Genomic DNA, 144,179 nt, shown 5'->3' on the forward strand with positions numbered 1-144,179 from the left:
GGATTGTTTCATCATGCACATAGATTAATCTTAAAAAATGTAAATAGAGATTACCTTTCAGTGAGCCATCTTTATTCCTTTTTTATAATTCTGGTTTGAAATTACTAATGAATGTTATATATTTTTTAAATGTTTATGAAGCTGAAGGTAGCATGGAGCTCTGAAGGATAATATATCTAATCTTCTCAGTAAAATAATAGCTTCTTGAAGAGAAGGATCATAATTTCTTTTTCTTTTTTTCTTGATGGAAGCATATAATAAGTTCTGCCTGACCCTGAGTTGATTGGATACAGAATGAGCCATGTGGTTTGGTGAAATGTATTAGGTGACAAGTTCTTCCATTTTCTCTCTTAGAAAAATTGTTAGCTTTTTTGAAGACATGATCATTTCATATAATTATCTGAAAAAAGTACAAAATTGAAAATGATATAATCATCTGATCTGTTGTTTGGTCAACTTCACACAGAAAAATGAATTTAAAAGCAGCAGGAATAATGTGATTTTGCAAATGTCAGAGACTTTTCCTCTTATAGTTGTCTTCCAGTGAGTGAGTTTCTTAGGCTTTAGGACAAATTTCAGGGTTCATCCAACCTTGAACATTCAGGACATTTTCATTTTCTCTTAAAGTAAGCACTGGTATGCTGCTTAAATAGCTGGCATTCACACATGAATGTAGGGGTCATATCTTCAGTGGAAAATCTCAAATTCTGCTATATTGCTACATCTGTAGTTAATGAATAATGTAAACGAAAATTTCAAAATTTTCTACTTATCACTTGTATTTTTATATCTACTCTTTTATGTATGAATACTTATGCCAGCTTATGATTTTTGTGTCACTGTTAGTGAAAATGAAAGGTAATTGTAGTATTGTTATAAAATATACGATAGTAACATTTTAGATGATCCTCCAATATTTAGAGTTCAAACAATGTTCTTTATGTCCCCAAAGCTTTTTGTTAAAGTTCAGTTTTTCCTTAAGAGTATAACTGATTTCTAATTTAATAGCAATGTTGGCTCAATGATTTATTTTTACAATGTATTTTAAGTATAATAATACATTAAATGATATGTGTATAATAAACACAACTTGAAACGTGATCTACTTTGTCCTATAGCATCCAGGCATGTGAATATTAAAAAATACAGGATTTAGACTTATCTCAAGGATGATATCTAGTCTCTCTCTTAGTGGTTTGATGTCAGAATTATATCAACCTAATGGTGACCCTTATATACAACAAAAGTTACTATATTTGGATTCATCCTCCCAAAACATGAAGAAAAATAGTCTCGAAAAACCCCACCTGTTTTATATTGTAAGGCAGTATCCTTTATTTGTCTTCTTTAAATTAGTCCCTATTGATTTGAACTCTCTCATTGAATCTATTGTGCTGAAATGCTGCTGCAAACTACAATCATCCCTTACTGGTTTTAAAGAAAACCCTGAATATAAGTGACTAATGTTACGCAAATAGATACTTCAATGCATTTAAAGGTCAGTTCCTTTTAATTTTAAAACACGAGATCTTAGGAGTAATACTTCTAAGGCAGGTTTGCCATGCTGGTGTAACTGGATGGATGGATGGTTTTCAGGTATCTAAGATTGGGCTGTTTTTCCCAGGAGTACATACTGACAAATGTCCAAGTGATTTCAGGCAAAGCTACTATTTTGTAAAGCAGCTTTGAAACAAAGGAAATGTCATGGGACTATGGAACACAAATTGCTTGGACAAAGAGTCAAATGGGCTTTCCTTGTCCCATGATTTATAACATCAAAGACTGCAATTAGTATCGAATTAAAAATTAGTATATGTAGATACTGATGCTCTCTGAATAATTACAGCATTAAGAACCCGAATTCACATTATAAATTGTAATGTTTAAATATATTTGCACAGGCTTTATCTTAATTGTATCTTACTGTAAACAAAATATTGAAATTCTATCTTACTATATTTCCTTATAATCGTCTTCATTTTTTAACCTTTTTAATTTTAACAAGTCTTAATGACAGAACGAGTACATTGCACTCTATTAATCACGTTAATTTCTATGTGGATTTAACCTGTCTACATTTTGTAATGATCTCTTAGCCCAAGGATTGACTATCTATGTCTACCAGAGCAAAACTGGAAACCCAGGTTGACCAAACCTAAAATAAGATCAGTGCCCTTAATTCACACTGCTTAAATTAAGAGGCTTGCCACTCAGTACTGTTCGTTGGCTAGAATATGGTAGTGCTTAGAGAGAAAGTTACAAGTGCCAAAGACAGTACTTCAAACACCTTTATATAAACTAACATGTGTTTAGGAAAGGGGACTCCTAAATAATTTAAGAAAAATAATGACAAATGAAACTAAATCAGACTTTAATGTTCTTTTAAAATAATAACAAGATACAATTCAAAACCACATTTGATTTTGGTAAATTGGTAAGTTGAAAACTCCTTGTCAAAACCATTTCATTTCATTTCATTTCATCATGATTAAGTGTAGTCTTTAATCCCCTTCCCCTATTTCCCCCACCCCCCACCCCTCTCCTCTGGTAACCATCAGTTTGTTCTCTATAGTTAAGGCCTCTTTCTTGGTTTCTCTCTCTCTCTCTCTCTCTCATTTTCCTTTGCTTTTCAGCTTTGTTTCTTAAATTCCACATATGAGTGAGACCACATGGTGTTTGTCTTTCTCTGACTGACTTATCTTGCTTGGCATTATACTTTCTAGCTCTATACATGCTGTTGCAAATGGACATTCTTTTTATGGCTGAATAATATTCCACTGTGTGTCTGTGTCTGTGTGTGTGTGTGTGTGTATATATATGACACATATTCTGTATCCATTAATCTATCAATGGACTCTTTGGCTGCTTCCATAATTTGGCTATTGTAAATAATGCTCCTATAAACATAGGGGTGCATGTATTTCTTCAAATTAGTGTTTTTGTATTTAAAAAAACGTTTTTTGATGTTTATTTATTTTAGAGAGAGAGACACACAGACAGAGACAGAGAGAGAGGGAGACACAGAATCCGAAGCAGGCTCCAGGCTCTGAGCTGTCAGCACAGAGCCTGATGTGGGGCTTGAACCCACGAACTGTGAGATCATGACCAGAGCTGAAGTCAGATGCTCAACTGACTGAGCCACCCAGGGGACCCAGTGTTTTTGTATTTTTTTGGTAAATACCCAGTAGTGCTATTCCTGGATCATGGTGTAGTTCTATATTTAATTTTTTGAGGAACCTCCATACTGTTTTCCACAGTGGCTGCACCAATTTACATTCCCACCAACAGTGCAAGAGGGTTCCTTTTTCTCCACATCCTCGCCAACACTTGTTGTTTCTTGTTGATTTTAGCCATTCTGACAAGTGTGAGGTGATATCTCATTGTGGTTTTGGTTTACATTTCCTTGATGATGACTGATGTTGAGCATTTTTTTCATGTCTGTTGGACATCTGTATGTGTTCTTTGGAGAAACCTCTGTTCATGTCTTTTGCCTATTTTTTTAATTGGACTATTTGTTTTTTGAATATTAAGTTGTATCAGTTCTTTACATATTTTGGATACTAACCCTTTATTGGATATGTCATTTGCAAATATATTCTCCCATTTGGTAGTTTGCCTTTTATTTTTGTTGGTTGTTTCCTTTGCTGTGCAAAAGCTTTTTATTTTGATGTAGTCCCTATAGTTTATTTTTGCTTTTATTTCACTTTATAAGGAGACATATCTAGAAAAATGTTGCTACAGCTGATGTTAGATTAGTTACTTCCTGTGCTCTCTTTTAGGGTCTTTATGGTTTCAGGTCTCACATTTAGGTCTTTAATCCATTTGAGTTTATTTTTGTGTATGGTATTACAAAGTGGTTCATTTTCATTCTTTTGCATGTGGCTGTCCAGTTTTCCATATACCATTTGTTGAAGAGACTTTTCCCTGTTGTATATTCATTCTGCCTTTGCTGAAGTTTAATTCACTATTTATTTATTTTTTTTAAAAAAAAATTTTTTTTTTTTAACGTTCATTTATTTTTGAGACAGAGAGAGACAGAGCATGAACGGGGGAGGGTCAGAGAGAGAGGGAGACACAGAATCTGAAACAGGCTCCAGGCTCCGAGCAGTCAGCCCAGAGCCCGACGCGGGGCTCGAACTCACGGACCGTGAGATCGTGACCTGAGCCGAAGTCGGGCGCTTAACCGACTGAGCCACCCAGGCGTCCCTTTAATTCACTATTTAATTGTGGGTTTGTTTCTGGGTTTTCTATTCTATTCTACTGATATATGTGTCTATTTTTATGCCAGTACCATACTGTTTTAATTACTACTGCTTTGTAATATACCTTGAAACCTAGAATTGTGATACCTCCAGTTTTGTTTTTCTTTTTCAAGACTGCTTTGGGTATTTGGGGTCTTTTGTGGTTCTCTACAAATTTTAGGATAATTGTTCTAGTTCTGTGAGAAATTCTCTTAGTATTTAGATAGGAACTGCATTAAGTGCACAGATTGCTTTGGGTAGTATAGACATTTTAACAATGTTTAACAATTACATGCTCTGACCAATGAGCATGTAATTTCTTTCCATTTCTTTGTATCACCTTGAATTTCTTTCATCAGTGCTTTATAGTTTTCAGAATACAAGTCTTTCACCTCTTTGGTTAAGTTTATTCCTAGATATTTTATTGTTTTTGATGCAATTGTAAATGGGATTGTTTTCTTAATTTTGCTTCCTACTGCTTCATTATTAGTGCATAGGAATGCAACAGATTGCTATACATTGATTTTGTCTCCTGCAACTTTATTGAATTCATTTATCAGTTCTAGTAGATTTTTGATGGAGTCTTTAGGGTTTGCTATATATAGTATCATGTCATTTTTATATATAGTATCATGTCACCTGCATATAGTGAGAGCTTTATTTATTCCTCACCAATCTGGATGTCTTTTATTTCTTCATGTTTTCTAACTACTATGGTTAGGCCTTCCAGTACTCTGTTGAATAAAAGTGGTGACAGTGGACATCCTTGTCTTATTCCTGATCTCAAGGTAAAATCTCTATTTTTCACCATTGAGTATGAGGTTGACTATAAGTTTTTCATATAAGGCCTTTATTATGTTGAGATATGTTCCCTCTAGACCTACTTTGTTGGTTTTTTTTAATCATAATTCAATGTTGTACTTTGTCAAATGCTTTTTCTGCATCTATTGACATGACCATAGAGTTTTTATCCTTTTATTGATGTGATGTGTCACGTTGATTGTTTTGTAAATATTGAACCACTGTTGCATCCTGCGAATAAATCTTACTTGATCTTGGTGTATGATTTTTAAAAGTAAATTGTTGGATTCAGTTTGCTAATATTTTGTTGACTTTTGCATCAATATTCCTGAAAGATATTGGCCTTTGGTTCTCTTTTTTGTGGTGTTTTTATCTGGTTTTTACCATGATATCATGGTATCATGGTGATACTGACCTCATAATGAATTTGGAGGTTTTCTTTCCTCTTGTATTTTTTTGGAATAGTTTGAGAAGAATGGGCATCAATTCTTCTTTAAATGTTTGGTAGAATTTGCCTCTGAAGCTCTCTGGTCCAGGACTTTTTTTTTTATTACTGATTCCATTTCATTGTCAGTAATCGGTCTGTTCAATTCTTCTATTTCTTTCTGCTTTAGTTTTGGTACTTTATATGTTTCTAGGAATTTATCCATTTTTTCTAGTTGTCCAGTTTGTTGACATATAGATTTTCATAATATTGTTACTATTGTTTGTGTTTTTGCGGTGTTGGTTGTTATTTCTCCTCTTTCATTAGCAATTTTATTTGGGTCCTCTTTTTTTTTTTTTTTAATGAGTCTTTTGTTGATCTTTTCAAAGAAACAGCTCCGAATTTCATTAATCTATTCTATGGTTATTTATTTATTTTTTTTTAGTTTTTGTATCATTTATTTCTGCTTGAATCTTTATTATCTACTTCCTTTTGCTGGTTTGGGTTCTCTTTGTTCTTTTTTTAGCTCTTTTAGGTGTAAAGTCAGATCTTATATTTGGTATTTTTCTTGCTTCTTGAGATACACCAGTATTGCTATAAAGTTCCCTCTTTAAAAAAACTTTTGTTGTATCCTAAGATTTTGCAGTTGTGTTTTCATTTTCATTTGTTGCATGTAATTTTTTATTTCTTCTTTGATTTCTAGATAAGAGCCATTCATTGTTTAATAGCAGGTTATTTAACCTCCATGTATTTGTGCTCTTTCCAGATTTTTTCTTATGGTTCATTTCTAGTTTCACAGTATTGTGGTCAATGCATGGTGTGACTTCACATCTCTTTTTATCGATCAAATTTTAATGTTCTTTTAAAACAATAACAAGACACAATTCAAAACATTTGACTTTTGCAAATCGGTAAGTTGGAACCTCATTGTCAAAACCATTTTAAAAGACATCCCCAAGTTAACATTTATAGTACTGAAAGCAAATTTTAAAAGTGTCAGAGATTGAAGAATATGGTATTTATAAATGCATTTACATGTTTACATATGTATTATATGTATGTAGATGGACTTATATGTATTTATATATACACACATACAGATACATGTATAAAGTGATATACTATGCATATGTTTATATGAATAAACATAGAAGGCTATATATATATATATATATATATATACATATATATACACACACACACATATATATATGCATGCATTACAAACATATAAAATAAAGTATTCAGGTATCTATGTATATTATAGGTACAATTATTCGTATGTTACTCCTAGAGCAAAAATCTAGGAGAAGAAATGCCAAAAGGACATTGGGCTTGAGGAATGATAAAGTGGCACTATCTATTTTTGTTTCATATACATTTGAATTTTAAGGAAACTTTGCAAAAACAATGTCTTTGTGGATTATTTATTATATAGAGAAAAATCTTAAGAAGAGTGAAAATCATGCCACATCTTTGTAGTAGCTCATTCTGTGTTGGTATTCTGGAATTCTGAATCATGTTAGCTGTAGTTTTCCAGTTACAACATTTATTCTTTAAATATATCTTTTGGAATAACTCTGTCACAAAATTTTGTTATGAATTTAAATTTTTTTATAAAATACAGAATGACTAATAATTTTGCAAGGTATTTCCACATACTAATGGGTATGCATAGGTTTCCTTTTGCTCAGAAAATGTACACTGGTTCAATTATTTATATTCAGTGCTATGCACACACTCTTCAATTATTCCCAGAGCCACTAAGCTAAGAGAATATAAACAAACATTTGCCTGAAGCAAACACATGCAGATTTTCTCTACAGACAAGATTTCCTGAAAATAGAGAACAAAGAGTAAAAAGAAGAGAGATTCTAATGTAAAATATTATTAGCATCACTTCTTAATTTCCAGTAAGCCTGTCCTAATTTCCTTCTGATTATGGGCCAGTATTGGCCAGTATTTCCTTTGTTAGCTAATGTGGCAATTTTAAATATTTCCACATTGTAAATGCATTTCTTTTTTTTTTTAACTCAATGGATAAAAGGAAAATGTTGTTTGCAATTCTTATTCCAATGTATATTATCAAAAGGAAATGCACAATGGTAATGATATTCTTTCAAGGTTCTGGCTTAATATTTTCCTGAGTTTTACAACTAATTTACTTTTTCCTTTGCTTTCCATCATATTTTCTACTGACAAAAGTTATAAATTTCAAATAGGGTCTTAATATCTATTATTAGATTTATTAGGTTTATGCAATTATAAACCAGTTTCTTAAGGACATAAAAGGAATTCAACATGCTCTGATTACAGAGAACACTGGAATAAATGAAACCTTTTTTAAATGTATTTTTTTTACCAAACTATTAACAATAATAAAAATAATCATCAAGATTAAGGCTATATGTTTTACTATTTAAAAGTGTTGTTTTACAGATAATATATATTCTGAACAACTAGCTAATAGCCAAAATCCCAGAAAAGGTATTGCTTGCAATTTTCTTACCAAGGTATCTTAAGTTTAAATATAAAAATGTTTATGACTTTCAGTATGCATAGATTAGACCTAGATGATAGTTTGCAACTATTTAATGGGAATATGTACCAAGAATAAAGTGACAGAAATGCAGAATCAAAAGGCAATGCAATATTCAGGTTAAAAATTAAGATACCTAACAAACCAGAAATTAAGCGAACAAAAAATGGTGACAGAAGTCACATAATGGCATACATTTATACTACATGATGAACATGAACTGATCTGTTTTTTTTCAAGTCAGAAGGTGTGCAACAATTATTTCTGAGATTTAAAATAAATCTCTAATCTGACACATTTTGTCAGATGCAAGTGATAGGATCCTAGTATAGCCAATAGGCTATAGAATGTTATGTAACTAAGCAATTTAACTCAGTATTTACCCCTTTTTCTAAGTTTATAAGACAATATTTAAATGGCAAGGGCTATGATAAAAGTCCAAGTTCACTTTGGAGGTGATATTTATAAAACTATGAAGAATGGTTTAATAAAAAGTCATAAGTGAATTAGTTCAGTCCACTTAAAATAGTATACATCAGTGACACCCAACTAATGATAAATTCTTAGATACATTCAACTGAAAACACTGCTAAATAGACTTATTCTTAAGCTTGTTTTTCATCTAGATATGTTTTTCCTTTAGTTTCCTATTGATTCTCCCACTAATTCCAAGGGTCACTTTACCTGTAGAAGGAAAAGTTGACAACCACGTCAAAAAGAATGTGGTGACTAGGCAATATATTTATTTAACCTTTATGGAAATGGTAAATTACATATGAGTGCATATGAGTGTACATGTGTTTATATACACACTTTGTTTTGGAAAATGATATTTGGTAATAATATACACTTACTTCATAGCCATAATATTGAATTTAGCTTTATGTGTAATATGAAAGAGTAAGAAAAATGACTTTTAAGATTCAAAAAATGTAAATTACCAACCTGATGATAGAAACTTTTTCCCTTAAATTAAAACAAAATAAAGAGGATATGAATGAATGGACCACAACAAATGGTAAGAATACTTAAATGATTATTCCTTGGGGCGCCTGGGTAGCTCAGTTGGTTAAGCGTCCAACTCTCGATTTTGGCTCAGGTCATGATCTTGTGGTTGTGGGATTGAGCCCTGCATCGGGCTCTGTGTTGACAACGTGGAGCCTGCCTGGGATTCTCTCTCTTTCCCTCTCTCTCTGCCACTCCCTCACTTTCCCTCTCTCTCAAAATAAATAAACCTTTAAAAAATGATTATTCCTTTATACTTCAAAACAATGTTTCCAAAAATTATATTTTGGAAAAATTACTGTAGTCTATTATAACACCAAAGACGGTTCCAAATAAAAAGGTGTCCAATTTTTTTGTCATTGGGGAAATTCAAGTTACAACTAGATACCACTAAATGACCACTATAGAGCCAGAAGTTTAAAAAAGAAGGAAAAAAGAGGGATGTGTAGCAGAAAGAATTTTTTTAACCTTGCTGTTGAAAGTACAAATTTGTACAACTACTTGGGAAAATCTTTGGCCTTACCTAACTATAACTTAATGTTCTTATAATTATGAATCAGCAAAACCACCTCTCGTCAAGTAACCAACAGAAATGCTGCTTACATTCAATAAAGACATACGCTCTCTTCATAGAGTAATAGTCAAATGTCCCTAAACTGGAAAACAACCTAAGTGCCTGTGAATCAAGAATGGATACATAAGTAGTAATATAGTAATGCAATGAGGTAATGTAACTAGAGTTAAACAACTACAAACAAAACTTTTACAAATCTTACAAATACACTATTGAGCAAACGTTTCCAGACATAGATTAGTAATACTGTATAATCTTATTTCAATGATGTTCAAAAAGAAGTGAAACTTCACTGCATCAGGATGCTTGTTATTGCTGCAGTGGGAAGACAATGACTGGAAATGGGTACAAAGGTGATTTCTTAGTAAGATTATTAATCTGCATGCTGGGCTATATTTAAGATATACAGTCATATATATGTTACACTTCAATCTCAAAAGGCTTAATGGAAAAAAATACAGCGGTGCTTCAAACAATTAGAAGTAAAAAAGAAAGTATTGCCCTTATTTCCTAGTCATTTAAATAGTTATGATTTAAAACTGACATGACCAACCTATCAGTGATGCCAAAAGCCAGAGATACGAGGTCTTTTATCAACTACAGTGAGTATTTTTGCAATACATTTACCAGCCCAAAGGACCACCAATCTTGTGGTTCTTCAGGACTCATCAGTATTAGCCCCAGGGAACCCAAACTGGAGACCTGAAGTTTGCTTTCATCATCATGTCTGGGCTTCCTCAAGCAAGTCCATCCACAGGGAAAATTTCCTGAGCTAGACTGAAATAATTCTCTCATCCTACTCATGATCACAACTGCCTACTCTTCCACCAACACCTATAAACTATTTTTAGTTAAAATGATAAGGGGCTTGGAGAATTTGAAATGGTGAGGTTGGAAATCACAGAAAATACTAATCCTACTAAACATATGTAAAATCACTTCAGTTTCAAAATTTGTGTTTCAATGCTGGGCCATATAGTGAGTATATGGTAACTGAATGTCTATTGATTCTACATTGGTTTGTAACTAAGTTTTCTCCTTAACAATTCCTTTCTTTCTTTCTTTAACATAGCAGCTGTTTCTTTTCACTAAGTTTTAAAAATTTTTGCAATGTTTTAACATTGTGGTTAATATGCACACTAGCAAGTAATAGAATCTGGTAACTTATAGCTATATGCTTATTTGTTTATTGTGATTTGCCATCTGAATCTATGAATTTCCATCTGTGTTATACAATTTCTCACAAAGGGCCCAAGAACTGAAGAACTATGAAATAATTTCAATTTCCAAACAAGTCAACAATCACTTACACAAGATTCTGGTAAGACAAAAGAAAGTTACACAGGGAACTGAATCTCCACATATATTTCAACAAATATTCTGACTATGAAGAATTTACTACAAATCTTTTGGGCTCCCATTGAGCTCAGATTTCAGGAAACATTTTGAATATGAAACTTGTCACAAAATAAATATTTTTTCATGTTTTCTCCTCATAAACACTATAGTTACATTGACTTGATTCCTAGATATTTCTAATAGTTTATGTTTTTAAGTTTGTTTGTTCATTTATGTATTTATTTATTTATAGTAAACAGGGGAGGGGCAGAGAGAGAAAGAGAGAGAGAATCACAAGCAGGTTGAGCACTGTCAGCACAGAACCCCAGCACAGGGCTTAATCTCACAAACCATGAGATCATGATCCGAGCAGAAAACAAGAGTCAATCTCTTAGGGGACTGAGCCACCCAGGAATCCCTATCTTATCACTTTAAGCATTTGTTGTTGTTATCATGTAGTGAGAAAATACAGGCAACCTCAAAAACAAGAAAAGAAATTGTGTCCTCTGAGTTATACTGTCTAAAGAAGAAGTAAGTTTATGAGAGTCGGTGAGAGTGGTGAATAGGGAAGGGATCAGGGTTCACAAGATTCTCAATAGCAAGAGGTCTCTCAGGTCCTGGGCTGGCCACCCTACCATTAAGAGCCAAACATGTACGTATATAAATCTAAATACTTTCCATGAAGGAAAAGTATTTGCCAATCAATATGGAGTAGAACAAATTATTCACTCACATCCCTGAGTCAGTAATCTGTGTAAAACAAAAAAGAATATTATTATGGTTTAAAATTTCCTTTACTTTCTCTCTCTTTCATGAGATAGTGGTCCTTATGCATCTTAGTGAACAGAACCACGAGCTACAGAAGCGGACAGAAAACAAATGTTACAGGTTCTCTGATTAGGGAAAGATTTCTAAGGAATGTAGCAATCAGAAAATATTTCAGATGGAGTCTGAGCAAGAAGAGTAGTACACAGTAGAACAAACACCTGCCGTTCAGTATCGAATCATAGGTTTTGAAAGCTCCTTCTGTTTTGGTGTCTGTCAGTTGTTAGAGCTGGTGGGTAATTCCTTAATTTTTCTGAAATGCAGTTCTGTATGAGAAGTGCTCAGCTTTTCCCCTTAAATAAAGGAATAAAGGCACTGTGTTTTTATTTTGTTTTGTTTTTTAATTAGAGAATTCGATTATAATGTTACGTTATAATTTCTGAAACATTGCATTTTCACATATTTGGGTATATTTTGTGGCACAAATTAGAATGTAAGAGTGTAAGGTTAGAGACACTCTTAAGAAAATTTTATATCTTTGAATCCAGGGTCCAACAGAGCCAAATATCTTGCCTCAACACCATTCAAGGTCACTACACTAAGGAAGAGCGAAGGGACAGAGAGCTAATTTTGCTCCTTTTAGGACAATATTTTGATCTGCTTGCCAAAAAAAAATCTACTAATAAATCACCTCTATTATCCTTATACAAATATCATACAAAACTTGCAACTTGTTTTACCTCTCACACCTGATCTTGATCTTTTCTTTCTTCTCTTATTTTCTAAGTTCAACTTTGATGCAAATACGATTATCTAATATAATTTTCACATGCAGTTTTCTGAATAGTTTCTCTGATTCTATTACCTAAGACTTCTCGTCTTCTTTTTTTGCTGTTTTGGATGAAACAGTGCTTAGGATTATAGTTGATCTTATAAAGATCAAAAAGGAGACACAAATCTATATTTTTATTGTTCTCATTTTGAATGAAACATGAAGAGCCTAAGGACACAAATAAGGGAAAGTCATGGCAAATGAGAAAAAAATGTCTAATACTGAATGCAAACAAAATTTAATTTGCATTAATTGTACATCTTTGGTTCAGAGGATGTGAAATGTCATAGCTGTGGTCTCGTTTAAGGAGAACATTAAGCTTTAAAAAACACATAGGGCGATTGACACTGGAAGACACTTGTTTTTATCTTTAAGTCTAATTACACTTTTATAGGATTTAAACTATCATTTAGTTATCTTCTTTATGCAATGTCTCATAAGAACTAATTGAGGCCAAGCATAGTAGAATTGACATTTATTTTCATTTTATCACTATTATTATTGCTATCATTATCTTCCTGTGGTAAGACATTGGCTCTTTGCATCCTTTAGAGGACACAGATTTAAATAGCCAGCTGAATGGGAAGAGATTAAGTCTCCTTTTAAGCCCTTGCTGGTGAATTGTATATGACTGCTTATGGGAATGATTAGATTCAGGTTATCAAAGTTTGGAATTCCAGTTAAATTAATTACGACTTTAATGTTTACAACACACATTTTAGGAAACACCGGTTTAAAAAATTTAACTTAAAATGGTGAGCTTCACATTGGTATGTTTACCATTATGACAATTTTGCTCACTACAAGAAAAAGTGGAACCTGGATTTGCTCAATCAGATTCTTGCAGAGTAATAACAACCACAGTCGGGCACCTGGGTGGCTCAGGAAGTTAAACACCGGATTCTGGGTTTCACTCTGGTCATGATCTTGTGGTTCCTGGTTCTGTGGTTTGAATCTTCAAGACTCTGTGCTGACAGGGCAGAGCCTGCTTGGAATTCTCTCTCCCTCTCTCTCTGTCCCTCCTGTGTGTGCTCTCTCTGTCTCGCAAAATAAATAAACTTTAAAAAATTAAAAATATAATGATAATAACTACCACAGCAACAAATTACTATAACAGACTGTATCAGGCACTAATCTAAGCATTTTACTTAAAATATTTCATTTTTACCACTATTAAGGTTTTCAGCATACAAGTAAGGAATACATGTTTCAAAGAGTTTTAAAAGCTTGTCAGTACACACCCAGTTAATAAGTGTGCTGTTCTCATTCAAAACTAATTATTTATTTCCCCCAAATTTGTGAACCAGTGCCATTGTTACCCATATTTTCCAGATGTGGATAACTATGTTTAGAGAGTGAAGGGATTTTCTCAAGACTAACATGGATATCAAACTGCAGAACTAATGATGAACTCAAAATAATACATCAAAATAGAAAATCAGGGGCACGTGGGTGGCTCATTTGGTTAAGTGATCGACTCAATTTCAGCTCAGGTCATGATCTCACAGTTAGTGAGTTCAAGCCCCGCATCGGGCTCTGCACTGATGGCACAAAGCCTGTTTGGGATTCTGTCTCTCCTTCTCTCTGCCCCTCACCTGCTTGTGCGCTCTCGTTCTCTCTCAAAATAAATAAATAAACTTTTAAAAAATAGAGAATCAAAGAAATAAACATCATTGAACTAACAGTCATGGAATAAAAGTCTAAAACATCAACATGATTTGCTATATGCATTAACTATATTAACATGTTCACTGGCTTATACTTTAATAATTAAGTAACTAAAAACTTATTAATTCAGTTTTTAAAAGTCATATATTGCTCCGTTGGTTAGCAGCAGCCCTACGATATCTTGGTGATCATGCCAAATATCTTTTTTGCTTGTTATTCTTTGAGTTAGTGATCAACTAAAGTAACTGGATTGACAGAGCTTGAAATGAAATGATACTGAATGTCCTGTATTGAAATATCCTGTATTGAAAGCATTTTCCCTGTGAAAACCCTCTGAACCTGCAGAATTCAGAATCCTGACTTTACACAACACAAATGCATCCTAGTGAGCCTCTGGGCAAGATAGTAAATAGAGCCATTCCTACTTACTCTCCCGAGAGTAAGAACTCTCCCGAGTTCTCATATCCAAGTGGTCCACAGGTTACATAGAATAAACAAAACAACGTTTGTTTACTTAGAGTATACGCTCATCATGGAGGATGAATCCTATCTTTACAGAGTTTGTTCAACAAGCTGGCATCTCATGGGGCCATTTCATTATTCTTTTTTTTTTTTTTTTAATTTTTTTTTTTCAACGTTTTTTATTTATTTTTGGGACAGAGAGAGACAGAGCATGGACAGGGGAGGGGCAGAGAGAGAGGGAGACACAGAATCGGAAACAGGCTCCAGGCTCCGAGCCATCAGCCCAGAGCCTGACGCGGGGCTCGAACTCACGGACCGTGAGATCGTGACCTGGCTGAAGTCGGACGCCTAACCGACTGCGCCACCCAGGCGCCCCCCATTTCATTATTCTAACCAACTGTCAGCTTTTGAGTGGTGCAGCATGGAATAGGTCCAGTTGATCTCATGGGCATGTTTGCATGACTGTGTCTCCCTCTCCTTTTATGTAAAGTGTCTCTATCGCTTGGTCCAGTATAATATAGCAAAGGCAAAACCATGAGGACAGAAAACATTTCAGTGGTTGACAGAGTTTCAAAGAGGAGGGAAGGGGGTAGAGGTTTTGCTACAAAGTGACAATATGAGGGGGTTTCTTTGGAATGATGGCGCTCTTCTATATCTTGATTATGGTGGAGGTAACACGATTCTACACATTTGTCAAAACACATACACACACACACACAAATACGCACAAAGAGTTAATTTTACTATACGTATGTAAATTAGAAATTCAATTTTGTAAATGAATAAGTAATAAAAATTTTAGGACTTTTAATCATTCTCCTTTGTAAGGAGATAACTTCCTCCTACCCCCCAAATCATGAGACAGCTCACTTCCTTAATGCTGATTACTGCATCTGTTTAAATAAATAGAATTTTGAGCTATTAATAATATCAGCTTAGAGAATGTCAACACTTAAATCTCTTTTCTATTCAGCATTTTTTAAATTGGTGGATCATCAGTGAATAAAGCAAACTATTCATTCTGCTCTATAATGATCCTCTTTTAATTACTTCGACTGTTTTCTACATGGCACTATTTCCTAAAATCTAAAAGATCACCAATATTTTTTGAACTTGAGACATTAAAAAAGGAGAATTATCTTTATAGCTCAGCTTTTACTCCTTTATTTTCATGCTTTCTTCTCAGAAATCTCTTAATACCTAGCCAATCTTCTACTTCTAATTAACCAATTATCACTACTTGTTCTTAAGGTAACTTTATGTTCTGCTAAAACTGCTAAATGTCTTTATTGACTGTCTCTGTTCCTATTTTTAAACTTTTTTTTAACTCTTTATAAACTTTGAGGCAGGAAAGAGAGACTGTATACCTTCCTCTCAAATCACTGTCATCGGTCACAGCTCTTGAATTCTGACCTGCCCAGTATCTCCTATCAGCTTCTGGGGTTGGATAATATGAAAATTAAAAGATGCTAAAGAAAAAAGGCAAAGAAAAAGAAAAGATACAGGGAAAATAACATGCAGTACATATTCAATAGAGTGCATCCATGTTCAAGTGAAGTCACGTAAGAAAGAATCAGGGATTGATTTCACTTTGACATCTGTTGCCTGAATTACAGATCTCTCTAAGGAATTTCATTTAAAATTCACTTTATCCTTATTATTCTCTAAACAATGCCTAGAGAAGGTGTTTTTCCAGATATTGGTTCTACCAAAACAAACTGCTTATTTGTAAAATAAACATACTGCATATGATACCCTGTGCAAGTGAACATCAAATACCAAGACTCGTACACACAAGTGAAAAGCAGAGGATTTGGAGGATTTGGTTTGTTTTCTGACCTTCTCTGGTTTGAGGAGCACAGCTATAAATAGTTTCTCAGTCTTTTTTTTTTTTTTTTTCATTGAAATTTAGCAGAAAGTTACTGAAATAGTAACCTCAGCTGTGGTCTTCAGACCCATTCTACCAATGGCCCAAACTAAACAGGCACTTTGACCACTTGATGTTGGGAGAAAAGAAGGGGAGGGAGAGAAGAGTCACAGGAGCAAAAAGAGGAAAGAAAAAAGACTGAAAAGCACTGCAGTGTGGTCTATCTACACTGATAAAGAAATGAGCATGGACTGAAATGATTATGAGTGATATTTATTTTCCTAAAACTTCATATTTTTAAAATTATATTCACATTAATTATTTTACTTGATGCTTCGGGATTCTTCTAAAGCAAACAGACCAAGTAAAATTTCTGGCTTTTGTCTGATAAAACTGAGTCTCAGAGGAATCTCTCCACTTGGTTGGGCATCACTACTGGAATCCGTGTCCAATCTTCCAAGCTCAGATCTCTTTTCACAATACTCAGCAGCCTATAAACAAACACAAACCAGAAGTCCTTATCATTTTCTATCCATATTTCAGTTGCTTCTCATTTCCCTCTTTATTCCTAAAAGAACACCAATGTTCTTATTAATAGCCGCAAGTCTGGGGAGAGGGAATCCCTTAAAGATCCATTTGTTACACTGCTAGTCTCTGATTTCAAAGGCCAAAGAATAATACCTACCATTACATGGTCTCTTCCTCTCTTCATTCTTATTATTATCCATCTCAAGTCTTTATTGTTAAAATGCCTGATACTTATTTTTATATCTTATCACATTCAGCAATTCTTTGTAGAATAAGGTATGATTATTCTTGATATTTTTCCTGAGCCTTATTGCTAAAGTATTGACTCTTTTCTGATGATGTAATGAGAGCTTCGTGGAATAAGACAATAATGATAAAATGCCTGAACTCCCCACTATGTCAGAAGCATCAGCCCCAATTTTAAGATCAGTCATTACAGCTCATCATGAGTGATTTCTATGCAGTTATTATTCTATTTGTTTAGTTTTATGAGACCCTTTGTTGAGGACTGTGTAATCTTCATTTCTGGATGTCATGTTGGACCTTTATGTGAGATAATGAAAAAGAAGTTCTGCTACCTGGATCAATGAAAATGCAAAAAGTTTCCATTACATCATTCTTCTGAGGAAATATTATTATTGATTACTGTGTAATCTATCTTCAGAGAGCATTAAAAATGATGAATTGTTTTGCTTTGCTTATACCCCAGAAGTCTTGACATTACCAGTTCTAACTTGCAGAATTTGCTACTTAGTAATGTAATTTGCGTCAACAATTTTGAGCAAAACACACTCCACACACACACACACACACACACACACACACACAAATATATCCTTCTCATGACGTACCTGGATTTAGTTAGTCTTACTAAAGATACTGCGAAACATAGCATGTATATAACTTTTCTGTAACAGATACTATTACCAAACCAGGATATGTTTGTATGCAAAGTGACCTTTCCATAATTCAAAGACCAGTTCAAGTACTGAATGGTTTAAACCTTTCTCTGAATCCCTAGCTTCAGTTAGTGGCTCTCCGGTTTTTTTCTCATAGCTCTTTGTATATATTTTTACCTGGATATTATATATATATGTAATATGTCTATCTACCTATCAATGAATCTGTCTACAGATATGCATATGCATATATTATACATTTGAAAAAATCAGATTATATTCTGATTTTCATTTTTTAGCTAATAATAAAATTTGTCAAAAGCACTTACTATTTCTTAGACTTCTCCTACATTCATAACATCCATTTTAAAGTTGAATGTATTCCAACTGTGAAGAACAGAAAAAACTAGAATACATAAATTTCTATTTAAAGGTCTAATGATGTATCTGAAAAATATACTATATAGGAGACACTTCCATACCACATGAAATAAATAAAAGCACATGAGGAATAAAAATTCAAAAATTTTTGTAGTAAATATAGTTAATATTTTAGAAAGTCTTCTTTCCAATTTTGATTCAAGTTTTATCCATGTGTTAAATATATTTACACACTGATCTCAATACAATAATGCATGTTGATTAATCTTTGTGATCCTTTCAGAATCCTGCCTGCCATCAGATACCTATAGACATCAATGACACTCCTTTTTAATAATAGAAGAATAGCATCTTATGGAATAATTTACTTTCTTACTATCATGAAGCCCAAATGCACTTTTTTATAAATCATTTCTTAAGTCTTTTTTAAAATTCTTCTTCCTGGAATATAAATGCCTTTCTCAACAGATGTAATTTATATTGTAAGATACCAAAATGAAAACCTCTAAAATAACTATGTCTAGATATACATTGTATATTATTTATATTGTACATTGTATATTATGTACATTACTTAATGTCACAACTTTAGTTAACCACTATGATTCTGTAAATCATGTTTCTAATGTGTGACTTTTAATACTAAAAGTTGAAATGAAGTTATAGGTGCATCATGAGATGTAGTAAAATTGCATTAAGGGGATCAAAATCATTTTCTAACTGTGATTTTGCTAACAAATGAACAAAAAAGTCTCCCAAATCTCCCCATGGTAAAGTTATATGTAATGCCAAAACAAATATGTCATCTCATGACAGGTTCATAAGAAAGCCAGGATACAAGTTTGTTTTAAAACTTTAAAAAATATATATTCCCATGGGGAGCCTGGGTGACTCAGTCGGTTGAGCATCCGATTTCCGGCCAGGTCATGATCTCGCAGCTTGTGAGTTCTGGGTTCTGTGCTGACAGCTCAGATCCTGGAGCCTGCTTCAGATTCTGTGTCTCCCTCTCTCTCTTCCCCTCCCCTGCTTGCACTCTGTCTCTCAAAAAATGAATAAACGCTAAAAAAAAATTAAATATATATATATATATATATATATATATATATATATTCCCTAAAGAATGTTATTTTTAAGTAATTATTTCCAGGTTAAAATACACTAATGCCCAAATCCATAAAATGCAACATACTCTGAATTTAATAAACTATTTAATTAACAATTCAATCTAACAGGATAGTTTGCTTTGTCAAGAACCGTGTACTTAAGCAGGAGTTACTTGCCCTCTATCAGGTGCCCTTTTGCCCCAAATACAGCCACGTGGTTTGGGAATTGGAGGGTACATAGTTGGATACCTTTTTTCCCCTGTAGGGGACTAAATGTGGAACAAAATAAATTGATATCTGACACTTCCTTAAACTTGTCTGATCCAGTATCAGTCTGATATAAAAGGGAATGAAGGATAATAGTAGTTCCCGAGAGAAAACTTAACCATATGGAAAATAGGTCTCCTCAGGTAATCAAATTCAACTTTAGAGTCTGGGATATAGAAATCAAGCGTTGATTCCGCACAGCATGCAGCTAATGCAGAAAGAGCCTTCCCCACTAACAAGAATACAAATCCCCATCTGAGTATTAGTCCCACAATGAGGACTTGAGGAAGGTTAATTATAAAAAGCTAAATCACAAGGGACATCTCTGCTACCCTCACTGAGCATTATACCAAAAAGAGTATCATTCCTCATAGCAAAAGGAGCCATTTTGATCTGCATAAATAGGCGCATAGAAGTGAGCGTAATGAGTGAACCGCGGATTTGCAGGGGTAATGGTTTGTCTTCATCTGTTCTGAGAAGGAAGCCAGAAAGATGAAGGAAAATGAAACCAGTCACTGTTTCGAGTCTTATCTAATCAGGACCTCTGATTTCCTGGAAGGCTATCTCAGGTGAACACAGGAAGGACTCATTCAATGACAGGTAGAGGTAACCCTGGAGACCCACAGAATTATTTTTGGAATAAACCTTTAGAAGAGGACCAAATTCCACACTAATTTAATAGGTAGAGTTTTACAGATATTTCTTTGATAATAATTAGTATTAGTAATCCTAGCAGTTAGGGCTAATTCTGTGCCAGGCATTCTTTTGAATCCTTTACATTAATGTGCCTTTCAACCTTCAAAATCAGTCCATTTAATAGATGGAAAATTGGGGTCCTGAGATATTAAGTAAGGTGCCTAAGCATACACATTCAGTAACAGGCAGAATCACTGTCAGAACTCAAGAAACTGGATTCTTTTTTTTTTTTTTAATTTTTTTTTTTTAACGTTTATTTATTTTTGAGACAGAGAGAGACAGAGCATGAACAGGGGAGGGTCAGAGAGAGGGAGACACAGAATCCGAAACAGGATCCAGGATCTGAGCTGTCAGCACAGAGCCGGACGCCGGGCTTGAACTCACGGACCGCGAGATAATGACCTGAGCCAAAGTCGGTCGCTTAACGACTGAGCCACCCAGGCGCCCCAAGAAACTGAATTCTAAAACTTTACTTTTAAAACCAGTGCCCTGATAATAGATATTAAAGGAAATGGTCACTTACCAGGAGATAAGGTTAACAGTATCCGGGATATCTGCGTTTCAACTGAACCCCTCTTAAATACTTGAGCTTGTTTGAAGATTATTTAATTTATAACACACAATTTCTTATATCTTCCCTACTAGAAGTTTAGTCATTTTTACCAATGGAGCTTGAAAAACAAATCTCTTTTTTGATAAATAATCATCTTGCTTTCAGCATCTAAAACTTATTACCAGAAATACCTTCTGCCAGACAGACAAATAGTATTATTTCTTATCCCGATGCCATAGGGTATGATAGGCATTTTGATTGTTATTATTTTTTATTGTGTTTATTTCTGGAATTTTCTGCATCTTTGAGGTTACTATCCTTGTCATTAGCTGGAAGCTACAATATGAATTTTGCATTCAAATTTCTGTGTTTTTCCTTTGCATGCAAATATAATACTGCTTTCAAATGATAATATAATCTATTCACATTCTTACTGGAAGAACTCAAATATTAACACTTTGTTCTCTTTGAAGATGGTGATCTGAGTTTTACACAGAAAACATTTCAATTGAATTGTTGGTTTGAGAGGAAATATTTTACATTTTGATGAAGGATACTTGAATGCTTTTGTCAGATTAATGAGGCATAGCTGTATTTGTTTTTCAGAGCTTTATTTTGATACATGAACACATAGCTTTATTTTTATTAATGGATAAATTATTTTTAAGAATAAAAGAATTTCTAAATTTCAGGTTTATATTTAAGATGGGTATAAACATGATTATATTGTTCCAACACATCCACTATCACTGTCTTTAAAAAGGATTTGGATTTATTTTTTTTAAGTTTCTTTGTATTTTATTTATTTTGAGAGAGAGAGAGAGGGAGAGAGAGAGAGAGAGGGAAAGGGCATGTGCACGGGACAGGGGCAGAGAGAGGGAGAGAGAGAATCCAAGAGGTTCCACATGGTCAGTGCAGAGCCCGGTGTGGTGCTTGATCTGACAAACCATAAGATCATGACCCGAGCTGATATCAAGAGTCAGATGCTTAACTGACTGAGCCACCAAAGTGCCCCAGGGAAGATTTGGATTTAAAAGTTGTGCTATTCCTTTTAATACTCCTAAAATTTCAGAGTATGAGTGATTATATAAAGAACATCTATAAAAAGCTAAAAAATAGCATTGAATATAAAACAAAAACTTATGTTCACAGGATATTAATGAAAGGAAATTTGGCAATTTGTAAGAGATTTAAAACAACTTTTTCTACAGTAGATGCAATCAATTACTACTGTAACAAAGAAAATTCACTCAACCATGTTTAAGAGAATTGAACACAATCCTTATAAACCCACTGCCTCTGCATTAACAAACCAGCTGAAAGATTAACAAATTCACTGCCTGTTTGGAGATATTTAAAATATCCCAAGTTAATGGTTTAGGAATTACAAGGGAGTTTTTAAAAACAAAATCTTGTGAAAACTTCAATTACGGGAGCTTCTGAAGTCTGAAACCTGCATATGAATAAGATCTGTCTGATATTTTCCACTGGTCTTCAAGATTGGATAAGAGGGGAACACGTAGCATTGAATCACACACCATCTCTTATATGATGTATTTTAGGATAGTCAAGAAAGGAACATCACTTTTGTTTATATTCCCCTTTGTATTTCCTACAGTTTTACTTCTCATCCTTAAAAAGTATTTACTAATGACAGTCTGACTTTGTTTCAGTAAAGGAAGACTGATATACACTAAATCTCCTGCTGGGAACAATTAGAAAATCTAGACACAAACACATACTTGGAGTCATAAAAGAAATAATAAGATTGTGAAGAATAACCAGCCAAGATCCACGGGAAGATGAAAGCCTAGAGAGGCAAATTTAGGACTTCTTGTAAGTATTTTCTGACTCAAAAGCAAGATGCAGAAAAGCTGAAAGGCTAAAAAACACTTTTAACAGTCCTTCTGTGCCAGAGGACAGAAACTGGAGTTCAGAGATGGTAACCAGGGGGACCCATCTTAATTTGAGATAAGTATGATCAATAAGTACACAAAACTCACAAGAACTGAGGCTCAGATTTAAATCTACTCAATCCTTGAAATTTGATTAAGTTGATCCTGGATTGCTAGCATCTCTAAATTGCCTTCCAGAAACAAATAGGTATTATTTTGAGAGAGAATGACTTCATATGAGACCTGACTATTTCTACAAACAAGTTTGCTGATACAGGTGTAGCACACAATCTTAAAAAAAAAAAAAAGGCAATATACCTGAGGAGAGAAGATAATACTACACCATGCCAACTGAGAGAATCAACAGACAAATAAAAACTCATGAGTGAGGTATAATATATAGAAAATATAATAGAAGATACCTTCTTAAATTTGGATTTTAGGTAAACATTAAATATCCCATACAATTTTTGGGTCATACTTATGCTAAAATAGTATTCATTGTTGACCAGTTGATGTGTATCTGAAATTCAAATTCCACTAGGCATTCTGTATTTTATCTGGCTACCCTACCCATAGAGAACTCAAATACTTCCCAGAAATAATCAAATAATTAAAATAGTTAAGCTAACAAATGATCAAGGAGTTAAATATAGGCAAGAGAGAAAAGACCCCATAAAGACACCAGTTACAGGTTTTAGCAGCATTTGCTGGTAGGACAAGCAATGATCAGGCAGACAAGGTACCCTGTTCCTGCAGATGCCTCTGAATAGCACAGGGACATCACTTGGTTCAAACAATCCTTCCCTTCCCCACAAGAACCCAAGAAGATTCACTCTTCACATATCTTGATCCCATCTCTTAAATATGCTGAACTTTTACTTAAAATGAAGAAGTCATCCCGGGGTCCTTGTAAAACAACTCTGTGATTCATTTTAGAGTACACTGAATATGGAAAGTAAAATGTAACCATTTAAGACAGAAGAGGGAGAGATCTGGATAGATGGAAGTTTCTTTATTCCTCATCAGGGTGGGAACCTGGGAGGCAGACCAATCAGCCATAGAGGTAATTTCATCTCCCAGGTACAGTTTTTAAAATTAGCGTCAACTCTACTCTTATTTCTCATAATCTTTTCTCTTTATCCATTTTTTGTAATTCATCTCTGTAAAGATATCTTCTCCTCCTCTACATTTTCGTAATGTAGAAGAAAAAAAAATATGTGAAGCTAATCTGTGTGTGAAGCTGTCAATGCTACCATGCCTATCCCTAAATACTTGTGTGATTAGCTGTCTACTCCTTTTCCATTTTTATTCTTTCTTCCTTTTATCAGAATTGATATCTAAAGTTAAGACTTATACTAAAGTCAGCTTTAAAGTATTTCAAATAATTTCCTTCAAATTAATATGTTAACATACTCTTCTGGCTGAGATTCCTGACATTTCCTATGAAAGGCACTACTCAGAAAATTTCCTTTATCTTGGTTTACCTGAATAGTTTCTATTCCTCTGTCCTATAGAATGTAGAGGGAAAATTAATTAAAAATTGAATTCAGGAGAAGTTATACTATTCTAAGCACCATATTTCACAGATAGTGTAAGACATTATTTACAAAACCTTGACAAGAAACTACAAATAGGATTATAAGTAGAAGAAAAGACCACTATTTATCCTGCATATTTTCCCTTTAAAGTAGCTTGTTCTTTGTGTATCTTCCATTGACAACAATAGAAACCTTAAACATTTGAAGAGATAGTCAGAAAATCAATGAAATCTCAGTAGGAATCAAATTATAAAAACCACATAAATGTAATATATAAATATATAATATATACATATAATGTATAAGAGGAAATTTTCTTATAGCATCCTTTAGTAATTTTTACTCAACTGTGTATCTCAACCAGTTATTATTTATTAATCTAACAATTTGCTTACTATTTCCACCACTCAGAGGGAGATAAGGAAAACACTTCTATTTAATAATAAATTATAATAAGATATTGCATTTGCTCAATTATGAATATATTAATGAATACATCTTTACAGCTTACAAGTCCCCTTTACCCTGACAATTTCTTAGGAACTGGAAAAACGTATATGGTAACTGACATTTCACAGATGAGAAGACTAAAGCCAAAAGAGTTAAAGTTACCAGCTCAAGATCAGACCCTAATTCAGAAGTGGAGGCAGGATTAAGACAGAAAGTTTGGAAGTAAGCACAATGTTCTTTTTGGTACAGTATTCTTCTAACTCTTCTGAAAAGTTCATATTTTATGAGATTGTAGTTCTCTGCTAGGATCTCATCAGAGCATTTGGTATATTTTATATTGGTCTTATTTTTTAACATGGAAAGATAAGAAAATTAGAACATGCCTTATTTATTGACAGCTTTCAATATTCCAGCATTGTTTTAAATGCTATACCTACTTTAACTCCTTTAATCATCCCAAAATGCTATGAAGTGCATGCTACCCTGGGACTTAAGCAGTTTCAGGGCCAATAAGCAGAGTGCGGACCAGACACCCATGCAGACTTAATTTGGTCGCAACATCGTGGTGCTGCTTAGAATAGTATAACTTTTACTTCATTCAGATTTACTTAATTCTCCCTCTCAGTTCTATAGGAGACAGGAATAGAAAATACTGAGGTAGTTCTAGGATAAAGGAAATTTTCTTTCTAAGCAGGGCCTCTGAATTCATTCGAGCTGATTTGCTCCCTGCCTCTAGTTGCCACAGACAGGGTCCATTTCTGTGACAAACACCGGTGGATCAAGGAAAACATTTGGTCCATTTCTAACCAAAGCCTTTTTTTTTTTTTTTTTCCAGGTCTCAGACACATTCTGTAAAGTTCAAACGGCCACTATTTTCCAAAAGAACACAGAACACTGGAGAGGAAATTGCCCGAGCTGATCAACATGTCCATTTTCCTTGGTCACTGCCTAAATACGCAAGACCCTGTAATACGTTGTCAATATCACAAGGCCCTGAGTTTCCTTGTCTTTAACCCAGAGCTCAGTACTTTGGCTATCTACAAAAATCTGAACACCACGGCCTCTCAGATTCCTACATCCTTATAAAGGGACTCCCGTCCCCCACACATGGTCATGTCCTCAGCATTTGCTATTTCACACTACTCCTGAAACTGGGTTTTCCTTAGCATACCATTTCCTATGTACCCATGTGCATGAAACCGTTTACAGTCTTCACATAGAAATATATATATATACATATATATATATATGTATATATATATGTGTATATATATATATATATATAATCTCCACATGTTTATTAAAAAAATTGACTCTGGGATAGAGTCAATTTGTTTTTAATAAAAATTTCCACTCCTTTAAAGTTAAGTACTTAAGACATTTCAAGAAATACAATAGGTAATATTTTTTACTAAGCACTTACCACATGACCAAACTCTAAGCATTTTGCATGTATTTGAACAGTAAATCCTCAAAATACCTATGAGAAAGGATTATTTGACTCAAGGTTAACAGATATTATATATCTTAAGTCACACAGCTAGGAAGTGATATTTTAACCCTGATTACTAACATCTGTGCTATACTGCTTCACTGTATTTGCTGTCTTAAAAATACTTAAAAAAATCTTTTTGTCATTCAATAATTACCTTTTCTTATTCCTGTCAAGTATTATTTGATTCTTTTCTTTTCTCTTCCTTCAGTTATATTCTATCATGCATTGCTTGAGTTTTTAATGAGGAAGAATCCTCTTCATTCTTTGTCATTCATTCCTAAAAGGGTCCAGATCCTAATTCTAATTCATAGTGGGGTTTCCCTCTCCCCCCGCCCTCCACCCCGTCCTGTACTAACAACAAGCAATTCTTTGGGACACCAGCTGGATGTCTTACAGTTTGACTCAATTCTGACACTACCTAGAGAGAGCGTCAGATGCCATAGGTTACGAGTTCAGTCCTACAAGATCGCCCCCTCAAAAGCCTCAGACACCAGTCAACAAGACCAGGTTATTACCTGCTCCTGACCAACTGGCTTCAGATTGGAAGTCCCAAAGACTCTCCCTAACACAGGCTGCCCACTGAAGCCCAGGTTTTTACCTGTACTTCTAACTTACTGGCTATAAATCGAACGGTCCCAAGACTTCCTCCTTGGGTTCAATTAATTTGCTAGAGTAGCCTACAGAATTCAGAGGAACATTTTACTTACTAGATTACCAGTTTATGTTAAATATATAACTCAGGAACAGTCAGACGGAAGAGACACATAGGGCAAGCTTTAGGGAAAGGAGAAGGAGCTTCCATGCCCTCTCCAGGTGCGCCACTCTCCTAGCTCCTTGGCAGGTTCACCAAGCTGGAAGCTGTCCTTCTGTGTTTTTATGGAGGCTTCATTACATAGTTTAGATTGATTAAGGCACTGGTCATTGGTGACTGATTCAACCTCCAACCTTTCTCCCCTCCCCAGAGGTAGTGGGGGTAGGACTGAAAGTTCCAACCCTCCAATCAAAGGGTTGAGTGTCCTGGCAACCAGCTGCCATCCTTAGGTGAGGTCCAAAAGTCACTTTAACATAACAAAAGACATCTATGTCTCTCCTCAGGAAATTCCAAGGATTTTAGGACAAAAACCAAAACAAATATGTATTTCTTATTATAAATTATAATTTCACAATTCCTTTAAGGAGACATTCAAGCCGAATTTGAGTAAGAACAATGTTGTTACAATTGCTAGTTTCTTTTTGCTAGATCTTTTATACTTTTCCTATGAGGGAAATGAGCTGTAGATGAGAAGTCTGATGGATCATAAACTCTACTTTTAAAAACTTATTAAATAAGATCCTTAAAGAAGGAAAAGATTTCCAGGGTCCTTTTGTAATAAATCTCCATTTTCTGACTGCAGTAAATGTGATATGGCTGCTCACTAGGTCATGTGCATTAACTGATTTTTAAATCAAATCCACAGGGCATGTCATGACTCAATATGACTGTAATAATTGCTGCACTTGAGCTATTGAACCTACTTTTAAAACCAAAGATAATTTTTAATACATACATGTTTAAGTTCTGTCCTTCTCTCTACAAGCTAAATAATTTTGGGGAAGTCATTAGTACTGTCTACATAAGCAATGACTTTGTAGCCAGGCTACAGAAATGTATGCTGTTATGTGAACACCCTGGAAAATTATTTTTGAAGAAATAACTATTGGAAATATGCACATAAACTTAGGAAAAGCACCTAGCAGGAAAGAACACTTGTAATTTTTCTATTAGAATTTTAATATAAAATATTAAGCACGTGCCACCAAATCCATGTGCCAACAATGTTTGACAGCAGGAAGTATGACTATTTTTTAAAGGCACAAGACATGAAGCGAGTATCACAGGACCTCACATAGCTTCCATGACGACCCCTTGGTCTGTATTCTTTTTGCTATGTGCTTTTGCATTATGACTTTCTGCCTAAACACGTGCAATTCCCACTAGCAACAAACCTTAGCTGAAAATCAAAGAAAGCCTTGAATAAGCATTCATATATCATACAAATTATTGAAAGAAACTTTGAAATTGACACTGTAGACCTCAGGTTTCTGGATGTATTTGACATCTGGTTTAGTAAGAAAATTAGACTACCATGTAACACTACTTATAAGATACTTTTTTGATTAACTGATATGCTACAGGGTTGATCTTTTTTGTTCCTTTTGTTGTTTATTTTTCTTTTTGGTTATAATTTTTGAAAGATTAAACTTTTTTCCAATTTTAAAGATGTTTTCAGTATCATTAGTATGAAATTATGATAGCTATGTTATATTTAAAGTCTGTTCACACAGATTTATCTAGTCACTCCCATCCACATGATAATTACTCTTTTGAGAAACAATTATGTACCAGGAGCATGATCCTAGATTCAGAAAATATAACCATAAACAAAATAGACAATCCACAGCTTATATTTTAATGAAGGGAGATAGATAATAAATAAAACAACAAACAGGAAAATAAAAAAAAAATACCATATGATTATAAATGCTATGCAGAAAATAAAAATGGGTGATGTGCTAAACAGTAACTGAATGGCAACTATAAACTGGACTGTCAGAGATGACCTCTCTGAGGAAATGTGGCAAACACCCTTTGTTGCCGATCTCATGGTCATTCCCCTGGCACTTCTTCTTTCTTGAAAGAGTATTTATTGTAGTCCTCTATTCACTCTTGTATATAGTGTTCAGAAAGCAATGTAACTTTGAAAAGAAAATAAAGAGAATGAACAGAAAAACTGCACAAGTGCTTTGATATCCCTGGACTTCGTTAGCTAGCATTGTAATAGTCCTCCTTCCAGAATTTTTTTTTTTAATGTTTATTTATTTATCTTGAGAGACAGAGAGAGAAAGCAAGCAAACTTGAGCAGGGCAGGGGCAGAGATAGAGGAAGAGAGCGAGAATCCCAAGCAGGCTCCAAGCTCAGCAGGGAGCCTGACATGAGGCTCACGACTATGAGATCATAACCTGAGTCAAAATCAAGAGTTGGATGTTTAACTGACTGAGTCACCCAAGCACCCCATTCTTCCAGAATTTTTGTAGGTGAAATAATTAAACCCATTATAAAATTACCCTTAAGTGCATCTCTCATTTATTGTAATATACACATATTAACAGATACAAAAGAAGCATTTAAGTTGAGGCAGGAATGACAAAGAGTTCAGCTATCTGAGAGTTTGAAAGCAGTATATTTCAGATGGAGAAAAGAACTGGTCCAAAGAATATGTGGCTGGAATAACCCTTCTGTTAAAGAACATAGTATGTCTGAGGCTAGATGGGAAGGATGACAGGAAACAAAGAGGAGGTTAGAGATGTATCAGGATCAAATTGTGTGGGGCTTTGCTAGTCAGATAAGGTGTCTGGCTTCATCCTAAAAGTATGGGAGCCGTTAGTTTTCTAATCTAGGGATGACATTACCTAGATTAACATTTTAAAGAAATCACACTGGTTCCTATGGATGGAAAGTGGAAAGGCAAAAGTAACACATGGTGATCTATTAACAGAGATTTGCAGAGATCTAGATAATGGTAGAGATATGGATAACAGCAGTGGTGACTAGCACAAGTGAATAGATTTGATATCTATTTTGCTAGATCTGTAACACCTAATAATGGATCCGATATATGAGTAAAAGAAAGAAAGGAATAAAGGATGACTATTTACTTCTTTTGTTGGCTTTTCAACTGAGATGGGCTCAAAAGTTTAGATAAAAGAAGAGTATATAAATATTGCATAAAAATATATATCTAGCATGAAAGTAATTAAACCTCTCCTGATAGAATTAAAACATTTGCACATATAAAAATCTATTATTAAATATCTACTACAAATTAGATTTTGTATCATGATTAGGGATTAAAAATATGTATTCACGAACTTGAGAGATAATTATGTAAATAACTACCTTGAAGTGTAATAAGTGTTCTAAAAGAATTATATGTATAACTATACATATAATTATGTATAATAATTATACAATATATAATATTGTACATAATACAATATACAATAAAAACTAACATAGAAAATGTAAAATTCTAGGTATCTTTTACTCAACAATTAGATTGAAAAATTCTTTAGAGTAGGATATGTCTCTTTTACTTCTTTGTTGTTCCCATAGTACCAAGAAAAGTACAAGGCATTCAATGATAGTCCATAATATTCAAGGAAGTTTAGAAGTTCAGATCTGTACAGTTAACCAACGTGCAATTTCCAGTAGAGACATAAAGGGAAATTCTGAGTGATAATTCCTTTGCAGAAGATTCTTTGGTCTTTTGCAAAGACCAAAAAAACATCTAGAGAAGAATGGCCTCTTTTTCAAGGGACAATCACACAATACAGTAGGTACAGTCAGACACAAGTCCTCCATCTATAAAATAAGGTAAATATCTAATTGTCAAAGACTAAGAAGGCCAAATTAAGGTCTATTTAGGTTTTACACATCTGAGTTAACATTTTCCTTAAATAGTTCTATAATCTAGTTTAACTATGTAAATGGGTTAAAGTAAAGCTGTTTAAGACAGTGCCTCTACATCCCACTGAGAGCAGAATCACCAGCGCAGCTGTCCTTCAAAACAAGATTGCAGCCAAGTATGCAAATCCTCTGTGTGCTGAGGGAGGACATGCAAGTGACCTCATCCTCGGGCCAACTGGCAATTGCCATGTTGGTGAATTCACTATTTTTTTTTATTTTGGTGAAAAAGAAGATAAGAATATTTTTGTTTAACAAGATTCTGTGTGTGGGTGTGCGTGTGCATGTGTGTCTGTGGGTGTGTGTGTGTAATTGTTTCCTGATGTTCGTGGGAAAAGGCCTAAAGTTAATCAGCTCTGCCCTCATTACTGCAGTCAGTGGAAATCATTACAGTTGGCTGCAGGGGACACAAGGATAATTTGTCCATCCAAAAAAAGAAATTAAATGTTACAAAAACAAAAATCATCACATTATAGCATGATGGTATGAAGAAACTAGCCTTCTTAAATTACATACAAACCTTTTAGGTCTAAACAAGATATGAACCAACTAACATATTCCTAAATTAAATTATAACTTTTCTTGATTTTCCCAAATTCAGGTTTGTTGCTTTGTTAAGAACGATGCCATTTGTTGTGACCTTAAATTTGTGGCTGTAATATTCTCCATATGCCTTTCTTCCTTTTGTCTTAACATTTAAACTCACCCCTCCATACTTCACTTTATATAAAAGACATTTACAAAACAGATACTCTTTGCAGGACTTTTAGACAAGCTCAAAATGCCTGAAGCACGGAACTCCATTTGGTAGATATACAATAGGATGTTTTAATTTCTAACCTGAAGCTGCTCACCCAAAGATTTAAAATGCCATGGGGATCAATCTATTGTCGAAATGTGCTTTTCAGACAGACCCATTTAAGAATGACCCTGATAAATAAATACAAAGATTTTTGTTGGGTCAATCATGATAAAGCAAATTGCTCTCTTTGCATTGGACCCAATTCTGGTTAAGAATCAGCATTAACCAAACCCCAGTTTTCTTCTACTTAAAAAATGTTCTTCTCCTACTTAAATACAACATTGTCTGATAATTATAACATCATGCTCTTAAGGAATACATTTCTTTCAAATTCATAACTCCTCTCATAGAATAATGTGAATGTAACCGAATAGATATATTCTGAGATGCTATTACGATAAATAAATTAGGCAGGAACCATAAGTATGAATATCAAAATCATACATGATTTTGTCTAAATTGTCATACATGAATCTTGGGTGAGTCATATTTTACTGTGTTTGGGGCTAAGTCTTGGTTCTGCACCTATCTGGTGTGATGATTTCAGCAAGCCAAGTTCTCTCTCACTTTTAGTTTTCTCATTTTTATTTTCTTTCTTCTTTTTTCTCCTTCCTTCTCTCCCTCATTCTCTCACTTCCTCCATCTCTCCCTACACATTCGAGTGTAGATAGGTGGACAGTGAAATAGACAGCATATCTCATATCATGCTGTGAAGACAAAATATAGCAGGGAAATATTCCTGGGAAGAAACGGCTGCTATTTTTATACAGGGTGATTAAGGAAGTCATGACTTAGTAAAAGGTGATGATTGAGACAACCTGAAGGAGACAAGGAACCAACCTTATCAGGCTATCTGGCAAAAGGTCATTCCAGGAAGAGGGAAGAGTATGAAAATCTTCAAAGTTAGAGGAAGTGTTGATGTGTTCAATAAAGAGAAAGTCTGCGAAGCTAGAGTGGAATGAGGCGGGTGAAAGTATGAGCTGAAGATGTCAAAAAGTTAAAGGGATATAGAATCAGGTGGTGTGAAATCATATACATAGCACTGTAGGCTGCTGTGATAACTTTAGGCTATCCAACTGAATTAAAACCCATAGAAAGATTTTACAAAGAGAATAGACATGCTTTAAGTGGATCACTCTGGCCTCTACAGTGAGAACACCCTGTACGGGAGCAGGACCAAATAATGTGAAAAATGATGGTGGTCTAGGTGAAGGCAGCAGCAGTGGAGGTGATAGGAACTGGATGCATTATATTTTTGTTTTTAAAGTATTTATTTTTTAATTCATAGACTTTACTTTTGGAGCAATTTTATATTTTAAGAAATCGAACAGAAAATATAGTCAGAAATACCATAGCTACTACCACCTAGACCTTTACTTCTACAGCTGTATGAAGTAAAAATCAAGAAAGTCCAACAAGTTGCCATATAAAATCAGGTGCACCTGCCATCATATGTGACCAAAGATCCAGTCATTGTGCATGCAGCTGCTATCGCAATGCCTTAGTACTGACTCCAAATAGGATTCAAGATTGCAGCCCACGTGAGAAATACTACCCTCAAGTGATTCTGGGTTATAAATATTTAAGTTACCATCCTCCAGAGCAGTGGATTGGATTATGGGTAAGTCAATCTTTGCTTGCCACCTTAAGTCAGAAGAATGGTATGGCTTCAGACACTACCCATATTTTTTTAATTTTTAATTTAATTTAATTTAATTTTTTTGAGAGTTAGAGAGCTAGAGTGCAAGCAGAGGGGGTGCAGGGAGAGAAGGAGACACAGAATCTGAAGCAGGCTCTAGGCTCTGAGCTGTCAGTACAGAGCTCAAAGTGGGGCTTGAACTCACAAACCGTGAGATCAAGACCTGAGCTGAGTCAGAGGCTTAACTAACTGAGCCACCCAGGCACTCTTGATAGTACTCATATTTTTAAAGTAGATGTCATGAGATCATGAGATTAATGACTAATATAAGGTAGAATAAGACATATCAAATGATTATTTAAAATTATTTTCTTATTTATGTGTTCTGAAGTTTCCTAGGTTGTGATTATAAAGTACATCGGTGTATATACTAAATCTGAGTTTTCTATTTCTATGCATTTATCAGCTCACACAAAAGCCCTTCCTTCTGCAACACTTTCCTCAATATTTCTGGAAGCTTTTTCAGAGTAAAGAGAAAGCTTCTGTCACCCATTGATTCCATTTTCCACAAGCTGCCCTTCTGCCACTGCCTTCCTCCTCCTGCAAAATACAGATTCCTGAACCCCAACCCAAGGGAACATTTAATATTCCTATGCTCCAAGGACACAACAGGCTTTTTAGAAGTGGGAAGACTGGCTCTATCCCAAATGCTTTACATTCCAATTTTGATCAGTTTTAACATCATTTCTGGAAACATTAAAGCAAGACATTTTTAGTTTAGTGTGTTTCTTCTCAGGAACACATATCTGTGTTCAGATGGACTCCATTCTAGGACAATGATGTTTGGGCTCAGTTAATGAATTCAGCTTATTTTATTTGAAACTTCTATCTTATAAAGAATTCCCTCCAGATATACCTGAAACTCCTGCTCCAAGCTGGCATGTATCACCTTCTACCTGCGGTCCCCACTACTCTACCAGCCATAGTAACATATGCCTACATCACAAATATAGACACAGATAGGATCTTACCAGCTGTCTCCTTAGATCCCATGTAAGTAGATCCTTTGGAAGGAGAGGGTTACCAAATGTGTTCTAATCTAGATGCTGACTCAGAAGTTTTCCAATTATCTAAACTGGTTTTAGCCACATCATTCCAATTGTTTCTGCCCTACACAGAAGCATTACAGATGCAGACCACAATTTATCCATTAACACATTTTATAATGTAAATTTAAATAATTAGTATTTACTGAGCATCTTGTATATATCTAGCACAGATTTCTATTATTTCCATTCAAAGCTCTCTCCTTAGGGGCACCTGGGTGGCTCAGTCATTAAGTATCTGACCAGGTTTCAGTTCAGGTCATGATCTCATGGTTCATGAGTTTGAGCCCCACATCAGGGATTCTCTGGGGATTGGGATTCTCTCTCTCCCTCTATTTCTGCCCCCCCCCCCCCCAGAATAAATGAATAAACTTAAAAAAAAAATCTCTCTCTCTAAATGTTCTGTAGTGCATCATTTTTCTTCCCATATCCCTTTTCCTGGTTCACTTCCTGTTTGAGACTTATCTAGATACACACGAATAAAAACAATAGTTATTGGTCAGATTTTATTAGTAAAAGAGAGTAAGTTTATAATGCATGTGGAGAAGAAAAGGGAGATTGTTAGAATCTTGTTCAGCTAAAGGGAAAAAAATAATAAGGAATAAATTGGTTTCCCAATCTATTTAATGATAGAATATTTGGAAGTTATACACAAAGACCTGCATTATATTTGTTTTTAAAGTAAATGACTGTTTGGCCTCTAGTTACAAATACACAAAAGTGGCTTTAAACATTAAAAAAAAAATTTAAAAAAAAGGGGGGGCACCTGGGTGGCTCAGTCGGTTGAGCGTCCGACTTCGGCTCAGGTCATGATCTCACAGCTCTTGAGTTCGAGCCCCGCGTCAGGCTCTGTGCTGACAGCTCAGAGCCTGGATCCTGCTTCAGATTCTGTGTCTCCCTCTCTCTCAACCCCTAACCCACTCACATTCCGTCTCTGTCTCTCTCAAAAATAAATAAACTTAAAAAATATTTTTTTAAATATACAAAAGTGGCTTAATTTATTTCCTCAAGGTTCTCCAAAATCATGTATTATTTACTCCCTTTCTGTATTATTTTCTGGTGATTGACAAATTTGAAATTAGCCTTGTTGAAGGTCTATCAAGTTGTGGGTAACAAGTTATTCATGAGAAAAAAAGCTGAGGACTTTTTTTGGCTGTTTAAAAAAATTTTTTTTAACGTTTATTTATTTTTGAGACACAGAGAGACAGAGCATGAACGGGGGAGGGTCAGAGAGAGGGAGACACAGAATCTGAAACAGGCTCCAGGCTCTGAGCTGTCAGCACAGAGCCTGACGCGAGGCTTGAACTCACTGACTGCGAGATCATGACCTGAGCCAAAGTCGGCAGCTTAACCGACTGAGACACCCAGGAGCCCCTGGCTATTTGTTTTAAATACCTTCTGGCAATTATGATGCAGTAGGTCTGGGGTAGGATCCAAGTGTTGATGTTTCTTAAATTTCCTTGGGGAATGACAATGCATGTACCCTCCACCCAGAGATCTATTGGTTTCCAGCAAATTAAAGGGGAGGGGAGAATAAAAGCATCCAGGATCTTCTCAACTTATACAGTTAATGTACATTCTCTTACTATATTATAAAAACAAAACAGAAACAGAAATACCCCACGACTTTTACCGGACTGAGAAGAGGAAGTACTCCACAAGTATTTTCTCAAATGAACATTCAATTCCTACCTAATTACTGGTTTTCAATAATAGGTATTGACATCCCTATCTTTGTTTTTTTTTTTTAACTTTACAATAGTTGAGTGTTTTTTTTAATACCCTTCATTCCAGCTGTTTTTGAAGATCACATGAAAAGCCAAATGAAGCAATCTATCTTAGGATGGGCACAGTCTTCAAAGACAAGCTGTATCCCTGGAACAGGAAAAAAGTTCAAGTATTTCCTGATATCTTTGTCCTTAGCTGTTTTAAGTATTAATTATAGTTGAAATGTTCTCCTTGGGTATTTGACAATGGAATTTATTCAGTATTAAAAGTAAATGAGCCATCAAGCCATGAAAAGACACAAAGGAAACTTAAATGCATATTTCTAAGTAAAAGAAACCAGTCTGAAAGGCTAAATACTACATGATTCCAACTTATGACATTCTGGGAAAGTAAAAACTGTGGAGACAGTAAAAAGATCTGTGGTTGCCAGGGATTGAGGGAGGGAGAAGGATAAATAGGCAGAACACAGAGAATTTTTAGGGCAGTCAGAATGCTTTGTATGATACTGATGAGGGAGTATAAGTCAAGCTGACACCCCACAAACCACCCTCCCAGGTGGGATATGTGCATATGCTTCAGGCATTCCTGGCTGCCCAAGAACAAAAGAAAGGGCAGAAAACAAATGGTTAAACTGATAGTCTCCAGCAGTTTACAAATATCTCATCAATAGCCTAATCTCCAGGAACTCCCTACTATCTTAATGATAATGCTTTTCGAGGGGGTGGGGGGCACCCTTAGCTTGACAATAGCTAGGCCTCCAGTAATCTATAAATCCTCTTTAGCATATGGAAATCCCTTTAGGAAACTTCCTCTTGACTTTACCTCCCCCAACTCCACAGTCACTCTGCATAATCCCAGTGCAGCTCTTCCTGCCCACAGGTCCTGTTCCCAGGCTTAAAAAGGCTTTAAAAAAAATCACCTTTTTGCACTAAAGATGTCTTTTAAGAATTCTTTCTTGGTGGTTGGCTCTGAATCCCACTGTCACCCCAAAACCCCATCAATACTATAATGATAGATATATGTCATAATCAATTTGTCAAAATCCATAAAATTACAATACCAAGAATGAGCCATAACGTAAACTATGAACTTTGGGTGCTTGTGATGTGCCAATGTAGGTTTATCAATTGTAACAAATGTGCCACTCTGGTGGGAGATGTTGATAATAAGGGGGCTATGCATGTGTGGGGGCAGAGGGTATGTGGGAAATCTCTGTACCTTCTTCTAAATTTTGCCTTGAATATGAAACCTCTCTAAATGAAATACAGCCCTTAAAAAGGAAAGGGAAGCAAGATCCAAGATGGGGATCACTGCATAATAGAAGACTCTGGCACACAGCTCAATAACTGTGTCATCAAAAGAGTTATATCCAGAAAGTAGGTTTAATGAGCTATAATTGTACCAACCAGAAAGTGACAATAAAGATATTTGGAAGTCTGAAACTAAGTTGAGGAAGAAACAGGAAAATGAATTACCTCACATACTTTGCTTTTCTGAGATAGATGCCTTTCTTATTTCTTGGATGAATATGCTAATATAGCAGAAGTGTGTGTATTCTTTTCCAACAATGATCATCAGGTTATACAATGATGATCCATTTGCCTAATTTAATGGATACTTCTCTGTCTTCGTCTTCAATTAGCATTTTAAATGTTTTCCATTCCATCTGTCCTGAAACTTGTTTTCTTCTTTGGCTTCTCTAACATTTGTCTCTTGTGGATGTCCTCTATTTGCCTGACTACTTCTGAGTTTCTGTAACAAAATCCTTCTTTATCATCTGGTCTTTAGATATTGTTGCTCCTTAGAGTTTTACCCCCAGCAATTTTTACCTCCACTCCACTTTATGTAAACGCATTACTTCAAATGGTAATAGAACTCAAATCCCTGTGTCCAACCAAGACCTCTTTTTCAAGTTTTCTTTTAAAACAACAAACCAATGTCTCAGAGTTACTTTGAATTCAAACCTTTCTAAAACAATATCAATTCTTCCACTTCAAGTTGACTCAAATATGACTATCATATTTGTCACTTATTCAACATTGAATTAAATGGGCAAAACTAGAAAATTGTAAGTCCTTATTATTTTTTTTCTTTTCTATACCTCTTCTACAATTAATTTACTGAAAATCTTAATATTTCTTTATTAAAGTATTTCTTATATATGGACCAACATTTCCTTTTTTACATCTTGTGACATCATTTATTTGCAAACTATTGCAGTTACTTAACTGCTTTTTCTGCCTCCAGTTTCAGACCCTTACATCCATAATCCACAACACTGCTAAATTAGTTTCCTGGAAATGCCAAAACAAAGTCCACAAGTTGGGTAGCATAACCTACAGAAGCTTATATTGTCTAATAATTCTAAAGGCTGGAAATGCAAAAATCAAAGTGTTAGAGGTCTGTGAGGGAGAATCTGTTCCATGCCTCTGTTTCTAGTAGTCTCAGGCATTTCTTGGCTTCTAGACGTTCTCTCTGTACCTTCACATAGCCTCCCCCCCCAACCCCCCATGTAAACATATGTTTCTGTCTAAATTCCCTCCTTTGATAAGGATACCAGTTATACTGGATTAGGGTGTACTCTAATGATTTCATTTTAACTCAATCATCTGCAAAGACCCTATTTCCAAATAAGTTCACATTTATAGATACTCAATGTTTTTGGAGGAACACAATTCATTCTACAACAGCTGACAAAAGGTATCATTATAAAAGAAGTCACAGCATATCCATCCTTTGCTTAGTTCTTCATGACTATTTCATAAAGTCTACTTTTTGGAGATAGAATGAAGGCTTTTTCCATTCTATTCCCAATCTATCTTTTTCACCTCATCTTCTGTTAATGCCTCTCAATGACTCCTTGCTCTAGACGGTATATGCCTAATGCTTTGACTCTTCTAGGTTTTGATGACACTCTACCTGAAATATTTTTCTCTGCCTGTTGAAATTTTACTTAATTTTCACAACCTAAACTCAAATGAAGTATTCTCTAAAGAGCCTCACTTGATTCTCCCAGTCCCAATAAATCATCTGCTGTTCTGTCCGCCCATGGCATTTATTTATTTATTTATTTATTTATTTATTTATTTATTTATTGAAACTTCTTAAAATGTAAGATTTTCGAAGCCTAACTTCTTGACTTATCTTATGAGTCTTTTTTTTCCTCATTTTTAAATGTATTCTATTGTATTCCTTTTAACAGATCAAAATGGCATATGAATAGTAGTCAAGAATATTTGATTTTTTAATGGATCTATGTTCAAAAGTAGATAGCTCTGGACTTCCTCAAACATTTAAACCTTATAGAATTTCAGTGCTATTGATGAAAATAAAAAAAAGCTAAATAGAGCAGTCTCTTTGTTGAAATTATGCATTTGACTGATGTTGGATACCTATTGAATATGTCATGGCAGAATTCACATCATCCCGCCAAATGTGAGAATTGAATGCATCGTGTAAAATCTCCAAGGGGAGAACATAAAAAAGACTAAATAGAAAGTACTCAGCTTTTGGAAATTCTATGATATGAGCTTGAAGGAGAATTAGATAAAAAAATGAGAAGTCAAAAGAAAGGATGCAGCTGGCATAGGATGCAAATTTGATAATTGTTGATTCACATCTTAGTTCTAGATTGTAGAATGTACACACCACAAAACTGGAAATATAGGCTAATATATTTATAGAGGTAGCTAAAAAACTCGTTTGCATAGCAAATGTTCTGATCGGTTTCAGTAAAAAATACACACCCAGGTTTTGTTTGGTTTGGTTTTCCTAAGGAAAGTTGTTTTTTCAACTATCTGCCTTAGAAACTGAAGCAACATCAAGGAGACCATTCTCCTCAGAATCTTGGCCTATTTTTTCATTTTATCTACTTTAGTTCTCACGTTAAATCATAACATTTAGCTGAACTTTTATGTTCACACTTAACATGAGAACCTAAGATGCACATTTAATGGGAATGAAATTCTTAAATCATACTACTTTATTATGCATGATTTAAGAGTTTCATTCCAATTAAGTGTATGTATAAAGCTATAATTATTGCCAGTCTGCCTTTCTATTTATAATTTACCCCTCCTCAAAAGGCTTAATGAGCTTATTGGATAATTTTGGGAGATAAAATCTAAATCATGCAGCTTCTTTATTTCACTTGAAATTCTAAATGCAATGTTTCACCTTCGGCATTTGGTAACATAATGGATAACACACTTAATCCATCTTCCCCTGATGATAATTCTGGCCTTTACTTAAAAGATATCATAATTTAAGTGCTATAAATCTAACCAGTAGATGATAATTTTGTTTTTCCCTGGGATTACGGCAAGGCAGCATGAGAGTAACTGATGAGTTTCTATCGCCATCTGCCAAGAGCAGAAGAGCATCCCTCTATGGCTCTCTTCTTAATGGGAAAATGAGCACATTTATGTACATATCTGGCTAATTTGGGGCCAAATACATCTCTTAAGAATCTTTGCTTCCTTTTACAGTGTTAATTCTGAGGCAATTACCATATGACAGGTGGAAAGTGCAAGTGAAGCCACAGCTGCAATCCCTTAAATGATGCCTATAAACAATTGGAAATAACCGAGGATATTTCCATGATCTTACAAGAAGGGGATGTCAGCAAGTCATTGCTGCTCTGTCCCAAAGGGAATGCCATGAAGGCAGCAGCAAGTGATGTTTTACATGATGCCAAACTACAAAATACAATGTGGTCTTGTTTGCTGTTCCCAGTGACCTGTCCCTGTGGAATCCTCATTTGCTTTTTTTGGGATTGTGTTCGGCATTTTTATTTCTGAAATATGTCACCTTCTCCACTACGCATAGAATCTCATGATTCAGTATATTTTAAAAAGGAAAACGTTCAAAAATTTAGAGAGGTATACAATTTGAAAATAAAAAATACATGTTATATTTAAAATATCTTTATGATCTCATGAGAATAGATGCCACTTAAAATTTTGAATCATACTAAAATTATATATAGGTATGTAAATTATTAAACACGTTTCATAGAGTTGTAAGTATCTTGTTTATGACAAAGAAAAATATCTTATAAATTTGAAGAATGGAGAATCCTAAGATATTTGTTTATACATGTATGTGATTACAAACTTTTTTTTTTGGAATTGGAAAATCTGTTTTATAAAGTCTTTAATATCTTGTTAAGGCAAAAAAAAATATTTTGTTAAGTCATTCAAGAACCCCTGAACTTTTTGAATGTTTCACAATCATTATCGATATGAACAATAGTTGAAATTTCTGCAAGGATCTAAAAATTAGTGTAGTAACATGCCCATTTATGATCTTTTGCTTGATGCTACTTGTTAGCCATCAATAATCCTCATTCAATACATTAATAAGATGCTAAACTTCTGCCCTGATTGTTTCTTTGTCATGATTGCAGCTATAGACAAGATGAATTGGGAAACTGGGAGTTGGGGATCGGCCCTAAAGGTCGATCCTGAAAACCTGCTCATTTCAGGTCATTTTATGAAACAAAGCACATACTCTCATGATTCAACAGTCTTGCCCTGAGGAATCAGTAATGGAAGGAACATTTTTTCCTTTCTTGTTTGAAAAGATTCTAGCTTCCTTTTTCCAAAATGCTCTTAATTTGCTTACCCAACGGAATCACTTTGCAATAGTAGAAGAGAAGAATTAACAGTGGCTTTGTTAGTTTTCCTCTAGCCTTTCCTTTCTTCTAGCCTCTAGATTTTGACTCTTGGTAACTCAAATAATTGTTAGTAGCTTATGTACACTAAAAACAAGATGAGGACTATGTATCAGAGCATTCATCTATTATCAATATCAGCAACTCAAGTCAAGAAGGGCTAGTCACACCAGTCATAGGTACATGAGTGGGGGGTTTGTGACCAGCTGCATAAAAGTTAAGGCATTCCAGGGAGGATGGTTTTCTTCAAGTAAAGTAGTTTATACACTCTGAGCGAAGCCTATTGCGAATCATGCATTTGATTGTCAGCTCATATTCCAAACCACTGCTGCTAGGGGATGCTGCTGGTGGCAAACAATACTTTAAGATATGGCTTTTTATTTTAAAAAGAATTCATCCACTTTACAAAAACTGTTCACTGTTATATACGTGTTAGTAATTAAAGATACAAAGATAAAGAACATAATCCTTGCCCTCAAAATTATTTCTAGTGAACAGATAAGGAAATTCGGTGCAGCGTAATAAATGTTAATAATAGAAACAGGCACAGGATATTTGGTGGTTATGTGTTCAGGAGTTTACATATATCAGAGTAGGGAAGAGAGATGTGGTCAAACATTGCTCCCCCAAAGAAATACACTAGTTCACAGTGTTCAAGAAACAGGATCCATCTAAGAGTAGCATGAAAGTAGCTCTACTTGTGTGAGGATTAGATTGTTCAAAACACACAGACACACATGCTTTGTTCAAAGAACTGCAATTTAGGATTGAGGAATTTTTAAAAAGAAGAATTAGGGGCTGTAGGCAGCAACTATATTTTTCGCATGTTAAAAAAATTGGGCATTACCATGTAACCAACTGACAGATATTAAATCACTTTAATTAGGTAATAACAATACCATATTTGGAGAAGCTAGGGAAAGAGAAAGTCACCTTCCTTATGAGAAAAGCATAATCAGGAACACCACTGCAAAACTGCATAAAATAATTATTTCAAAATAAATAGCTTTTTATTAGATTTAAACTAAGCTATTTTACTAGTTTAATGTTTAATCCTATATGTTTGTGCAAGAAAATAATGATGGAATTTTTAGAGTATATAAGGATAAAATGCATATTTTTATTTCTCAGAAATAATACTTTACAACTTCTGTCTATAAATATACAGCTTTTACTTTTTTTTGTACTCATACTTTGCAGGATATTCATAACTTGAGAGGCACAGAAACAAAAAAGGTTGGTGATGCTCTGTTGTTTTGGAGACTTTATTTTCACTCCTTTTACAAGAGATACAGCTCAGGTGTAAACACAAAGTTGAGAATTAAAAGTTGAAAAAATATATAACATGTGGACAATAATCAAAGTTTGCTTGGTTCTGCTGGTATCAGACACAATTGACTTTAATAATAAGCATTGTTAGAGATAAAATGAGGCATTTAAAAATAATGAAAGTATTCACTCACCAGGAATATATACCAATTCTAAATTTGTAGGCATAATGTTAATTACCAGAACTAAAAAAAGAGAGGTGCAGCTCTCAATGTGTCAATGTGTTTATTTTTTATAAAATGAAAAGATGAAATACCTGCAACCTATAGAAAAATTGGAAGAAATGATTATGAAACGTGATCTACTTAGCTAATACAGAACAACTCAATAACTTAAGAATATATACTATTTTCAGGTCACCTGGGTGGCTCAGTTGGTTAACCCTCCGACCTTGGCTCAGGTCATGATTTCACGGCTCATGAGTTCGAGTTCCACGTTAGGCTCTATGCTGACAGCTAGGAGTCTGAAGCCTGCTTCTAACTCTGTGTGTGTCTCTCTCTCTCTGCCCCTCCCCTGCTCATACTCTGTCTCTCTCTCTTAAAATAAATAAACATTAAAAAATTAAAAATAAAGAATACATGCTATTTTCAAATCCATGTGGGATATTGCCAAAGGTAACCATGTACCATGTCATAATTCTGATATCAACAAATTTCAAAGGATTGAAATTAAGCCAAGTCAATAATAAAAATGTATCTAAACAACTCATCAGATATTTAGGAATTAATCAATGCACTTCTAAATAACTCATGGGTCAAAAAAGAAACCACAAATAAATTTAGAAAACATTTTAACTGAATAATAACTAGAAGTATGAGGGGCACCTGGGGGGCTCAGTCGGTTAAGCATCCAACTTCGGCTCCAGGTCATGATCTTGCCATTCGTTGAGTTCAAGTCCCACATCGGGCTCTCTGCTGACAGCCTTGAGCCTGGATGGAGCCTGCTTCAGATTCTGTGTCTCCCTCTCTCTCTACCCCTCACTTGTTCACACTCTGTCTCTCTCTCTCTCTCAAAAATAAACATTTAAAATTTTTTCAAAAATAATAATTAGAAGTATGATAGAACAGAAATGTAAGTATCACAAATTATTGATAATTTAAATCCGAGATTGTTGGGACACATGGGTGTCTCAGTTGGTTAAGCATCTGACTTTGGCTCAGGTCATGATATCATGGTTTGTGAGTTTGAGCCCTGCATTGAGCCCTGCATCAGCCCAGAGTCTGCTTCAGATCCTCTGTCCTCCTCTCTCTCTGCTGGGCTCTCTTTCCCTCTCTCTTTCAAAAATAAATAAACTTAAAAAAAAAAAAGAATTGTGGAGGGGAAATTTACTCTTTAACAATAATCCAAGATTGTATAATAGGAGAATACATCATGATTAAGTCGTGTTTATTTCAGGTATGTATTGGTTTTAACAATTCAAAATTAATGCACAAGTTCACATCAATAAAAAAATAAAGGAGAAAAATCATGTAATCTTATTAGCATTCCCTAAAATTCAACATCTTTTCTTCATAAATATATGTAAAAAACTAATGATAGAGAAAAACTTCCTTAACTTATAAAAGCTTATCTTAATCTTGTAAAGACTATCTATAAAAACATGTACTGCATATATCACATTTCATCTAACTTTGAACGCCTTTTCCTGAAAGAATAAAAAGGGTATCTTCTATGACCACTTCTACTGAATAGGGAATTTGTAATCATAGCTTAAGCAGTAAGAAAAGAGAAATAAATGTATAATGATTGCAAAGTAAGAAATAAAACTTTCCTTTTTTGCAGACAACATGGAAAGTATGAGAGCACCTAGAGATAAGTATGGAAATCGGTGAGTTCAGCAAAATTACAAGATACAGGTTGATATATGAAAATTAATTATTTTCTACTACTGACATTAAAAAATGAAAAATTTAAAATATCAACTATAATGACAATCAAAAGAATCAAATAGTTATGAATAAGTCTATGGCAATTTGTGAAAGACCATCACACAGAAAGCTGTACAGCTTCTCTTCTTTTTCAGAATTTTATCTTGGCTTCTCTCATTCTTCAACTCCATGCTTAGAAATCAGAAGATACCTGACTAATTCACCTGACTCATTGTTTCTCCTATGCTTTAAAATAGATGTTTGTTTGCTTTGTGTTGAGAGTATTACCCTGTTTTTCTAACTATAATCTAAAAAAGAAATGGTCTACTGAAAGCTAGATTATTACAGTAAGAAACAGAAGTCAAAGTTTATCAAAAACCTTTCATATCAACAGAGTTGGTTCTTTTCTTTATATTCATTATAAAAAGTTATTTAATGCTTGATGTGAGAACATTCAGTAAAGTACTTTGTATTTGTCTTTTAAATAAAGACAGTTAATTGTGGAGTTCATGGATTTTTACTTGATTAAAGGTTACTAAATCATCAATTAAGTGTTTTCATATTCATGCAAATATTTGAATAATACAAACAGTAAGTTTTTATGCAAACCCTTTTTTCACCATGGTATTTCACATGATCACACCTGAAAATACAGAAAATAATAAATCTAAAACCCAATGCTTAGATTTTGAACTAAAATATAATTTGCTATTTTTCCATTATTTTTCACTGTTCTAAACATAAGACCTAGCTTTTATTTATATAACATAACAATCTATTCTAAATGTGTAGATTCTAGATTCTGACTGCTCAAATTCAAACCCTGGCTCTATCACTTACTTAAATTATTTAAAATCCTTATATCTTACTGGTAAAAAGGTCATTAAGACTAACATCTACATCACAGGTTTGTTATGGGGGTTATTTGGGTTGGGGGTTAACTGAAGTAGCACATATAATGATGTACTGACATTATTGCCGGATCACAAGTAAAACGTTGGTGAGCCAATATAAACTGATATTTTCTTTATAATTTAGAGCATCAAATATTTTTATTCTCATTACCAATATATTAAATTATACAGTAGTATTGTTTTTGAAACTGGAAATGTATTCAGAGATTTGAATGGCACCCCAAAGCAGTCTCCCAACTCAGATAATGCCCTGTCAACCACACATGTCTACTTCCTAAATTTAATGAACAAATTAGAAATTTTATAACATAAAGCCTAAGTCCCATACAAGGAGAGGCTTCTCTTGGAATGCTAACATAACTAATTGTCTTTCAATAGTAAAAGTTTCCTTTCTTTTACTGTCCTTTCCTTTTGTTCCAATCATATATACTGGATATTGTGTCAGGCAATTGGCATAGAGATATAGAGTCTAATTCTTATTGTCAAGGAAGCCACAAACTAAAGGGAGGCAAGAGTTAAAACAATTTACAGTGAAGTGTTGACTATGTAATGATAAGGAGATGTAGAGAAAAATACGAAGTGATAGTTGTGATGTTTTCTGCAATGATCACTCTATGTTCACAGGTTTTTTTAATTCCAGTTTGACCTTATTAATAAAAAATTTTTTTTTAACTAGACAGGAGGAGAAACAAGCTACGCTTGAGTAGAACAACAATGAAATGCCTATTGCTTGTCTGGAAAAGGAAATGATTAAAACATAGCATCTTTTTTAAGTAGGGAGAATGAGGCTCCCTGCGAGAGAAAATCTGCATTCTAAAATAACTGAAAATAATGAACCTTTTAAATTTATGTTTAATAAAGCAGTTTTTAGGACCGCCTTCCAAAATACTATGAGTGACTTAAAAAGAGTAAAAGTAATGGCCAGTAACCATTATTTGAAACAACATTAAAGTCTGACTAGTAACTAACGTGATTTAATGGATATGCTTAGAATTCATCTTGCTCACTTGGAATAAATTTGTGTGAATACTTCCATGGTATAATTTGCAATAATCTTGTCCTGAACAATGAACACGTGAAAAAAAAAAAAAAAAGCAACTGAAAATGTGTGGCCTGAGGAGCTCTATCACCCACTCCTTGACTTTTCCACAAGGCCTCAGCTCCTAGGTTCCCAGGAGTCCTGAACATGTCTAATATTTAGTTTTAGAGGACAAAGGAGAATTGGAAGTAAGAATAATATAAGTAAAACATACTCCGAATGAATCTTGAGTAAATCAGAAAGAACAGTTGGAAACTTAAAATACTCCATTGGATAGGCTTTAACATCCCTTTCACTCTATTTCCAGTCTGTCCTCCACTTTACTGATGGTGACAACCTTGCACAAGTCATAGCACCTCCGAATGGGATAGAGATCCAAAAGACTGCCCGGTGGGCCTGGTCTAGCCTGAGGCTAGTCTGGTTATCTGTACACTATAATGTGGGGAAAGCTCTGTATCTCCAAGGCACCCCACAGAAAGGGTACTCCCCATTTAGAGTAGTCCCAGGAAGGCCACTGTGAATCACTAAATGACATCAACACCTTTGTCATGCGTAGGAGAGACAATACCCTACTAGGTATTGAAAAAAGAAAGTCCATTCTGTTCTGAAGTTTGGAGCATCCTCCATCTTCTGCAGAGGCACCAGGTGTCCCCACAGCCCAAAGCCTTATCTATCTATTACTGAGGACCAGATAACTTAACAGCATGCAATTTTGCACACATCCCTCCTTCTGTGCAGTTAATAAAAGGTGTCTCTTCTAAATGAGGTGGAAATATGCCACATAAGAATTCCTCTACTGGCTGGGGTACCTGGATGGCTCAGTTGGTTAAGCGTCTGACTTCAGCTCAGGTCAAGATCTCACAGTTTGTGGGTTCAAGCCCCGCATTGGGCTCTGTGTGGCATTGGGCTCTGTGCTGACAGAGCCTGGAGCTTGCTTTGGATTCTGTGTATCCCCCTCTCTCTGCCCCTCCCCGGCTCATGCTCTGTCTCTCTCAAAAAAGAAAATAAATATTAAACATTTATTTTTTATTTAAAAGAAATTTTTAATCTTTATTTTATTTTTGAGACAGATAGAGACAGAGTGCAAGTTGGGGAGGAACACAGAGAGAGGGAAACATAATATCTGAAGCAGACTCCAGGTTCTGAGCTGTCAGCACAGAGCTGGACATGGGGTTTGAACTCACAAACTGCGAGTTCATGACCTGAGTCAAAGTCCAATGCTTAACTGGCTGAGACACCTAGGCGACCCAAAAAAGTTAAAGAAAAATTCCTGTATTGGCCAACAGACACATGAAAAGATGTTCAACATCACTTATCATCTGGGAAATACAAATCAAAATTACAATAAGATATCACCTCACACCTGTCAGAATGGCTAAAATCAACAACACAAGAAACAGCAGGTGTTGGCAAAGACGTAGAAAAAGGGGAATCTTCTTGCACTGTTGGTGGGAATGAAAACCGGTGCAGCCACTATGGAAAACAGTATGGAAAAAAACCAAATAGAATTATCATATGACCCAGTCATTGCACTGCTGGGTATTTACCCAAGGAATACAAAAACACTAATTCAAAAAGATATATGCACCTCTATGTTTATTTCAGTATTATTTACAATAGCCAAATTATGGAAGCAACCCAAATGTCCATTGGCAGATGGATGGATAAAGAAGGCGGGCCATATACATATTATTCTGCCGTTAAAAAAAAAGAATGAAATCTTGCCATTTGCAACAACATTTATGAATCTAGAGGCTATACCTCTAGTGAAATAAGTCAGAGAAAGACAAATATCATATGATTTCACTCATGTGTGAAATTTAAGAAAAAACAAATAAAGAAAAAAGAGACCAACAAAAAACCCAAATTATTAACTATAGAAAACAAACTGGTGGTTACCAGAAGGGAGATGGATAGGGAATGGGTGAAATAGGTGAGGGGAGTAAGAATGCACCTGTCATGATGAGCACTGAGTAATATATAGAACTGTTGAATCACTATATTGTACATCTGAAACTAATATAACACTGTATGTTAATTATACTGGAATTTAAAAATTTAAAAATAAAAGAATTCCTGTGTTTACTGATTATATCTGAATGATACAGTAGAAAACTGCTGAACATGGTTTAATATGGTACTCATTATTCAGAATTATCCATTTGTTTACATAGGCCATGTAACATGAGAAAGAATCTCCATGATACCAAGTGTAGTTATATACTTCATAGATCATAGGACACTCAGCACCTTGTTAATGCTGCCATCATGCATTTTTAAAAGTATAATTCTAGACAAATATCTTATTAAAAACAACAAATGCCTGATATTATGCAACTTGAATAACAATATGTGGAAATGAAATGATAAGACAATAAACACCCTGATACTGAAGAGAAATATCGATAGAGACCATTTTCACACAATACAATGCAAAATCTGGGCAACTTATGCTTTGTTCTCTAACACCTGCTGTTTTGTATCCTATAGGGAAGCATCTTGCAGCATATAATCTTATAGCTCTTTTATCTACTATAGATGAGATCCCAGCACAAAACTTAACATTGAGAACATGATTTGGATTTGTGATAGTTTCTGAAGGATTAAGGGAACTAGAAACCAAAAGAAATTTTACTTCTTGATTACTCATTTTGTGAATGCCAGACATTGTTGACATGGTTTATATATTATTGTTTAACCGTAAGCCAGTATTAACAAGTTTAGAAAGCTAAAATATGGACCAGATAAAAGTTTACTACTAAGAAAAGTGAAAAGACTATTCCTGCCAAGGAAACCACATTTGGTTTTTTTATTGCAAATTTGAAGCAAAAGCAGATAAAGTTTCTGTTTCTAGGATAATATTATTTAATAGGAAGACCACACACCTATCACCTTATAAGCCTTATATGCATATATATAATGCCAATTTATACTTTAATAGTCTACTGTCAGAAAAATTTCAGGGTGAATTGAACAGTAGAGCATAAAATATGATTAAATATTTGAAATGTAATACCTGTGGCTAAAATGCATTTGGAAAAAATCATAAACTAGTTTTTTTAATGCTATTTTCTTTTTCTTTTTTTATTTCTTGATTTCTTTGCTCTAATTCAAAACTCTTCACTCAGATATGTGAAGCACAGAGCTGGAAGAGTAACTCAGAGACTAAAAAAAAAAAGTGCACAGTATTGTAGACTCAATATGGGAACAGACACTCAGATGCTAAGTTGTTAACATTTCTATACAGTTGACTGGAAAAGGCTAAGGGAAGAATGTTAGCACTTTAAAATGGCATAAAATTCTTTACATATTCTGCCTCCCCTCTCTTTAGTTGTATATAACACCAACTCATTATCATATTATGCGCTAGTCAGAGCAAAATAGTCCTTTTCCTCCAGACATGCTACACATGTTTTACCTTTATATTTGTTTTGACTCTGCGCAGAATGTGGGTCTGCTTGTGTTGTTTCTTCCTTTGTTCATGGTTCAGTGTTGCATACTCATTTAAATTACCCCAGACTTTGTTTGGAGGCACTGGGTATTTACTAATGTAGCCAGTAACTGACAGGTCAGATCTTAGAAATTAGGGAAGCATATGGAGGTAACTCCAACTTTCAGCTTGCCACTTGCCCTTGGGTTACTTACCAAGTTTTTAGATGAGGAGGCAAAACACTGAGACGTACTTCAAAGAACCTCTGCTAACAAATGAAAAATCCAGCGTACTTGATATCTCTGAGAAACTCAGAAATCCTGAGTTTGGGATGGCCAAGGTATCCAAAAGTTGATGAATTAGTTCCCTAAGAAAGGGTAACACAGAGAAATAAAACAAATACTCTACAGGGGATTTTCCCTTAAGACATTTGCCAAGGGTAAGGGACTAAGGAGCCAAGTAGAAATATCTGAAATGCAGAAGAGAGATTTGGGATAATAGTTCATTGTATTGGGAACAAAAAACTTAAGATCCAGAAATCACTAAACAGGAAAGATTTTATACAAATTCCAGAATGCACGTTTGCAACTAATGGAGAGCTACAAGGCAGGAGTGAAGGTACGGGGAGGGGGAGAGAAAGAGAGACAGAGAGACACAGAGAGAAAGGAAGGAGAGAAGACAGATAAGGAGAAGGAGGGAAGAGAGGGAGTAAGGAAGAAAAGAAAAAAGGGACTCTGAAACCTGAAATCAGTAGCTCTGTCTTAAACTGGATTTGGGTGATCTGCTCCTCTGAGCCTGGCAAATGATGGTGTAAACTGTCTTTGGAGAGAAACATAAGAGACATATTGAAGTGTCTAATGTAATGTAACTAGCATCACAGACTGGAGAAGAGAAAGGGAAAGTAGAAACATTTAAAAAATTAATGGTCAAGAACTTTCCAAAACTGACAAAAGGCATCAAGCTAGAGAATAAAGACATTCTACGAAACCCAAGTAAATAAATAAGAAGACCACACCTAAACACATCATAGTGAAATTGCTGAAAACCAAAGACAGAGAAAAAATGTCTTAAAAACAGTCAAGGGCAGGAAAATAATGTGTTCTCCAAAGGTATGCAATTAAACTAGCAGCTGATAAAATAACATCTTTAAAATGCTAAAAGTCAACTATTGCCAACCTAGAGTTCTAGACCTAATATAAACTTCCGTCAATGTGAAGAAAAAACTCCTTTTTCCAAATACAAAAGTTAATAAAATGATTTATTGCCAATAGATCAATATTAACAAAACTTCAAGTGTACAATCCATTATCATTACCTATGTAACACACAATATTGTACAGCATATCTTTAGAAATTACTCATCTTGCTTAACTGAAACTTTATGCTCATTTATTATCAATTCCCCATTTTCCTTACCGCCCCCCCCCCCCCAGCTCCTACCAACCACCCACTATTACAAGAAATACTAAAATGAGTTCTTCAGGCAAAAGGATAATGAGTCTAGGGAAAAAACATGTAAATTCAGAAAAGAATAAAAACTATCACAAAAGGTAAATATTAGGGTAAATATATATATGAACACTTACCATACAAAATAATTTATCAAAGCGTTACATATATCCACATTTTTCACACTGTGATTTCATACAAAACAAAGCTGAAAAGAGCCTACATGATTAAAAAGAGGAGCAATTACTTTTATTTTTTTTTTGTAGAATCACTGGCTCTAAAAGCAACGGGTTATGTTCCTCTCTTAGAGCTACGCTGATGAACACTTGTATGGATTACAAAATGGAGCATATGGATCTATGTATGAAGATATAATGATATTTGAAAATAATGAGGCTATACAGATTTTGGAGCCACATTATACTCTAATCCAAAAGAAAATATCTTCAAGGTTACTAATAATAACTGTAACTGATAGTTATGGAAAACCCTTCATCCAAGGAGCAGGATATACTGAAGGGTTTACAAATTCTGACAGAGATCACAATACCCATCACTATAATATATACATTATTTCAGATGATATCTCTGCAACAATCTCCCCATTAAAATGTCAAAAAATAAAATATACCTTTATTTCCAAAGGCAATAATAGAGTAATTAAATAAATATACTTTCTTTTTTTATATAATTTTTTTTTACATTTATTTATTTTTGAGAGACAAGCACAAGTCGGGGAGGGGCAGAGAGAGAGGGAGGCACAGAATCCAAAGCAGGCTCCAGGCTCTGAGCTGTCAGCATACAGCCCAACGCAGGGCTCCAACTCATGAACGGTGAGATTGTGACCTGAGCAGAAGTCAGGTGCCCCAAATACATATACTTTCTCAAGGTCATAATCAGTTGGTGGCAGAACTGGGATTATGGCCAGATCTCCAGGTATTTTACATATAACACATACTGCATCACTGAAAATTGTTGGTTGCTCTGAATATTTATTTAATATGTTAGAAGACAATAAATACATTTAAATACAGGTAGAGTGTTTCCTACTTGAATATCATTATTGCAACTTACATACAGACCCCTCTTTTAACAGGGCCTTATTGATCATGAAAGAAGGAAATCCACTAAAAGTAAAATCTTATACAACACAAGACTTATCTGTCAATCTCAGAGTTGCAGTTTTCTCTATAAACAGTGCTTTGTTGGCTTATGATCATACGATACGACATTTTTGGATTTTTAGTAAATAAAAGGGCAAATATAAACTGAACTCTAGATTTGACTTCTTTGACTTCCTATAAAAATACCATTACCTTTCAATCTTACTCCTCATTTCAAAATTCTAAAATCTGTCAATTCATTTAAAAAAATAAATAAATTCACAAATAGCCCAGCAAAATAAAATGACCCCTCTAATAGTTCTGGAGCTTAGAAGATGAAGGTTATGTCTGGGCACTGCTTTTCTTCTTGAGATCAAAGCAATTTTCACTTTAATTCATTACAAAGAAGTTAGTCTGAGCCACATTTCATCATCAGGTGCTATAGCTATGAATGTGATTTCTGACAATGTGTTCATTATAGGTATAATGGAATTTGACTATAATTAAATAGTGCAGTGTTGTTAAAATTGGATTTTACTTTTCTCATTTCACAAAAATATCCTATCAATGCCTTTTTAAAAGATATATAGCAATTATTTTAAAGTTCAAAAGTGGTTTCTTTATTCTCTATTTCATAACATCTTGCTCTTATATCATGGATACACTATCTTTTGAAAATTCTCTGAGAAGCTAATTTTGTTTTTCTTTTTGTTTTCTGTCCCTCCTCCTTCTACTACTCCTCCTCTTTTAGATTTCTTCTTTTCTATTTTCTCTGTGTCTTCATGGTCAGTTTCATTTTATTTATTTATTTTTCTAACTTTCACCATTATTATCACCATATTTCATATATCAGGTAAACCTCAGTTTTCTTTTCACACAAAATAAATAAATACTTTCTTAAAAATATCTTTACAACATCTTTGAACATCTTTGAACATCTTTGAACATCATTCTAACTTTCCATTCAACGACAAAAGCAATTCAGTGGAGGAAAGATGGTGCTGGGAATCTGGAAATGTATAGGCAAAAAATGAATCTTGGCCTAAGTCTCACACCATATGCAAAAGTTAACTCAAAATGGATCATGGTTATAAAAATAAAATGCAAAACTATAAAATTTATAGAAAAAGAAAAACAGGAAAAAATGTTCAGTGTGTAGGTCCAGGCAAACAGTTCTCAAACTTAACACCAAAAGTTTGATCCATAAAGGGAAAATCTGATAAATTAGATGTCAAAAATTAAAAATATTTATTCTACTAAAAAATCTGTAAAGGGAATCAATAGATAAGCTACAGAGTGGGAGAAGATATTGGCAAACTACATATTCAACAAAGGATTAGTACCTAGAACAAAGAAAGAACTCTCAAAACCCAAAAGTAAAAATACAAGCATGTGCAAAAGACTTAGAGACATTTCATCAAAAAAGATACACAGATGGCAAGTTAGCACATGAAAATATATTCAACATGGGGCATCTGGGTGGCTCAGCTGGTTAAGCATCCAGCTTTGGCTTAGGTCATGATCTCACGGTTTGTGAGTTTGAGCCCTGTGTCAGGCTCTGTGCTGACAGCTCAGAGCCTGGAGCCTGTTTTGATTCTGTGTCTCCCTCTCTCTCTGCTCCTCCCCCACTCATGCTCTGTCTCTCTCTCTTTCTCTCAAAAATAAATAAACATTAAAAAAAAATTTTTTTTTAAGTTTTTTTAAAAAAGAAAATATATTCAACATTATCAGCCATTAGGGAAATTTAAATTAAAGCCACAATGAACTGTCATTACATACCTAACAGAATGGCTAAAATGTAAAAATATCTGTCAATACCAAATGCTGGTGAGGGTGTGATTTCTACTGATCCAGTTTCTACTGAATCACTCAAAGACTGCTGGTGGGAATATAAAATAGCACAGCAATTCTTAAAAACAATCCATCAGTTTCTTAAAATAACTAAATATGAAACTAACATGACCTAGCAATTACATTCCTAGGCACATATCCCAGAGAAATGAAAATTTACATCTACACAAAAGCCTATATATAATATGTACCTGGCTACTTTATTTGTAATAGTCAAAGAGAGGAATAATCAAGAGTCCTTTAGCAGGTGAATAGTTTAAGAAACTTGTCCGAGGAATGGGGCCAACATGGCAGAGAAGTAGGGGGAATCCATACTTGCAGCATCTCTCAAACAAAGAAGTGTAGAAGCCAAAGGACTTTGAACACCAGAGCCGGGGAGGAAAAGAGACTGAATCTACTAGGAAGAAAATGGGAAAGCTGGAAAAAAGATAGGTGGGTAACTGTGAACTGGGGGAGATAAAAAAGGCCGCGTGGGCACAGAGGGGAGGGACCCGCTTCTGCAGAAAGACAAAGGGAAGAGAAAGAGCGGCTAGGGAAGGGCAGGACCATATCTGGACAGGAGAAACTCTGTGGACTGAGACTTGGAGGGATCCAATTTTTAACTGTGGGGCTTTCTTTGGACTGGAGCTGGCTCCCTGTTCGTGCACCAGGGGAAGAGAGGAGCCAGGCCTGGGTGTAGTTTTAGGTCAGGGGCTCAGTCTGCAGCTGGAGAAAGTGGTTCCCTCCCTGGAGGGCTGCACAACAGTACAGAAATGGCTTGAGTCCGCCCCCCCCCCCCCCCCCCCCCACACACACACGCACAGTGGCTGGGCCAAGGGCACAGTCTGCAGGAGGAAAAGGCCGCTGTTTCCCTGGAGTGCTGTGGGAAAAGACAAAGGCTGCCTGCATCTGCCACCCCGGGAGCTTGCAGCAAGGGTGGGCTCAGGCCACAGCAGGAGAAGGCAGTCCTCCCTGAAGTGCTGTAGCACAGACAAAGCCAGCTGGGACCACATATCAGCGCACTGAGAGGCGCTTCCCCAGTGCCAGAGCGCACAGAGCAGGACTTTGAAACCTAGTCAAGTGCATGGTCAGGGGAGTTGGCAGAGCAAGAAGGACCACCCCATCTGCACCCGTGGCACAGTGAGGACAACTCAAACTGAGCCCACCAGGTCTGGATCCGTGGAGAAGAGACTGGGGGATCACCATTCCCCTCCCTGCCACCACCACCACCACCACGACCACCAAGGCAGGGCCTCAGGGATCATTCCTGGGCCCACAGTGGAGGTGGGTTTAGATTACGCCAAACCATGCCCCCTTGCACTGGGTAATTGCGTATCCACCAGATCGGGACAGACCCTGCAGACAGCTCCTCCTGACAAGCAATGCAGCATTGCCTGGATTAACTCTAGGTCGATTCTGGATATATAGATATATTCTCCCCTCCCGCCCCCCTCCCTTTTCTCCTCCTTATCTCTTCCCTCCCCTAGGCTGGTTACTCTGGTTATTGGTCTGTCTAAACAGACATATTTAATCCATTGTCTTGATACGTGTTCTACACCTCCTTCTTTACACTCCTTTCTGTTTCTCTGTCTGGGTAACTTTATCTTTGTTTCATTTTCCCCGCCTCCTTTTTATTTTCCTTTCTCTCTCTCTGGATTAAGCCTTTTAATCTCTCTGTCTAATCAGTGTTTATTTTTTCTTCCCCCCACCAGCCCTGCCTCCGCTCCTGTCATTTCTCTCTTTGTATGTGCTCTTCCATCAGCACTGCCTCCACCCTCTTCTTTACTTGTAGTCAGTGTTTTGGGGTTTTTTGTTTTTAGTCTTTAGGGTTTTGTTTTTGTTTGTTTGTTTGTGTTATTTGTGTGTTTGCGTGTTTTTGTCTCCTGTTTGTCTCTGTTTTCCTTTATAGGGCTACTCTAAGGAACAAATCAAAGCACACTTGGTGGAGGGTCCAAAATATTACTATGAGTAGGGTAATAAAATAACCAAAGTCACAACAACAGAGAGCAAGTAACAATCCCCGAAAAACACCTCCTGAAGGACCAGGCCCTGGACAGTGTATGACCCTCCTTTAATATAGCAGTGCTCACAGGTGCAGAGCACACAAGCTTTTAAAACTCATAAGGGACAGAAAACTAACCAAAATGACGAAATGGAAGAATTCTCAAAAGAAATTTCAGGAAGTAGCAACAGCTAATGAATTGATCAAAACCGATTTGAGCAATATAATGGAACAAGAATTTAGAATAATAGTCATAAGATTAATTGCTGGGCTTGAAAAAAGCATAGAGGACAGCAGAGAATCTATTGCTCCAGAGATCAAGGGACTAAAAAATAGTCATGATGAATTAAAAAAATGCTATAAATGAGGTGCAAAATAAAATGGCAGTGGCCACAGTGCAGATTGAGAGGGAGAGGAGAGAATAGGTGAATAAGGAGATAGAATTATGGAAAAAGAGGATGCTGAGAAAAAGAGAGATAAAAAAGTCCAGGAGTATGAGGGGAGAATCAGAGAACTAAGTGATGCAGTCAAACGGAACAATATCTGTATCATAGGAATTCCAGAAGAAGAAGAGAGAGAAACGGGCTGAAGGTGTACTTGAACAAATGATAGCTGAGAACTTCCCTGATCTGGGGAAGGAAAAAGGCATTGAAACCCTACAGGCACAGAGAACTCCCTTCAGACGTAACTTGAATCAATTTTCTGCACAACATATCATAGTGAAACTGGAAAAATATAAGGATAAAGAGAGAATTCTGAAGGCAGTTAGGGATAAATGGACCTTAACATACAGAGGTAGACACATAAGAGGACTAGCTGACAAATCTACTGAAACTTGGCAGGCCAGAAAGGAATGACAGGAAATCTTCAATGAGATGAACAGAAAAAATATGCAGCCAAGAATCCTTTACCCAGCAAGTCTGTCATTCAGAATAGAAGAAAAGATAAAGGTTTTCCCAAACAAAAACTGAAGGAATTTATCACCACTAAACCAGCCCTACAGGAGATCCTAAGGGGGACTCTTTGAGTGAAAGGTGCAAGGACCACAAAGTACCAGAGACACCACTACAAGCATGAAACCTACACATATCACAATGACTCTAAACCCATATCTTTCAATAATAACACTGAATGTAAATGGACTAAATGCTCCAACCAAAAGACATAGGGTATCAGAATGGATAAAAAAAACAAGATCCATCTATTTGCTGTCTACAAGACACTCATTTTAGACCTGAGGACACCTTCAGATCGAAAGTGAGGGGATGGAGAACTATCTATCATGATACTGGAAGTCAAAAGAAAGCTGGAGTACCATACCTATATCAGACAAACCAGACTTTAAATTAAAGGCTGTAACAAGAGATGAAGAAGGACATTATATAATAATTACAGGGTCTACCCATCAGGAAGAGCTAACAATTATAAATGTTTAGGCACCAAATTCGGAAGCCCCCCAAAATATAAAACAATCACAAACATAAGCAACCTTATTGATAAGAGTGTGGTAATTGCAGAGGACGTTAAAAACTCCACTTACAACAATGGATAGAACATCTAGACAGAGAATAAATAAAGAAACAAGGGCTCTGAGTGATATATTGGATCAGATGGACTTGACAGATATATTTAGAACTCTGCATCCCACAGCAACAGAATATACTTTCTTCTCGAGTGCACATGGAACATTCTCCAAGATAGATCACATACTGGGTCACAAAACAGCCCTTCATAAGTATACAAGAATTGAGATCATACTATGCACACTTTCAGACCACAATGCTATGAAGCTTGAAATCAACCACAGGAAAAAGTCTGGAAAACCTCCAAAAGCATGGAGGTTAAATAACATCCTACTAAAGAATGAATGGGTCAACCAGGCAATTAGAGAAGAAATTTAAAAATATTTGGAAACAAATGAAGATGAAAATACAACAATCCAAATGCTTTGGGATGCAGTGAAGGCAGTCCTGAGAGGAAAATACATTGCAATCCAGGCCTATCTCAAGAAACAAGAAAAATCCCAAATACAAAATCTAACAGCACACCTAAAGGAAATAGAAGCAGAACAGTTAAGACACACCAAACCCAGAAGAAGATAAATAATAAAGATCAGAGCAGAAATAAACAATACAGAATCTTAAAAAACTGTAGAACAGAACAAGGAAACCAAGAGTTGGTTTTTTGAAAAGATAAACAAATAGATAAACCTCTAGCCTGGGTTCTCTAAAAGAAAAGGGAGTGACCCAAATAGATAAAATCATGAATGAAAATGGAATTATTACAACCAATCCCTCAGAAATACAAGCAATTATCAGGGAATACTATGAAAGATTGTATGCCAACAAACTGGACAACCTGGAAGAAATGGACAAATTCCTAAGCACCCACACACTTCCAAAACTCAAGCAGGAAGAAATAGAACACTTGAACAGACCCATAACCAGCAAAGTAATTGAATCAGTTATCAAAGATCTCCCAACAAATAAGAGTCCAGGACCAGATGGCTTCCCTGGGGAATTCTACCAGACATTTAAAGCAGAGATAATACCTATCCTTCTCAAGATGTTCCAAAAAATAGAAACGGAAGGAAAACTTCCAGATTCATTCTATGAAGCCAGCATTACTTTGATTCCCAAACCAGACAGTGACCCAGCAAAAAAAGAGAACTATAGTCCAATATCCATGATGAATATGGATGCAAAAAATTCTCAACAAGATACTAGCAAATCGAATTCAACAGCATATAAAAAGAATTATTCACCATGATCAGGTGGGATTCATTCCTGGGCTGCAAGTCTGGTTCAATATTTGCAAATCAATCAATGTGATATATCACATTAGTAAAAGAAAAGATAAGAACCATATGATCCTGTCAATTGATGCAGAAAAAGCATTTGACAAAATTCAGCATCCTTTTTAATAAAAACCCTCGAGAAAGTCGGGATAGAAGGAACATACTTAAACATCATAAAAGCCATTTATGAAAATCCCACAGCTAATATCATCCTCAATGGGAAAAACTGAGAGCTTTCCCCCTAAGATCAGGAACACGACAGGGATGTCCACTCTCACTGCTGTTGTTTAACATAGTGTTGGAAGTTCTAGCATCAGCAATCAGACAACAAAGGAAATCAAAGGCATCAAAATTGGCAAAGATGAAGTCAAGCTTTTACTTTTTGCAGATGACATGATATCATACATGGGAAACCTGACAGACTCCACCAAAAGTCTGCTAGAACTGATACATGAATTCAGCAAAGTCACAGGATACAAAATTAATGTATAGAAATCAGTTGCAGTCTTATATGCTAATAATGAAGCAACAGAAAGCCAAATAAAGAAACTGATCCCCTTCACCACTGCACCAAGAAGCATAAAATACCTAGGAATAAACCTAACCAAAGATGTAAAAGATCTGTATGCTGAAAACTATAGAAAGCTTATGAAGGAAATCGAAGAAGATACAAAGAAATGGAAAAACATTCCGTGCTCATGGATTGGAAGACTAAATATTTTTAAAATGTCAATACTACCCAAAGCTATCTACATATTCAATGCAATCCCAATCAAAATTGCACCAGCATTCTTCTCAAAGCTAGAATAAGCAATCCTAAAATTTGTATGGAACCACAAAAGACCCCGAATAGCCAAAGTAATTTTGAAGAAGAGGACCAAAGCGGGAGGCATCATAATCCCAGACTTTAGCCTCTACCATAAAGCTGTAATCATCAAGACAGCATGGTATTGGCACAAAAACAGACACATAGACCAATGGAATAGAAAAGAGACTCCAGAATTGGACCCACAAAAGGATGGCCAATTAATCTTTGACAAAGCAGGAAAGAATATCCAATGGAAAAAAGATAGTCTCTTTAACAAATGGTACTAGGAGAACTGGACAGCAACATGCAGAAGAATGAAACTAGACCACTTTCTTATACCATTCTCAAAAATCAATTCAAAGTGGATGAAGGACCTGAATGTGAGACAGGAAACCATCAAAACCCTAGAGGAGGAAGCAGGAAAAAAACCTCGCTGACCTCAGTCGCAGCAATTTCTTACTTGACACATCCCCAAAGGCAAGGGAATTAAAAGCAAAAATGAACTATGGGGACCTCATCAAGATAAAAAGCTTCCACACTGCAAAGGAAACAATCAACAAAACTAAAAGGCAACCGGTGGAATGGGAAAAGATATTTGCAAATGACATATCAGATAAAGGGCCAGTATCTAAAATGTAGAAAGAACTCCCCAAACTTGACACCCAGAAAGCAAACAATCCAGTGAACAAATGGGCAGAAGACATGAATAGACACTTCTCTGAAGAAGACATCCAGATGGCCAACAGACACATGAAAAGATGCTCAACGTTGCTCCGTATCAGGGAAACACAAATCAAAACCACACTCAGATACTGCCTCATGCTGGTCAGAGTGGCTAAAATGAACAAATCAGGAGACTATAGATGCTGGAGAGGATGTGGAGAAATGGGAACCCTCTTGCACTGCTGGTGGGAATGCAAACTGGTGCAGTCATTCTGGAAAACAGTGTGGAGGTTCCTCAAAAAATTAAAAATAGATCTACCCTATGACCCAGCAGTAGCACTGCTAGGAATTTGCCCAAGGGATACAGGAGTGCTGATGCATAGGGGCACTTGTACACCAATGTTTATAGCAGCACTTTCAACAATAGCCAAATTATGGAAAGAGCCTAAATGTCCATCAAGTGATGAATGGATAAAGAAATTGTGGTTTATACACACAATGGAATACTACGTGGCAATGAGAAAGAATGAAATCTGGCCATTTGTAGCAACGTGGATGGAACTGGAGAGTGTTACACTAAGTGAAATAAGTCAGGCAGAAAAAGGCAGATACCATATGTTTTCACTCATATGTGGATGCTGAGAAGCTCAACAGAAGACCAAGGGGGAGGAGAAGGGGGAAAAAAAGAAGTTACAGAGAGGGAAGGAGGCAAACCATAGAGACTCTTAAATACTGAGAATAAACTGAGGGTTGATGGGGGGTGACAGGGAGGGGAATGTGGGTGATGGGCATTGAGGAGGGCACCTGTTGGGATGAGCACTGAATGTTGTATGGAAACCAATTTGACAGTAACTTTCATATTAAAAAACAAACAAACAAACTTGTTGTCCAGTCATACCATGGAACACTATTCCATAAGAAAAAGGAATGAACTGTTGATATGTGCAATAACCTGTATGAATCTCCAGAGAATTATACTGAGTGAAAAAAGCCAAACACAAAAATATTACATATTATATTATTCCATTTATATAACATTCTTTATACCAAAAATTTTAGAAATGGTGAGTTAATTAATGTTTCCCAGAGTTTAAGTATGAAAAGGGGCAAAGGTACAGGGAGGAAAGTGAGTGTGTAGCCTGAGGGATCCTTGTGGTGATTAATATGTTCTGTATATTGATCATATCAATATCATTATCCTGCTGTAAGATATTGTAACATGGTTTGCCAAATGTCATCACTGAGGCCAGTGGGCCTCAGTGGACAAGACTGGACAAAGGATACATAAGCTCTCTCTGTATTATGTCTTCCAACTGCTTATGAATCTACAATTATCTCAAAATTAAAAGTTTAATTTAAAAAAGAAAAGGCATGTAGATGAAAAGACTCCCTGAAGCCTGGAAAGATAGATGAAACAATAATTGGAGATCACACACAGGGCCAGAATAATTCGTGTTCTCATCAGCCAGTGTGTGAAAATTTGGGACTTGGATACAGTACTGAGTGTTGTATGTCAGCAGGAGACAAAATTAGCCCTAAACTAAATGCTAACAAAGCTTAAAAGCAAGACACAAAATTATCAAACTGTTCCCAAATAACTGCCTCCCAGAATAAAGCTCAAGAATATTACTAGGAATGTAAAATATCTAGCACCCAACCAGGTAAGTTCTATAGCTACAAACCAAAAATCCCCAGGCATTAAGTTTCTTCTATTTCTTCAGCTTCTTTTCTTCCCGGAATTTTTTGATATCTTTACATCTAATGACTGATGACTTCCTCTATTTTTTTCCAGTTTACTCTGGTTTTAGTGAGATCTTTCTATTCAGACTACCCTATTGAGGTGGATAGCCCCAAGGTAATACCTTCCCTGCATCATGCTGGTATAATTTTTGACATCTAAGTAACATATGCTCCACCTACCTTAACTTGTGTAAATCACAAATCTGATCAGTATAACAGATAAGAACTTTAGTAATGTATTAAATGGAGAATTAATACAGATATAAATGGCAATTAATATCAACTAATATTGCTCATAGTTATTAATTCCACATTAAGTTTGATCCATAGTTTATAACATTTACATTGTTTTTGTTCTAAGCCTAATCTCTACAGTTGTTGTAAGTTTCAAACTTGAAAGAGATATTTGCACTTTTGCGAAGTTGAACATCCTCTATATTGCTCATGGGTAGTACCCAAGGGTGAAAAATTCTTTAAAGGAGTGTAGATGTAAAGGTAAGTACAGCCTGCTTAATAATGCACTTCCTAAAGAACAATATTTTAAGTTTATCCAAAAATCAATAAGTAGATAGTAGAAAGAGATGATCAGATTTGAATTTTCAAATTACTCTGAGGAGTATACAGGATACATGTTAGCTAATTGAAGATTTCGAGCAAGAATGTTAGTGAAGCAACTATTTGCAACTGTTAAATGGTATTACCACAATATAGGATAGTGGCAGTGGGTACGAATAGAAGAAAACAGAGTAAAGGGGTTTGTAGGATGTAGAACTATAGTTTACATGAAAAGTACCTCCAACATTTCCAGCTGAGGCTATGGGGTTGTTCTACAACATAATTAAGAGAGAATCTCACTTAGTGGATTTTGAGATAGGTTTTGTAGCTGTTGATTTGAGATGCCTGTGAGACATGCAGATAGGTAGTTTCTGCATATTAATGTCTATAGCATTGGTAAACCAAAGGAAACCCTGCAGTCATATACCCATAGACTTATCATTTCTTCCTCACCTTCGTCTTTGATTTGCTTTATATTCCCTTGGTATTTGTAGAACACAATATAACATACTTTGTCTTTAGAAAATCTTGCTCCTACTCCTAGAGAACATTCTTGCTGTCTTTTTAGTAAATTTTCAGCAAAAAATGGTAACTTTCAAACATATATACGTATATATGTATATATATATACGTATATATACATATATGTATACATACGTATACATATGTATACATACGTATATATGTATATATACGTATATGTATATATACGTATATATACATATATGTATACATATACATATACATATATGTATACATATGTATGTACATATACATATGCATATACATATATACATATATATACGTATATATATACATATATATATACACCCATACACAGCTATGAATATTTATTGAGAAAAATATGGAGATAGTTCACAATTTTCCTTGCAACAAAATGATGTTGAAAAATATTGTTAAAATGTCTATACTACTCAACACAATCTACACACTTAATGCAATCCTTATCAAAATACCACCAGCATTTTTCACAGAGCTAGAACAAACAGTCCTAAAAGCAACCTTGAAAAAGAAAAGCAAAGCTGGAAGTGTCACAAATATAGACTTCAAATTATATTACAAAGCTGTAGTGATCAAAATAGTGTGGTACTGGCACAAAAATAGACACACAGATCAATAGAATAGAGTAGAATAGAAGACCCATAATTAAGCCCATAACTATATGGTCAATTAATCTTTGATAAAGGCAGAAAGAATATGCAATAGGAAAAAGATGGTCTCTTCAACAAATGGTGTTGGGAAAACTGGAAAACCACACGCAAAAGAATGAAACTGGACCACTTTCTTACACCACGCACACAAATAAATTCAAAATAGATTAAGACCTAAATGTGAGATAGAAAACCATAAAATCTTAGAGTAGAACACAGGCAGTAACCTCTCTGACATTGGCCCTAGCAACTTCTTACTAGATATGTCTCCCGAGGCAAAGGCAACAAAAGCAAAAATAAATTATTGGGACGTCATCAAAATAAAAACTTTTGCACAGCGAAGGAAACAAAAAAACTAAAAGTCAACCTATATAATGGAAGAAGAAATTTGCAAATGACACATTTGATAAAGGGTTAGTATCCAAAATATATAAAGAACCTATAAAACTCAATACCTGAAAAACAAATATCCATTTAAAAATTGGCAAAATACATGAATAGACATTTTTCCAAAGAGAACATCCAGATGGCCAACACACACGTGAAGAGACACTCAACATCACTATCATTAGGGAAATACAAATCAAAACTACAATGAGATATCACCTCACACCTGTCAGAATGGCTAAAATCAACAACACAAGAAACAGCAGGTGTTGGCAAAGATGTGGTAAAAGGGGAATCCTCTTGCACTGTTGTTGGAATGCAAACTGGTGCAGCCACTGTGGAAAACAGTACGGAAGTTCCTCAAAAAAACAAATAGAATTACCATATGATCTGAATTACCATATGATCCAGTCATTGCACTGCTGGGTATTTACCCAAGGAATACAAAAACATTAAATCAAAAAGATATATGCACCTCTATGTTTATTTCAGTATTATTTACAATAGCCAAATTATGGAAGCAACCCAAGTGTCCATCGATAGATGGATAGATAGATGAATGGATAAAGAAGGTACGCCATATATATATATATATATATATATATATATATATACACACACACACACACACACACACACACACACACACACACATATATATACATATACACATATAATGGAATATTACCCATCCATAAAAAAAAGAATGAAATCTTGCCATTTGTAATGACATGAATGGAGCTAGAAATTATTATGCTAAGTGAAGTAAGTCAGTCAGAGAAAACAAATATTAAATGATCTCACTCATATGTAGAATTTAAGAAATAAGTCAAAAGATCATAGAGAAAAAAAAGAGAAAGAGGCAAACCAAGAAACAGACTCTTAACTACAGAGAACAAACCGATGGCTACCAGACAGGAGGTTGATGAGGGGGATGGATTAATTAGAGGATGGGGATAAAGGAGTGCACTTGTGGTGATGAGCCCTGGGTGTTGTATGCAAGTGTGGAATCACTAAATTGTACATCTGAAACTAATATTATACTATATGTTACCTGATTGGAATTTAAATAAAAACTTAAAAAAATATTATTGAAAAAATAAGTTTGAATAACACCTTTCAGATTTATTCATATATTTTATTAAAATAGCAAACAGTTAAATAATGAAATTCATAAGAGTCCATGATAATTGAACACATTTTTTCCTAACTATGCTATTAGTTAAAAAGGCACTAGGGGTGCCTGAGTGGCTCAGTTGGCTAAGCATCCGACTTCAGCTCAGGTCATGATCTCACTGTTCCCGAGTTTGAGCCCCATGTCATGCTCTGCTGACAGCTCAGAACCTGGAGCCTGCCTTGGATTCTGTGTCTCCCTCTCTTTCCGCCCCTCCCCCACTCACGCTCTGTCTCTCTCTCTCAAAATTAAATAATAAATTAATAATAATAAATGAGAAACACTAAAAAAACAATTTTTGAAAAAGGTACTAGATCATACTAACGTTCAGCACATATGTCTCAATTGTGTTGATAAGAATAGCATGAAATGCTTGTTAAATGTCTTAATATCAAAAAGCATAATACAGCTTCCATTGTCACATGCTGAGTAATACTATTGTCAAGAAAAAGAGCAATGTGGAGCGATTTGGTCTTAGAGTATTTGCTCACATATAACTTTAATAGTTGGAGCACAGTGGCCAGGCAGGATCCTTTGAAGGTTTTCATCATGTATTACTATGCCAACCCCACATTTTTATTTCAGAAGCATATGTTTCCACTTTTTATTTTAAACTGGTAACTGAAGGCTTATTCTGGCTGGTTTTGAAATGGTTACAGCAAAATCTAATTTTCAAAATTTCAGTGTTAGAGTCATGGTGCTTTATGGAAAACACCAAAATGTACAGTGCAAGAAAATAATTTTCTACAATGTATATAAGTGTTATAATAGTGTAACTAAAAGAAGACACTACACAGAGCAGGAGACTTGACATTCTCCCCGCAGGAGAGGCAAACTCTCCTGGACTTTGAGTTTTCATGAAGCCTTCACACCACCAATAGAATCACCTGATGCTGGTGAGGACCATGAGATTCTACAGAAAGTTTCCTTCATCAATTTCACAAAGGTGTGTTTTTAGCCTAATGATATCTTCCCACGGTCCTGGAGATCCAGAGATGTGCCTTGTGCCTTTCTGCCCAACTGAGTCAAGGAACAGGCACCAACCACAATGGAAAAGCCAAAGGTCAATTTCTTGCGGCCCTCTCTCCAGGTACACTAACCTTCTTCAACTTAACCAGTAGGCCTGCCTGAAGACGTACTTAACCTACACTGTCCTATTTTACTGGCCAAACCATCTTAGTTTGCTGCCTTGAATCTTCTATTATTCTACCTCCAAATATTTATGTTATTTCAGAATCAATTCAAAAGTCTCCTTTCTTCTCTATGATCTCTGCATTTGATAGCTCCAAAATGAATGTCTGTAGCCAAACCCAGAGCTGCAAACTCTGCATGTCAAACTTGCCATTTAAAATTTCCTCTTGGGAGTCCCACTGTCATATATATTGTAAGTGTCCTAGAAAATAATTTTTCCATCTCTCTAAACACCAATCTTGCATGTATCAGTAGAAACAATACCATACTCACCAAACTGCTTTAAGTTTTTTTTTTTTTTTTCAACGTTTTTTTATTTATTTGTGGGACAGAGAGAGACAGAGCATGAACGGGGGAGGGACAGAGAGAGAGGGAGACACAGAATCGGAAACAGGCTCCAGGCTCTGAGCCATCAGCCCAGAGCCTGACGCGGGGCTCGAACTCACGGACCGTGAGATCGTGACCTGGCTGAAGTCGGACGCTTAACCGACTGCGCCACCCAGGCGCCCCTGCTTTAAGTTTTTAACTCAAGGAGGCTCTCTATAGTCATCTTTTCCCCTAACTATACATGTGTGATGAGTTTTTCTCCATTTGTCTACCTTATTTCTAGTGGATTCCACCAGCATCATGTATCTAGAATACGACAACAGCAATACATCTCTCCTCTTCTATTCACATGTCCCTCAGAAGTATTACCTACATGACAGCAAGGATATTTTTCTTAAAATTGTTTTACATCAATCTATTCCTCATAACCCTTTGAAAAAGTTTTCTAGGAGTACCTGGGAGGCTCAGTCAATTAAGCATCTGACTCTTGATTTTGGGTCAGGTCATGCTCTCACAGTCTGTGAGATCAAGTCCCTGTCAGGCTCTGTACCACCAGCACATTGCTTGGGATTCTCTCTCTCCCCCTCTCTCTGCCCCTCCTCTGTTCTCTCTCAAAATAAACAAATAAACTTAAAAAAATGTTTTCCAATTGTCCTTAGAAAAAATCTAACTCTTTATCATGGCTAAAGTTCTCTGGGATCTGTTTGTCCTACCTTGTCTAGTATCTTTCAACAGCAGAATGATACACTTCAAATCTAAGAAAGATCATTCCATCCTCTTATTTAAAATCCTTGTTTTTATCTTTAATTTCCTCCTCAGGACTGTACTTATATTTTATTAGGTGAAAGGATAAATCTATCTTAACTGTTGAGGGGATCAAACAAAATGAAATAAACCAATTGCTTGGTATGATGTTTGGCATAGAGTGATGATCAACACTTGCTACCAATTTTGTATATCATGTCATTATAACCTCCATGCCTTTCTTTTTTCTATAAATATAAATATATGAGTTGTTATACTTGTCCTCATAAAGATGGAAGTCAGTGGTATTGGGGATGTTTTAAATAAACAACAATCTACAAAGAGTAAATGTTATTCTAATTTATGAAAAAGTATATTAATATATGCAATATCTTATTTTCTACTGCAGAAAGTTGATACTATGAAGGAGATTTAAGGGGAAATATTTTTTGAAGAATAACATTATCAAATTAGACTAAACGAGCAACACCCATTAACAGCTTTTTCCTGGTTTCCTAAATAGAGGGGGGCTGAGCATTGGTATAAAATCAAATTAAACAAATGTTTACAAGATTTTGAATGTGTTTATATCCCATACATTAACCTTGGAGATATCCATCAGCTATCAATCAATAAAATGGATGTTGAAGTCTACACATTGATTAAAGGGAGAAAGAGAAAGTATTCTGAGAGACTATTATAGTTGAAGGTGCTTAAAAATCACTTTTCATAATTATTAAATACTTTCAGATGACTGATATCTTTTCTCTCTGTTCTCATCCTGCTATGAAACCAACTGGAATAAAGGTAAAGAAGAAACAGAAAATATATATATATCTTTATTAAAGCAGCACATATGTGTAACTCTATATGCACTGTGTGAAAAGAGCAACCACCATGTACTATGAAAAGGATGACCACAGAGGAAACAGAATCAGCAGATCTTTCAAATCAATTAGACCAGACATATCTCTAAAATAGAAGCAAAACCAAGGATTTCATGCTTGAAATTCCAAGGTCGTGCTGCATGAGCTTGCTGTGACAGATAGGATCCTTGAAACTTGTTCAGTAGTACTGAAGGACAGGGGCTGGGATGGGGGTATCTTTATAAGGAAATGCTCCAACTACTTCTGCAAAAAGCAGGTCACAGGGGTTGCAAGGTGAAGAAGAAACAGAGTAGTAAAATGCCCTTGACCTGCCCATTGCTGTCATTTGACCAGAATTGAGGGCTAAAGTCATACTAGAAAAAATTCTACACACAAACATGCAGATGCACACACACATACATATATGAACTGCCACAACTATCACAGTTTCATTGTGAACTAGAGAGATTTCCTACTCACAAAGAGCAACAGAGTCATATCCAAGAATAGAGACTGATGAGGATGCATTTTAATTAAAGTTCTAAAAATTATCCACTGACTGGTGGTTTTCAACATTAGCTACAAATTAGCATCACCAGGAATTTTATAAATAATAACACAGAGTCTCCAACTCAGACAATCAGAACCTTTGGGGGTGAAATCTAGACATCACTGTATTTTTTTTTTTTTTGTACATTTATTTATTTTTGAGAGACAGAGTGAGACAGAGCACAAGCTGGGGAGGGGCAGAGAGAGAAGGAGACAGAATCTGAAGAAGGCTCCAGGCACCAAGCAAGTGTTCAGCACAGAGCCCGACGTGGGGCTTGAACCCACAAACCACGAGATCATGACCTGAGCCAAAGTCAGTCACCTAACTGACTAAGCCACCCAGGAGCCCCGATATCCCTGTATTTTAAAAGGCCCTTCCCTCCACACCCCACTCTTGAAAATTCTAACATGAAGCCAGACTTAAATATTATTAAAGAGATACAAAAAACAAGAGGGCCAATCAAAACTAGAATTAGGATGGGAGGGAGGAGAAAATAGAAATTATTAATTATTTATGTCATCTTTATCATTCACACTAAACAGCCAACATATAGCATTATAAAAAAGTTTATAGGAGAAACCCATGGGGGAGGGGAAGGAAAAAAAAAAAAGAGGTTAGAGTGGGAGAGAGCCAAAGCATAAGAGACTCTTAAAAACTGAACAAACTGAGGGTTGATGGGGGGGTGGGAGGGAGGGGAGGGTGGGTGATGGGTATTGAGGAGGGCACCTTTTGGGATGAGCACTGGGTGTTGTATGGAAACCAATTTGACAATAAATTTCATATATTTTAAAAAAAAGTTTATAGGGCATATAAAGAAATAAATATAATCATGAGAAGAACAAAGTCCTAAGTATAAGTCCCCACCCTTGCCTAAATTGTCAGAAGGAAAACACACATACAGAAAACAAGACAAAGACAATGTAAATCAAAAACTTTAGCAAGATTTAAAGGAAGAATTAAATAATGCAAAAAGTATAAAACAAGGTGATATAATGAAGCCAAATATATCAAGCCAAGTATATACATACATATATACCACACACACACACACACCTATGCACACACATTTGTAATCAGCTGTTCAAAGGGGAAAAAATATTTGTTAAATATGAGATATAGTTATAATTGATCCAGGAAGTCTGAAAGGAAAAGGAAGGTTGAAGATATATCTGAAAAAGGAAAAGATATATCTGAAAATACGACTGAAAAGAAAATAAGAAGCATAGTCTTATATCAACAGTTTGAACCTAAGGGGTAAAAAGCTTTCCTCAAGACAGAGTAAACTGAAGTATGAAAATCTATCATAAGTATTTTTTATTTCAAATATAAAAATAAAGAGTAAACTGAATCATGAAAATCTATCATAAGTCTTTTTCTTCCAAATAGCCTGGTATCAATATTAATAAAAATTAATTTAAAACAATAAAAAACCCCTAAAAGTTAAGATAGAATCACAAGAGTTATAATGAGGAGGAGACGTTATGGTTTTAAAATCAAACAGTAGAACTTAAATATTCATAAATAAAAACTACAGGAAATGCAAGGAGAAATATACAAACACAGATTAATTAGAAGATAATTTATTTCCATCAGCACATAAAAGTCAAATAGAAAAAATAAATATAAGAGAAATCATACTGATTTTTTAGTCTATACTATAAAAATAGAAAGGAGACTTTCTTTTCTGGGGTACAAAAGAACATCTAAATCACTTGAATACAAAGATAAAGCAAAATATTTTCCGAAACAATAAAATGATCTATTCTGGTCACAGTGAAGTAAAACTAGAAATTTGTAATAAAAATGGAAACAAAACAATGGAAAAGTTTCAAATAACTTTAAAAAGATTTAAGTAAAAAAAATAAACCAAAACTAGTAATTCAGAACATCTAGAAAGTATTGATTCCAAAATATTATGTACTAGAATTGATGGATTACACTCTGGGGAGAGAAAATACAGTTTTAAATATTATAATACAAATTAAGAACAGATGCAAACTTACTGACCATTAAACCTGAAAAAAAATTTTTTAAAGTACAAAAAAAATAAATCAAGGAAAGTTGGAGGAAGAAACTGAATAACATAAAAGCTGAAATCAATGAATGAGAAAGCAGAAAATCAGAACTAACAAATAAATCAATGTTGTGGTTCCTGGAAAGTGCAAATGGGAAAAAATAAAATAGACAAACAACTAGCTAAGCTAATTCAGTGGAAATAAATAACAAAGGAGAATAGAAAAAAAATTAAATCTACAGAGTATATTAGGAAAAAAAAAATCACAAAACCATTATTTTGCTAAATACAATATAAATAAAATTTAAACCCTGGCATGGGTGAAACTGTAGGTAGAAGCTAGAATTGAGCCATGGAAGGAAAAGGCAGAGTTACAAGTCCTTGAAGGGGAATGAGAGAGACAGGAGGCTACAGGCTAAGGGAGTGATAAATAGGCTACACAATAAAAGCCTGGAGGCACAACATTCTGACCTTGTGGCTTCCAAGATCTCGGGACTGACAGAAATATAGTCATCAGTGCAGAGCAGGTACTCACCTCTTCCACCTCTGCCCCAAGACAACACCTTGACTCAGTAGAATGTATTTGCATTGTGGTTACAGTGCCCCTATGGAGAAGGGCTGCCACCAAGGATCCAGGATCCAGGTATACACCTTGCAGGGTTAAAAACTTCCCTCCCAACCTGTGGGAGGAGTCCCCCCAAAAGATTGGAAGCAGCCTTCTCAGAGACCACCACACTGTAGCTTCCAGCTCCTCCCAGCCCAGAGAGACCCAATAATATCCAATCTCAAAACAACCTAGAGGCTGGTTCCACCTTGGGGGAACCTGCCAGCTCTCAGACCTTGAGACTATTTTCACTTTAATAAACTGCTTTGTGTTTGCTACTTTCCTCTAGCTGTCTTTATTCCAACACGGATCCCCATGTAAATCTATCCTCATGTAAATCTTCTGGTGGGGAATCCAGGGACCCAAGACCTCCATTCACACAATGGAGACACTCACCCATAACGAAACTACAACATAAAAGGAATAGATGAACTTCAGTGCAATATAATTTGTTCCAGAGAATAGAGTAGAAATAAGGCAAAATCTTTCTGCAAGGGCAGCATAACATTGATAACACAATTTAATATAGAAAGTAGATTATAAATTAATTTTTGCACTATAAAAACATAACAAATATATTTATAATATGAATACCAGTAGGCTAATTTTCATAGTGAAGAGGGCTATTATGAACCTCTAAGTAAAGACTAATATGAGATGTTTGAATGATTCCAAGGAGAGAAATCACCCAGTCACAAGTTTTGCAAATTGCCATATTAATTAGATGTTGGCACATAGATATCTAAAGTGCTCATAACAATTTACCTGGAGTGTATGCAATTTAACACATTGCTCTCTATATAAATTAACACTGGTATTGCCAGACTCTTCTGGTGTATCAGTTTTGAAATGACATCTCACTGTGGTTTTCATTGTTAACTCACTGATTATTACAAAATCTTATACATTTGGTTATTTTGAGTTCCATTTAAATGAATTATCAGTTTATAACTTTGACTCGTGTTTTATTTTGCATTGCATAGGTCATTGAAAATCTCTTCTAAAAGTTTTTGCATAAAAAATAAAGTTTTTGCATAAATTCAAGTTTATACATCTTTGTGTATATAGATTTATATATTTTACTCACTGTTTAGATTCATATAACATCCATCATTGTCCTGATACAGAACTGTTCTGTCACTACAAAGAGCTCCCTCAAGGTACCCTTTAAAGTCACAACTTCCCCCTTGCCTAATCTGTTAGGGAAGCGTAGCAACAGTTGATCTGTTCTCCAATTTTCAAGTCTGTCCTTTTAAGAAACAAATAAATTACAGTATATGGTATGTAACGTTTTGAATTTGACTTCTTTTTTTTTCATAGCATAATGCACTGAGATCCATTAGAGTTGTTAAATATATCAATAGTTCCCTTTTTCTTTTCTTTTTTCTTTTTTTTTTTTGAAAGAGTGAGAGAGAGCACATGAGAGAGCATGTGCCAGATGGGGAGGGACAGAAGGAGAAAGACAATCTCAAGCAGACTCCATGTTCAGCACAAACCCCAGGGCTCAGTCTCACAACCCTGGGATCATGACCTGAATCAAAATTAAGAATCACAGGCTTAACCAACTGAGCCACTCGGGTGCCCCGTTCTTTTTCTTCCCTTTCATTCTTTTTTTCTTTCTCTTTCTTTGTTTCTTTGTTTCTTTCCTTCTTTCTTTGTTTCTTTCCTTCTTTCTTTTCTTTGTTTCTTTCCTTCTTTCTTTTCTTTCTTCTTTCTTTCTCTTTCTCTCTCTCTCTCTCTCTCTTTAAAGCTGAGCAGTATTCTATTACAAGGTGGTACCACAGTTTGTTTAACCATTTACCATTGACCATTTACCAAACCTGGGCGATTTCCAGTCCTGGGCTATTACAAATAAAGCTGCTAGCATCATTGTGTAAAGGTATGTTTTTTTAAGCTTCATTGAGGTATAACTGATATACAAAAAAACCCTGCACGTATTTAATGTTTACAATTGGATAAGTTAGGACATATACATATAGCTGTGATACTGTCACCCTAATCAAGGTAATAGACCTTGATTATCTAGTATCTCCACGGGTGTCTTTGCATCCCTTTGGAGATGTGTGTGTGTGTGTTAAACATTTAAGATCTACTCTCTTATTAAAATTTTCAGTGCACAATACTGTATTATTACTATATGCTATGCAACATATCTCTAGAACTTACTGTATAATTGTAACTTTATACTCACTGAACAACAATCTTACATCAGCAAACTTTAGGAACTGTCCTATTAGTCCAAGAATTTATCTGAATATTCTTTTATATTTTCATTTATACCAGCAGTTATAAGCTGAGGATGATTCTTCACCCCAGGAACATTTGGCAATAATATCTAGAGACATTGTTTGTTGTCATAAACAGGAGGCTGCTGGCTTCTAATTGGTGAAGATCACTGATGCTATTCAACGTTCTACAATGCTCAGGATACCACGCCACAAAAATATCTTGCCCAAAATGTCAATAGTACCCAGATGTAGACAATGCTATCATTACAAATGAGAGTTTTATTTCTTTAACTTTCCTTGTCACTTCACTTTTATTTCTTTGCCAGATGCCAGCTGCTCCAGTTCTCATGTTTGAAATGGATAGCAAAAATCAGTACCTTGTTTCTTATTTAAATTCTTTTCAATTTTTTTGAAACAACTTTATCCTTATCAAATATTTGAAAAAATAAGGCGCGCCTGGGTGGCTCAGTTGGTTAAGTGTCTGCCTCTTGATTTCAGCTCAGATCATGATCTCATGGTTCATGAGACTGAGCCCCGCATTGGGCTCTGTACTGAGCCTGGAGCCTGCTTAAGATTCTCTCCTTCCCTCTCCCTCTGCCCCTCCCCTGCTTTCTCTCTCTCTCAATTAAAAAAAAAATTTTTTTTTTTTGAGGGACATCTGGATGGCTCAGTCGGTTAAACATCGGACTTCGGCTGAGGTCATGATCTTGCGGTTTGTGAGTTTGAGTTTAGTGTGGGGCTCTGTGCTGACAGCTCAGAGCCTGGAGCCTGCTTTGGATTTTATGTCTCCCTCTCTCTCTGCCCCTTTCCTTCTCATGCTCTGTCTTTCCTATCTTAAAAATATATTAACATTAAATATTTTTAAAAAATTTTTTTCTTGCAAAATAACTGAGTTTCTTTCCTATTTCAATTTTTAAGATTTTTATCATAAATTAGAAATAACTCAAATATTCATCTGTACATTTTCTTTTTTAAAAAAATTTTTTAACATTTATTCATTTTTTGAGAGACAGAGAGAGACAGAGCATGAGTGGGGGAGGGGCAGACAGAGAGGGAGACACAGAATCCGATGCAGGCTCCAGACTCTGAACTGACAGCACAGAGCCCAAAGTGGGGCTCGAACTCATGGACCATGAGATCATGACCTGAGCCAAAGTTGGATACTTAACTGACTGAGCCACGCAGGCACCCCTATCTGTACATTTTCAATGATTATATGATTTTTCTCTAATTCATGTGCTGTATTTCATTATTGGATTTCTAATATTTAAATATTCTTGAATTTACTCAATAAACTCAATTTGTCATTCTATGTATTTTATTGCACTACTAAATTGAAATTGCTAAAATTGTTTTTAAAAATATTTTTTCATTTATTCATTTGGAAGAATGATCTGTAATGTTCTTTACCCATTTGTACATTTCTCAATTGTAATCCAGGTTATAGGCCTCATAAAATGCATTGTTTTTCTTCTTGAAGTTCATGTAACATTATTAATCCTATAATTTTTGATAAAATTGTTTCTAAAGCTTTGCACAATGTTTTGTCTGTGTGTGTATGTGTTTGTTTCATGTTACATTTCCCTTGCTGAATGATTTGTACATATCTGTTCAGGCTTTCTATTTCTTCTTGAATCAATTTAAATACGTTATGTTTTCCCAAGAAATTTTATCAAAAATTTAAAATTTAAGGCATACAGTCATTATAACATTGCAATATTTGACTTTTGTTACATTTATAGTTATATCTGCTTGTCTTTTATTAATTTCTGTCCTTATCTATTTTTGTTTTGTTTGTTTTGTTTTGTTTTACCACTTAGAGGCTTATTTTACTATTCTTTCACCAATGTATAAAAGACATTAGTGACTAAGATTATGGTTTTTGTAAGTAGTCTACTTATTTGAAACCTCACTCTGAATTTCCCAGGTTCTGTGTCCTTGTTCGTTATGTAATCTGTCAATGCCTCAGACCCCTCATTTGCAAAATGAGATTATTAATAAGATCTTCCTCAAAAAGTGGCTTGAAAATTTAAAAAGTAGAATCTTCAAATAGTTTGTTATACTATACAGTCACTATTACTTGTATAATACTTTAAAAATTTGAATGCTTAGCATTCTAACATTTAATCATTATTAGTTAATAATGATTGGTTAATAGTGATTGGTCACTTAAATGTATAAAATTTCCTTTAGGTATTAATTGATCTATGTCCACATACCTTAAGGTGTAGCATGTTTGTTTTTGCTTTTAGATTTTGTCATTTCTACTATTATTCCTTAATGGGCTCTTGTCTTATTTGGAAGTATTTGTTTCTTCTTAATATACTAATGTGATACATGTTTTTGCTCTTTTATTGTCCTTAATATATGTCTAAATTTTATTGCCTTCAAAAAATGCATTTAATATGATCTCAGATCCCTTGAAAGTTGTTCAGGTTGGTTTTATGGCCCAGTATATGCCAGTATACTCACATATCCTGTGTGTTCTTGGAAAGAATATATATTACATACCTTTGTAATGTAAGGTTCTATATAACTCCATTAAGTAAAACTTAGTTGTAGTATCCTCCCAGTATTTTATGCCCTCAGTTACCTTTTGGCTTCCTTATCTAAATTCCCTGCTATGATTGTAGCAAAATTTCTTTTTATTTCACATACATTACTGAACTATAGATTACCTGGGTTTAAAATTCTATCTTGACAGACATTTGTTGTCACCACTGTAGAGATAATTTTCCATTGTGTTCTGGCTGTTTACTAAAACATATGTGGTTTAACTGATATTCCTTTGTAAGTAGCCTGTATTTTCCTGCCTCTAGTTGGTTTCAATATTTTATCTTTGTCTTCTGAGCTCTGCTGTTTGATTACAATGTTTCTGGCTGTGGGCCTGTATTCATTTAACCTATTTGGGTTTCATTATGTTTTTTATACTGAAAATTTATATTCTCTCAGCTCTGGAACGCTTTCTGATGTTACTAGCTTTTCTCCCATCAAAGCTATTGTTTCCCTGTTTAACTCTAATTAGAAGTTTATGGACTATAGTCCATCTTCCATGAATTCAACGTTTTTATATTTTTCTGTCATATTTTCTTACTGTGTACATCCTTAGCAATTTGTTTAGATACACTTCCTGTTTACTAAGTCTCTCTATATAATTAATCTTTTGTTAAAAGATCCATTGAGAGTTTTTTTTATTTATATTATTACATTTTTAATTTCTCTTTGGTTCTTTTCAAATCTCTTGGTCTTTTAAAATATGGCATCTTTCTTTCTTTCTAGTATTTCCTATTCCCTCTTTTATTTTCTCAGATATTTTTATATTTGTTTTTTATTCTCTATTTCTTATTCTATTATTTGAAATCTTGAAAATCTCATTCTTTGTGTGTTGTTTTTCTAACTCTTGTACAATGTCACTTTTGTCCTTTTAGGGTTTGAATCTTGAATTTTGAGCTTGTATTTAACAATGTTCTACTTGTGCATATCCTTGTGTGGCCTACTGGAGTTTTTTCCACTTGACATAATTTGCATTTACTTTTCTCACACACACACAATGGGTCTCCTAACCCTTAGGCGATTATATACTACTATCTTGGCTGACAGTGTTTCAGAGAACATTGGTGGTATAAATTTAAATGCCAAATCCATGTGAAGGAAAGTCTATGGTTCTGAATTTTCAAAAGAGATGATTTTTTAATCTAGTTTTCAAAAAAACATTTCCTTGACTTATCATTTTGCTTGTGGGCAGAATATCATTGATTATGTAAACCTCTGACTGTTCTTAATATATGTGAGGACAAGTAGAATACAACTGCATTCTAATTGGTTTATTTTTTTTTCTCATAGGATGCAGGCTAGCAATTCTTCAAGTAATTTACATGTATTCTAGGTTTAAGCACATAAATAAACGAATTATAAATCATGGAAAACAGATTCCTTGCTATCAGAGAAAAGTTACAGATTAGCAAGTGTGAAAGTTCTGATGAACTCACTGTCATTGTATTCTAACGCTCTACTAGGTCTCTACTCTCTGTAGTCTGAATCTTATATCAGGATTTTTTTATTTTAAATATAATTTATTGTCAGATTGGTTTCCATACAACATCCAGTGCTCATCCCAACAGGTGCCCTCCTCAATGGTCATCGCCCACTTTCTTTTATCTGGATTTAACTAGCAATTAAAACACCCAAGTTAGCACTAGGATCTGAAATGAGGCTGAAAATTTAAGGACACTCATGAAGGGGTAACACTTTTTCCAACTTTTCCAGGGAAGCAAAATGGATCCTGAGCCCCCAAGTAGACTTAGAAAATTTTTTCATAGCTCTGATGGTGCTTTGAGGCACTCTCTGGGTCTTTAATTCCACCACAGGAGTTGTCTGAACCCTGGAAGGGACCTGTAATTTTACCAGAAGCTCAGCCAGCTCACTGGCATCCTTGTTTTCAGCAATGCCAATTTTGGGGTTCTGAAGTGAGGTAGAAAATTCTGAGATTGTTTGGATGGAGCTGACTTTTTCCCCAGTGTTTCCAGAAAGGCAAGAGCAGTTCCTGGGCTTTTGTGTGGCTCTGGCAACCCAAAGAGTCCCCTCTGGGTCTTCCAAGCCAGCGCAAGAATGTTCTGGATCCTCTGAGAGAACTTTGTAAATTTTTCTATAGGCTCAAGCTGGCTTAGAGCTTCCACCCTGTGGCTACCTTGTTAGCATATGCAAGTCCATGCTTCCAGAGGGGGACTTGAAGTATTTCAGGATTTTCAACCCACAAAGGGGACTGAGATGTACAGGGGGAGGCTGGGAGCCTTAATGTCTACAAAGGTCTTTGGGGAAAACTGCTTAAAATAGTGTTCTGTAGATTGGACACCTATGAATAGGGAAACTTTACTCAATTTTGTATAACAACCACAACAAAAGAAATTCATAAGATGTAATAATTAATAAAAAATATTACACAATAATACATCAGATATTCATTATAATTAATCATAAAAATGATTTAAAAGGCAAAATAAATACATTTTTCAGATAGCTGAAAGCTAAGAGAATTCCTAGAAGATAAACACTACAAAAAAACAATGCTTGAAGGTAGAAGAATAACTACAAATTAAAGCTTGAATCAAAAAACAAAAACAAAAAACAAATTAAAGTTTGGATCTACACAAAGGGATCAAAAGTCCTAGAAATAGCAAACGTTTGTGTAAACTAAATGCTATTTTCCTCATTTGTTTGTTACTATCTTTAAAATAAAATAGACTTTTAAAAGCAATAATAATAAACTATTATGAGTTTTAGAACATACGCAGGGTGAAAATATGTGATGACAACAGAATAAATGGATGAGTGGGAAGTAACGGAAGCAAATTGTTGTAAGGCTCTCATACTTGAATGAAATGGTACAGTATTATTTGAAAGTAGGCTGAGTTAGAAATATGTATCATCAAACAGGGCAGATGTGCTAAGATTTAGAATTTATCAAATAACCTGGAGGGCTTAGTAAATCAACATAGTTTCGGCCCAAACTCCCAGTTTCTGATTCTCCTAGGTCTGGAGTGGGGGCTGAGAATTTGATGGCACTGACAAATGATACTGATTTTAGTGGATCCAAAGACCATACATTGAGAACTTCTGCTTTAGAGAAACCTCTTTGTTTAAAAAAGCATAGCAAGACATTCATTAGAAAAAAGAAATCTTAAAAAAGGTAAAAGTATTTTTTAAAGATGTGATAGAAAACAACTAGCAAAATGGAAGATTTAAACCCAGTGTTCTTGATGTTCAAAACAGATAGAAATGATCTAAATATTCCAGTAAAAAGGTGCATATTGTCAAATTTAATAATAAGGGAACACCCAATTCTATGCTATTTATATGGAAAAATAAACATAAAGATACAGATAGGTTAAAAGGATAGAAAATTAAAGTAAACTAATATAGCTATATCAGATGAAGCAAAATTCAGAACAAACGATATACAAGTCACAAAGAATACAAACACAAGCACTGAATTATAAGAAGAAAGTCAATTCACTAAAAGGGTAGAGAAGAAAGCAGCTGGTCTAATGATTTTGTAATGCAGTGTTTTGATTGAATACCCTAAGACTAAAAACCCAAGGGATTGTATATAAAAACCCAAAACTATATTCTAGTTGGGTTTATTTTTTTCTTGTAGGGTGCAGGCTAGCAATTCTACAAATTATTCACACATATTCTAGGCTTGAACACATAAATAAATTACAAATCATGGAAACAGATTCCTTGCTGTCAGAGAAAAGTTACAGATTAGCAAGGCTGAAAGTTCAGATGCACTCAGTGGCATTATATTAAAATCGGAGATACTACTATGGCCCATCTTTATTATATAGAGACAGAGATAGAAATAGGGATGGTAGAAAGAGACAGAGATAGAGATAGATAGATGATTACTAGATAAAAGAAGATATATACATATATATGTGCAGTTTCCTGGATCTGTTCACTGAGAAGGCTAGACGCAGTGATATTCCAGTAGCTATAGATACACCCAGCCTCCATATCTTAGATTTTAAATATCATTTTTCAATAACAGAATTCAGGAACCCCTGAAGAAATGGCTGATGCTATGATGAAAGGAGATAAAATATTACATGAGCCTGGAGCATTCTGTAGACTACAGAAAGGAAGAAAATTCTGAGAGCCAATACTTTGCTATTGTTGTAATGTACACAATACTTTATTATTATTGTTTCTCAAAAGTAATAAGAAGAAGAAGGAGAAGAAGAAGAAGAAAAAGGATAGGATCAGGTCAAAAAGATGCTATATCTACCTGAAAGAGCTTTCAATGACCAAATATGGAACAATTAAAAAAATTATTTATTTATTTTGAAAGAAAGAGAGAGAGAGAAAGAGAGAATGAGCAGGGGAGGCCAGAGACAGAGAAGCGAGAAAATCCCAAGCAGGCTCTGCGCTATCAGCACAGAGACAGATGCAGGGCTTGAACCCACAAACTGAGATCATGACGTGTACTGAAATCCAGTGTTGGATGCTTAACTGACTGAGCCACCCACGCACCCCAGAAATCTGGAACAATGTAAATAATAATAATAATAACAATAATAATTATAGAATTGAATTATAAATCAAAGAATGCAATATGTGTCTATGAGCTCATACTGATGTAAACGAACAAGTGACTAAGTAAATAAGTAGGGGAGAAGGGACAACTAATGTATTCATTAGAATAATTCTAAGTCATAACAAGAGAAGAAACATTGATAGATAATCATCATTGGGACACCACAGTAATAATTGCTGCAGACAATTCATAGATAAGTTCTGCAATTAGTGATTAAAACTTTAAGGAGAAACATGATCTTTGCATAGCCTCAATTTTTCTTCCCTCAAATAGTCATTGATTACTTTGGAGGCTTTAACATATGTCCACAAATTCCCTGATTATCTTCCCACTAGGAAGTGAAGTTCAACACTTCACCTCCTGAATTGGGCTTGTCTTTGTGAATCACTTCTGGTTAATATAGGGAAGGAAAAAGTGATAAATTTATGGCAGAGAATCCTACACCTTAATCAACTGATGAAGGTTAACATGACCAATAATAAATCTTGTTGATACCATGTACTCTTGATATGAGAAGAACACATCACTGTGGTGGCATTATTTGCAAAAATGCATAACCTCAATCTATTCAGGAGAAAACATCAGACAAACCCAAAACAAAGGACATTGTACAAAACACCTGAACAATACTCTGCAAAGATGTTCAAGTCATTAAAAACAAAACAAAACAAAAAAACAAAAAAACCTGAAACACTGAACTATTGTTACAGACTGGGAGAGACCAAGGAGGCATGATGACTAAAATGCAAAGTGGTATCTCGAGATCTTGGAAAAGAAAAAGGACAGCAGAAAAACTGTAAAATGAGACTCAAATCTGTAGTTTAGTTAATACTGTTACAGCAATGTTAATCTCCCAGTTTGTTTGTTTATTTTGTAAACTGTGCTGTTATTTTGGACTTGGATAAAAAAGAGCAATATATTTTTGAAACATTTTGTTCTCTAGTTTTTTGATGTTCACCTAGAATACAGCTCAGATGCCATAAAGTATTCTGGTGGACGGGCACACACACACACCCCCCTCATCAATCTGAGTTCTTCCTGGGAAGGGTCATATCTGTACATCCCAGTTCCCTGTATGGCTAAGTACAGCTGACAGCCCAACTAATAATAAGTATGCTTTTACGAAGAAGCCAAAATGTTTTGACTAAGGAAGTCTACAACTGAGAATGGTTAACTCTAGAAGTTGTTCTCTTTTCTTTCAGGTCGTATTATACTACTATCATTCTGAAAGGCTCCAGAGCTGGTACAGTTTCTATCCCCGAATTTCCTATTTCTGTCAGGTGTTCTCAGTTACTCCACACTAAGGCTTTCCAGCTTTGGGTTGGTTTTTGACACCAAAGGATAACTAAGCCTCTGTCCTGAAGCTAAAAAGATAATTTCATAGTCTTAAAGATTTTATGAAGTCATTGTGGTCTCTATGTATTAAAGACATTTGGTACATTTACCAAAACAATGTACAAATGCACATTTGGTACATTTTTCGTGTACTCATCTATTGTAGAAACCTTCTAAGCAATCTATCTTTCTCCATTCTCTCTGGTTAGTATCTGCTTTTACTCATCTTTGTTCATCTTTGCTTATCAAATCTGATGCCCACTGTAATACCATTCTTTTGTCAGTAACACCTATTGGATCCTTTGCATTTACCGAGAGCCTTCTTCCACCTTTTTTTTTTTTTTTTCCATTGTAACAGAAAAAACCTGATACTCTTACTAGCGTATTATGTTCCTAGAAACCTTCTCAAGTGATTGACATTCATTTTTCTGCCTCTCTTCTGGACCAGGGTCAGTGGATACATAGTGTTCAGTATTTTCTTAACTACTTCAAGACCATTGTTTACCAACCCTCCGTTAAGAGCCCTTGTTATTCTCCTAATTTTACTTCTTTTTTAATATGTATTTTTGACAGAGAGAGAGAGAGAGAGAGAGAGCACAAGAGTGGGAGGGAGAATAAGCAGGGGAGGGGCAGAGAGAGAGAGGGAGACACGGAATCTGAAGCAGGCTCCAGGCTCTGAGCTGTCAGCACAGAGCCCAATGTGGGTCTGGAACTCATGAATTGCATGATTATGAGTTGGAAGCTTAACTGACTGAGCCACTCAGGTGCCCCTATTCTCCTACATTTAATAAGTATACCATGGTTATGTAAAATGTTAAAACTAGAGGAACCTGAATATAAATTATAGATAGCCACAGTGTGTATATATAAATTTACTTAAAAATAAAATTTTAAAATGTCAAGAAATGCCAAAAGAGACGCTATTAAGAAAATTAAAAGGCAAGTCATTGACCAGGACAAAGTATTTGCAAAATATATGTAGGATAAAATTTAGGACATGTAAAAATATTTTGCAACTCAAAAAGTTTTAGTAAGACATACATTCCGATAAAAATTGGGCAAAACATTTGGACAAAATTTTACCAAAGGAGATATACATATGGAAAATAAGCACATAAAAATAGTCATTAGGAAAATGCAAATTAAAACTATGAGATTACAGTGCAAACACACTACAATGGCTAAAATGAATGTGGCTGATTATACTAAATGTTGTTGACTATCTGCAGCATTTGAAGCTCTCATATACTGCTTCTAAAAATGCAAAATGTTACAGCCACTTTTTAAAACAGTTTGGCATCTTCATGTAAAGGTATGTATATGTGCACATACTATCTGACCCATCAGTTGACTCAGATTAGCTGAAAAATAAAAAGACATGTCCATATAAAGACCTGTGTTGAGATTTCCATGATAGCTTTCTTCGTCAGAAACAAATACTGGAGACAACCCAAATGTCTCAGCATTCACTGACTGGTGAATGCTAAATGAATCAACAAATGGAGTATTTCTATTTTTTTAATTTTATTTAAACCCAAGTTAGTTGACATATAGTGTAATAATGGTTTCAGGAGAATTTAGTGTTTCATCACTTACGTATAACACCCAGTGCTCATCTCAACAAGTACCCTCCTTAATGCCCATCATCCATTTAGCCCATCCCCCCACCAGCAACCCTCCAGCAACCCTGTTTGTTCTCTGTATTTAAGAGTCTATATAAAATAATACTAGTTAAACAACCTACCAGTACACACATGATATGGATGAATCTCAAAGGCATTAGGCTAAATGAACAGCTGATGCAAAAGATTTTGTAGTGAAGTCATTCCGTTCATCTGAAATTCTAGAAGAGGCAAAACCAGTGACAGAAAGCAAGTGGGTGGTTGCCCAAAGACAGTAGGTGGCAGGATGGCCAAAAGGCACAAGGGGCAGATCTTTTGGGGATGATGGAAACAGTCATGATTTCGGTGGTGATTACATGATTACATACATCTGTCGACACTCAGAAAACAGTACAATTAGGTTAGAAAATTTCATTGTGTATAAATTTAGCTCAATAAAAATGATTTCTAAAACCTGGCTACTGGCTTCTCTGCTTTTTCTCAAGAAGAGGTAAATTTTTGTCTTTTCTGAGTTAATGTATGCCATATAAATAAGACAGAAACTCCCGACTTGAGAGGATGTTTCTGACTCCTTCAAATCTGTGTAAAAGGTCCCATTAAGTATAAATGATATGAAAGCTGTTGACCTATGATCTGTCTGTGGCTTCTAGTGACAAGCTTACTTCTGCATTGAGAGGCAGTCTTAAGTCTTGACTGGAATAATGTACATACAACTCCATCTTTTGTGTTTTTGGAGAGGAGCCATTCAAGGCTGCCCTTCTGATATGAATTAAATCTGTTGGCAATGAGGATACTTCAAACCAAGAAGGGTTGTTTGGGAAAATAAAAATTTACTTGCATCAGTTTATCCATGACGTTATGAACACTGGTGTGCTTTTTTCAAAATAGAGGATCTGAAGTAGCAGTACATACTGCCTATCACTTTGGGACAGAATACAACAAACTGTAAAAATCAAGAACTCTGCTTTATTAACTTCTCTCATCAACCAAAACACTCCCTCTTTTCTGCTCCTTTACTTACCACTTGATCTTATAAACTCAGAATTAAACCTCCTTAGAGCATGTCCCTTTTCAGTTCTAATTTTCAGCTTTCATTGCTAATATTCACAGCAATGGAGGAAGGGGTTGAGTTATAAAAATACACAAGAGAAGTATCACAGTTGGGATCATACCCGAGAAAAAAATGCCTGCTGAATTTTTTAGGCTCATCCCAAAATTGAAAAACACAATTCTAATTTTCCAGAGCCATAATCCTACTGGATTCAAAAGCTAAATAGTCTAGGGGCGCCTGGGTGGCGCAGTCGGTTAAGCGTCCGACTTCAGCCAGGTCACGATCTCGCGGTCCGTGAGTTTGAGCCCCGCGTCAGGCTCTGGGCTGATGGCTCGGAGCCTGGAGCCTGTTTCCGATTCTGTGTCTCCCTCTCTCTCTGCCCCTCCCCCGTTCATGCTCTGTCTCTCTCTGTCCCAAAAATAAATAAAAAAAAAAAAAAAAAAAAAAAAAAAAAACATTGAAAAGCTAAATAGTCTAGATAAAATATTGAAACCAACTAGAGGCAGGAAAATACAGGCTACGATCAAAATGAGTCCTGAATGGACATTTTGATGAATGCCCTATTTTTTTCTAGACTGATTTTTCCCTCACCCATCTACTAAATTTAGTAGCTGCATAGTCTGAGACTGGATTAATACTCATCATAGAGAATCAGGCTTCAAAAGTAGAAGAATTTGCCATCCTTCATATTCTAAATTTTAACAGCTTCTCTTAGATTATTGAAAGACTCAAATATATTTCCACCCTCTAATGTTGGGTCAACATTTTGGCAGCAAAAAACACTTAAGTATACAGGTATGAGTTATAAATACCAAACAAAAATGAAATCGTTGCCCAGCAATTTAAATATATTTCTACTTGTCCAAAAAATAATGGTCTTTCCTTTTAACCAGACCTTTTTCTTGTATCCTTATGGCCATTTCTACATTCATTCAGAATATATTTGCTAAAAACCCAGTCATGACTCAGGTGCACGCTATTCTACAAACTTTACAATATGATGAAAGATCACAGTTCACTACTGTTTTAAAGTTGAATTTGTCAGCCATTGTTTATCTTGGAAAACAAAACATTATGAAACACTAATAGTCCTTAGCTAACATTTAATTTTACATGTCAGCTTGACAGAGCTAAGGGCTGCCCAGATCACTGGTAAAACATTATTTCTAGGTGTTTCATGGAACTTCTCAGCTGCCATCATGTGTGAGCCAATATCTCACAATAAATCTCTTTCTACATATCTATATATAACCTATTGGCTCTCTTTCTCTGGAGAACTCTAATACATCTTTAGAATAGTTGAGTTAATCAGAACCAGATGAATGAGGTCAGAATCAGCAGGATATTTTCATAGGAGTGGTGAGACAATCAACCTGTTGCCAAACAAAGGTCATCATTTCAAATGCACAGCTTTCCGTAATCCTAAAAGTTCTTTCCTAAAACAAACATTAAAAACCTCAAGGTTACAAGTTAATTGACCCTGGAAGTATTCAATTTTTAAAATAATATGGAAAAGATCTTTGTCTCTTTTTAGAAAAAAAATATTAAGGATAAAGATACAGATTAGGTATAGATTTCTCTTATTTCATGGTAACTGCCATGTAAATATTTGATAGACTTCATTATCTTTCTTTGTAAATGACAGTAATAGATAATCCATTGCTTTGCATGATCAAAAGCACTTGTGTGAACAGCTTCTTAAATAGTATCATTAAAGTTTTATCACTAAATATTAGCTTGACATTTGTGGCCTCAGGTATCAACTCTAATATTAATCAAAGTTGGAGGAAAAATATCTGGATCTTATAACACTATTTAACCCACAAAAGAACCAGGAGTTCAGAATACAGGTCAACATGCAAATATATAAAAATATTACAAAGTAATTCGTTTGGCTCAAGAGTGTTTAAAAAGATGGTGAAAGTACACAGGCTAGAGAAATTCAGTATCCATGTATTGGTGGACTCAGAAAAATCTCTACCAAAGAAATGAAATTTTATCTGGATCCAGGACACGTAAGATTTTTCATGGGAGAACAGATAGATAGAGGGTCCATTAGTTTCCTAAGACTGTGGTAACAAGATACCACAGAGTGGTGGTTTAAAACAGTAGAAACATATTCTCTTACAGTTCCTAAGACTAACAGTGCTAAATCAAGGTGTTGGTAGGGCCATGCTCCCCTCAAATCTTCTAGGGAAAGATCCTTCCTAGCCTCTTCCAGGTTCTGCTAGTTCCAGGAATTCCCTGGTTTGTGAAGCCTAACTCCAATCTCTGTCCTCCTATTCTCTTTGTTCTTTAAGAGAGAACAGTTTTTTTGGAATTGTGGAAGGGGAGGAATATTGGCCACTGATCAGAATCAACTGAAAAGAGATAACTCTAAATCAGAGGTTTGTGATGTAAGGGATAGCAATATGACTCATGACATCTTATAGAAACACAACAGATGAACATAGGGGAAGGGAAGGAAAAATAAGATAAAAACAGAGAGAGAGGCAAACCATAAGAGACTCTTAAAATACAGAGAACAAACAGGGTTGCTGAAGGGGTGTTGAGTGGAGGGATGGGCTAAATGGGTGATGGGCATTAAGGAGGGCACTTGTTGAGATGAGCACTAGGCATTATATGTAAGTGATGAATCACTAATTCTACTCCTGAAACCAATACTACACTATGTTAGCTAACTAGAATTTAAATAAATTTTTAAAAAAGAAGGGAAATACACCCCCTGAGTTGAAGAAAGTAATAAAGTGCATGTGAGCACATTAGAGAATACCACTTTGTGTAATGGCCAGATTCCTCATATTTGCCACACTCTTTTATCTCCTTCCAAGATTATTCTTGAGCAGGTATCTGCCCCTTATTGAGTCACCTCAAATCAAAATATGTACTGATCAGAAAAGAACCAGCAACAGAAAATTAACAGACAGATGAAGAATACATATTAGAATATTTATGATAAAATTTCAGATATATAGCTCTCACAACTCTATTTCTGAGCATAATGCTCTCATAATGAGAAATCAACAAGAAAATTTTGGAATGCCAGTGTGAGGTCAATAAATTAAAGAGACTTAAGCCATTACCTATGTTAACTGAAGGGGAAGAGGTGACTACTAAAAGAACAAAAACAGAATAACCCAGGATGAAGGGGTGAGAACTGTTTGAAGTATAATAATATTAAAAATTATCTTTAATTTTCTAGTCACCTTCCAAAATGAAAACATGATGTCATTTCCCAAATCAACCTGTGTTGCTAGCTATTTACTGTGCTTTGAACACTTTAAAATTTATTTGCATGGCTTTTAATGTGGTTGCAATCCACTCTTTTCTTCTTTTACCTCTACCATTTTATCTTATTTGTTGATGTTCATAGATGTGCCATGAACTTCTGTGACTTTTATATTTACTTCATTTTGATCTTTCTACCATTCTATTTAAAAGATCCTTCCTCAAATTTTTGGTATTGTTATTGTCAATCTCCTTTAAGAACCAGGTCAGATGTCACCTTCTCTGTGAATTTTCCCTTAGGAGGCAAAAATAATTATTCTTTCATTACTTTGTTTATGCTTCTATCAAAATATAGGACACACTTAGGAGCAACATTAATTAGTGGCATTTGAATAATCAATAGTTCTTTTCAACTGGAACTAGGGTTCCAGGTAGAATAGTAACAAGTTTTGGGTCAACTGTTACAGGATAAAGGGAGGAAAGGGTGGGCTTGGCAGTTGTCAGATGAGATTATATAAATTTAGTCTGTGAGGGACCCAGATATATTTGTGGTGATTCTTGGGAGAATGAGCCATTTCTACAAAACATAACCTAACGGGCATGGAAAACAAGAATAAACAGCAAAAAGGAGTAGGTTAATGACAGGGAAACTCAAAGACAGAAGTTACTCAGAACCCATGCCAACAGCCTCTGTCAGAGTTTATCTGTGGCCAAAAATGGCCCTGCTGCCATAGCACCTAGAAATTGGAAAGTTTATGAGGAGAAAACATAAAAGACAAAAGCAAAACAAGGACCCACAATGGTCCAAACATCAAATGGATTACTAAGACAAGAATTCAAACCAAGGGAAACATGAGAGAAGAGTTGTCAGAATTAAACTCACCAGGGGAATGTCAGACTCCCGGACAAGAGAGGCTTCGTACCAAACTCCATTTTTTTGTGATAGAATTTTAACTCATTCCTTAGTTCAGTGATTCTTAAACCTGTATGATTACCACCATGACTGTTGTCTCTTAAACTACAAATCCAAATTTGTACACTTCCAAAGGCTTAGAATCAATAAATCTGTACTGAAAACAAACACATTAAAAGACAGATAAGGAAAGTCAGTCTAATATTTTCAGCCTGTTTTTTTCTAGGCTGGAAACAGGGCACAATTAGGGTTAACTCATGTTTTCCCCTTTGTTTCTCTCCATTTATCTCGAGCTTTTAATTTCACCAGTGTTTCTATTGAAAAATTTTCTCATTTGTAGTATCTCACCTGAATTCTTGTTATTTTGTCCCTTGGATATCTTGCTCTAGGTGATGGGTTGTTTTATTTCTGTTTCAAGGAACAGTCCCAGGTGTCTGAAGATGTGTTTTCTTCCACTTTCCCAATAGTTCTCGCCTCAAATCCCTGTTTGTAAGCAAGCTAGTATCTTTGGTTTTATTTCACTAGCACCAAGACTCTTCTTGACTCAACAGCTTCTACCCTCACATTTTTATCAACAGATTCATCAAGAATATTTGCAATTAATACGCTTATGCTAGTTTTAATGGTATGGTTTCAAAACTATAATTAACACTTCAGTATATAATTAATACTAACATTTCAACCATATATTAGAGCTGACAAATTTCTGATTAAATGAACGAACTGAATAAGTATTCAGCAAACATTTACCTACAACATTACAGCTGAAAAATTTCTGATTAAATGAACGAACTGAATAAGTATTCAACAAACATTTATCTACAACTACTGTCTGAACCATAGTAATTAGATGAAGACTGGGGGACAATGACAAATCAATTCCAAAAGCAAATTTACAATCTCTTGAAAATGAAAAAAGAAAGCCATAATGGAGCCCTGTTTTGATTTTAATGATTATAAAATACTAGCACATATGTTAAACGCAGACCATGTATAAAGGGGTGTGTTATTATACTCAATTATATTTTAATGCAGAATAGGGCATTTTTTCCAGTAAACAGTTACATAATAAATGTTTTCAGATTTGTGGGTCATATTCTGTTGAAGCTATTCAAACCTTCCATTATAATGTGAAAGCAGCCATGAACAAAATATAAAAGAATGGGTGTGGTTGTGCTACGACAAACTTTGTTTACAAAAACCAGACAGGTGACTGAATTTGATCCCTTATATTATACTTTATTAGTGCCTGTTTTAGTGGACATGATTTGTCCATGGTATGTCACATATTGGTGCAATAAAACACTAAAAGATTTTCTTTTTTTAAAAACCCTCCTATATAATATGTACTGAAGATATGACAAACTTTGTATAGAATGTAGCAAGTTATTTCACAATATAAAAGTTCTAGAATTCATATCATCAAATATATTACATCCTCTATGCTGCATGATACAAGGAGAAAGGAAAGGGTTTATTAGTATGAAAATCTTCCTAACAAGTTGTTATGACTTTGTTAAATTCACATTTGTCAAGTGGAGCAAAAGGTGCTGGATGGTTAGGTCGTAGGCTAACAACAGACCACAAAAGAAACTGAAATAGAGAAGTTAATTACTCACAAGTCCAGGAGGAAGCACACAGCACACCTTGAAAGGCTACCACGTAATTATTAGAAACTAGAAGAGGGAAGGAAGGATCCTTCCCTACTGCTTTCAGAGGAGCACAGCACTGTCAACAGTTTGGTTTTAGATTTCTAGCCTCCATAACTATGGAGGAATAAGTTTTTGTTGTTTCAAACCACATTTGTGGTGATTTGTTATGGCAGCCCTAGGTGGCATAATACTCAAATATATCTCTCAAAGCTGTGCTGAAGGGATTCTTCTATGGATCCTCTCAGGTGATCTAGTTAGGCAGTAAGAAAACGGGTGACGTACAAAATCTGCTTGAGCATTCCTAGCTCCTTAAGTCTTGGACCCCAAGGACCTTCTGTTATCTCAAATATTTTTATAAATATTGACCTTCATTGTATCCTAAATACCACACTGGCAATAGGATCATTAATCTCTTTAAATCTAGTTGATCAGATTCCCAACCTTAAGTCCGTCCCCACAGAAACACTGCTGGCATCAAAAAACTTATTAATTTTGATATACTCAAGGGGAACAAAAAGCCACTACAATTTTTCAGGGAAGAGTTTAATAGAGGAATGTGAAGTCCATGTTGGAGAAAGGTCTGGAGTGGTCTTCGAACCGGAGCAGGTGAACAAGGTGGAGCTCGTAGAGAAGGCTAAGAAGCTGCTACATTTGGGTGCCGCTACCACAAAGAGGGAGATGTCTGGAGGGTGCCTCGGCTACTAGCGTCTTGGCTTCCAGTTGTAATGGCTTCTAAATTTCATCTAAACTCTTCTCGTTGACAAACCCTAACCCAACACCATACATTGAAAAGGAATTTGAGGAAACTAGTTCCCAGTTCTGTCAGCAAGTGATGAGTAGAAGTTAAAGGTGGCTATGACATAGGAACCTTCGATTCCAGTCTAATAACAACTCTCAAATATGCTTTTGCTCATATCTTTTTCCTTAAAAACTGAGATAAGACACTCCCTTAAAATGTTTCCTTAAATTGTAGTTCTGTTTTGGATGTTTATTGACTCAAGTTAGTTTCTAAGTTTTATATGCCTGTAAGTAGGCAGGAAATTATTAATTTTCTCTAGAGTTGAATTTAGTATAAAGAAGAAATACAGGATTTTAGCAGCCATGTTGATGAGGTTTCAGTGAAACTGGCATTGAGACATCTAACTTAAACATCATGACAAAAACAATACGTTCCAAGAGAGATCTCTCATACTTCAAGAAAGTTGATTAGCCTATATTCAATTGATAGCATCACATGACGGAATGTTTCATGTTTTTTTTTTTAAGTGTATTTATTTATTTTGAGAGAGACAGAAACAGCACAAGGGGGGAGGGGCAGAGAGAGAGGGACACAGAGAATTCCAAGCAGGCTCCACACTGTCAGCATGGAGCCAGATGTGGGCTGGAACTCACAAAACCATGAGATCATGACCTAGCTGAAACCAAGAGCTGGATGCTTAACTGAGTGAGCCACCCAGCCCCCCCAGAATGTTTCATGTTTAAGCACAGATTCAATTCTGCATTGTAGTTATTATTTTTCTAAAAACAGGCTGGGCCACAAGATAAGGCAATGAGGTAGTGTTATATTTTTAGTTACGCCCTTAAAAAGGCAATACACTTCTTACTGATTCTCCTATTTTCAAGAAAATAATATGATGGCATAAAAAATTGATTAATAATTGCAAAATACTCCTAAAATCTTCCACTAATAATTATTTATCCACTTCTGATTATTTTTCTAGCTTTACTGAGAAATAATTAATATATAACATTGTGTGGTGTACAATGTATTAATTTGATACATTTATATATATTACAAAATGATTGCCACCATAGCATTAACTAACACTTCCACCCTCATACCTTTTGTGTGTGTGTGTGTGTGTGTGTGTGTGTGTGTGTATGTTGAGAACAATTAAGATATATTCTCTTAGCAACTGTCAAGTATTTAGGACAGTATTACTAGCTATAATCACCATGCTGCATATTAGAATCCCAGGACTTGTTAATCTTATAACTGGAAGTTGGTACCTTTTGACCAGTATCTCTCACTTTCCCCTATCACTATGCCCCTGATAACCACTTTTCTACTTTGTTTCTCCAAGTTCAGCTTTTTCAATTCCACATAGTCATGAAATCATACAGTATTTGTCTTTATCTGTCTGACTTACCTCACTTATCATAATGCCATCAAGGTTCATCCAAGCAAAATGCAGCATTTCTCATAACCAAACAATATTCCACATTATATATGCATCTTCTTTATCCATTCATCATTGATGGACCCTTTGGTTGTTTCTCAATCTTGGCTATTGTGAATGATGCTGCAATGAACATCGTGACGCAGATATCTCTTTAAGATCCTGTTTTCATTTCCTTTGGATATGTACCCAGAAGTGGGATTGCTGGATTTTATGGTAGTTCTACTTTTAATTTTTTTAAGAACCTCCATACTATTTTCCATAGTGGGTGCACCAATTTACATTCCCATCAACACCATTATAGGCATTCCCTTTTCTCCACACCCTCTACAACACTCTCCACACCCTCGACCATAAAGACATTTCTTATCTTTTTGATGATTGGCACTCTGACACGTGTGAAGTGATATCTCATTGTGGTTTGGATTTGCTTCCTAATGATTAGTGATGTCAAGCATCTTTTCATGTAGCTGTTTGGGAAAATGTCCATTCAGTTCCATTGCCCATTTTTAAATTGTTTTTTTTTGTTTGTTTGTTTTGTTTTGTTTTGCTATGGAACTATATGAGTTCTTTATGTATTTTGGATATTGACCCTTTATCAGATATAATTTGCAAGTATCTCTTCCCATTCCATAGGTTGTCTTCTAATTTTGTTGGTTTCTTTTGCTGTGCAGAGATTTTCAGTTTCATGTAGTCACAATTGTTTATTTTTTCATTTGTTGCTTGTGCTATTGGTATCATATCCTGAAAATTGTCAAGGGGCTTTTTCCCTATGTTATTTTCTAGGAGTTTTATGGTTTTAGGTCTTAGGTTTTAAGACTTTAATCCAGGTCTCTGTTAACTGCAATAGCTCCTGCTGTGTGTCTTCTAGTAACAGCCTCTACTATTCTTCCTTGTTCCCAGCTCTATACATCTTAGTTTTGCTGATCTGGGTGGGGTGAAAACACAGTGAGATCTTCATGCAGTGCCCCAAGAGGCTGGAGAAGGTGCTTGCTCTCTCTGTTTTTCCTTTCCTGGAAAGAAGAACTCATTCCACCTGGCAAGTAAGTTCCTTCTTGTTGTCCAACATTCCTGGCTTGAGGGATGAGATGCTACAGGCAAACTGAAGTCTTCTTCTCTTCTATGTGATATTTTCAGTTTTTCCCACTGTATGGCTAACACTTTCTAAGTGGACTCTACAGGTTTCCCAGAGTTGTTTATGTTCATGCATAGTTGATCTTTTCTGGAGAACAGGAAAACTGGGTTCTCCCACATTGCCATGTTTTTGCAACCCTTCCACTAATTTTCAGATGAATGAGATTATTTCATAAAGCAATGGTGTTTAATATGTTTAAGTTAGCAACTAATCAACTTTTTTTTCTTCCTCACTATTATAAAAAATATAACTCTCTTTTCCTGGTTGTAACAGAATTTCAAAGAGTGAAATTCGGTTTGCTCAAGTATTCATACGTTGACCATCCATCTTCTTGCTATTTCCCTCAAAGAAGATCAACAGAAACCAAACAAGCCTGGGATTTTGATTATAAGGAGTCCTGAAGTCTCAAAAGAAGAGAAATTAATACCTTAAAAAGAAATGGAGGACCCAAGTTAGAATAAAGGGACTTGTATCCCATATTTGGAGGAACATGTATGTTTTGTAGTTACAGATGTGGTCTCTTCTGATGACCCTTAGGGTTACTGCCACCTCTTCCATAATATGTCCCATGTCTCCATTGTTAGAGACAAACTACAGAACGAAAGAATCATGAGAAAGTACTCTTTTAAGTTCATACATTAGTGTATTTTGAGGGTAGCTAACACTGTATGAAATCAGAATTCAGCTTTCACAGGTGGAAAGTTCTCAAATCCAGTCATTCAGCAATTATTCTTTTTGATTATCTCCTATTCAGGATACTCTATTAGAAAAAAACAGATAATAGTCATATTTAAATGCTACCATGATTCTTCTACAACATAATATTCATGTATATTTGGAGAACTTTGGTCTGTTACATTATTTTCAACACATTAGGTTTTAGAATAAGTATCATTTAGGAGAAAAGCCTAAGTAATTACACTTGAATTACATCAAATTTTAAGCTGTCAGGTCACTGAGGAGTAGAGATGTAGCATTTTTACATTTGTGTGCCTGCTGTAATGATATATTCCAGTTAAAGCCGTGAAAAGAGGTCAGTGAAGCTAAAAGGAACATAATTTCCAGAACAATATCATAGCAGTAAAGAGCAGAAGGTCTAGCATTAAATGGCTTGATTTGAGACCAGTCTCTCATCGTCTTCAAAAATTCCTCCCATTGAGAACTTTGGGAATTTATATAATTTTTCAGGGCTTGATTTTCTTTTTATAAAAATAATGGTAATGGTAATTCCATCCTCATAAATAAAATATGTAAACATTTAAAGTCACAGTATGCCCATGGTAGACATGCAACAGGGTAATTAGTATGGCTTGTTAAAATTTCAAATATATTTAGTCCAATTAAATGGAAACATGGAATATGCATTTTGGCCTTTAGATATCGAGGTTTCCTCAAGTGCAGGGTCAATTGCTGTATGATTCAGCTGTAGACGTTCTTGCATTTGTAACCTGGATGTGTCATATTTTTTCAGGGTTTAAAGTAAAGCTTCCTACTTACGCCTTACCGCAAAAGTGAAGTTTTTGGTTACCTATGTGTTTTTTTTTTTCCTCTCCTTCCTTTCTTTCTTCCCTCCTTTTGTCCTGCCTTCTCTTTTCCTTCCTTCCTTTTTTTTTTTTGTTTTCACTGCATTTATTACTAACAATAATGGTGTTTTTCTTTTATTCTTGTCATTCTCAAAAACCATGTTCATTGTTTGATGGATAACCTATTCTGGAATTTATCAATCTTGAAATTTCAAAATCGATTTAGCACTAACAATATAAAAATATAATAGTAAAAGTAGATGTGCTAATTTATGAATCTCTGTTAAATTATCAAAAAAATACATGCTTTTTAAAAAAAGATACATGTTATGTTTTTAGCTTTTGAAATTAAATATTATAAATAGCATCAAATGTTTAAAACATCTTATTGAAAGTTTTTGGTAGTTGAAACCTGATTTTAACTTAAGTAACATATAATTTTAATTATTTATGTTTCCCCCTTAACCTTTCACTATCACTGCCATCCTTTTCCTCCCATAAGCACATAATCTTCAGATTTTGTTACATTTTTGTTTACATAGTATCATCTCACTGAAAGGAAATCTAGAACAAAATGCCAAGATCAAAGTGAGGATGCAGTGAAGGATCGTGACTGTCACTGTACTTCACAAAGGCCCCTTATTTATTTATTTATTTATTTTATTATTTTTTTTTTTTATTTTTTTTTTTAAATTTTTTTTTTCAACGTTTTTTATTTTTGGGACAGAGAGAGACAGAGCATGAACGGGGGAGGAGCAGAGAGAGAGGGAGACACAGAATCGGAAACAGGCTCCAGGCTCCGAGCCATCAGCCCAGAGCCTGACGCGGGGCTCGAACTCACGGACCGCGAGATCGTGACCTGGCTGAAGTCGGACGCTTAACCGACTGCGCCACCCAGGCGCCCCAAAGGCCCCTTATTTAAAGTGTTTTCTCAAAACTAAAAACAACAATAATGAAATAGTCAAACTACAAGTATCACTACTTTCAAATGTTTTGCATTTACTACTTTAAGGCAATAGAAAAAGTGTATATCCTATTCTCCAGAAATAACTGTTCAAAACAGATTTTTCCCATAAGGTTTACATTACTGGTTGAAATTTCTTCCCAACCTTACATTACAGTCCATAAATTTTTATTTGCTTAAATGACAATATAGATGTGAGGGACTTTACTATGAGCTGTAGAGGATCTGAATCATAATTATATGGTTTTAAGAGGCACAGAAAAACTGACAGCTACTGGTTTACTATAGCTGCCTCTATATGCCTCAGATTTGAATATAGTAAGAGATTACAATGGATGATGGAGAGGGACACAGCGTGAGAGATAAAAATACTCTTCTATATTAATTATAAATCGATGGTGCAAAAACAATGGAGACCCTATTCTCAGTTTTTGACAGAATGCAAAAGTGCCGGTTTTCTTGAGATGGCAGAAGATGGGTGGGAAAAGGGGCGCTGGGACTCCTACATACAATCGCATTCACTACAAATCAATGCCTTATAATCAAATGACAACTGGGATCCCTGCTACACGGGATCAGTTCTGTTTATATAATGAGCAAAACATACTACCTAAAAAAAAATAAATTCTACTTTTGTTTTTAACTGCTTTTTCCACATTGGTTTTCCACATTTTTTTCTAATATTCTAGCATTTCTGTAGATGGTGATGGCAGCAGTGAAGTAACACTGTAACTCTGATAGAGTGAAAGAATCGAATTAGTTATTCCAAATTCTTGAAAGCAAGCATCATGTCCTGAACTTGCTTTACATTAATGATGGCTCTTTGCAAGAGAGCACGCAAACTGGAGAACAGTAAGTCTCTATTATGCAATTTTTGATACAAAATCAATTTGTTTGCTTTAGATTAGTAACGACCCTCTCTTTTATATTCATAAACTCATGAGTATAACTCTCAGTTATAAGATGAGTTGATGAGAATGAAGGATGGACTTAGCAAAAGTCAATTTTCACCAGACAGCAATAAAGAGACCGTGCATCAAAACTGTACTGAAACAGAGGACACTAAAATGAGAAATAAAAGTAAGAAGACATAGAAAGTAAAGGTACAATATAAGTTTACAAGTATTTGCAGCCAGAGTTGTCCAAGTCCTAATGAGAAAGGCAGTAACTGGACATTCATCCAGTATCACAGGCAGTCCACAAGTCAGCAAAATACGTGTGGTAATGAAGCAGAGAAAGTAAAAAACAGGTATAACAGCTGAAGAAGAAAACAATCCGTGAATATTTTATAAGCCCATTAAAACCAGGACATTTTGAAATGGGAAGAATGGTATATTGACGTCAAATGGACAAGATCATTTGTTACAGATTTGTTATTAGATATCTCTAATACTAATCACCACCGACATCATCATCATAGCTAAAAGTCATTGAGTACCTACTATGAGTCAATCAGCTCCTCCAGGAGCTGTAAGAGTTCCCATAGCCTTACTATGAGATCAAATAATTTGCCTTAAGTTACATAGAATTAGTTTCAAATCTCAGTTTTTCTACTTCATTCATCAGTAGAACTTTGGCAAATAGTTTAACCCTTTAACCCTTTGCTTAATCATGACATATTACATTAGATCAGTTTTGCTGTTTAAAAAAACGTACTTTATTTGCTGTACATCATTTGCATCATTGATGCAGTATTTTACTCTTAAATTAAAGAACACTGTGTTTGCTTATGAATGTTTAAATATAATATCCTTTTATTGAGTTTACTTCTTCTTTGACATTTCTTTTAGGATTTACATGCAACAGTCATTTTTTATTCTTTCCTAAATACTAAATATTTTACCTCAAATTCACACTTAGCATATCGGTTCTACAAAGAAATGCCTACAAACTGATCTACTGGCTTATGTATAGGATATAGTTGTTGGGCTTTTTCTAGGATAATTTCTAAAAATATTTTGGCAGTATATCACTAATTTGACAAGCTATCAAGTTGTAAAACTCTGGTAAAAGCAAAATACTATATGGTTTTATTTGCCCATGTTAAAGACTGAAGTCCAGCATATCTATATAATAAAAAAAAACCCCAGAAAATATACATTAAGCATCTATACAACTTACTTCTCATTCCCAAGATTATGTTGGAGTATATAAAATACCCCCAACTTTATACATTTTTCTAACAAAGAGGATACTCATATAGCAAATTTAAATCATAATCTTAATCTTTTATTTCAGCTGTAGAACAAATAATTTAATTTTAAAGCAGATTTATCTTCCTAAATAGGCTAAAATTTTTGAAATATGATCAATTGATTAATCAGGTTATTGGATGATTTGAAAGTGCCTAAAAACAGAAAAATAATCCTACTCCACCATTCCATGAGGTAGAATTGGAACAAAAGTCTTTAAAACTGTATATAATTGTCAGATATAAAAAAAATGGAAAACTTATAGGATATAATACAGAAAACTTATAGAATATAGCATCTAGATTCAGTTATTCATTCTAATAACTATTACCTAGTTCAGGGAACTTGTATTAATATTGATATTCCTTCCACTCATTGCAGCCTCTTGGATATCAAAGTCATGATACATAGCTGCAAAGAGGTTCCCCTACTCCATTTATTCTGAACAGCTTGTTTTCCTCCTTGGTAGTTTTTACAATGAGGGAAAAAGGAGACGACATATTAGATCTCTCATTCAGTGAAATTTCTGTTTAGACTACTACTAAAAATTTTACTTTTTTAATAAATTTCTTCTTCCATCCAGCTTTAAGATACATGTTTATCTGCATTTTTCAATTTTGGTACTTTGTTATTCTGATAACAGAGAAGGGTGTGTATTTTAAAGCTGTCATCTGGAAATGAGTCTGTCTATCTATATTTTCTGTATCACTGGCAGGTAGGCCAAAGAGTTTTTCTACCAAATTATATTCCCAGCAGGAGTAGATGTAGACACTCTAACAAACTCTGGGCACAGTGTCATCTGTATCTGTGAAAGGGACCAATCTGCATGCCATCTGGCACCAGAGACTTGAACTACTTGAAGTCATATTGGAGACATTTTGGCTCTGGCAATCAGGGTTACGGCTATGTGGTAAGTTAAATGCTTCCCATAGAGCTTCTGACAGGAGTATTATAACCCTAAAAAAGACAAACTGGGTGGTATCATTGGGCTGGCTAGAATTACAGTAAAAAAATAAAGACAACTAAGTTGGGAATTTCTCTTTTTGTGAAAAATCCAGAAGGGCCTATGTGTCATAATAATTCACAATATTTAAGTTCATCCTTCAAAAATAGACTACTTTTAAAAATAAAGGTATTAGCCTTCAGACTCAATAAAAAAGGATAAGAATGTTCTTTTCAAGGTGCAGCATACTGTGTCTGTAAGTAACAGCTTGAGAGAAAATTACAGTCATTAGGGTGCAATGGTAAAGAGTTTTATTTCTATTTAATTCAAATTAAATCTGATTCAAAATACACGGGGAACAGGGGTGGTTACTGCCAGGGATGCTATTAAAGCTTCTGTTCAGCACTTCTGCAGTCTCTTTTTAAAAATGAGACTGACAGTATCATCCCCACCATTGCCCTTCTGTTTACTCTCCCTTCACTACTACCCTAAACACAACTGCTTTTGGTTGGAAGTAGAATCAGGGAGACAAGATGAAAGGCAAGAGAAGGAAGGAATGAGTGGAGACAATTAAATATCACTGCTGAGAGAATAAGTTTAAAAAATTTTACTCACCATTTCCAAGACTGGCTGTATTTTTTAATGTTTGTTTATTTATTTTTTTATTTAAAAAAATTTTTTTTAATGTTTATTTATTTTTGAGACAGAGAGAGACAGAGCATGAATGGGGGAGGGGCAGAGAGAGAGGGAAACACAGAATCGGGAGCAGGCTCCAGGCTCTGAGCCATCAGCCCAGAGCCCGACGCGGGGCTCGAACTCACGGACCGCGAGATCGTGACCTGAGCTGAAGTCGGACGCTTAACCGACTGAGCCACCCAGGTGCCCCTGTTTATTTATTTTTGAGAGAGAGAGAATGTAAGCAAGAGAAGGGTTGAGACAAGGACAGAGAGAATCCCAGGTAGGCTCTGCCACTGTTAGAGTTGAGCCCAATGTTGGGCTTGATCTCACGAACCATGAGATCATGACCTGAGCCAAAATCAAGAGTCACATACTTAACCAACTGAGCCTCCCAGATGCCTCCCCACTCAAGAGGTTTTTTTTTTTTTTTTTTCCATTTTTTAAAACTTGGTTTTTAATGGGGGCGCCTGGGTGGCTCAGTTGGTTAGGTGTCCAACTTCGGCTCAGGTCATGATCTCATGGTTTGTGAGTTGGAGCCCCGCATCAGGCTCTGTGCTGACAGCTCAGGGCCTGGAGCCTGCTTCGGACTCTGTGTCTCCCTCTGTCTCTGCCCCTCTCCTGTTTGCACTCTGTCTCTCTCTCTCTCAAAAATAAATCAAACATTAAAAAAAATTTTTAAATTTGTTTTTAATGTTTGATTTATTTTTGAGAGAGAGAGAGACAGAGAGAGAGACAGATTGCAAGCAGGGGAGGGACATAAAGAGAGGGAGACACAGATTCTGAAACAGGCTCCAGGCCCTGAGCTGTCAGTACAGAGCCCGATGTGGGACCTGAACTTACAAACCTGAGATCATGACCTGAGCTGAAGTTGGATGCTTAACTGTCTGAGCCACCCAGTGCCCCTAAGACTGGGTTTTTTTTTTTAAATTTTTTTTTTTTCAACGTTTTTTTATTTATTTTTGGGACAGAGAGAGACAGAGCATGAACAGGGGAGGGGCAGAGAGAGAGGGAGACACAGAATCGGAAACAGGCTCCAGGCTCCGAGCCATCAGCCCAGAGCCTGACGCGGGGCTCGAACTCACGGACCGCGAGATCGTGACCTGGCTGAAGTCGGACGCTTAACCGACTGCGCCACCCAGGCGCCCCAAGACTGGGTTTTTAAAAGAAACTCTGTACTTGGTTTGTGATGCCATCATTTTTAAATTAATTTAGGTATTAATGTAATATCTTTTTTTTCTTACAATAACTTGCTCGTGATAAAGTAATTTTCATATAAATTGTCTACCAACTTTCAATAAAATAATTAATGTATTTGTTTGAAATTTTGTTCCCAACATTTCAGCTTAGTTTCTGCCCATGATAATTTGCTTAATTCTCTCTATTTAGTTTTTGGCCCTTTTATTCATATCAGCCACAGAAATGTTATCTCTAGTAAAGCATTCCTCCTCTTTCCTTCCTTCATTTCTTCCTTCTTCCCTTATTACTATCTTTGTTTCATTATCTTTCACTCATGGAAATAGATTTTATTAGTTTCCTGTGGCTGCTATAACCACAAACTTCGTGATTTAAAATAACACAAACTTAATATAACAAAATTTGACTGACAGTTCTGGAAGTAAGAAGTCTTGAAAATGACCTGTCAGCAGGGCTGTATTCTTTTAGGAGATTCTAAGGGAAAATCCATTCCTTTCCTGTCCTAGCTTCTAAAAGCTATCCATATCTCCTGGCTCATGCTCCCCCCTCCCCATCCCTAATAATGGCACCACAATGACCTCTGCCTCCATTGTCTCCATCTTATAAGGACACTTGTGATTATACTGGGCTCACTTGGAAAATCCAGAATAATTTCTCTATCTCAAAATTCTTATTTTAGTCACATCTGCAGTGTTTTCTTTGCCCAGTCAAGTAATGTATCCATAGATTCTGGGGATCAGGACACAGACAACTTTGCAGGGATATTGTTTTGCCTACCACATACATAGAGGGCACCAAGTGATCATATTAGAAGGTAACAATTTCTACCAGTGTTAACTGCCATGTCAGTGTGAAAAATGGTGTAATGGTGCTATAATCATCAGTGCGAAAATAAAAGAAATTTCATTTACAATGGATTTGAGAAGGGGTGCCTGGGTGGCTCAGTCAGTTAAGCATCCAACTCTTGATTTTTGGGTTAGATCATGATCTCATGGTCAATGAGATCATGCCCTGTGTCAGGTTCTATGCTGATGGTACAGAGCCTGCTTCGGATTCTCTCTCTCCCTCTCTCTCTCTCTCTCAAAATGAAAAAATAAAATGGATTTGAGAAGTGCTGAAGGGGGAGCTCTCATGCAGGTTCCATTGCTGTAGCCTGCATAACCAGCAGGAAGAAAGATAAGAATTATCTTGAAAAGGGACGACATTTTTCACATAGAAATTTCATCTACTGCTTTTTGGAAAAGTAGGAAGATCCCTCTCTGTTACAGCAACAACTCACTAACCACTGCTCACAGCCAACCAGAGATTGCCAAACCTCAAACTCTTGTTCTTCTCCAGTGACCTTGTGTTCAAAGCAACCCTCTCCAATTTCCTCCTAAAACCTAATAAAAGCTGACCTCCCCTTTGTCTATTTGTGCTTGCCTATGGTTCACCACAGCTTGCATGTCCCTAACTGCAATTTCTCTGCTATTCCCAAACAAAATCATTCTGCTAGTAAAATAACTGGCTATTTTATTTTTAAGGTTGACATCAGCAATATTCTCTCAGATGGAAGGAAATGGAAGGAAATCACTTGCCTGGCTCTAGAGAATCATTGATTCACTTATATAGGAGTCTTATTGAACAGTCCTGAGGCAATACAAGAAATAATCTCTCTTCTCAAGAAGCTTAAAACCTACTATCAGTAAAAAGGTATGCAAGTAGATAATTATAAGAGTAGGCAAAGTGGTTAGTGCCTTAAGAGATGAATCAAACACATCAGCAAACAGAGAAAATACTTCCAATTAGGCTTACTGGTGAAGGCTTTATTTTCATTTATTTATTTAGCAAATAGTTATACAGCTCTTACTTTGTCCCAGACATTATTCTACATATTTTTCACATTTTACTCATTTCAGTCTTATAGCAATCCTCTGTGAAACACATTAGTATCATCCTAATTTTACAGATGAGAAAGCTCAGACACAAATAGGTTAAGAAAGTTAAGTAAAATCACATACTTAGAAAGAAGTCTGAACCCAGGCAGTCTGGCTCCAGATTCCCTTTCTTAACCATTACACTAAGCTACCTTCTAGAGTGAGCCAACAGACCCTCATAAGTTTTGTATTAAAAAGTCCGGGTGGCTCAGTTGGTTAAGCAACTTTGACTCAGGTCACGATTTTGTGGTTCCTGAGTTTGAGCCCCGCATGGGGATCCCTGCTGTCAGCGCAGAGCCTGGGTGATAAAACAGGAAAGCAAAGGACACACCAATTCAGTTGAGTATCATAGCTCAATTATCTAGAGTAGTATGAAATATGTAGCTATATATAATTCTGTACCCACACATTTATAGATGAGCAAAATTCCAAACTATTGGATCATTCTAGCTATCTAAGAGCATCTTAAAACTCTGAAATTTCCTTAGTCTGAACCTTGAGTCAGGCACAAACATGAAGTCCATAGAATTTTGGTTTGAAGAATTTTGGTTTAGTAGCAATTACCTGTCACGTTATTTAGATTATTTCAAGTCTGAAAATTACTCTCAGTTCTTACAATATATTTTTCTCATCATAAGAATTATTAAATTATATGTAACTTCATATAAACATTATACTGGTAAATAGCTTTAGAATCAGACATACCTGGGTTTGGATCACATCTCTGCTACTGCCAGTTGTGTGTAACATATGTGTCTCCTGAGAGCTTCGTTTTTTCGTCTGTAATGTGGGTACAGAAACAATTACTTACTTCTTCGAATGGAAGTTAAATAGTGCATATTGAAACACATAGTGCAGAACCTGGCTGGCACCTATTAATTGCTCAGTAACTTTTAGCTGCTATTACTACTATAGCCAATTTTTTATAATTTTTATAATGACATAATATGGCAAGGATTGCATTTTAATGTAATAACAACAGAGCAAACTGAAAATTTTCAATGTTTAAGAAAGTGTATTTTTGAACAATGCTAAAGGAAGTGGCAAAGTACAGAAGTTAGTTAAACAAATTTCTGAATAAGATACACTGGGTCCGAACTCTATCTTCATGACTTACTATACTTACATCTGTGTGACTCTGAGTATGCCAATTAGCTTTCTCAGTCTAATCTTGGCATTCAAACAAGATATGAATAATACCATACATTTAATACATAATACATATGAAAAATTAATACACTGCCAGAAATATAGTAGATACTCAGTAAATAACTAAATTTTTGTTTAACAATTCTAATTGGACTCTTATTATTTCTTTCTAAGTGTTATTTGTGATAAAATATTCAAAAGTGATAACAGAAAGGTAGAAAGATAGCAAATTTTTGGCACATCAGTGTTTGATCAAGAATTTACTAATGATTTTAAGATAACATATTCTTTACATCATTTACATTACATATGACCCATATTTTACATTGGGTCATAATAGATTTTGACAAAGATAAATTGTATCTTTATGTTTTTTTTTTCCCCCACTACATAGGTGTATGCCTAAATTAACCCATTTTTTTTATAAAAGCAGTCAAATTCATCACTGTTTTAGGACAACTGTGTTTCCAAAAAATACAAGCTAAAAGTAGCATAGTATCCAATTTTGTTGACATTCGATTTTTAGAATTTATTTACACAATCTAATTAGTAGTTGCTGACTGAATCAAAGAAATCAGTTTGGAAAAATTAGTACATTCCCTGGCATCTGTTCTTGGGTCATTATTTACTGAATCTTCACTTTTACAGCAGGAAGGGCAATTATTATAAAGTTAATTGATAAACTAAGTGTTTCCATCAGCAAGAAAGAGTTGATTTTAAAACTGCAATGAGTCTGAAAATTTTAAAGAACATATTCAGGCAGTCTCAGATTTATATATAGATCTCCCTCAATTTATGATGGGGTTACATCCTGGTAAGCCTATCATAAATTGGAAATACCATAAATCAAAAATGCATTTAAGACATCTAATGTAGCAAACATCATGGCCTAGCTTAGCCTACCTTACACATGCTCAGAACACTTATATTAGCCTACTAGTTGGGCAAAATCCCCTAACACAAAACCTATTTTCTAATAAAGTACTGGATATTTCATGTAATTTACTGAATACTGTGCTGAAAGTGAAAAATAGAATGGCTGTGCAGGCACAGAATGGTTTAAGTATAATTGTTATTTACCCTCATGATCACGTGGCTGACCGAGAGCTGTGGCTGCCATTGTCCAGCATCACGAGAGAGGACTCTCCCACATAACACTAGCACAGGAAAAGGTCAAAATTCAAAGTATAGTTCCTACTGAATGCTTATTGCTTTTGCACCATCATGAAGACAAATAAATCATAGGTTAAACTATCATAAGTTGGGGTTCATCTGTATACAGCCTCCTTAATACCAATAATTTTGGCTAGCACTTCCTGAGAATTTCTAGGGCCACTTTACAAGTACCACATTATCTGACACATTAAAATTTATGTATAGATAATTTACCCCCACCCTTATTTTTCAGATGAGTAAACTGAGGTTTATCTGAGTTAAAAATTTTGCTCAAGTCATATCATTGATAAGTGGAAGATCTGGGACTTGAATTCAGGTATGGCCACTTCTAAATCTCATATTTCTAACTATTATATTTTTAACATCTTTACAGATAATCACAGAAAATAATAACTCTAAAGATAATAACAAGAAATATCTGCTTTGGTATGCTGTCAATAAATAATACTTTTATCTTCCAAAGCGCATCATACAATGTTCTTTACTTCTATCCTTGCCACCTTCTTCATCATTAGGATTCCCTCATCATTGTTGTTGGCTGGGGCCCCTGCATTCCTCTCAACTCCCCACCCTCTCAGCAATGGCAGACCCATCCCATTTATCTTCTAGCCTGACCCCCTTTACTCTTTGACTGCTTCTCTGCTGTCCTAAATGTCTGGAGTAAGATGTCCTGGGAGAGAACACCAGAATAGGTAATTCCCACTTTCTCCATTGCAAGCGTCGAAACACTAATTTTGGATGCTACATAACAACTTTGATAAAATGATTAGTATGTTCCGTCTGATCATATTAATGGGATTTTCTGTGAAAAGTAGATTAAAATAGATTTCTGTAAAAAGTAGATTAAAAATACATTTATTTGATATATTTACATACTCAAAAAATCTCTGCTTTTTAAGAAATTATTGTTTTTTTTTATTTTTTTATTTTTTAATATATGAAATTTACTGTCAAATTGGTTTCCATACAACACCCAGTGCTCATCCCAAAAGGTGCCCTCCTCAATACCCATCACCCACCCTGCCCTCCCTCCCACCCCCCATCAACCCTCAGTTTGTTCTCAGTTTTTAACAGTCTCTTATGCTTTGGCTCTCTCCCACTCTAACCTCTTTTTTTTTTTTTTTCCTTCCCCTCCCCCATGGGTTTCTGTTATGTTTCTCAGGATCCACATAAGAGTGAAACCATATGGTATCTGTATTTCTCTGTATGGCTTATTTCACTTATCAGGGAAATACAAATCAAAACCACACTCAGATACCACCTCACGCCAGTCAGAGTGGCCAAAATGAAGAAATCAGGAGACTATAGATGCTGGAGAGGATGTGGAGAAACAGGAACCCTCTTGCACTGTTGGTGGGAATGCAAATTGGTGCAGCCACTCTGGAAAGCAGTGTGGAGGTTCCTCAGAAAATTAAAAATAGACCTACCCTATGACCCAGCAATAGCACTGCTAGGAATTTATCCAAGGGATACAGGAGTACTGATGCATAGGGGCACTTGTACCCCAATGTTTATAAGAAATTATTGTTTTTAAAAAAAATTTTTTTTAATGTTTATTTATTTTTGAGACAGAGAGAGAGAGAGAGAGCAAGCGAGCATGAACGGGGGAGGGTCAGAGAGAGAGGGAGACACAGAATCTGAAACAGGCTCCAGGCTCTGAGCTGTCAGCACAGAGCCCGACATGGGGCTTGAACTCAGGGACCGCGAGATCATGACCTGAGTCAAAGTCGGATGCCTAACTGACTGAGCCACCCAGGTGCCCCAAGAAATTTTTTTTAATGCTTATTTATTTATTTTTGAGAGAGAGAACATGCGCACATGAGCTGGGGAGGGGAAGAGAGAGAGGGAGGCAGAGAATCCCAACCAGGCTCCATGCTATCAGCACAGAGCCCCACGTGGGGCTAGAACTCAGATCATGACCTGAGCGAAAACCATGAGTCAGACCCTAAACTGACTAAGCCACCCTGGCCCCTTTAATAAATTCTTATCACTTTCAAGGTTAATTCCAACAGATAATTAAAGTCAAATCAAAGGAGGGAGATTTTAAAATTCTAGCCAGAGTTTTAATATTGAATACAATGTATTTGTAACATATGGATGGAGAGGTTTTAGTGTCAGGCTAGCCTCAAGTTAGCTATTAATCCTGAAAAAAATTGATTAATCTTTTTGGATTTTTAAATCCTTATCAATAGAATGAGATATTTTTGCAATGGAAGAATTAAGTAGTCTTCTGTTACCTATATTTGGTATATCTAGAATAAGTCAATTTTCAAGATGGAGCAGGAAACAACTCCTAGATAAAAAAATCAAAACTATAACAGAACAAAGAAAATACTTGCAAATAAAAATCAGAAAGAACAAAATAAAAATGTTTAGATTCAGATCATTGCTGTGCCACAAAGACTCTCCAAACTTTGAAAAAATAAAACTTACCAGATTTGGCCACATATTTAAAACTCATTGAATATGGTGACTGAGAATCAGATAGGCATACAGAACAATAGATTAGACCAGCAGTTCTCAACTGGGGCCTATTTAAACCTCCAGGGACATTTGGCAATGTCTTGAGACACTTTTAGGGTGTCATCACTGAGAGTTAGAGTGCTAATAGAATCTAGTGGATAGAAGCCAGGGTGCTGCTACACATCTAATAATGCCCAGGACAGTCTTTTCCCACCTAAAACGAATTACACAGCCCCAAATATTAATTGTGCCAAGGATGAGAAATCTTGATAAATATCAAGATAAAATATCCAAATGGGTAAACAGTTTACAAAAAATAGAACTTCTACCAGCCAGTGCAATGCAATAAAACCAAGGGGTCCCAAAAGGTTAAAACAGCTAATATTGTTTTTTAATTTATTTTTAATTTTAAATTATTATTATTATTATTATTATTATTATTGAGAGTGAGTGAGTGAACAAGCAGGAGAGGGGAAGAGGGAAAGGGAGAGAGAGAATATTAAGTAGGCTCCATGCCCAGCACAGGGCTCAATGTCACAATTATGGTATCATGAGCTGAGCCAAAATCAAGAGTCAGATGCTCAACCAACTAAGCCTTCTCTGCCCACCTGCCAAGCTTCCCTATTTTTTAAATTACTTTCCTCTTAGATGGATATAAATTATTTAGGTTACCTGTAGAATTATAATCAAATTGGATTTATCAAACACTTCCACCCCCGTCCTCATCAAATATTTGTAAGTATGGTTTCATTACATATTTTGTTATGAAAGATCAATGACTAAATGGTGGTGGCACAATAAGATGAGATAATAAATTGAATTGTGTGAGGAAGGATATATGTGGAGAAATAAAGAGGAAAAAGAAACAAATTAAAGACTAACTGAGGTAAGCAATATGAGAGGCATTGACACTTCAAACAGAAAGAGTAGGGTATCTCTGGGTTTGATTTGTGTGTGTTTACTATTATTAAGTTGCTACTACTTATCCAAATATTTACATATATATTTGGACCAAGAGTAAGATATTTTTATTATGACTATGAACACTAAATAGTAATAGCATGAGCCTCAAGTAGAACTAGTCTCAATATTGTAAGTGCTATTCATTATTATTAGCTATTATGTCATTGTGTCAAATTCTTAATTTACTCAACAGTAACATGGTGCAAATAATATTATGTGTTTCATAGGGTTTTTCAGGAATAAATTATATAGTATACAAAAGGTGTTTATTTTAATATTTATCTTATTCTTCATGCTCATTAAATATTAGATATTATAAGTTTAGACAATGGTGTTTATGATAATGACCTATGAGGATGTGGTAGGCATGACACTAAGATGAGCAGAAATGGCCAGTAGGAAGAATGAGTCCAATCTGACCAGGAAAGCATGTTATATGAAATAGAGTGGACTAGGCTAGAGAAATAGATGGTTATGACAAGATCGGTATGATATCAAACTTGCAGCAAGTCCAGGAGTCTTCTAAGAAATATTATTAGTTGCTTACCAAAGGACTAGTACCTAAGAGATTATATAATTACAGACTTCATGAGCAAAAATCTCCAGGTCAGGTCTAAAGAAAAAAAAAATGCAAGTTTCCTTTATCTTCCCATTGCAACCTCTGCAAACCTATGTGTTAAGGGGATCAAAACACAACTGGTTTACCTTGTTGCTGATTAAAGAACCATCAGAGGAGCCAATGCAATGATCTTTAGGGACAAAGGAAACATTAGATCTTACTTGTAGGCTAAGAATACTCACACTCATTCTAGAATTACTAGTGGAAAAGAGATATTGAGACATAGAGTGCTGGAGAAAGAACAGGGACCTCGATCATAAAAGCAAAATAAATTGTTCTATAGTTATTAAAATACTTTTCTATTATGTGATTTAAAAAGGAATTCATGTGTGTGTTGGCAGGAGGTATATGGGAATTCTCTGTACTTTCTGCTCAATTTTGCTATGAACCTAAAACTGCTATAAAAATAAAATCTATTTAAGAAAATGAATTGGTATGATAATATCTATCTGAGAAACCACTTAGGAAGGTGTTTTTTTTTTAATTTTTATAAGTTATTTATTTTTTAAAGATTTTTTAAAAGTAATCTCTATACCCAATGTGGGGCTCAAACCCATAACCCAGAGATCAAGTTGCATGCCCCATTGACTGAGCCAGCTAGGCACCCCAGAAACTGTTTTTTTAATATAGAAGAAAAAATAAACTATCTGTCCCATTCATTACTGAAAGTTATCATTACATTGTATGTCTACTATGTGACATTAATTCTACATACCTTATCCTTAACTTTCACAAAAATCTTGAAATGTTGCTAGTATTTCCTTTAACTGATGAAAAACTGGGGATTAAATAGTTTATGTTGACAAAGTTCACATTACTAATATATGTCAGAGCTATAATTAGAACCCAGGTCTCCAAATGCTTTGTTTAATACTTTGCTTTAATACTAGACTGTGTTATCTCAATTGGGTCCAATTAATACATCATTTTCTTCAGAAGATGGCAGCAACAGATACATATAGAAAGGGAAGGCTGTTTTCATCTTTTTTTCAATACCCAAAGAACAGAGACAATAGAAAAAGCTCTCTAAGTTTAATAAAGTTGAAAGCACACTAGTATTTTTAATGGAATTTTATATTCTTTATTTTCTTTCAACCATTTAAAAATGTAAAAGCCTTTCTTAGCTCAAAGGCTGTGCAAAAACAGGTGGTGAGCTTGATTTGGCATAAGCACTATAGTTTTCCCACTCCTGAATTAAAATATTATGCCAGTACTGACAGTTCTTTAATCCCTCTTATAGTTTTTTTCACATAATTTACTGAGTTGAAACTCATATAACATAAAATCAATCACTTTAAAGTGGACAAATCAATGGCAGTTAGTATATACATGATGTTGTGCAACCACCACCTCTATCTAGTTCCAAAACATTTCCATTACAACAAAGGAAAACCCTTTACCCATCAAGTAATTTCTCCCAATTCCCCTTCTACCTAGTCCCTGCCTACCACCAATCTGTGTTCCATCTCTACATATTTTTCTATTCTGGATAGTGCCTATAAGTAGAATCATACAATATGTGACATTTTATGTCTGGTTCTTTCACTTTGCAAATGTTTTCAAGGTTCATCCATATTGCAGAATGTATCTGAATTTCAGTCTTTCTTTATGGCTGAATAATATTCAATTGTATGTATATACACTATATTATTTACCCATTTATCTGTTGATTCATCTGGGCTGTTTCTACCTTTTTGGCTATTGTGAATAGCACTGCTATGAACATGCATTTACATTTATTTGTCTGAGTGCCTGTTTTAAATTATTTTGGTATATACCTAAGAGCAGAATTGCAGGGTGAAGTGGAAGTTTTAAATTTAACTTTTGGGAGAACCATTAAACTTTTTCAAAGCAGCTGAATCATTTTCAATTCCAACCAGCAACATACAAAGGCTTTAATTTCTCCATATGCTCATCAACTGCTGTTATTTTCTATTTTTACAATTATTGCATACTAGTGAGTGTGAAGTGATGCCTCATTGCAGTTTTGATTTGCATTTCTCTAATGACTCATGATGTTGAGCACCTTTTAGTGTACTCACTGGTCATTTATATACCTTCTTTTGAAAAATGGCTATTCAAGTCTTTTGCCCATTTTTTAATCAGGTAGTTTGTTTTTTTGTTGTTCTAAGTGTTCTTTATAGATTTTGAATACTTGTTCTTTAACAGGTATGTGAATTGATGTTATTTTCTCTTATTCTGCATACTGTCTTTCCACCTGCTTGGTAATGTCATTTGATACACAAAGGTTTTAATTTTGACGAAGTCTCAGGTATCTATTTTGTCTTCTATTGCTCATGCCTTTGGTGTTCTAGCTAAGAATCCATTGTCAAGTGCAAGATCATGAAGATTTACCCTTGTATTTTCTTTAAAGAGTTTTATGGATTTAACTTTTATATTTAGGTCTTTGATTAAGTTTGAATTAATTTTTGTAAATAGTATGAAGGAAGAATTTAACATCATTGTCATGCAAGCGAATATCCAATTGTCCCAGAAGCATTGTTGAAGAAACTATTTTTTCCTCATCAAATAGTCTTCTCATCCATGTCAAAAAAAAAATTAATCTATTGACCACACATACAGGTTTACACTTGTAATCTAAATTCTATTCCATTGGTCTACATGTCTATATTCACACATTGTTTTGGTTATTGTAAATTTATAGTGAGTTTTGAAATTGGAAAGGGTGACATGTTTGTTATTCTTTGCCAAGTTTTGTTTGGCTATTAAGGGTCCCTAGAAATACAAAAGAATTTGAAGTTTTTCAATTTCTACAGGAAAAGGCTATTGTAATTTTGATGGAAACTGCATTGAACCTGTAGATCACTTTGGGTAGTACTGACATCTTAACAATATTAAGTCATGCAATTCATGAACAGAGAATGGATTTTTATTATTTAAGTCTTTCATTTCTTTCAATAATATTTTTTGGTTTTCATTTAATACGTCTTTCACCTACTTAGTAAATGTTTTCTAAATATTTTATTATTTGGATGTACTATAAATTGTTTTCTTAATTTTCTTTTGGACTAGTCATTGCTGATGTAGAAAAACAATTGATTTTTGTGTGTTGATCTTGTACCCTGCAATTTTTCTGTATTTGTTTATTAGCTCTATTTGCTTTCTTTCTTGGGATTTTCTACATATAGAATCATGTCATCTGTGGATACAGGTAGTTTTATTGATTCCTTTCAACTATAGATGCCTTATATTTCCTTTTACTATCTAATCATTCTAGATAGAACTTCCAGTATAATACTGAATTGCAATGGTGCAAAGTGGGCATCTTTCTCTTGTTTACAATATTAGGGAAGAGCTGCTCTTGCTCCTACACAGTTCTGTACCCTCTTTACGCTGTCATAAATTACATCTGGCTCAACAACATAGATTTATCATTATTTTTATGCATTTGTTTCTTAACTCATGTAGGAAATACAAAGTGGATTTAACAGCCAAAAACATCGTCAGTAATACTGGGTTTTATGTATGCCAATGTAGTTACCTTTACTAGAGATTTTTCTATTTTTATTCCGCTTCCAGGGACCCTCTAGTGTCCTTTGATATGAACCCAAAGTACTCCCTTTAGCATTTCATATAGGGCTGCACTGCTCTGGTAATGAACTCTGCCAGATTTTGTTTATATGAAATATCTTAATTTATCCTTGATTACAAAAAATATCCTTGATTTTTGACAGACAATTTTTCCAGACATAGAATTCTTGGTTGACAGTTATTTTTCCTTTCAGCACTTTAAATAATCATCCCATCGCCTTTTGTTCCCCATGGTTTCTAATAAGAAATCAGCTGTTAACCTTACTGAGGATCCCTTGTACATAATGAATTTTCACTTGCTTTCAAAATTATTTTCCTTATCTTTCTACAGTTTGATTATGATGTGTCTTGGTATGAATCTTTGAATTTATCCTATTCAGAGTTTATTGAGTCTTGGATGTGTATATTCATGTACTACATCAAATTTGGAAAGTTTTCAGCCATTATTTCTTCAAATAAACTTTCTGTCACTTTCTCTCTTCTCCTTTTGGGACTCCACAATGCTTTTGTTGATTGGTTTAATAGTATTTAACATTTCCTTAGGCTTTGTTCATTTGTTTCATTTTTTTTTTTTTCTCCTCAGAACTCAATAATTTCAATTGTCCTATTTTCAAAATGACTGATTCTGTCATATTTCTGTTCGAATCTACTGTTGAATACCTCTAGTGAATTTTTCTTTTCAGATAATTATATCTTCATCTTTAGAATTCCCGTTTAGGTCTTTTATAGTTTTTATGATATTCTCATATTTTCTTTATGATTTCACATCACTTTTTCCTAGTTACCTTTTATTCTTTATAGATGGTATCCTTTAGATTTTTGAGTATATTTAAGGCAAATGATGTAAAGTCTTTGTCCAACAATTCTGATATTGGGCTTCCTTGGGTATGGTTTCTGTTAATTTGCTTTTTTTTTCCTGTGAATGGGTCACAATTCCCTGTTTGTTTGCAGGCTATATGATTCTTTATTGTTGAAAACTGGGTATTTAAATATCATAATATGGATGTTTCAGCCATATCTTTTGCACCAGGAGGCTGTGGATTTTTCTTTTTTTTTTTTCAATTTTAATTTTTTTTTAACATTTATTTATCTTTTGAGACAGAGAGAGCAGGAGCAGGGGAGGGGCAGAGAGAGAGGGAGTCACAGATTCTGAAGCAGGTTCCAGGCTCTGAGCTGTCAGCACAGACCCAACACAGGGCTCGAACCCATGGACTATGAGATCACAACCCGAGCCGAAGTTGTACGCTTAACTGACTGAGCCACCCAGGCACCCCTGTGGATTTTTCATTCACTTTAAACTTTTTTTCAAGCAATTTCTGCCACTTTTATACCTGACTAAATTTCATATTAGGCGGAAGAAAGATAACTGCCTTACATAAGTCCTTCAGGTATCCCTGCCAGTAGGTTAGAACGAGCAAACACAATAATTTGTAAATAAGTTTTACGTGGTGAGCATTGGGTTTATATGTAAATGATGAATCACTAAATTCTACACCTGAAACCAATGTAACCATATATGTAAACTAACCAGAATGTAATACAAACTTGAAAAAAAGTCTTTTCTGCTTTTTCCAGAACCAGGGACCAGGGTCCCACACTGGGAATGTGGACCATGGTCTTCAGGACCACTGCTGAGCCATGCAGGGGGTGGAGTAAAGGCAATTCAAAACACCACAAACTTTCCTGGCATTTTCTAAGTTGTTTTTTATCCAGTATTAGCCTGGGTGATATAAACCTTTGCTTTCCAGAATTCTAAAAAAACTTGAGTTTGACCTTTTCTGCATAGTTTTCTATGTTTCTGTGGAAGATGGTAGTTTGAAGGAGCTTCTTACTCTGCCATGTTGCTGGCATCACTCTTCTAGATTTGGTGTTCTAAAAATAAATTCTCATATACTGCAATCAGGGTAAGATTATATCATTTCTTTTTTTATTGTTTTTCAAATTCTCTTAAGAGAGCTGGGAACATTGTGGGTAACACTATATACTTATTAATTTCTTTATCATATTTGCCAATACAGATGAGCATGAACATAATTATGTTTACATCAACAATAATTAAATAGTATTAAACATGACATGACTTTCGGTATAATTCTCTTTATGAAAAAACTTTTTGGCTTTAAATTTTGAATAAACTCCTCATTGTAGTACTCAGCATGGTTTTTCTATGTTCTTCAATTATAGTGCAAAGAACATACCAGAAAACAATTTTATTTAATTAATAATTTTCCCAAGCATGATCATCTCTGACCTCCATCTGTTTTTATAAGTATTACTAAGAAGTCTTTATTACCTATTTCTCCTAAGAATAAGAGCTGCTTTAGAGGAGCCTGGGTGGCTCAGTTGGTTGAGCATCCAACTTCGGCTCAGGTCATGATCTTGCAGTTTGTGGTTCAAACCCCTGGTTGGGCTCTGTGCTGACAGCTCAGAGCCCGGAGCCTGCTTCCGATTCTGTCTCTCTCTCTCTTTCTCTGCTCCTCCCCCACTTGTACTCTGGCTCAAAAACGAATAAACATTAAAAAAAAAAGCTGCTTTAAATGAAGCAAACAAAAAGATACACTGAAAAAACATATGATGTTTAGGTGTTAATCTAGATATGATTTAATCTGTCTGAATGTTTATAAATGGCATAGTCTTTCCCACCACATCTACATGCCCCTATAGCAAAGTTCTAATCAGTCGTTTGAATGATCTGCCACAACTCCACATCAATTCTTCTGAAAAGCACTAGTAGGAAAGTGGCATATTAGAGCTTAGAGAATAGCAATGCCAATGGTGATGTTAAGTCAGCACATCTTGGGACAAGTGGTTGGGAGAAAGACTAATAAACTTCTTTTTCACACAGGTAAATATATCAGCATGAACAAAGAAGAGCAAAATCATTTTTTTTCTCTAAGCAATTATAAGACTAAATTTTTGTGAGATTTTAAGTTTACTAAGTTAGAGTATTCAATATTGAGTTTAGTAGATAGAACTGTAGCTTCAAAATGTTATTTTTAGTTTTGGTTCAAAATTAGAATAAAGCTCCAAGAGCACATTTGTATGCAGATGAATGTCCCATAGAAGTGTATCACATTTATAAATATCATTATCCTTATATTTTGATATTACACTTTTGAATTTGTCTTTTCAAGAAATTTTCTGAGAAATTTTACAATACTAAAAAGCCACTTATTGCTATGGGGATATTACCACTTTCTTCTGCCTTGTGTCTCTCAAAAGTGTTTTTGACTTTCCTAATCATTTAAACAAGAAATTATACTTTTAAGGATTTCTGTATATATTTATATATGTACATTGGAGCTTTAGTCTATATTTAATGGTTTTAATAAAAAGAATTTAATTTTTATAAAGTTTGATTGAGAAGATAGTAAAGCCATTATTTCAGTTCTCATTCCCAGGAGTGTTATTTTCTCTATTTAAGACCTTACAAAATAGTTATAGACTATACATACTTCCCAATTCTATGTGTCTGTGAATACACAGTGACCCATGTTAAGCAGGAGGTAAGTGATGGAATATCTGTCAAAGGCAGCTGTTATGCTTCATGATGGAAAATATCATGTTCTGTAATATTGGAGGAAACTTTTTAACAGACTGATACCTCAACTATTTTGAGAGGGCCAGAGTGGTCCAAATGCCTGAATGTTCATTCTTATATAGGTGAGGCTCTCAAGGGCTGGGTCAGGCACATGTTATTTAATCATAATTGGTATTTAGACATCCAGTGTAGAAAGTAAACTGTCCTTAGGAGCTGGAGCTTCAAAAGTGTAATTCAAGGATAATAGAATTTCATAAACTCTTGTTGCTACAGCTGTTTTTCTGTGTTTTGAAAAAAACCTACTCTTACGGGGGCACCTGGGTGGCTCAGTCGGTTAAGCATCTAGATGATTCTTGATTTCAGCTCAGGTCATGATCTCATGGTTTGGTTCATGAGATCAAGCCCCACATCTCTTGGGATACTCTCTCTCCTTCTCTCCATGCCCTTCCCCTGCATGCTCTCTTGTTCTCTCTAAAAATAAAATTTTTTTTAAATTAAAAAAATAACTCTATCTGATTGTACAAAGGTTTTGAGTTACCCTGAAATATGAATTCTATTTACATTTAATATAAACATATAAGTACTTATACATAAAAAAACTTACGATATCTATGTATATATGCAGCTTAATTTATATAAAATACAAAAAATACCTCAAAGAAGTACAACCCCAAATCTGGATAAATTTAGTAAATTGCTGTGGGAAAGAGCTAGAAAAAAAATGATAGTATATACATACACACAGGGGTGCATGTGCCCCTATGAATCAACACTTTTGTATCCTTTGGATAAATACCTAGTAATGCAATTATGATGAACCACTGGATTCTATTCCTGAAGCCAAGACTACACTGAATGTTAACTAACTTGAATTTAAATTAAAATAAAAAATAGAAAAAAATGATAGTACATAAGGCTTCCTTTTTCTAGGATGACAAGTTTACCTCAAATAGTATTTTTAAAAAGTAGAACTTAGAAAAAAGAAAACTAGTAGAGCAAAAGTATGAGGAGGAAGACAGAGCATATTGCAGAAAAACAGCTATAGCACCAAGACAAAACATAAGAGAGCTTAAAAAATTTTCAAATTCAGGGCGCCTGGGTGGCTCTGTTGGTTAAATGTACAACTTTGGCTCAGTTCATGATCTCACAATTCTTGGGTTCAAGCCTTGTGTCGGGCTCTATGTTGACAACTTGGAGCCTGGAGCCTGGTTCGGATTCTGTCTTTCTCTCTCTCTCTTCCTCTCTCCCACTCACACTCTGTCTCTCTCTCTTTCAAGAATAAATAAGTATTTTAAAAAATTAAAAAAAAATTCAAGTTCACAAAATGGATGAAAGACCTAAACAGAAGACAGGAAGCTATCAAAACCCTAGAGGAGAAAGCAGGCAAAAACCTCTTTGACCTCGCCTGCAGCAACTTCTTATTCAACATGTCTCCAGAGGCAAAGAAAACAAAAGCAAAAATGAACCATTGGGATCTCATCAGAATAAAAAGCTTCTGCACAGTGAAGGAAACAATCAGTAAAACTAAAAGTCAAACAACGGAATGGGAGAAGATATTTGCAAACGACATATCAGATAAAGGGCTAGTATCCAAAATCTATAAAGAATTTATCAATCTCAACACCCAAAATACAAATAATCCAGTGCAGAAATGGGCAAAAGACATGAACAGACATTTTTCTAAAGAAGACATCCAGATGGCCAACTGACAGAAGAAAAAATGCTCAACATCACTCATCATCAGGGAAATACAAATCAAAACCACAATGAGATACCACCTCATACCTGTTAGAATGGCTAACATTAACAACACAGACAACAACAGATGTTGGTGAGGATGCGGAGAAAGAGGACCTCTTTTGCACTGCTGGTAGGAATGCAAACTTGTGCAGCCACTATGGAAAACGGTACGGAGGTTCCTCAAGAAATCAAAAACAGAACTATCCTATGACCCAGCAACTGCACAGTATTTATGCAAGGGGCATTTATAGGTATTTACACAGCTGTGCTGTTTCGAAGGGGTACATGCACCCAATGTTTATAGCAGTACTATTGACAATAGCCCAAGTATGGAAAGAGCCCAAATGTCCATCAATGGATGAATGAATAAAGAAGATGTGGCATATATATATATATATATATATATATATATATATACACACACACAGACATATATATATACACAGACATATATGTGTGTGTGTGTGTATATATATCACACACACACACACATATACACACACACACACACACACACACACACACACACACACACTGGAGTATTACTTGGCAATCAAAAAGAATGAAATCTTGCCATTTGCAACCACATGGATGGAACTAGAGGGTATTATGCTAAGCAAAATGAGTCAGTCAGAGAAAGACAAATATATGACTTCACTCATATGAGTACTTTAAGATATAAAACAGATGAACATAAGGGAAGGGAAGCAAAAATAATACAAAAATAGGGAGATGGAGAAAACATATATTTATTTATATTATTATATATATTAATAATATAACAATTATATTAGTATACATTATATATATTTATATTATAGTTATATATTACATTATTGTATTATTTATATTGTACTATATTATTTGTTGAAAATATATTATACTGTTCTCTCTTAAATATAGAGAACAAACAGAGGGTTACTGGAGGGGTTGTGGGGGGGATGGGCTAAATGGGTAAGGTGCATTAAGGAATCTACTCCTGAAATCATTGTTGCACTATATGCTGATTAACTTGGATGTAAATTAAAAAAATAAATAAATTATAAAAAAATTTCAAGTTCAAAATCTATGGAAAAACACTCTTCCCTCCCCCAGTTCTCTGCATTTTCCTTTTTCCACTAACTGCTCCTCTAATTGCTGGGTATTAAAAAAAAAATATTGACTTTTGAATTTACTTTTAAATTCCAACACAGTTTATGATTAAAACAGAAGCAAAACACAAACAAGCCCTTTGTTTGCAGTGGATTATAATTTGTGTAGGCAGCCCGTTGCTATTTTAAGCAGCAGAGATGGACTATAGAGTTAAATTGTTCCCTAAAAAAAGTCCAACAATATAAATCTTTGTTTATAGTTTCATGATTGGTAGTTTATGAGTGTCAAGTGGATTCCTATCAATTTAATCTTACTCTCCCATCTCTCTTGCCAATCATAGACTAATATATTGCAGGTTAATTATATTCCTCATGGAGCATATAGTAAGTTTTAGATGTGATGATAATACTTCATGTCCATTGCAAGACCCAAAAGCTATAAATTTATAGAAAAGAATACAGGCTGTAGAAACAATGAGATCTATTCCTGACTTTTTAAGTAACTAACTCTGATTGATGCTTTTGTATAATTGATTTAACCCCTTAACCCCAACATATTTCTTTTGTAGTCCCTGTCCTTTCTGAAGATTTCATGGGTCCACAGTGTACTGAGTAACATGAGGGCAATATGGTGATATTTTCATAAACTGCTACAGAATACTGACATTTATCTTTCTAATATTTGTTTTGAGTCAGCCTCTGTCTTACAAAACATTAATGATGATAATAGTTGGTAGGATATTTTTTGCTATTAATGTGCTTTCTTGATACAATTTTTTTTTTAAATTTGAGAGAGAGAGAGAGAGAGAGAGAGAGAGAGAATCTCAGCATGGGGCCCAATCCTACAACTCTGGGATCACGATTCAAGCTGAAATCAAGAGTTGGATGCTCAGTGAAGCCACTGAAGTGCCCCTCTTGATACAATTTTAAAAATATGTGAATATTATGTTAGTTTCTCTCTTTTTACATTCATAAATGTAAACATTTATTCACCTTTATATATACATAAGCATTTCATTTAAACACATGTACCCATCTATATGTGTATGTATATATTTTGTTATATATTTTTGTTTTAGATATATGTATTTATTTTGTTATCATCAAATTCTTGCCACAAATATCTTAGGAAGTCTTTCCACCTTCATTTTGTAAATAAGGAAACTTCTGGTTGGTTTATTAACTTATTTTGGATTTCATTACTTCTACTTTAAATGTTCTTTACATCATAGTACATCTGCCCCTGACTTAAGGCAAATAACTTTAGTGTTACCATAATGATTATTATTTTTTTAAGCAATGAGACTTTGAAAACTATACAGAAATATTTAGTAGATTAACAGATTTTATTCTCAATCACCAATTACCCATTTTCATGGATAATAACACGATGGTTCTAGAAATAATTTGATGATTGATCCCTTCCAAGTGTATCAATTCCCCTTGTAACAACATGAATTTTAAAAGGTCACCACCATTCTCGTGAAATAACAGAAGTGCCAGGTAAAGCATATAAATACAGTGGATCATAACAAAAAGGTTTCAGTCTCAAGTTCCCAAGATTTTTCCATTGTTTAGTTTAATTCTGATCATACATCTGCATCCCTTTAAAGGTTTAGTTGGTAGAATCGATTCTGTAAACCAACAGGAGAATGATCAAGTCAATTGCATCCAGAGATGCCTGCCCCTCATTTCTTCTCTGTATTCAAAATCAGGCAATGAATAATCACAATATAAATTGGAGGGTCAGATTTTGCAAAACTGCAACCCTAGTATGGTGTCAATATATCCAACAATCTTTGCAGTTACTTCAGGAACACCATGAAATGTAAATACTTGAAGAAACCCAAATGACCAGAAAATATCTATTTCATATATTCCATTGTTTATTGGAATATTCCATCATTCCAAGGAAGAGAACTGAAAATACAGTTCATAGAAAATTCAGCTATATCTTTGAAGGTTAAGCAGTGACTAAAGGCGATATAATTATTTTGAAGAATATTGTTCTTGATATTTGATATGCTTCTCTTCTCATACATTTCAAAACACAGCTATTTACAATGCTTCTAATCTTATAGGTGCAGTAAAGTGTGACCTTGAAATATTGTCAGTTTCAACAAATGTATAAACAAATAAGTTAATGTTTACTGGTATTGAGAGCATCAGTAGCTCACTGTGGGTGTGCTTATATTTCCACAAATTATAAAAGGTGTCAAAAAGGTCATATATATAATAAAAACATCTCATACACATTACCCAGCTCATATTATTGTTGAACATCTCTATTTCCTGTTACTTTGCTACTTTTTTTTTTATAACTGTTTTGCATGGCAGTCTTGAGGATAAAATAAATTATTTCTAATCAGGACTTCCAGACCCCCGAGAAGTAAAGTAACTGAAAAGTAATAACAAGAGTTAGAAAAAAATGGCATTGTTGGACTTTGATTTCGTTAGTATGTTAATAATGAACATAAATTATTTGTTACTCTTCCTTATGAGAGGTACAGTTTAATTCTGAACTGCCCTTTATTACTTCCTTGGCCAATATAGTCAGACAATGTGATAATGTAACAATGTGATATTCTGAGACTCCTAAAGCTAGGTTATAAAAAGCCTTGGTTCTGAGTCTCTTGAGCATTTGTTCTGGAGAAAGCTAACAACCATGTAAGAAGTCTGAAAACTTTATGTTTGAGAAGCCAAGGCATGTGAAAAGGGACCTTGGATAATGTGATGTCAGAAGAAGAGAAAAAGATGGGAAGGGAGCAGATCTTTAAAGTAAAGTGCCAGATGAGTGAGTGAAGAAGTCATCTTTGAAGTGGAAATTCTAGCCCTATTCACTCCCGCTGGTCACATAGATCAGTGATCAAAATACCAGCTGAGGCCTTCCAAAATTTTGAATCCAAAAATTTGCTAGCAAAATTAAGTGATTATTTCAAGCCACCAGTAGTTTGTTTTGCAGCAATAGGTAACCAGAACAGGCTTCATAATCAAAACCTTATTTGGGTTTCATCCTGGCCTTGCAAACTTGCCAACACTATGGGAGTCATATAAAGTTATATAAAAGGGTGTTTAATGTTCATGTTGTTCAATACTTTATAGATAAGAATGAGATCAAGATAAGTGAAGTGACTTAAAGATGTCCACACATTTGGTGACTAACACAGCTGGAGCTGTGTTAAAACCACAGATTCCTGGGTCTGGCAGACCTACTTCCATTCACTTTATAGAATATCAGATTATTCCTCAAAAAAAAAAAAGTTCCAGAGTTTTAATGTCTTTTCCCTTCTGAGGACTTCCTGAGAAAACATGTGCAGATTTGAAAAATTACTTTTTTTTTTAAATGATGGGAACTGAATTGGTAAAGTTATATCAACCAGTTTTACTAGTACTTCATTTTAGAGTCAGTGTATTTATATTGAAATATTTAGTTATTTTGAAGCAAATCATATGTGCAGGATAATTTTGATAATTAGTGATTAATAATGTGATAAGTAATATTTAAGATGTGACTGTAGAACAAAGAAGGAATTAGTAAATTATCTGTATGGAGGCACCTATGACTTTTTGGAGTAAGGAATATAACTAGGTTTAGTGAAACATCACCAGAAGATAGATGGGAGTGGGCTTGGGGCATCCCTGGCTAACAGAATGGCATATATGAAAGGCAGTCACAAGTCACTAGCTTGGTGTATTCAGAAAATTATAAGACATTTAATATTACTATCTCATATAGTTTAAATAAGGAGAATGGCAAGGTGGGAAGAGGATGGATAATAGATGAGTAGCCTGAAAAGTTTTTAAGCAAAGGACATACAGAGTTGGGCTACACTGAGAGACCACCTTTGTGATTAGGTGGAGGAACAGGTAGGAAAAAGGCAAGAGTGGAGAACAGTACTCGACTAGGTAGGTATCAACAGACCGCATTCAAGAGATAATAAAGACCTGAAATGAGGTATGATGATGGGCTACAGAAAGAGAAAACATTTGAAAAATAAGAGGTAGAAATTACAAAGTGACGGTGACCAACCAGGATTAGGAAAAGGAATAAGTTTAGGATGATGCCCAGACTTCTGGTTTAGAAGCTTTGCTGGATGACTGGTTCCCTGAATACTCCTAGAGAATGTAGGAAGGAAGGAAGGAAAGAAGGAAAGAAGTGAGGAAGGAAAGAAGGAAGGAAGGAAGCAAGGAAAGAAGGAATGAATAAATATTTAGAAGTAGTCAGTTTCAGATCTGATTTTTATTTATCTATGGAATAATCATATGGCTATGTTAACTATCACTCCACTCTGAAACCTTTTCTCAGTTCTCATCCTCTAAATGGAGCCAAATGCTTCCTCCCTTATACCATCTCTATTTCTCTGCAAACTTCTATTTGTATCCATTAACAATTTTCATGATACATTTTAATTATATTTACATATCAATATTTCCTTGCATATTACCAGTTATTAGATATTACAGATTATGTCTCATAGTAGGTAGTTTTATAAATCTCTCAGCCTTGGGCTAAAGTAATGCTACACAAGAATAGCAAAGTAAATTTTTTCTGGTTTCTCCCCCTACCACTTACGTGGCTCCAACTAGAGGCCTCTAGCTATAAAAATGGGTTTCCGAAACATCTCATAAAAGGCAACCTTTTTCCATTTCCATATGGCCCAGTATGCTCCCAGCATATTTCCATATGCTCCAGGATTTTGCCAGTCATTCTATTTTCTGCCAAGTATCCCATTCATCTTTACAGCTGCTACCTAGCTACATTTTCTGGGTTACTGGGAAAGATCCACAAGACTAATTCACCTGATTCTCCCTCCACATATATCTCTTGCATTCTCTCTTGCTATCTCAGAGTGAAGGCTTCTCCTGGGAAGAGAGAGCATTATTAGGCTACAGCATATCACACTTTTGGAATATCCTGGTATAGGAGTTTGATCCTATCTGTTCACCACAGTATAAATAAAGTCCTAACACAGACAAGCTGTAGAATGTGTAAAAGTTGTATCATACATTTTTACCTCTCAAGTTCAAGTTATGGGCAATTTTTATATATCTTTTCTCAAGAGAAAGTTGTTTCAATTGTTACCTAATTAAGTCTATACCTTTAACAGCTACTTCCTATTTCCTGCGCCTATGTAGACATGAGCAAAACTAGCAGAAGCTGCTCATTTCAGAGTAGCAAGGCTCTAAGGAGGCTTTGCTCTCACGTGATATCTACACGTCACGTGATACCTACAAGGTCCATTACTTAACATATGCATTAAACTCTTTTCATTCTTATTATGCACCTAGTTTATAACCCACTTGGATATTCTCTCTCTCTCTTCATTCCATTTACATTTATGACTTGGGCTACCAACAATTAATTCCTATTTGATTACAAGATGACGCCTCTCATACAAATACCCACAGTTTCACATTTGATGACAACTCATGGACCAGTCCCATTACAACAATTATTTTCAATTTACTTCAAAAAATATCATTGTACCAACCATTCCCAATCACTGGTCATTCCTCCCTTATCTTCTCTCCACACTCTGATTTTCCATCTTCAGAAGGTTGCAGGCATATTTTCTGACTTTCTTCATCCATCAATTCCAAAAGAGAATATGGAGGTGTATTTTAAGAGTTTCTTATTATTCATTGTTGTACCCTTAGTTCTAATGCATGTTTAACATTAAACTAAATGCTTAACAAATCCTAAGTAAATGGTTCATCATCAGGTCAGTCTAACTAGTGGGTCAGCCTGGACTAGATTCTAAAACTGGGCCATTTTGGGGGCGCCTGGGTGGCTCAGTCGGTTGAGTGGCCGACTTCGGCTCAGGTCACGATCTCGCGGTCCGTGAGTTCGAGCCCCGTGTCGGGCTCTGTGCTGACAGCTCGGAGCCTGGAGCCTGTTTCGGATTCTGTGTCTCCCTCTCTCTGACCCTCCCCCGTTCATGCTCTGTCTCTCTCTGTCTCAAAAATAAATAAACATTAAAAAAAAAAAATTAAAAAAAAAAATAAAACTGGGCCATTTTCCTTGCCATGTGCCTCAAGGACTCCACTTTTTACCTTTGTCTTAGATGCTTTCTCTACTTTTCCTGTATCTCTGGATACATATCATTTTCCAGTACTAAATAAACCCTCTTCCACGTAGCAGATATGTTGCTGAATTTACCTGTCTTGACTGGATTTCTTCTTGTCTGCCCCAATCTGAATGTCTGCTTATATTCCTCCAACTATAAACAATCAGAAGTCATAATTCATCATACTGGAAGAACCCTCCTATTGTCAGGTACTTGAATGCTTTCTATTTGGCTATCCCACCACAGGAAAGTTGTCACTGTTTTGAACTTCTGTTATTTCCTCCCCATACCATGTCCTGCCTCAATTTATACCAAATCTTCTAACAACACAGACTCCTACCCTTTGATTTTGAAAATTAGATTTTCGGATAAAAGTTTTACGATCCAACAACAATAATCTTAGAAGAAAGTTATGGACATATTTTGGGAGATAGTAATTTCCTTTGGATACAATGGGTCAGTGTTCAATCTTTTAACTTTTCCATCTCTCAGCTTCCATAAGGGTAGTTAGTTCACGGACACACAGAAACATCATACATACACATTTTACTTCAAAGCAGAAACAAGGAATCAGTCTGATTGATTCAATGGGTCCTGACTTTGAAAAACACTGTCAATTTTCAGGGTCAAAGGATGATCTGACTTCCTTGGGCAGTGCTGACCCACAGACGACAGATATTAACTTCTATGACCTCTGAAATTTGAACAAAACACAAATTTATCATTGGTAAACCTTATGAAATGTTTCTCAGCAAACAATGGAGGATACACACAACAGGCTGATTTAGACGCTCCAATCTATTCCATTCTATTTTCACTTTGTTTATTGCAGTGCTCCAAATTTAGATATGATTTTCCACAAACTAAACTTAATTATTTGGTTATTGCATATGGACTAATTTTTTAATGAATTGTGAATCTGGGTAAATCATGCAACAATAAAGCCTTTGTTTCCTTGTAAAATTAGGGAGTGATACTGCCTAAAGTGCGGTGGCGGGGGGGGGGGGGGGGGGGGGGGGGGGGAGGGAGTGAAGAAACTCCAGAGGCTATGTTTGAGAAGGTTGGGCAAGGAACCAGGGATTTCTGGAGGAAGTGCCCCAGTTTACATCATGTACTTAATAAACAACTTGGGTCACTTAAGCTAACGTTTTCTACTATACTGGTTTGTTTTTTTCTTATTTTTTGTTTTCTTATTTTGTTATTTTATTTTTCTTACTTTGTTTATAACTTCCAAAACGATAGAGGAGGATAAGATTGAGATGTAGTAGGCACCCAGAGGATTGCCTCATGTAAATCATTTCCTGTTTGCTTTTTATGTACGCCACAAAACCCAGATGGAATCATGTTGCTGCCAGAAAGGCAAGGGAGGTGGACGAGCAGCATGAGCTCTCTTGGCTCCCAAGGCTGGTGAGAGCAGCTGCACAGTAAGTGAACACCGAGCCACATCCCCCTGCCTGGAGCCCCACAAAAGAGCAAACCATCCCTTGAAACCCAGAGCCTGTTGAGTTGAGAAAAGTGCCAGGAAAGGAAGGACCGGACTAGAAAACGGGGAGAAGCCGAAACGCAGCCAAGACTACATTTAAAGACCAAAGTCCAAGTAAAGCAAAGAGCACGACCCCCGAGACCGAAAGCTTACCTTCCCGACACAAGTCCGAGAAACCAGGCCGCGGGGCCCCACCCAGCGTCTGTCACGTGACTGCCACGTGAAGGGCGTTTCCGGAAGAGCCAGAGCAACAGCGGCGGCTCCTCACAGCTGCGCGCCTTCGGTGCCCGCCCTTCGGCCGCCTGTGACCGCGCTCTGGTGCGCCCGCACGTGGCGTTGGGTCCGAGCAATGGCAGCAGGCGCCAGGCGACCATGACTGAGCCGCTGCAGCTGGAGCCAGACAGGAGGAAAGTAGGTGCCCAGCTAAGGTCAGACCGTGAGCGCAACCCTGGGCCAGCCGACTCCTGGCACCTCCCCTGTGGCCATTTGGTTTAGCCCCTATCCCTGGTCTCTCTGGCCCTGCATTTAGGATTATGAGCTTTTGTTCCATTTTGGTGGAATGCTGCTGTAGAGAACGGGTGAGGTTTGGAGGCCCTCAAGCCTGAGATCTGTGTTAGCCTTTATTGAATGACTGCTCTGTGCCTGGCACCGTGGTGACTCGAATGTTTATTACGATTCCTTTTTCCAATTGAAGGGACCTCAAGTGGCCTGGGGGGGGGGGGGGGCGGGGGGGAGACTTACAGGTCTTCTCTTTGCCTATAAAGAACATCTAAAATTGTTTGGGTTACTTGGGTGGCTTAGTCAGCTAAGCCTCAGACTTCAGCTCAGATCATGATCTTGTGGTTTGTGGGTTCCAGGCCAGCGTCGGGTTTGGTGCTGAAGGCTCAGAGCCTGGAGCCTGCTTGGGATTCTGAGTCTCCCTCTCTCTCTGCTGGTTCCCACCTCGTGCTCTGACACACACACACACACACACACACACACACACACACACCCTCTCTCTCTCTCTCTCTCTCTCTCTCTCTCTCTCAAAAATAAACAAACATTAAAATAAGTAAATAAATAAACGTTAAAACATTTTAAAATAAAATTATTTTAATTTGACATCACATAGGGACTCATGTATGCTTGTGGAGAAAAAATGTTTTGTTTTGAATTTTAGTACAAGTTTTTTTCGTGCAGCGTTCACAAGAAAGTATACTTCTTTTGGCTTGTTACGTATTTTGAAATGAATATAGCTTTATTGAAAATGGAGGCCATTGTTACATGTTTAGATGTCAGACTTTCTTTACTTCTGGGTATATTTATGTCAGTAAAACAAACTTAATTAGACTTGGAATATTGTTCTAGATCCAATTTTAACTAAATGTAAAATTTCTAGAAGTATTACTGAGACACAATTATCCAACATCCAATACTAAACAAGCTGCAGCATGTGGAACTTCAGCCAAATAAATAAAAAAAATCATCAGTTATATGTTAACTTAATCTATTGTGTTTTGGCTATAATGTTAGTTAACAATAGTCATTTAAGTATGACAAACCATGTGAATCAGCATTAGGCAGTCTGATCAATAGCTTGGTTAGTTGTCTCAATTAATCTGAGAAGAAATATGTTTTATGTCACAGGGATGCCTTGGGTATGCCAATCAAGCTATGAGCTAGTAGATAAATGTTTATTTTAGCTGAAGTTCCTTGATGGATAACATTATCAACTCAAGAACCATTCTAGAAAAGGAAATGAAAAAAAATATAAATTAATTTTTTTACTTCTCAATATGTAATCTGGTTACTGTGGAAACTGACAGCCTGTCCCGGAAGCAATTAATTTTTCAGAAACACATTCCCCAGTCTGGTGGTACATTATCTTTAACAATCATAGTGCCCTAATATTTAGTCATTTATTTAAAATGATTTTTTAAAAATTACCATTTCATAGTATATTTTTTCTAACCTACTATTGTTATGCTAGGTATAGAATATAATTCAGAACCCAGATGAGCTAGACAGTTCAGTGAGAAAACAAACCATTTCTTACCATAATTAAGGCTACATATAACTTAGGTAAATTAAGGAAAAATTAAGCCTTATGGCCACAAAGAGATGCCCTTCAGTGTCATGATTACCTTAAAATTAAACTTGGAGTGGGACACAGGAAAACTGACCATTCTCTTCTAGTAAATTATTTGTTTATATTACTAATCAATAATAGCAATATGAGTAATGCACATATTATGTGATTCATATGAGCTACATAACAACCTTGTCATATAGTTCCAAGGTATGATGGTGATGACCTTCATTTAAAAAAAATAATGTTTATTTATTTTTGAGACAGAGAGAGACAGAGCATGAGCAGGGGAGGGGCAGAGAGAGAATGGGAGACAGAAGCTCCAGGCTCTGAGCGCTCAGCACAGAGTCTGAGGCAGGGCTTGAACTCAGTGACTGCGAGATCATACCTGAGCTGAAGTCGGATGCTTAACCAACTGAAGCACCCAGGTGCCTCACCTTCATTTTAAAAGTAATAAAATATGGGGAACCTGGGTGGCTCAGTCAAATGAACATCCAACTTCTGCTCAGGTCATGATCTTGTGGTTCGTGGGTTCAAGCCCCGCAACGGGCTCTGTGCTGACAGCTCAGCCTGGAGCCTGCCTGGGATTCTGTGTCTCCCTCTCTCTCTGCCCCTCCCCTGCTCACGTTCTCTCTCTCAACAATAAATAAACATTAAAAAATTTTTCTTAAAGTAATAAAATACATTAAATACTTTAAGGTATTTTACCACAAAGTACAACAATGTGTTTAGGAAGAAGCCTAAATACGAAAGTGTCACAGAGATAAATTCGATCTGTTTCCTCTTTCCCCATCCCCAACTTCAGTGTATTTATTGAAGAGTGACAGAAACACAGTCTAAACACATTCTATGTGCCTGGAATTGTTTTTGACATTTTTATCTATCTGATTTAATCTTGGGGTAAAAAAGCCTTTAAAGCAATTAAATTCAAAGTATAAAATATGTGCAGGTAGTTTTTACTATTTTTCGATAATTGGTAATAGAAAGGGGCAAAATAAAAAAAGGGAATGAAATGCCATAATAATTAATAATAAGCTTGAATTGGGACTTTATATTACATATTGAAAAATTAAAAGTAACAACCTCACATACAATAAAGTATAGGTTATAAATAACTTGTACTTTATATTATTAAACTGTATGTATAACAAATACATATTTAATAATATAGGTCTTATTTATGTATTTAACTAGGGGCATAATTGTTATGAAGAAATATTTCATGCTGAGATATGTTTAATATCATGATTGATTTGCAAAATAAGACCATAAAGAGAACCTGTTTGCAAAAATATACATAGGAATGTTTTCAGTTTCCTCAAAGTCCTTCCTTAATCCTATGATTTTAAGATAATCTTGTTTTGAAGCACTTATACTATTGTTATTTTTGAGCTGTTTTCTTTTTCAAAATTTATCGTATCTAATGCTGAGACATCCTTCTTCTTTTAATACCTTTGGGTTTAATTTGAGTAGTTCTCAGCTTAATTTTAATCAGATTTATCTTATCCTATAATTTCGGGATCATTAGAAGATTTTCTTTGCAAATTATTTGAATGGATTTTTTTTTTGCAAGTTACTCAACAATTATTGAGTTCTTACTGCAAACTATATATCTGGAACTGTTCTAGGTTCAGGAATGAAAAGCATAGTGTCCTTTAACCAGGTGAAGTATATATTTTATTTGGGGAAAGCCAATAAGAAATACATGAATTAATCAGTTTACAAGAAAAATTTAAATAATGATGATTGCTATGCAAATGTATTATGGTAATACGATAGAAATTGACTATGGGGTCACTGCTTTAGCTGGCATGTTTAGGAAAGATTTATTGAGTTTACACTAAAATGATGTGAAGGGTCATAGAGGCTATTAAGAAGAGTATTCTGAATGTAGAAACTAGCAGATGGAAAAGTGTTGGATGGGAGGAGTCATGGTGTTTGATGAGCAGGATAAAGATGTGTACGTTGAGAGTGCAGAAGGGAGGTTGGAGAGATTAGGTTGGAGAGTGTAGGCACCTGGTTAGGTAGAATATGATTGGCCATAATAAAGAGTTTGAATTGTATGCTGATTGAAATTAAAAAAAAAGTTTTGGGGGATTTTTATAGGGAAAAGATGCAGTCTATTTTTAAAAGGATTACTTTGGCTGATATGTAGGAGAAAAAAATGGTAGCAGGAATGGTAATCAGACGACTGTTGTATTAGATTAGAAGTGAAATTATAGCAAAATGGGTAATTGTTGAAGCAGGATACACCACATGATTTGGTTATGATCAGGACATAGTTGAAAAGTAGAGCAAATAGGATATAATAATAGATTATACAGAATGAAAGACATAGAATAATTGAAGAATATTCCTAGGTTTATGGGAAGAGTAACTCACTGCCTGATATTTTCGTTTACTGAGGTGAGAAGACTTGGTTATAGGTTAAATCCAGGGCTTAATATTTCTGTTTGACAAAGTTATCTTGGACATATGTATTACACCTCCAAGCAGAGATGGTTTGCAGATAGTTGGATATGAAGAAGGCTAGAGCTATAAGTATGAAATCAGTTACCAGCATGTAGATAACATGTAGATAATGGGAATAAATAATAAGAAATGATCTTCAATGACTGCTAAAATCACTGAGTGATAAGATTGATTGACAGAGAACCTTTATAATGAATGGATAAGATCTGAAGTTGATCAGTTTTAACTGCCTAAAAAGATAGACATGATGTATCTCTTTATTTGAAATGAATAGCAACTAAAAATAAATGGTACCACCTATGAGATATTCCTGTCTAAAAACTTAACGTGAATCTCATCATATCTTTGGGTCTAATTAAGTTTACAGAAAGAACTGAGGTTGAGTACATATTGGTACCATGGGGGTACAGTTAGCCAATTTGGAGATGTTAGAAATTCGACAGAACCAAAGACTAGTTTCCTTAAGAAGTGAATTTGAGGGGGAAAAAGATCTGTTCTAGATTAAAAGAAATTTAAAAGAAATTGAAAAACCATGTAAAAAAATCTTAATCCATAGGATTTATTAGGACCCTTATTTTAAAAAAGCAATTGTAAAAAGACAATTATTAAAATGGAACAATTAAAGAAATTTTAACACTAATTGGATACAAGAAAAATAAATAATTGTTTTATAACTATACTTAAAAACTTATGGATTATTGAAAGGAGAAATGATACATGCCTAGTTTACAATGGTCCAGCTTTGGGTGGGCATTATAAATGAACCATGATTCATCATATATTGGTCATTATGAGGCTGGATTATAAAAATATTTATGAATATTTTATCTATGTTTGCAAATTCCCATGATAAACATGTTTATACATAAACAAAAGAGTAAATACATAAAATATTAAAATATAAAGCTGTGGAAAATCTAAGGAGAGCATAGAGGAGAGGGTTGAGAAGACAACCTTAGAGGAGCTCCAGTATTTAAGAATTGAAGAGGAGAGTCACAAAGAAGCTGGGGACCGTTCAGGGTTGTTGGAGGAAAGCCAGATAAATGCCACATCGTGGGGCATCTAGAGGTGTGTGTGTGTGTGTGTGTGTGTGTGTGTGTGTGTGTGTGTTAAAGAAGATGAAGGTAGTAGTCAAGAATGCAAAATGCTGCTGAGATTTTTATTAAGATGAGAACTGAAATTTCACCATTAGTTCTAACAAGATATTGGTAATGTGTTATTTTTAAGACCAGTTTCAGTGTGTTGTAGAAATAAGAACATGAATGCAGTGGTTTGGAAGAGAATGGGAGATAAAAAAGGGGAGGCAGTAATATGGACAACTTTTTAAGGGAATTGAACTGAGAAATGAGGAGGCAACTGGATTGTGACATGTGATCAAGAATTTTTGTTTTTTTAAATTTAGATGATATCAGAGCAAGCTTGCATACCCACAAAATACTGCTATCGAATAGGATGAAACTGCTGATACATTAAAGATGGGGAGAATTACAGGAAAGAGTTTGTTTAGAGGGAGAGGATGGGATTCTGCATATAAACAGTTAGTAAGAGCAGAAATACTTATTATGGCTACAGAACAAAAAGGAATACAGCATAAGTAGGTATAGATTTGGTGGTAGAAATAATAAAATTACTTGAGTCTAATAACAACTTTTTGTCTATGAAGTATGATTGAGCTGTAAACTAGACTTTTCAGGAGAAAAGATGGGAAATTGCTATATCAAAGAAATGAAAAAAATCGATTTATAGGTAGCAGTGTGATTGTCAGTATTTATTGTCTATTGGAGATTGTTGGCTATAAATTTGAAGCAAACCAGTATGGTCAGTATGGTTTTATTTTCTCCAGAAATACTCAATTGCTTGGTTATAAACATGGGGTAAGCCTGCAGTTTGGATCAAAGAGGTTTGACATTTTTGCCAGCTAACACAATAGTAGAAGAAAGAGGCAAGGAAGTTAGGGATATTTGCAAGGATGTAGTTACCATGTTATAATGGATTGACGGTGTGAGAGAGGATGGACAGCTGTTGGTATGAGCATACTGTAGTAAGTGAAGGATAGGAGATGGTGAATAGAAAATGGGATGTCAGAATGTGCAGCTTGAGGGATAGTGCTGCTATGGATATTATTTATATTAATATAAATATGTAATATATAAATAAAATATATAATATATTAATAATAATATATTGATTATATATAGAAGATAAACTCAATGTACTAAAGAGGTTGATTGAAATTAGATTGAGGAAAATTTGCTTGAGGAATAGGAAACCAAGAAATGAAGGAAACCAAAGAAACTGAAAAACCAGTGTTTTGAATTTATCATTTATGTGACTATTGATATAACTGAAAAAGATGATAAAAGTGGTGGTCAAAGAGAAGACATTTTAGTTGAAGACAGCGACGTGTTTTCAAAGTCCTGAGCTTTTTGAAGGAGGAAGAAGGTAAGAAAAGAAAAAAAAAATCTTAAAGTAGGAAAAAATAGGGGAACAAGAATGTCATATAACATATAAAACTTCTCTAGACCCTGAGGTAATTGGAGAGAAAAAGACTGCACTTTCCTTTAGCCTACATTTGAGTGGACTGCAAGGGAGCATTTTTTCCTCATTACATAGTCGGTGCTACTGGGAATGAGAAGATGAAGGGGAATCTAAACACAGTTTAGAGATTTTTGAGAATGTCCTGCAGGGGATTGATGAGGACAGTTTGAATTCCGGAGGGTTTGTTGAAGGAGATTGATAAAATGGGAAGTGTGGCAACTGGGATCAGATACATGTATTGAACAACATGGGGATGGCTGTCCTGGAAATTGGGAGTCACCCAGCATGATCATGCTTTTGATGGTAAATGAATTGAGACTGAAAGAAAGATATGATGGGATTGGGTCAAGAACTTTTTTTCTCCCCCAAGTGTTTATCCATTTATTTTTGAGAGGGTGAGAGACAGTGAGAGAGAGCACAAGTGGGGGAGGGGCAGAGAGAGAGAGAGAGAGAGAGAGAACGAGAAGGAGAGAGGGAGACACAGAATCTGAAGCAGGCTCTAGGCTCCAAGCTGTCAGTGCAGAGCCCAACGTGGGGCTCAAATTCGTGAAACACAAGATTATGACCTGAGCCAAAGTCAGATTGCCAACCGACTGAGCCACTGAGGCACCCCATAGGTCAAGAACTTTATAAAAAGAAAGAGAAATAGCCAAGTATATATTGTTGACACAGCTTTTGGTAAAAATAACTTTAAGTAAAAAATAGAAGTTCTCAGGCAGCTGTTCAGTTTTGCAAGGTGTTTTTTTTTTTTTTTTTGAGATTGAAAATGAAAGTAAATTTTTTCCTTTCAAGTTTTTATTTAAATTCAAGTTAGTTAACATACAGTGTAATATTGGTTTCAGCGGTAGAATTTAGTGATTCATCACTTACATATAACACCCAGTGCTCATCCCAACAAGTGCCCTCCTTAATGCCCATCACCTATCTTCCCCTACCTCCCCTCTGGCAACCTTCTGTTTGTTCTCTATAGTTAAGAATCTCTCTTATGGTTTGCCTCCCTCTCTCTTCTTACCTTATTTTATTTTTCTTCCCCCTCCCCTGTGTCCATCTGTTTTGTTTCTTAAATTCCACATATGAATGAAATCATATGGTATTTGTCTTTCTCTGACTTACTTCATTTTGCATCCATGTCATTACAAATGGCAAGATTTCATTCTTTTTGATAGCTGAGTAATATTCCATTGTTTATATATAAGCCACATCTTTATCCATTCATTAGTCAATAGACATTTGGGCTCTTTCCATAATTTGGCTATAGTAGATAATGCTGCTAGAAATATTGGGGTGATGTGCCCCTTTGAATCAGTATTTTTGTATTCTTTAGATGAATACCTTATAGTCCAGTTGCTGAGTCATAGGGTAGTTCTATTTTTAACTTTATGAGGAACCTCCATACTGTTTTCCAGAGTGGCTGCACCAGTTTGCATTCCCATCAGCAGTATAAGAGGGTTCCCCTTTTTCTGCATCGTTGCCAACATCTGTTGTTTTCTGTGTTGTTAATTTTAGCCATTCTGACAGGTGTGAGGTGGTAGCTTATCATGGTTTTGATTTGTATTTCCCTGATGATGAGTGATGTTGAGCATTTTTTCATGTGTCTATTGGCCATCTGTATGTCTTCTGCAAATTAATTTTTTGATTTCTGTATTCTTCATGGCAATTATACTACTAATCTCAGCGGAGCAGTTTATTTATTTGAAACATGTAATTCCTCATTGTTACTTCATTTCTTCTTTTTAGAATTCAATTCTGTTTTTTGTGTTTCACAGCACTGAATCTTGTTTACCTATTGCTTTTCCTTATTTGTCCTATTGCCAGCAAGGTTTTATCACAGCAGACACTGTGATAAACACTGATGTCTGTGTTGTTAAAAAATAGGATCAAATATAGCATCACTCCTATGCTGTTACCTCAGGAGAACTGTGTGATATTCAGTATAAAGAAGGACAAAAGTGTCAAGTGGTAGACCAGGGAGTGTGGTAGGCAGATGTTTTCTAACTTTTGATTTGGCACTAATTCTGGAAGAGGTCCAGATAAATTTGTGCTTTTCATATATATGTATATCAAAATATGTAAACATATATATAAATATATAAATATATGCATATTTACTTATGTATATCACATAACTCCAAAAAAATATTTAGGTGACTACCAACAGCATTTACTACATAATAGGATAAAAATGAAATTTGAATCCAATAGTAAATAGTTATTAAATATGGATAAATATTTAGCTCTATACTTTATAACATAGAAAATAGGGGCACCTGGGTGGCTCAGTCTGTTAAGCGGCCAACTTCAGCTTAGGTCATGATCTCGCGGTTTGTGAGTTCGAGCCCCGCGTCGGGCTCTGTGCTGACAGCTCAGAGCCTGGAGCCTGTTTCAGATTCTGTGTCTCCCTCTCTCTCTGACCCTCCCCTGTTCATGCTTTGTCTCTCTCTGTCTCAAAAATAAATTAATTAAAAAAAAAATTAAAAAAAATAATCAAGTGCATTTATTCATATTTATTCATATTATCCTTATAATAAACACTGTAATGAATTTTCACCCCAATGGCTCTTTCTCCTACAAAGGACATAAAGTCACATCATAATTAAATGAAAGCAAAAATAATGAGGTTCAAGTATACATGGTTTTGATGGCCTCATATAATTTATCAATAAATTCTAGATGGTTTATATGAGTACTACAACTTGTTTAAATAGTACTTATATATTTAAAGTAGGTCATATATCCATTTGTAATGTATCTTTAACTTTTGATAAAAATTAAACTTGTCAATTAAATTAGTCATTAATGACTAAAAGACAAATAAAACTATAATTTTTGTAGTGGGTTCTTTATGTCAAAATAACCCTTTATAGTAAGTAAAACAATTATTTTACCTGTATGAGATTAAATTCATTAAAACACACTATTGTCAAACATACATTTTGAGTTATTTTTATCCATAGTCTTGTATCCAGTTCACCATGGGATAAATAAATTATATTGTAAAATTGATAGTTTTAGTTTAGAAGTTGATTTTACAGTTATAAAAAGGGATTATATTTTCTATTCAAAGGTAAACAGTTTATATTTGGTTAAAACTATAATCCAGACTTCTTGCTTCATTTTCTACCCAATGTAGCTATCATGATCAGGCAAGTTCAGTGTCACATCAGTAAGGAAAGTCACCCAATATAATGTAAATTAGGTAAATAAAATATTTATACATAAATCTACGTTAAGAATTCAAAAAATATATATTTTATTGTATTATAGATGAAAGTAATTGCATCAGTCCAAACTAAAAAGTTGATACATTTTTTTAGTCTCTATAAATTGAGAGAAATATACTTTCTGTGAGCTATAAATATCTTATCATAGAATAATAATAAAAATGATTTCTTCTTTCAAACTTTGGGAGGGGCTTGCTACAGTACAGAAACAAGGTAAAATGCCAAAATTTATTTAGATGTTATCATAATATTTCAATTGCTTTTTTATATTCTTTATAGGAGAACTAATGCCTTTTACATTTTATTTTACAGAAATACTTTAGTGAAGCTAGCTCATTTTTAAATGAGCTTTGAGCATTTTAAATGTCGTGCTTTGATAGATATTTTTAAATAATTCCAAATATTTCTTAAACCATATATTGAAATTCTATTACAAGTAATTTTAAATATTTAAAAATGTACTGAGAATACATAAAAGTTTAGATTTTCTTACATATAGCAATACAGACATACATCAATTTCAGAGTAAAATCAATAGCTTTAAGATTTTGCTTTCAAGAAAAGGATTTTGTTCTAAGATTGTAAGCAGCCTGTTTAAATCTAAAATGCCCTGAATTTAATGTCCCCAGAATCTTATGAGAATTATAAATAATTAATTAAATTACTTAAAGATTATCTGTTTCTTTCCAATATTTTTATGTTTAATCTTTTTTCTGAATGTATATTTTTCCTCTGTAGACCAAAAATATTTATTTGTATTGCAGTTCAGATGTAAAAGTAGGTCAGATAGTTCCCATATTATTCAAAAAATGCCTTCAAACTCTTGACAGCAGAAATATGAATGAGTATATGAAGTCACAGACTGCCTAATTTTTTTCCTATTAGGCTATTTAAAGTGGATTATTTGGGTTATTCCTTTTTCTTAACAGTTCCTGTAGCAACTTATATTCAGAAGGTCTGCACAAAGATTTCCTGGATGAATTATTTAATTCAGTAAACCAATTTTGCTAGATTACCTTAAGGAATATGTTTCCAGCTTTAGAATAGACCCAGAGAAGTCATATAGAAGTCAGATGGTCTCTTAACACACTAACTGGAGCTACATACAAATGAAAAAAAAAAAAAAGATCAATTAAAATGTCTAAACACTGCTTGCTCCAACCACTGAATTAATATAGATTTTAAAACATTCCGCTATTGAAGATAGGCTTTCTGGACAACGTCTGACCTGTGTTCAAATCCACAAGTTCTGGATAGCCTGAAATTTTGACCTTAGGGCTCAGGCAAAATTAAAATGTCTGAGTTACACAAACTAGTTAGATTTGCTAACCATTCTTGTTAGATAATAGATCCTGAAAGCTTACCTTGAAACCAGGAAAGCTGTGGTTGGTTTTATTCCTTACTACCTTATATGAATTTGACTCTTGACATACAGTAGTTCTGAGCTTATTAGACTAAAGCTACATACATATTTTTCTTTACTAGTCATTACAAAGGAATTGCACATTAATAATTTAGCACCTCTTCTAAATCTTGTCAATCAAAAGGGCACATCAATCTAACAGTTTCTGAAATCAAGTGTCTTTCTGTCTCTCTTTCTCTTTTTTAAAAAATATTTTTTAACATTTATTTATTTTTGAGAGACAGAGCATGAGCAGGGGAGGAGCAGAAAGGCAGGGAAACAGAATCTGAAGCAGGCTCCGGGCTCTGAGCTGTCCTTGAATCCTTCCCTAGTATCTTAGTAACACTAACCGATTTGTTGTTTTTTAAATTATATTCTTCTAAGTACTGTTTCTTTATACTCTGTTAATGTAAGTTAAATTCTCTGAAGCTAGTGTTCACATCATAATCATATTTTATTGAGTGCATATTAGGAATTAAAATATTTTCATTAATATTCTCACTCTCAACCACATTAAACCACATTCTCCTAAAAGCTTATGTTATAACCTCTCCATTTAAGCAGTAATTCTTTTTTTTGCAAAAAAAAATTTTAATGTTTAATTTTGAGAGAGAGTGAGAGACTGAGCTCGAGTTGGGGAGGGGCAGAGAGAGAGGGAGACACAGAATCTGAAGCAGACCCAGGCCGTGAGCTGTCAGCACAGAGCCCGACTCAGGGCTTGAACTCATGAAACATGATATCATGACCCAAATCTAAGTCAGACACTTAACCGACTGAGCCACCCAGCCGCCCCTAAGCAGTAATTCTTGGAAGAAAAAATGTTTGAGAATCAGTGATGAAACTTAGAAACTTAGATAATGAGGGAGTTATTTTAGAATTATGATTAGGGAGACATTTCTATGCAATAATTTTACATTAAGTGGCCTCCTTTGGTTACATACTCAAAAATACAGTCCAGGTACAATCAACGTATCTTATTAGGCTCTGTTTCAGGGTGTTCTTTAAGTTAGCTTTCTTATCAACTTCCTTTGGGCTTTCCTACAATATTTTTATCCCAACTCCCCTATCCCCCATTTTACTGTTGCCTACTATTAATACTTGCATAACATGACATTTAGGCATGAAAATCATTCCAACTTTCAGCACCCCAATTGCAAAAAGAAAGAAGGGGAATGGGAACATTATAGCAAATGAAAAATGGATTATTAGTGACTTATAATAAATGTGAAATCAGAATGCCCAGTACATGACCATCTTGCTAAAGGCCTTCTTCTAAGCGTGGTATAACTGACATTGAATGGTGAAAGAAACTACATGTTGAGGATGAGACTATAGTAACTAAAAGAAAAGTCAAGTTTCCAGAAATCTGAAGGACCATTAGTAAAATTAGACTGAAAGGAGTCAAGGAATCAGTGATAAAAGAACTAGTAGTAAGAAAAGGGAAGTAGGCCTGAGAGAATTAGTTAGCATGACTGTTACTGGATTGTAATGTTCTGGAAACTTTTATGCACTCAATTCTTTCTCCGTGACTATGTAAATCTTAATGAAGTTAAGGCCCCTGGCTTTTCTAAGTACTAGTTAAAAAGAGCAAAATCAAAATCAAAATCAAAATATGCCTTTATGGTATCACTTTACCCTTCCTTGGTAAGACTCCTTGGATTACCTAACTCCAAACTGTATGTATAACTAAACATAACCATACGTTTGGAATACCTCAACAGATTCGTTAATTTAAGGTCATGACTTACATTCTACTATAAGTTAATATTTTGTGGGAGATTTAAGCGCAATACTTTGATAAAACCCACCATCTAATTAAGGAAGTAACAGTAAATCTGAAGTAAACATTTCAGAATTTTTCTCAGGCTTTTCAGAAACTTCCAAGTGCATAGATGTGGGGGTTTGTGTGTGTGGGAGTGGTTAACAAAATACTTCTTAGAATCAACGATTTGTATTTTATCCCTGTCATAATTCCTTGCAGAGAAGACTACTTGAAACAACCCTCCTCCCAACTCTAATTTAAAAATCTTCCTGGGGCGCCTGGGTGGGGTCAGTTGGTTAAGCTTCCCACTTCAGCTCAGGTCATATTCTTATACATCGGGCTCTAAGCCAACAGCTAGGGTTCTGGAGCCTGCTTCAGATTCTATGTCTCCCACTCTCTTTCTGTCCCTCCCCTGCTTGTGCTCTCTCTCACTTCCTCAAAAATAAATAAATAAACATTTAAAAAAATTAAAAAATAAAAGTCTTCTTGAAATTTCTTAGTTCTTAGCCCCATGACCCCCCTCCCATTCTGTACTATATATCTACTGTTGGAAAAATGCTTTCACCTGCTCCAGTTATCATTGGTTTGGGTATCCAAAATCATTGGATTTTTTTTTTTGAAGCCACCAGCTTGATTGGCTTAATAAAATGCTCAGCAGTCAAAGGGGTTGATTTCTATTTGAAGGAGGGCATAGGAAGAGGGTACATGCCTGTAAATAATTATTCTTTATATTTTTCTTTTACGCATATCAATTTAGAAGTGTAAATTGCTATTCTGTGCTCAGAGTTCTAACTCATTTTAATTATTAAAACTTTTATACCAAGAAATCTTGAAGATATAAGCTAAATAAACTTGGGTTTAACAGTATTAAGTGTGACTTAAAAATTACTCTTTAAAAAATATCTTAGTGTCAACTGTCAAAATATTAATTTGTGGATTATATTTTCCTCTGTAGATATTAACCAATTTTTGTCTTTTTTTTAAAACTACTTTCATAAAATACCTCAAAACTGTGGGTTTGATTATAAAGTTGTAATTTTTCATTAATATTTTAACATACATGAAAACAAATTGTGAACTTCCTTCTGGCACCCCAACATACCCCAAGCTCATATTGTATTTGCCTTGCCAGAGCTCTGTAATTAACCACTTCTCCAGTGAGTTCTGGCTCCTTTTGCTAGTAAATGGAATATAAAAACCAAGATCTGGGTGCTAGGTGTGCCATAGGAGTTTTATAGTCCCTCTTAGTGGAGAGAACTAGGAAATTGTATGTATATTAACTTATGCGTATACACACATTTATATTTATTTCAATGTCTGTAGATATATCAATACTTTCCAGTAACACATAATGTAAGTTCATGTTGATGCCTGTAACTCAAATTCAGAATTAGAAGACTGACTTTAATGTATGTTAATTTTATTGCATATATTAAAATATATAGATATGGATACAGACATACATTTTTAAGAATAATCACTGGAAGAACACAGATAAAAGCTATAGTTTAAAAATGAATAGGGTAAAAAGTGTGGTGAGAGAGAGTAGAACATATAAAACCTTACTAGTTCAAATGAAGGAGGGAATGAGGAAAACTGAGGAACAAAATACATTTTTCAAAATATCCAATTTATTTTTGATTTTTAATGAAGATTAGAGATAATACCTGAATAAAACAATATCCACTAATGAAACTGAAAATATTTTGTGAATTCTGCTTTTCCTCACAAAAAGGGATATGTAAGAAGCTCAGACAGTCATGCAGATGATTTTATTAACAATTAAAAGAGCAGATGGAGCTTCAGAGCTTCAAAATGTATCTTTTGTAAATAGAAAAAATGACATGTAATTACATGACAATAATATGACTTTGGCAACTAATCAAAACATACACTGTAAATTAAATAAATGCATAAATCAGCCTCACATGGAAAGATTTACCACATCAAACTATAAAAGAGAAAACTAAAATCATATTAAAAGAGTGAAATCCTTACTTTAAAATTCAACACTCATTCATTAAAACAAGCAAAATAAGCACTTAGGAAACAAACAAGAAATTAGAATTTGCCTAACCTTTTAAAAGGTATGTAAAATAAATCTATAGTTTTAAGTCAGAGGACAGTCATGTGAAGCAAAAGTGGGACAGAGAAAGCTTGTTAAAATTAAATGACAGCAAAAAACAGTAAGCAAAATAAAAACATTTTACAAACAACAGGTTAACTTTTTTGAAAAAAAAATATTTTGGAAGAAGAGATGAAGTACCTAAATAGAGCTTAATGATAATACCATTCTGTCAGACATTAGAGAGATATTTGAAATTCATAGCGATCCTATTCATCAGCAATAACCAGTTGGAAGATATAATTTGAAAAACATTCCTCCTGAAAGCAAAACAGATCTCTAAGATACTTAGAACTGAATCTATGAAAGAATATGCAATATTTCTAGGTAGGAAATTATAAAATATTATCGAATGTCTAAATAGAACCTATTATATAAATAATGATCTAAAGCTCGTGGATGTGAGGGTTTAATATCACAAAAATATCAATTATTCATGAAATAATCTATAAATACTAAGAAATTCCAATGATAACCATACCATATTTTTAGCATGTGTGCAGATTGAAAAGCTAACCCTAAATTTAAATTGTGTATGTTATGTATAAGAATATTTAAGATGC

General features: G+C 35.1%; 1 long non-coding RNA gene across 1 annotated transcript; it reads right to left on the reverse strand.

Annotated features, from left to right (window-relative positions):
• Nucleotides 1-16,773: 16,773 nt before the first annotated feature.
• LOC109268929 (uncharacterized) lies at nucleotides 16,774-104,966 on the reverse strand. Its single transcript, XR_002080844.2, has 2 exons — nucleotides 104,889-104,966; nucleotides 16,774-17,007 (listed from the first exon to the last, which is right to left on the reverse strand). It is a non-coding gene; the product is annotated as an uncharacterized LOC109268929 (long non-coding RNA).
• Between the last annotated feature and the right edge of the window lie 39,213 nt (nucleotides 104,967-144,179).

This window comes from Panthera pardus, unplaced genomic scaffold (genome assembly GCF_024362965.1).
Source record: "Panthera pardus isolate Hobbes unplaced genomic scaffold, ASM2436296v1 HiC_scaffold_8, whole genome shotgun sequence".
Classification (NCBI taxonomy): Eukaryota; Metazoa; Chordata; class Mammalia; order Carnivora; family Felidae; genus Panthera; species Panthera pardus.